General features: G+C 41.2%; 4 protein-coding genes across 5 annotated transcripts in view; all 4 read right to left on the bottom strand.

Annotated features, from left to right (window-relative positions):
• Positions 1-4,274: 4,274 nt before the first annotated feature.
• On the bottom strand, positions 4,275-23,537 carry ltc4s (leukotriene C4 synthase). The gene is made up of 5 exons (XM_079892701.1): positions 23,130-23,537; positions 20,868-20,967; positions 20,713-20,783; positions 5,595-5,676; positions 4,275-5,508 (listed from the first exon to the last, which is right to left on the bottom strand). Exons 1-5 carry the CDS (start codon positions 23,185-23,187, stop codon positions 5,358-5,360), a joined length of 462 nt encoding a protein of 153 aa, XP_079748827.1. The 5' UTR covers positions 23,188-23,537; the 3' UTR covers positions 4,275-5,357.
• An 884-nt stretch (positions 23,538-24,421) lies between these two features.
• Positions 24,422-62,079, bottom strand: maml1 (mastermind-like transcriptional coactivator 1). The gene is made up of 5 exons (XM_079892668.1): positions 60,780-62,079; positions 45,484-46,764; positions 34,519-34,707; positions 31,873-32,026; positions 24,422-26,593 (listed from the first exon to the last, which is right to left on the bottom strand). The coding sequence occupies exons 1-5, from the start codon at positions 61,089-61,091 to the stop codon at positions 25,671-25,673; spliced, it is 2,859 nt and encodes a 952-aa protein (XP_079748794.1). The 5' UTR covers positions 61,092-62,079; the 3' UTR covers positions 24,422-25,670.
• Positions 62,080-68,527: 6,448 nt separating this feature from the next.
• canx (calnexin) lies at positions 68,528-99,518 on the bottom strand. 2 transcript variants are annotated; one of them, XM_079892676.1, is made up of 15 exons: positions 99,427-99,518; positions 91,324-91,518; positions 90,077-90,150; positions 89,521-89,579; positions 88,506-88,647; positions 88,160-88,241; positions 85,197-85,389; positions 84,734-84,923; positions 80,537-80,650; positions 79,521-79,677; positions 77,931-78,146; positions 74,847-74,966; positions 74,650-74,755; positions 73,893-73,981; positions 68,528-70,349 (listed from the first exon to the last, which is right to left on the bottom strand). In XM_079892676.1, exons 2-15 carry the CDS (start codon positions 91,513-91,515, stop codon positions 70,290-70,292), a joined length of 1,794 nt encoding a protein of 597 aa, XP_079748802.1. In that variant the 5' UTR covers positions 91,516-91,518; positions 99,427-99,518; the 3' UTR covers positions 68,528-70,289. The 2 variants fall into 2 exon arrangements, with proteins under 2 accessions (XP_079748802.1, XP_079748803.1); XM_079892677.1 differs by having other exon boundaries at positions 74,650-74,752.
• Positions 99,519-104,604: 5,086 nt separating this feature from the next.
• The window catches only part of mgat4b (alpha-1,3-mannosyl-glycoprotein 4-beta-N-acetylglucosaminyltransferase B), a 145,019-nt gene continuing 126,153 nt past the window's right edge, over positions 104,605-123,470 (bottom strand). The window contains exons 12-15 of the mRNA XM_079892680.1: positions 119,495-119,573; positions 113,271-113,358; positions 110,559-110,671; positions 104,605-105,600 (exon numbers count right to left, since the gene is read on the bottom strand). Of these exons, the coding sequence (XP_079748806.1) occupies positions 105,577-105,600; positions 110,559-110,671; positions 113,271-113,358; positions 119,495-119,573 (304 nt within the window). The 3' untranslated portion in view covers positions 104,605-105,576. The remainder of the gene's footprint in view (positions 105,601-110,558; positions 110,672-113,270; positions 113,359-119,494; positions 119,574-123,470) is intronic.

Here is a 123,470-nt window from a genome sequence, read left to right as displayed (position 1 = left end):
GCTAAGGTGGCAGTAAAACCCCCAAAGTGTTTGTTACTGCTCAACCCTGAAGATAGACACAATTATAATGCACTTGTCGGGGAACTGAGAAGGCGTTTTGGGCAATTTGAGAGGCCATGGCTCCTGTGTTCTGAACTGAGTAATAGACGTAGGCAGTCAGGAGAGCAACTGAGAGTCCTGGCAATTTGCAAATGATATTGAAAATTTGACTCGGCGAGCATTTGCCCACGTCACCGTCAGTTCAAGGGGAGCTTGCGAGAGACTAATTCATACAGGGCCTTACCCCTGTGAAGCACCGTAGACAGACACAACCAGCTCACCCTCAAACCCTGCAGGATGCCTTGGAGATGGCGTTGGAGAGGAAGATTGTTTGGGGATGCTTGCATGTCGGTGAGGTCTACTGGCGTGGGGGAGGGGCTAAGCGAAAGGCCAGCCTGGGTTCCCGAGATTACTGAATTCATTCGAGCTGTGGCACTGCAACCTGATCAACGCCCCTGCACACAGCCAAGGATTTGTTGGGGTTGTGGGCAGACTGGACATTTAGTTCATCAGTGTCCTAAGCTAGCCAGTAACCAGGGAAATGTGACGGGGTCCGCATGATCATCCCAATATGAGTCATCACCAGCAGGAGTCTCAAGAGATGGACAGAGGGAAGACGATCAAGGGCTGTTGGGGGAGGGTGAATGTGGGCCAAAGGAGTCGTGGGATGTTAGTGATTTTTGTCATGTGCCAGTTATGGTGGAGGGGGTTCCATGTTTAACATTGGTGGATACGGGATCAACTGTGACAGTTATAAGACTGGAGGTAGTTCCGGGCAATGTTCCGACTGCGCACAGTGACGGGTGAACTGGCGCCAATGAAGGGTAAAGGTGTGGTGGGGCTGACTATAGGGGGAAAGACGTTACGTCATTCAGTGTGGGTGGCTGCAGTCCAGGACCCTTGTATTCTTGGTCTGGACTTCCTTAGAAGTGCAGGTTGCCAGTTAGACCTGAGAGATGGCCTGCTCCGTTTTGAAGGGGGTCCTGCAGTTGTCATGTCTACTGAAAGTAACGTTGATGTCTTTTACAGGTCTGCTGGATGCAGCAGCTGCACCTGAGGACCGTAGTTTGGATGCTGCTGATAAGGCCTTGTTAGACATGCAACGAGCAGGGATTATTGAGCCGTCCGAGAGCATGTGGGCCGCACCGGTGGTCATGGTGCCTAAGAAGGGGGGACAGTGGAGGTTTTGCGTCAACTATAGACGCCTTAATGAGGTCACCAGGAAGGACTCATACCCCATCCCTCATGTGGATTAGTCACTGGACCTCATAACTGGGTCGTCATAGTTCACTTCACTGGACCTGCGCACTGGTTATTGGCAGGTACCACTTGCTCCCGATGCCAGACTGAAAACTGCTTTTTGTACGAGCAGGGGGCTATGGCAGTTCAGGGTGCTCTGCTTTAGCATCTGCAATGTACCAGCGAGTTTTGCCAGGTTAATGGACAGGGTGTTATCGGGTATTCCGCGGTCAGAGTGTCTGGTGTACCTGGATGACATCCTGGTCCATGGCAAATAATTTCAGACCTCGTTGGAGGCCCTAAGGCGTGTGCTGGTTCTCATAAGCGAGTCTGGCTTGAAGCTGCACCCAGAGAAATGTCATTTCTTTAGGAGGGAGGTGACGTTTTTGGGGCACAAGCTGGGGGGCCAGGGGATTGGCACGATAGAAGAGAAGGTGCAGGCAGTAAGCAACTGGCCCACTCCTACAACCTCACAGCAGCGCAAACGTTTTTTGGGGTTGGCCTCATATTACAGGAGGTTTGTGCATGTTTTTTCCAGCATCGCGGACCCACTATTCCGCCTGCTGAAGAAGGAGCAGTTCGCGCTGCTGTGAGTCCTTCTCTTGGACTGAGGAATGTCAAAACTGCCCTTCATTCTGGATACTGATGCCAGCAATGTGGGTATGGGGGGTGGTTCTCTCTCAGGTGAGGATTGGGGGTGAGCGAGTTGTGGCCAACTACAGCAAAGCGTTCAAAAAGGCTGAACGCAGATACTGTGTCACCAGACGGGAACTTGTTGCGGTGCTTTTTGCTGTCCGACACTTTAAGTATTACCTCTACGGGCTACCTTTCACTGTACGCTCTGATCATTCAGCTCTCCAATGGCTAATGTCATTCAAAGAGCCAGAGGGCCAGCTGGCACGCTGGATTGAGGAACTTCAGGCATACATAAGAGAAGTACAGGGTCGGCCATGCTTTGCCGATGGGTGTCGGTACTGTGACAAAAGAGAAGCCAGGGAAAGAGAGCTGGAGGACCTGGATGCCAGGGGGCTTCTGTGGTTTGTAAGCATGGTGATAAGCCGGGGTGTTTGACGGTGGGGACAGTGGGAGTAGAGGACTGGAGGCGGCTGCAAGAGGAAGATGCGGACCTGCAGCCAGTAATCCAATGGGTCCACAGGTGCCCTAAACTTGACCCCAAGTCGGTTGGGCCGTGCAGTGTTCTGGAGAGAATCTGAGAAGTTGTTGACCGAGTTCAGTTGCCTCGAGGGGTAGGAAGGTGGCCGTGCACCGGGACCGGTGGCCTCCTCTACAATTGTGCCTACCCCAGAGGCTGGACCAGGACCCCAGTCGAGCACTTCCAGTCCTCTGGCAGACCCACATGCAGCCACACCAGTTCTTGAGCTGCAAACCTCGCATTCATATACAGCCCAGCTTCAGTTACACAAGAAGGGCAACTGTGGCCTCAGCGAGTCAGGAGGCCGTCGAGACGGTTCAGGGACTTTGTTTATTCCCTCGAGGTCCTATCACTTTCTCTGGTCGCTACAATACTTACCTCATCAGTGCTACAGTATGATTCCTGAGAGTGACTGTTTACCTTGATACTGCTAATCACAACACCCATGAAGAGGAAACGACTGAAGCTTTAAGGGGGTTGATGGACTCAATCTACTTCATCTGTGTTTTGATCATCGATCTGAATCCGATCTAGACGTAGTCTTTGAGAAAATACGATTTTCTCAGCTTTTTGCTCAAAATGTTGATTTTTTTATGAAACTTACCCACATTAAAGTGTTGATAAAAAAAGAATACATAGAGCTAGAATAAAATGTTTAAAAGCAGAGGCTCTATATTTTATGTGCAGATGTTCATACAACAAAATATTCTGGGGGACATGAAAGTTTTGCAAAAATGATCAAAAGTGTGAGAGAGAGTTAAAAGTAGTTTAGAAGGCAGACATAATCAAAGATAGCCAGGCAATAGTCAGACATCCAGTAATGCGCTCATGGTGTCTGTGCATTTGTGTTGTTGTTAGGGGTGTAACAATATATCGTGTCACAATATATCGCAATACAAAAATGCAACAATATGTATCGTGAATAGATCACCCAAAATAAAAATTACTATGTGAGAAAAAATTAAAGTTTTCAGAGTTTTAGTGTCAGTACTACATTAAAATATTATATATAATGTTGAATATAATGCAATAGGGGAATATCTGTGTAAAAAAGTGGCCTACATTATTTTAAATGTATCTAGTCAGTGACAGAGAAACATATTCGTCTGAAATAATTCTGTATTTTCAGCTTCAGAATCATGAATATTTTTATTCTGGTGTCTCTGTTGTCCTGTGCTTTGGGTTTCAGCACCAAGTCCAAGAATTTTCATTTATACACACAATGTAATATCAGATTTATCAGTTTAATAAACAGTACATTTTTTGTTAACCTTTTATCATATGTCTTGGAGTATCGCATTAATATCGTATCGTGAGTTCAGTATTGTGATATGTATCGAATCGTGACATGAGGGTATCGTTACACCCCTAGTTGTTGTTGTTGTTTTTGTTTTTTTACATGTTTATTGTATCACGAAATCAAGACAATAGCTAAGAAATGTGTTTTCCAAGATAAGTCATTTCATGCAGGTCTGGTCCAAACGCGCAGCTGGTTAGCATGTGTCACAGAGCGTATACTTCAGCTTAATTGTAAAGGAAAATGAGAGAACATTTAAAATAATAAATAAAATTAATATTACTATTTATGAAATTATTTATTAATTCATGCATTTTTTTAAAGGGAGAAAATCAGATTTTGAAATTACAAAGCTTATTTAAATCTGGTCCTATAATCTTTACCAGCAGGAATGGTAGTTTGAGTGATTCTGTGGAGCTGCTGGACAGAAGCAAAGCCTCATTCTAGGGTTTCTATAAGTTGGCAGATCAGCTCAATACAGCACAGCCTCCAGTGGCTCTGCTTTATGGTATTTCATCAAACACAAGAGCAGGGAATAAAGAATTCACACTGATCTGGTCTTTACTGACAGGGACTGATCTATGAAGCTGTTGCGCCTCCTAGCGGTCAAACATACAAAACACTGTCCACAGATGCAGAGCAATTCAGTCAAACACTTGAGGATTAGAGATTTGTGTGTGAAGTGAAGTCTGTCAAACAACATTCTAGTCTTTACCGTTTACAAATGCTTATAGATTAGAAATACATGCCTTTAAACATAAACACAGAGAAAAAAATATGTATCAAAATATACTGAAATTAAATGATTATGGAAAAAAGTTGAGTCTTGACATATTTTTGTAATAACAGATTTAAACTTTTTATATCATGTATTTAACATCCATCTGTCTATCTATCCATCAATCTATTATTTCTAATCCATCTATCTATATCTGTCTACCTATCCATCTCTCTGTCTATCTCTCTCTCTGTATATATATTATTTCTAATCTTTCTATCCATCTATCTATCTATCTATCTATCTATCTATCTATTATTTCTAATCTATCTATCTCTCAGTCTATCTATCTATCTATCTATCTATCTATCTATCTATCTATTATTTCTAATCTATCTATCTATCTATCTATCTATCTATCTATTATTTCTAATCTATCTATCTATCTATCTATCTATCCATCCATCCATCCATCCATCCATCCATCCATCCATCCATCCATCCATCCATCCATCCATCCATCCATCCATCCATCCATCCATCCATCCATCCATCGCCCCATTAAATTAATTTCTTAAGTCAATACTCGTTTACCTTAGACAATATTGTCAGTGAAAAGCTTGAGAGTAAATATAAGTGATGTATAAAGAAAACATACTAAATATTACCAAATATCACTTGGAAGCAGAATATTTTTATTGTGCGTCATTTCTGGTCAAGTTGTAATTTGTGTAAAATTATACAAAAGAAATGTTTAATTGTATTTAGGATACAAAAACAAGACATAAATCTCCTGTGAGATGTTTACTTCCACTATTGGACATTCTCAGTAGAAAAAAACACTAATTAACATCCTATATTTGATATATAAATGTAATGCTATGTAAATGTTTTATATTGCTGCTTGTTGTTCATGTGTGTTCAGTCAGGCCCAGTAGATGAGTGACGGAGTGCATCAGGTCCAGTCCCAGATAGGCGTGTGTGAGGGAGCAGACGACACCCAGCCCGGACTGAGCGATCAGAGCCCACTGCATCTTAGCACTGAAGTACAGCGGCTCCAGTCTGCCGGAGGACAGCCACAGGTCAGCCGACACCAGCACACACACACACACCAACATTAACATTACTGACCACACACAGCGCTTTACCTGCCCTGAGCCGACTCCGCATAGCCGTGGAAGTACAGATACCGGCCATAGAGGTACAGGATCCCGAAGAACGCTGCCAATGCTAGAGAGAGAGAGAGAGAGAGAGAGAGAGAGAGAGAGAGAGAGAGAGAGAGAGAGAGAGAGAGAGTTTTTGAGTTTTCAACACACTTTATTTATATCATTACAACATCAGCAAAACATCACATTATCCAGGAAACAAAAACAGAGGTACAAAAAACAAGACTTATTGTAACATGTTAGTGAAGATCAACATTTCTTCATCAACTGCACAAATAGCTCCATTAAAACACCATTTGGGCAGAAAACTTTCTAAGTCATTCATCAGTTTATAGAACTTGAAATCGAACATAACCCTTGCTTTTACCATATTTTTAAATACAGTAACCACATGTTGTCCTTCTCTCCCTTCTATTTTGTTTTTCCTAGTTATATAAACAGCAAGTTTGGCTTGCCCAATTAAAAAATTCAACAATTGACTTTTTACTCCTTGCGCCACACTATATTTGGGTCCAAGAATCCAAATTTTAGAAGAAAAAATCTCCCCAAAATTCATGAAAAGAACATCCAGAAAACAAACCATATCATGCAGTCTTGAACATTCTAAAAAACAATGAAAAATTGTCTCCCTCATTTTACAAAAAGGACAATCACTTGATACACTGGGATTAATTAAGCTCACAAATGCATTTACAGCAACTGCGCCGTGTAAAACTCTCCATTGAATATCACCTCTAAGTTTTTCAATTGGTGGTTTATATAAAACTCTCCAGACAGGTTTATTATCCTAATTTCTCTCTCCACACTGTATCACTGCGCTCTTTTAATTTTGCTTTATTTAAAACTTTTACAAGACATTTATACAAAACTTTATTCTGAACATCCTGCAAACTTAAACCTTCTAGATCCCTTAGGTTCAGAAAAGGTCCAGACAGTCCTTTGAGATTGGGACTAAGAGAAATACTTGGAAAGGGATCTGGGATTTTATCTTACCACTAGGAGTACTCCTAAATCACACTAAAAGATTTTAGCTAGGAGTTTTCTCTTAAAAGTTATTCACAACGCCTATCAGATCTACTCTTAGTAAAGAAAAATGACAACTCCTAAACTAAGAGTGAGTCTTCGTTGCTATGGATGACGTCATTACTCATGCACGAGCTTGACTGAAGTGACCACCTTGATTGGCTGATGATTGTAACGCGGGAATGATTCCAAACCCCTCCCCTACGATGATGAGTGACAGGTGACAGGTCTGAGAATGCGTGCGCTACACAAGTAGTGCGAAGGACGGAAGATGATGAATAACTGAATAAATAGCCTAAATGAATAAAGAGTAATGCAAAACAAATAGCCTATAGCCTAATGAAACATATGGATTGATGCAATATCTTTGCAACATTATTGAATTAATCTGTCACTATATGCCTCTGCCTACGTTTGCAAAGAGAAGAACATTTTAATTTGATCCACAATGAAACGTTACAATTAGTTTACATGCAATGAGTAGCCTAGTTTTGGTTGTTGTTGGTGGCGTTATTGCATCCCTAGTTATGCCTAAAATGCAAAATTGTTCCCTCGCGATTGGAAGCTCCTGTAGCGCCGCATATACGCATTTCAAAACACTGCAACGTGAAATGCCACAAAAAGCGGTTTGTGAAGGTCTTAGTGAGTTAGGAGTCCTCTCGACTTCTTTTAAGCTGTCCCAGGCTTAGGTGCTACTTTTAGGGCTAAAATGCTTCGTGAATTACTCTTAGTCAAAAAAATGAGGAGTCCTAAAGTTAGGAGTGACACGCCCATTATTTTTAGGAGTTGCTCCTCCAGTTAGGAGCTACTTTTAGCCTTAAAATTCTTTGTGAATACGGCCCCTGTACTATTAGGAACCAGTTTCTCATTATAATAATCAATTAACAGATTTTTTTCTACCTCTGTGAATTTCTGTTTAAAAATGTCCAGACTCTTTCCTACATACCGTACCAAATGCATACCTAGATGTGAGGCCATGGACTGAGCATTATTCAAGCCAGAACCAGCAACATCCAACAATTGATGCAGTTTTAAAGTCTTGGTGGTAATTAAACAATGAATCAGTCCAGGTGTAACTTCACAAGTAACATCAAACCGGGCACCATGTACAAGAGGTTCCTCCAGAAGCCAGTACAACGAGGAAGTCGGCTCCAACCTCTTCTTTTCAAATAAGTCCCAAACTTTAAAAAGTCCCTTATAAAAAGGAGTCAGTCCATTGCACTGCAGCTTACTCGAGTCCATTAAAAACAAAACAGAGTTCAATCCCAGTCTGCCAGCTTGATTAAAGATAACATCAGCCACTTTTCTCCAGACTAGATCCTTAGATCCTGTGAGGTACCTTTGAATAAACAGAAGTCGAAAAGCTGCCCCCCTGCTGGGCAAATGAATAAGTCCTTGTCCTCCTTCATCTCTGGGTAGATGAAGTATGCTCTGTGGAATCCAGTGAAAAGTACTCCAAAAAAAGTCCACCATACTTGCTTGAATTTTACTCAAGAGTCCATTTGGAGGGTCAATGCAGGCCAAGCGATGCCACAAAACTGAAGCCACCAGGTTATTAATTATTATAACCCACCCTCTAAAAGACATTTTTGGCAAAAGCCAATTCCATTTTTCCAATCGCCCCTTTAGTTTTTCTAAAACTCCTTCCCAATTTTTGCTTATCATTGAATCGTTGCCAACATATACTCCTAAATATTTTAACCCATCTCTTTTCCAGGACAAACCACCAGGTAATTTAGGAAGACCACGAGACCATTTACCACTCACTATGGCTTCACTTTTGGACCAATTCACTTTGGCAGAGGAAAATTGACCAAACTTGTTTAAAATGTCTTTAAGAAGATCAACATAATTTTGCCCTTTAACCAAAAAAATAATGTTGTCTGCATATGCAGATACCTTAAAATTGGCTCCAGAGCAAGGTATGGTCCAACCTTCAATGCTCTCTCTGATCTTAACCAATAAAGGTTCAATGGCAAGAGCATACAACATTCCTGAAAGTGCACAACCTTGTCTAATACCCCTGTTAATTTGAAAAGGAGCACTAAGACCACCATTAATTTTCAGTACACTCTCAACATCCCGGTACAAGACCCTAATCATGGCGATAAAACCAGAGCTGAACCCGAACTCCTCTAGCGTGCGCCAGAGATAGCTGTGCTCAACCCGGTCAAATGCCTTTTCCTGGTCTAGAGAAATGAGACCAGTGTCTATGTCCGATAGCCTAGAGACATCCAAAATATCCCGAATTACATAAACATTATCATGAATAGACCTGTTAGGCACACAGTAAGTTTGATCACAATGAATAACATGCCCAACTACCTCCCTCAACCTAATGGCCAAAGCTTTAGAAAAGAGCTTTAAATCAGAGCACAAAAGTGAAACAGGGCGCCAGTTCTTCATTTCTTTTAAGTCACCTTTTTTGGGTAGCAGGGTAATGACCGCCCTCTGCAGCTCAAAGGTAGCAACCCTCCGGCCAGACTATCATTGAGCACAGACAGTAAATCACCCCCCAGCACTGACCAAAACGTTTTATAAAACTCAATTGGTAGACCATCAATTCCCGGGGACTTACCGCAATCCATGCTCCGCAGAGCAACATGCAGTTCAGATGCTGAAAGCGGCCTCTCAAGCCAAGAACTGGTCTCCTCTGGAACTTTAGGCAAACCCATATAAAAAGAGCTGTCCAGCTCACCTTCCTCTGTATGTTCACTTTTATAAAGCTCAGAATTAAATAAAACAGCTCTTTTTCTAATCTCCTTAGGCTCCACAATTTCTCCACCCTCCAAAGAGTATAAAGAATGTATAAGTCTGCTTTGACCACTCTTTTTTTCCAGACCGAAAAAGAACTTAGTTGGTCCATCCATCTCTACTGCACTTTGAAAACGCGAGCGGATCAAAGCTCCCTGTGCTGATGCCTAACAGGTTATCCAGAGTTATTTTTTAACTTTGAGGAGCTCAATATGTCCTCGATTTCCTGTGGACTCTACCAAATTCTGAAGTTCCACTATTTCAATCTCTAAGGCTTTCATTGATTGGGAAATGTCCTTGGATACGTTGAGAGTGTACTGACGACACAGTTGCTGTATCTCTTTTTTCCCATGATCCCACCATTGTTGTAGGGAAGAAAACTCTGTTTTCCTGGAACTGAACTGTTTCCAAAAATAACTAAAAACATCCTTAAAAAAATGTTCTTGTAACAAAGAAGTGTTAAAGTGCCAATAGGCACTCTTAGACCTTATATTATTAATGAAAACACTACAGATTACTAGGCTGTGATCAGAAAACCCACTAGGCAAAATCTCACATTTCTTAATAACATTAAAATGGTGTTTAAAACAGTAGAACCTATCCAATCTAGCCATAGAAATATAATTTTCTCTTGTTTGCGCCCATGTGTACTGCCTTTGTTCTTTATATAAAGTTCTCCATATATCACATGCTCTTCTATAACTTTTCTTATAGCATGTTGAGAAGCTAGATGTGGCTCTTTATGGTTCCTATCCATTCCATCATTTGCCGTACAATTAAAGTCTCCTCCAACAAATATGAACTCTTCCTCTTTACAGCTTGACAAAATATTACTTAATTTATCCAAAAAAAAAAACAACCCTTTCAGGACCAACAACAGGAGCATACACATTTATAAAAACTAAAAACATTTTTTCAAATGTTGCTGTTATTTTCATTAGATGTCCCTCAACAACATGTTCTGTCTCATATGAAATTGGTTTAAAGTTTTTCTTAAAAAATACAGCTAAGCCACCACTAGTGATTTTTGTGACTTAAAATAATTGACCCATCCCATTCCATTAACCATTCATTCTCATTAAAAAGATCACTATGAGTTTCCTGAACCAGCATTACATCAATTTTCTTTTGTTTAATCAGTTCATAAAGCATTGCTCTTTTCTTGCTGTCCCGTGCACCATTTAAGTTAAGTGTGCCCAATCGTATCCTACTCATAAAAAGGTAATATGAGCACACCAGTAACAAACATCTCAAAAAAAAAGAAGGGAAGCTAGACTGGTTCGAATTCATCGTTTAATAAATTTAGTTTTAACTTCTGGACAATTTTCTTTAGCCTAAAGACTTCTTGTTCAGTGAAAGCTCCACCCTCCTTCATTAAAGCCCTGGTAGAGTCTATAAACAGCTCACGATCTGGGAAATAATCCTCTACATTTACACCTTTCATGCCTTTCGTGGTCTGAAGAAACTTTTTAATTTTGTCCAATACGTAAGCACTGCGGCCAGTTCACTTCTGTGAAGCTGAGCTCACAGAGTCCGATGATTCACAATCACTATCCATAGCAGACTCCTCAACATTACTCGACTCTGAGTCCACCTCGCTTGCATCAACAACAGCTGCTCCAGTGGCTTTTTTACCAGCCCTGTTTTCTTTGGTCTTAGTCTTCCTTTTTAAAGTCGGTGTTTTAAAAATACTCAGAGAGTACTAGAGTACCACAGCGTACTCTAATATGGCCTGTTCACTGACCTCAGAAACACCACCTTCAAGCACAATGTCGTTTGAGGCCACACTCTCATCTTTGTTGCTTTCACGATCGTCACTTCCACTTTTGTCAACACTTGTACTGTATCACTTGTTTGTGCATGATCTGTATTTTGCGTTTCGCCTGTATTGTGATTCTGGTCTGCACTCTTCTCAGGGCACACGCGTATCACGTGACCCTCTTGTCCACAACCAAAACACTTCATCGAATCTGAGGTAGCAAAAATAACATAATGAAAATCCTCCATCTTAAACTTCATGGCTAAATTAAGCTCTTCATTCTGGTTATTTAAGATCATGTGCACCTGCCTCCGAAATGATACAACATGCTTCAACTGTGGCGATTTACAACCGAGTGGGATTTTCTTCATTTTTGACACAAACTTTCCGTGTCTAGACAATTCCCTTTCAATCACTTCATTTTTAATAAACGGCGGGACATTTGATAAAATTACTCTTTTCGATGGTTGTACTAAAGGCATGACTGGAGTGAGGGAATCATTCACAACAATCCCGGTTTCTACAACTTCGTTCACTTTATCAACATTGTTCAAAAACATCACTATTACGCTATTCATTCTTGATGCAGAAAGAATGCAATCATGACCAGCAACAGCAAGGATGCAGTCCTCAACTGAACAACGCTCAGCGGGTACTACCTTAACGCGTGTCGGCGTCTCGGCGCGTTAAACTTTCCAAACTCGCGTGCTGAGACGCCGCCATAGCGATTAGTGCACACTGACCGACGACGCTCCTCACAAACACCTACAAACTTTCCTCTATTTACCTCGCAACAAAACCACAAGAGATAGATAAAAAGATAGAAAACTCACTCGCACCGTAGAGCTCACTCCAACACACACTCACGCTTCATCCACAAACTCCCAGCATGCACGAGAGAGAGAGAGAGAGAGAGAGAGAGAGAGAGAGAGAGAGAGAAAGAAATATATCACATCGTAGAACCATCATTTATAAAACTGTGCGTAGGATTCTTACTAAAAGTGTACATGCGCCTGGAAGCCAAAAATGGCGTACGCCAAAAAATTCTGACTTATAAACCCATGCGTTTGCCTGTGCAAAAATCCCATTATAAATCCCAGTAAGCGGAAGATTGTGCGCATTCGCGTCTCCACCCGAAATAACCATATATGAGCTTACAACGCCTCGTTTTACTATGCATATCATCATCTGCATATCATTTGCATAAGCATATTCATCCACGTGATGCCATGTTTAAAGGTACAAGACATTATGAAAACATGAGGCCCAAGGTAGGGACCGACGGCAGCTAGTCCTGGAGGAGGTGCGGGCAGTTGCAGAAGAGGAGAGGACCTGCAGGATGGTGGGCATGCGGCAGCAGAGGTGGAAGGGTGCGCTGGAGAAGAAGATCTCTTGGACCCAGATCTGGCAGGCAGATCCACAGCGGATCAAGTTCTTGGTCTAAGCAGTCTATGATGTCCTTCCTACAGAACGAGCTAATGCACATTAGCATGCGAGATCTGCATCTCGTGCCCCGCCCCGCAGCGCGGGTATAAACACAGAAACGGATGCACACACCTTTTGTCTTTCACTTCGGAGCCGAGTGGTTTCACTGGTCTTCACGAGTGCTGCAAGAGACTCTGCAATTGAAGAAAACATCTCTGTATCCAGTGTTGGAGTGATAGCACGATTAGCGGTAGCTGTGGTTTCGGTGGGCGTTCCTTTGAGAGTGTACAGCAGGCTGCACTACATCCCTGCTGTTACACCGCGGCTATCCCTGGGTGCCTCAGCACTAAAAAGAGTTTTTTATTTTCTACTAAAAGAGCATCACAGGCGTGACACTGCGTCCTTTTCAGGATGTCATTCTGCCTGTGTGTTTCTGGGTGCTGTCGTTCCCTGGCCTCTCGTGTTTGGGCATTCAGCACGCTGAGGCTGCTTTTGTGAATAGCTCATCTGGAGATGAGGACTCGGCTGTGTTGCCCCCTTCGGGGAGTGTAGCGGTGCCCGAGTCAGATCCAGAATGGCCGGCTATGCTTTCCTGGGCCACCGAGAAGGTCGGGCTTGTGTGGAACCCTCCATCTCGTTCCACCACCGTGCCATTCTTCCCGGAGGTGCTCACTAGGATGTGGACGGCCCCATATAGGGCCAGAAGCCGTCCTAGTGGCTCCTCCCTCCTCACCACCACTCTCGATGGCGGAGCAGCTAAGGGGTATGTGGATATCCCGCCAGTGGAGCATGCCGTCGCGATGCAACTGTGTACGGTGTCCGCTTCCTCTTGGCGGGGTAATCCACACCTCCCATCCAGAGCCTGTAAGTTTATGTCCGGTCTAACGGAGAAGGCTTACAGAGCCAGTGGACAGGCTGCTTCCGCCCCCCATGCCATGGCGCTCCTGCAGGTCCACCAGGCCCAGGCGCTCATGGACATGCACGAGGGTGGTTCTGATCCAGAGCTCCTCCGGGAGCTCCGTGCGGCAACCGACCTCGCCCTCCAGGTGACAAAGGAAACTGCACATTCCGTTGGTCAGGCGATGTCCACCTTGGTGATCCAGGAGTGCCACCTCTGGCTCAACCTAGCAGACATGAAGGAGACTGATAAATATCGGTTCATGGACTAATAACTGGGTTATTCAGCAACACAGTCGAGAACTTTGCCCAACAGTTCTCGGCTGCCCAGAAGCAGGCGGAGGCCATCCGCCACATCCTTCCCCGGAGGACTGCTGCTGCTCCCACATGTCCGCCGGCCGCAGACCCTCTGTCCGCTCCTTCCCCCGGAAGAGGGCCGGGTGGAGAATCTTTTGTTTCCTTTTCTTTTTGTTTCACCACTGGCCAGTGGTACCCACAATTTCAATAAAAGAGCAGTTTCTGAAACCTTTGGGTCCCAAGAGGGTGCGCATGGCAGTGTACGACGCTATGCCTTATCACCCTCAGGCCCCTCTTCTATCGCCAGCGAGCAGCAGTGGCTGTGTTCCGGACGCATCCAAGAGGCCTCCACACACTCACTCTGCCCCTCGAAGGAAAGCAGGTACGTGTTGCACTACACTCTGAGACCCCACTTCGGGCCGCTATGCCGTCCGAGTCGAGTCACTGAATTCCGCCGCACTGCCCCACCGTGGGTACGTCTATTGGTCCCGCTTGCACGGCGTCTGGGAGCCTGGCTAGCGCTTCCCAGCCCGTGTCACTGACTCATCCGTACCATCAGACTTGGCTATGCGATTCAGTTCGCCCGGCACCCCCCAGCCTTTAGGGGCATTCAGTTCACCCATGTTCTGGTGGACAATGCCCCTGTGCTCAGGGCAGAGATCGCAGTCCTACTGGTGAAATCTGAATAAAGGTAACAGGCTGTACTGACATTGCAGTCTTTAGCAGTAGGCAAGGCAAGGCAAGGCAAGTTTATTTATATAGCACATTTCATACACATAGGCAATTCAAAGTGCTTTACATAGAAGAAATTAAAATAATAAAAAATTTAAAACAGTTAAAAAATAAAAAAAATAAAATACAGTACAGTACAAACAGTCGGACGAACAGCGGCACAGTGCTCATTCAGTAAATGCACAGCTAAACAGAAGTGTTTTGAGTCTGGATTTGAATGTGACTACAGTAGGAGCACATCTGATCTCCTCTGGAAGCTGGTTCCAGCATAATAGCTAAAAGCAGACTCGCCATGCTTAGAGTGAATCCTTGGTATTTCTAGCTGATAGGATCCTAATGATCTGAGTGATCTGTTGGGTTTATATTCAGTGAGCATATCTGCAATGTATTGAGGTCCTAGGCCATTGAATGATTTATATACCAGTAATAATACTTTAAAATCAATCCTAAATCTAACTGGGAGCCAGTGTAAAGACCTGAGGACTGGTGTGATGTGTTAATATGTTCTGGTTCTGCTCAGCGTTCTGTATGAGCTGTAACTGTCTTATGGTCTTTTTGGGAAGGCCAGTGAGGAGTCCATTACAATAATCCACCCTGCTGGTGATGAAAGCATGCACAAGTTTCTCTAAGTCTTGTCTGGAAACAAAGCATCTAATTCTTGCAATATTTTTCAGATGATAGTATGCTGATTTTTTTTATTTTTTTATTTTTTTATAAATATTGTTTTTTGGTGATTTTCCTTTTATTGTGACAGGACAGTAGAGAGATGACAGGAAACAAGGTGGGAGAGAGACGGGGGGATGGGATCGGGAAAGGTCCACGAGCCAGGATTCGAACTCGGGCCGCCCGAGCGCAAAGGCGCTACATGTCGGCGCACTGACCACGAGGCCATTGGCGCCGACATAGTATGCTGATTTAGTTATTGCTTTGACATGACTACTGAAACTAAGGTCTGACTCTAGTATCACACCAAGATTCCTGACGTGATTTTTAGTTGTTTGACCCCTAGAGTGAAGGTATGCGTTCACCTTGAGAACTTCATCTTTGTTTCCAAACGCAATGACTTCAGTTTTGTCTTTGTTTAACTGAAGAAAGTTTTGACACATCCAACTGTTGACTTCATCAATGCATTGGCACAGGGAGTCAATGGGGCTGTAATCGTTAGGCGATAGGGCTAAGTAGATCTGTGTGTCGTCTGCATAGCTGTGGTAAGAGATCTGGTTCTTTCTCATTATTTGGCTCACTGGGAGCATATACAGGTTGAACAGGAGTGGCGCAAGAATTGAGCCTTGAGGGACTCCGCATGTCATGGATGTCCACTCAGACTTATGGTCTCCTATACTCACATAATAACCTCTCCCATCTAAGTATGACCTGACCCATTTTAGGACTATCCCAGAAAGCCCCACCCAGTTTTCCAGCCTGTCCAGAAGTATGTTATGATCGACAGTGTCAAATGCAGCACTGAGGTCGAGTAGTACCAGCACTGATAATTTACCTGAATCAGTATTTAAGCGAATATCGTTTATTATCTTTATGAGCGCTGTCTCTGTGCTGTGGTGCGGTCGGAAACCAGATTGAAAATTGTCAAAGTATTCATTCGAGCATAAGAATTTGTTCAGCTGATTGAAGACAACTTTTTCAATGATCTTGCCTATGAAAGGAAGATTTGAGATCGGTCTATAGTTGCTTAATATGGTCTTATCCAGATTGTTCTTTTTCAGGAGGGGCTTGACAACTGCAGTTTTCAGGGAGTATGGAAAACTCCCAGAGAGAAGTGAGGCATTTACCACTTCTAGGAGATCTGCTTCTAAACTGTTTAACACACTTTTGAAAAAAGATGTGGGAAGTGTGTCAAGAGCACAGGTTGATGTTTTAAGGTAGCAATTCTACATCCCTTTTCATTATTTTAGTGGTTCTCCAATTTTTTAGAGTGCCGTACCCCCTGAGGCATTTAACGTCCTTCTGCGTACCCCCTCTCTTCCACTTAGACTGCAGTCACACCTTTTCCATTAAGGGACAATATTTGCCCCCTTTAATCAATTTGTCCACTTCATTTTTTACCTTACCTTACCTTTTTACCTACCTAAATACCTTTATAAAATATATAATGCTTTAAAAAAAACAATGTTCAATAAATATGCAATGATGTAAAAACGAAGTGATACTTTTAAATATTAAATTAAAATCACCAGTAGGTGGCGGTAAGTCACTGTCTTTATGAGTGAGTCATCGAGTCATTCATTCATTCAGTAACGAAGCAAGTGGCTGTATGTATGAATGCGTCATTGAATCACTGACTCTCACGATTTGTTCAAAGCCACAGATTTGTTCACGAATCAGCGCTGTGTGCTGCAGTTCTGCTGTGGCTTTCATTGCAAAATAGAGCAATGAGCCTACTGACAATACTGTTTTAAATGTAGTACATCACTTAATGTTACCCTTTTGTTTGTTGAACTGAATGACACATTTAAGTAGAAAATCTCAAATGAAGCTCGCTGAACTCCAGTTTACTTGTCTGTGTTTTCAGATAATCTGCGCTTCTTCAGCAGTGTAGAGAACGCGGAGCGCATGGTTGCCAGATACTATTGAAAAGACCGGGTAGAATACGTGTTCTTTTAAAAGAAAAGTTCTAACTGGGGGTTTAAATGATTGAAATCTGGTAAAAAGCTTGTAAAAAGAGTCACTTCGTAATGTGTTGTCTCCTTTTGGTCAAGTTTTTATTTTTGTAAACACATTTCAGTCTCGTCTTTTTTCGTCAACGATATTGCATGTGTTGATACAGTCACAGTTATCGTTTAATAACATGGGTGTCGTCTCTCATCGTCTTAAACTCGTCATCGCCTCGATTAGAGCAGTGCTTTCCTTCCTGCAAGAAGGGCTGGAGTGATTCATTTCCGGTCGACGAATCGTACCTGGAATTCGGCCCGGCTAACTCTCACTTGAGCCTGAGACCCCGGCCCGGATACGTGCCCAAGGTTCCTACCACTCCCTTTCGGGACCAGGTGGTGAACCTGCAAGCGCTCGGACAGCGCTTCTTCCTGGGCGCTGGCACGCGCGCCTCGCTGATCTGTAGAGCTGCGTGCTGGGCGACACCTAACACGTTCGCTAGATTTTATAGCCTATGTGTTGAGCTGGTTTCTTCCCGTGTGATCGCTTCAACCGGTAACACCGAAGTTCCCGCTCTAGTGACGGCTTGCTGTGCCACTCCCCTCCACATGGAGCGGATATGTGCGCTTTTTGCTCCAGTCGAGTTCCCCACTTAACGTGGCGGAGCGTCTGACGCCAGTCCTAGTACTTGTATGCTTGTGTAACCTGTGCTAGGCTGGATCCCATGTGTTGTGATCCCGGCGATTTAAAGTGGTTTTCCTTCATCTGCCGTCAGTCCCTCAGCTCACCCTTCAGGGCCTGTTTTGTGGACGCAGCGGTTATGATTGAGACCCTAGTTCTTAAAAGAACCATTATTTTCTTTCTTAGTGTGAAGAACATTTAAAGTCCCCCTGTAGTCAATAATTGAATCCCTTAAAACTCATCTTTGATCACCAAAATGACATTTACACGTTTTTGTTTTTCTTGAAAAAATGTCTTCATGCCTTAAAATATATTGAATGTAACTCAACACCCTTGCCTCATTTGGTATCCGCGGTTCTATGAATATGCAAATGAGCCCCGCCTCCACTCACTCACTCAGCTCAGAGATCCACTGGTTGTCGATCACACGTTGATCTGATTGGTTACAAGGTAGTTTGTGACGTCAGAAACACCAGCGATTTCAAAGTGTGTTTTTGAGACTGTCTTTGGTTCACTGCAGTTTTAAGGAGGAAATACTCAGCAATGCTGTCGACTTATGAATTTACACATGCTTTGTCCTAAAGCATATTAAAAACACCACATAGACACATAAACTACATTAAAAGCTGGATTTTCACCACAGGGGGACTTTAAATGTTCTTCATGGAAACATAGATGCCAATCAAGAATCTTTATTTTTAAGAGTAACTGTGATGCTTGATTTAACCTAACATTGATCACCAGCTTATTTTAGGTCTGTTTCATTTGTTTAGATCTGAACGGATGTGTTTTTTAAAGAGCACAACAAAACAACAGGACTGCACTGTTTTGCATAAAACATTTTCAAAGTTTGTTTTGTTTGCATGCAAAACTGAGGTATGTGATGTCAGATTATGGTGGAAGTCAATGTCAGATGTGAGAGCTGTTTAATCTAGATAGACTTAATATAGTTAACCACAGTAACAAGGCAGGTATTATTTGTACACTTCTCACAAGGGGAAGTTCCTCTTTCTAGGTCTGCCTAAGGTGATTTGCTAGACTTACCATCCGTCAAGTTCCCAAAAAAACCCTCTAAACCCGTCAAAACTGACCAGTCTGACCAAACATATAGGCATTTTCACTCTTTCAAATGAAACATTAGATGCTCTCTGTTACTGTAAATAAATCAAGACATTTTCAGGGCGGTGTGTTTCTGTCGAATGCAATAATAATCCACGAAAACATGCCAGCATAACTAGCTTAGGTTGCTTTTTCAAAAGCTCTTTCACATGAAACATTTGTTGTGTTGAGCCATTTCAATTACTTTTGTTTGATTTGTTCATTGCAAACAGTCTGTAAATGTGCCATTAAATTTGATTTGCAATGGGGGTTGAATAATTTCAATTACTGTATTTGCAAGCTGCTTGAGTAAGTCTTATTAATACCACAAAATATTACAGCTGCATTATATCACGGTTAATTATGGAAGCTTGTTTCCACCATGGTATAAAACAATTTCAAATATAATTGCGACTTTTTTTCCTCACAATTCTGACCTTTTATCCCTCAGAATTGCGAGATATAAACTTGTAATTTTGACTTGTTTTTAGCAAATGTGAGTTTATCCCTCTACAGCACAGGGCAACGGAAAGTTTTCTTAAGCCTATGTTCAGTACATGTTTTTTTTAAATGATTGCAACCAATTAGAATGGTTGAAAAAGTGTCAAAGAACAGTCCAATAAGGTTTGAGAGTCACTATCATGCACCATTTGAAGGTGCGATGTCCTGTTCTGACTCATGGTCACAGGAGCACATTGTGTGAGAAGAAGACAAGATTATTTGCTTTAGTAATCTTATTTAAAATGACATGAACTTTACATAAAAAATGTGTGTGTGTGTGTGTGTGTGTGTGTGTGTGTGTGTGTATGAAGGTGTAGATAAGGTTTTATGGTTTTATGAAGTTTTTTGTTTTGCATGTTCAGAAACTGGGTGCACAGGAACACCCGAAGTGATGTGCAAAAAGTGTAACGTACACCTCTATTTCACAGAAGAGAGGAACTGCTTTATTTCTGCACAAGGAGTGAAATCTCATTACATGAAGTGCATGATATGACATGACACACTACAAGATACAAACCTATGCCTGAATATTATCAAATATATTAATGTGTTTCAAGTGTTTTTCCCATTTTACTTAATGATTTCTCGACATTTTTTAAAAAGATTTGTGATTTTTGTATTGCTCTCTGAGCATCGTGTGATGCTAATTTCGGGGGGTCGGGTCTGGGGAATTATCCATACATCAATAAAATGTTCCCAAATGAGCCAAGAAATTGTGTGGAATAATTTTTATCATGTGCCATCCAAAAAGTAGAGGGTTAAATGATTATTTTTCTTAGAATTGTGAGATATAAAGTCTTTATATCTCACAATTACGAGTTTAAAGAAGTCATTCTGACTTGCAATTCTGACTTTATAACTTGGAATAACTATATTACGCAATTCTGACTTAATAACAATTTCTGAGTTTATATCTCGCAATTCTGACTTTAAAACACACTATTGAGAGTTTATATTTCACATTTCTGACTTTATAACAATTTCAGAGTTTATATCTCGCAATTGTGACTTTATATCACACTATTGTGAGTTTATATCTCGCAATTCTGACTTTAAAACAATTTCTGAGTTTATATCACGCAATTATGACTTTATAACTCAGAATTGCGACTTTATATCTCGCAATTTTTAGAAAAAAGTCAGAATTGCGAGTTTATATCACACAAGAAAAAAGTCAGAATTGTGAGATGAAAAGTCGCAATTACGTTTTTTATTCAGTGGCGGAAACATAATTAATATGTTCTTCTTTGAGAACAAAGTTGGCAGTAGTCTACCTGATGATGATGATGGTGATGCTTGGTCTTTCAGTTGAGAGAGACTCACCTTGACTGAAGAAAACTCCAGCCAGCCAAAGTGAGAAGATGAAAATGGGGAAATACTCTGAACAGTTCGCTCTGGAAAAGCAAGATGATGACAGACATATGAGACAAAGCCTCAGCATTCATATCATGTGTGTAAGTGCGGTTCCTCTGACTCACTGTGCTCGGAAGACCCGCTCAAACTCGGGCGGGCCGGTGGTGGCGGGCGGAGAGACCGAGTGCTTGCGGCGCGCGTAGATCACCTTCAGGGAGAAGTACGCTGAGGGAATAAACACGTTATTACCTACAGTCTATGGTTATTACACGGCTCTGTGGAATACTTGATTCTGATTGGTCAATAGCGCCATCCAGTGGTATGTTATGGTGCATTCAAGTCCTCCTGGGAAGTTCGTATTTACGAGGTGGGAAGTCGTGTTTACGACGGTATGTGCGTTCAAGTCACTTTCGTTGGCGTAAGATGGTGGTGTAGTTTCTCTTAATCAATTACACAAAAATACAGCAAGGTTCTTAAACTCTTATTCTAGAAAATGAAGAACAAAGAAATGTGCATCAGGTGTGCTGCGCTTTTTTATGTTTTTAATTAATTTATGAAGCCACTGCAAACTTAATCGTTACATATTACATTGTTATATTATAATGCCATCATCTTCTGTTCAGGCAATTAGCTTACTGCGCTGTAAATAGAAAAGGTGTTCCACCATGTTTCTCACTGACACGCCCCCAACTCATAAAGATCAGGGCTTACAGAAAATCTCGAGCTTCCCACTTGTATTTATGACATTGTGGTGGTGTGTTCAACTGGAATACTGGAATATTGGAATACTTGATTCTTATTGGTTCTTTATAACAATTATAAAAGCTCCATCCAGCGGTGTGATATTCCAACAGCCGCTGAACACAGAAACACGGGCTCATCCGGGTCACTGAAGTCAGCAGCGCTATAATACGCTCGCTAGGAACGGGTTTTCTTTGTGGAAGTTTTCCATTCGATGAGCTAATAAAGCTAATAAACAAATATTTTGTGTACGTTATTTAATTATGTCATCCAGTATGGTGGACTTGCTCTTGTTTCATACAAACGCAGCGGCGGCCATTTTGTGACTATTGTACACGGATTATAAGATACAAACAGGTACGATTTTAAAACAGTTTAATCTGAAATCAATAGGCCATCTCTTATCTCCATAATTATTAACGTGTTGAAATTAATAAGTGTTGTGACTGTATCTCTTAAATGTCCGTCTAGTTTGATCTTGCCGCTGCTCTCTCCGCGGAAGCTTTGCGTTTAAAAACACCTGATAATATATTTCAACTCAGATCAATATTTCGTGTTTAATGATTTAGCCTACTTATGTGGCAAGTAGCCGTGTAAATAAGCGGGATAATAATAATAATAATAATAATAATAATAGTATAATTAATAATAAATTACCCCCATACACCGGCTTCAACGCAGATTTCAACACAGATTTAACCTAAGGCAAACAAATTTCTAACACACATTGCGAAATATCCCGTTCTTAATCCGGATGGTGTTTAACTTAAACAGGCATGTCGTCATACATTCACCTGACAAGCAAAATTATATTAACACTTGTTTTAGTGAATGTATCTGACAAATAATCTTTCCTGACAAATCTTAAAGGGATCATTCATAATTCTGTCATCGGAACATAATAGGAAGATATTTTGGAAACACTTTACAATAAGGTTTATTAGTTAACTTAGTTAGAATGAACTAATAATGAACTGCACTTATACAGCATTAATCTTTGTTAATGTTAATTTCAACATTTACTAATATTTTTTTATTTAAATCTTGCTATTAGTTAATGCACTGTGAACTAACATTAAAAAAAGAACAGCTGTATTATTAACTAACGTAAACAAATATAGTAACAAATGTATTGCTAATTATTAGTTGATGTTAGTTAATACATTAACTAATGAACCTTATTGTAAAGCGTACCTGATATTTTGATAAACATGTCTCAGTATTTTTGTCAACGGTCACTAAAACGATCTTCAAAATACTATCTTTTGTGTCATAAACGACATTAGGGTGAGTAAACTATCAATTTAAGTACACAATAACACGTGATACAATACGTTTGTCCAGCTAACTTCCAAGTCTTATTTTGAAACGTGTAACCTTTATTGTTTTATTATATTCGGTAGTATTCCACTTTATCGTTTCAAGGCTAATCCTCTCATATAAATATCCTACGAGCCAACATGATTATTGGAGTTACTTTGGTCACGTACTAAAGTCCAACCATCTCACGCAGCAATATGATCATTTGTCCATTATTAGACGTGTCCTACTTGAAGCAGTTAAAGTTGCTCAAACACTTTCATCACACTGTATAAAACTGTTTCTCTGAGCAGACTGACGAACATTGATTTGACCAGACCAGTTACCTTGCTCCATCATTCCCAGCACCGTGACGGCTGCCAACAACACGACCTGATCCAGCATCTTCCCTGTGGACTCTCTCTGCGTGCGTGCGTGTGTGTGTGTGTGTGTGTCCAAACCACACGGCTCTTCCTTGATCACTATATCACCATGACTAGATTGGGCGGGTCACAGACATCACCCCCATTACATCACTAATAGTATTCTGACAGCAGGTACAACAGGTTTCAATTCAAATTACCAAAAAAAAAAAAAACCAACAACACTGTGAGTGTGAAACAAGCATAGTTAAAACAGGACTTCAAAGCATTTTAAAATTTAGCAAAACGTATCATTTATCTTTGGAAATATTTTTTACACAATGCGTCACATAAAAAAAAAGTGATTCCTACAGTTAAGAACACAAGATGCCTGTGCTTTCCTTCCCAGACAGCATTATAGTTTCGTCCAGATCCAGCCCACATCCGGTACACACATGGATTCCACACGGCCCAGATGTGTTGCTGTCTGGGTTCAGTGCAAATCAGTCCTCCTATCCCATGGATGGCTTTTAAGCAGGACGCACATTTATCAGATTCTTTCCTGAACCTCGAGTCAAAACTAGGTTAAGTGCTCTTCGGTCATTTCTGAACGGAAAAGTTTACACTTTTGTTACTTGATCAGACAATCCTGATTGGTACTAAACTTGGTAAAGGTTTTGGCACTTGCTGTGTGAACAGAAAATGTGTTACTGCTCCCAAACACACTCTCACTGAAAGCTCATTCACTGAGGTATCAACCTTACATTTGGAACAGACTTGTTTAGATTTATGGCTTTGATTTTCTTGCAGTTTTAGAGTAAAACGTGATTTTGAAAATCTATATTTCATAAAAAAAATTTAAATAGTTTTTTTGTGCATTTTTAATACCAATGAATGTAAAATTCTTAAGTTTAAAAAAAAAAAAAAATTCGTACACTTTTCACTTCATCAATAATCTGCCGAGTGTCGTCTCTGAAAAGAGATCAAACTGAAGTCTGTGCTCTGAAGCATTCAAGATTTACCAGTTTAAGTTGGAAATTAAATTCAGGTCTATGCTCAAAAAGTGAATAAATGGATTTTAAATACAGTGAAAATATAATTTACTACCATAAAATCCCCTAAAAATACAAAATATTAAATAAATAAAAACATTATCGAACTAAAATATAGTACATTAATTTCATTGAAATATAAATTCTTTTTTTTTATTTTTAACCAGAGTGTTAAAATGCACAAATGATTCAAGACACCCATAAAACACACCAGACAAGCTCATTTCTAGAGAACTATATTTACATAATACTCTTGTTTTACAGAGAACCATAATAAAAAGTATAAAATACTTACAAAAATTTGCAACAATGTACATATAAAAATAAGATCTATCTTCTCCTGAACAATAGAAACTGCATACATACAAAAAATATATATATATAAATATACATGAAATCCTGTCACAGAATCCGGGATGAAGTGAGAGTTCAGGCAACGCAGTCGGGAGAAAACAAACAGGAACATCACCCCTCTTCCCAACAGAAGTCTACAACTACGGGTCTTTCAAACTCATCTTCAGGAAAAAATAATAATATTAAAGTGTAGTGTAACATGAGAAAGTGTAATGATGAGATAGACCTCCACTTTCACGGGAGAACTGTAGAGTTTATCAGTTCACAAGTTCTTCACTATTAGTCTCATCTACACTCCTTCAAGCCATCACGACTTGATCAAACATCTACTTTCTAAATTTAGTCGATCCATGAGGAACATAAACCGTGTACTCAACGCAACTAAAGAAGAGTTCTGACATTGTTGATTCCCTAATGTCTCTCCGAACTCCTCGTACGCCTCCTGTTCTCCAGTGGAACTATGATCACACACACACAGTGATCCTGCTCTGAAGGGCCACACGTCTTTATGAATGGATGCCAATGGAGGCTTCAGCACTCAAAGGATGCGATCTCAAAAGTGTGCATTCTCAGGCCCTCAAAAACTGTTGTGGTGTAAATAACCAGCCGGAAATGCACAAATACGCTTCCATTTTAATTGAAAGAACGGTGTGCAAACGGCCTCTAACTGATAAGCTACTCCTCACAAAAGCAGTTAAAACTAATGAATCAACATTAAACGCTCACTTTGGACTGACCCATTTGTACAGGTGGCCCTCCAGGAGCAGGACCGGACCGTCCGCTCACAGCCTCACGACTTTCGGACCGACACTGAGTGCGAGTACATGACATTATCAGGTGAACTATTGCTTAGACTCTCACTGTAAATCACATATTGTGCATCTTCAAGAGTGCAAATGTAAGGCCTGTGGGAGCATGGGAAGACACGCCTACAGTCAACACACCGTACCGACGGCTGGACGCAAGCGGACACTCATGGGAAGATAGTTCAGTGGTTTTACTGAGCCACAGGTTCAGTAGTAGAGCGCTCTCCTCTCTCCAGTCAGTGACGGCGTGATTCATTTACAAACTCAATCCAGAACACAAACACAGCAGATATGATCTGTTTCACGTCTTCTCCTCACTGGTGACTGGCCAACAGCTCGTCGATATCGTCCATCCACTCTTGGGTCGACTGGTTCTTCAGCAGCGAGTCCACCAGATCGGTCTCCGCAGGGAACCCGGATAAGCCGGCTCCTGATTGGCTGCTGTAGCTGAACTGGAGCTGCTGATTGGCTGATCTGTTGAGCTGGTAGGCCTGATTGCACTGGAGTGCAGTGGTGCGGTTGGGTCCGGCCTGCGTCTGGCTGAAGGGCCCCAGGTCCGGCAGAACCTGCTGGGGTTGGGTCGGCACCTGGGCCTGCTGGGGCGTCTGCTGCTGGGGCAGATTTGTCCGCTGTTGGTTCATACTGGGCATCATTTGGGCAGGGTTCATGCGACCCGCCCCACTACTTCCCATGCCACCCTGAGGGAACGGGGCGTTGTTGGGAAGCTTGGATAGCCTGGCCTGCATGTGGAAGCCGGGCTGGAGAACTGGGTGCTGCTGGGAAGCCTGTGTTTGCCAGGACTGGGCTTGAGTGGGCAAGGCACCCTGGAGACCGGTGGGCATAGCATTAGCCATGGCGTTGGGAATGCTATTGGGAAGACGTGCTAGTTGCTGCTGCTTCATCATGGCAGCATTGGGCTGGCTCTTCATGTGCGCTTGCTGTTGCTGCGCCGCTAGCACGCTCTGCCGGTACGCGTTGGACATGTTGGACACCTGCGCCCTCTGCTGGCTGGGGTGGTTGGGGTGCATGGGCATGTTCCCGTAGAGCACTTGCTGCACGTCGAGACCGCCCGCGCAGGACTGAAGACTCATGTCTGCTTGACTGGCGGCCGGAGACGGGCCGGTGCTCGGGACTGCGCTCCCCATTCCCATCATGCTTTGCGTCTGAGAGAACATCCGCTGCGTCCCGGGGGCGGCGCCGCTCAGAGAGTTGACATTTCCTATCGGTTGAGATGCACCTGGAAACAGAGGAGAGCGCAATCATGATCAGAAGAGAAAGACAGATTTAATCGCTTTCATTTATCAAAGAGATTACAGTTGCAACTGAAGTAGCCATGGATGCTTTCTTCCGGATTGTGAATCAAGTGTGACAGAAACTCTGTTGGGCAGGACTGGATGCTGAGATTAGAGGCTGAACGATTGATCGGTTTGGCGGATTAATTGGCACTGATAACCAGTTGCTGGAAGAATCGGTTATCGGCACAAATCCATACTGATCATTTTTTTGGGTTGCGTGCGATGCTGGGGCGGCTGAGAAGGGCTCGCTGTCATTATACTGTACGAGAGCGAAATAAAAACTCACTAATGCCTTGTGGAGTTTGTTTTGACACTTCAGATGTGGATTTAAAACACAGCATGAACCGGTACAGTACACTACCGTACGCACTACCTTTTAAATCCACATCTGGAGTGTCAAAACAAACTCCACTAGGCGTTAGCAGGGTTTCTGCAGGTTTCTTCAAATTAAATTTAATGCTTTTTAATGCCTTTTTTTAATGCGAGTTTTTACATTTTTAATGCCATACACGACCCAAGTGCTGTCAATCGATTAAAAAAAATTAATCACACATTTTTTCTGTGATTAATCGCAATTAAAAACACTTACATTTGTATAGGTTTATATTAGTTTGATACTAATACAGCTATTGATGTCTGGATAATTTTTTTTTTTAAACATTAATTATAGCCATCCAACATTATAGTGTAATTGAAAGCTATACATTTATTAACATTAGGCTTAAAAAAAATAACTTAATTTAAGTGAACTTAATCATACAATCATGCAAAAAACAAACCTATAATAAATGTCATATTTACCTGTCTGACAGGTAGGACGTATACAGTAATTGAATAAAAGTTATCAAACAGTCTGCACGGCATATTTTATGAATTAAATATCTAGACTAATCCTTATTAAAGCTACAGAAGTTCTTTAGTCAATTGCAGTGAGTAATTTTCTCTGTTCCCTTTGTTTTGTGATTAACTTTACTGACAGAAAGCTTTATCGGCTGCTGTCCCTTTAAGAGCAGCCGCTGCTGTACGACACATCTCACACACACCTCATTCTCTCTCTTTACACTCATTTAACACTTTATTTCACTCATTTAAGACTGCTCTTATGTTATGAGGATACTCCACAAAACAGACATTTTGGCAAAATTGTGTTATTGTTCATACAAGTGCGAAGGAGATCCGTTTTCTGGCGCGCGTCTTTCACTCTGTGTGTGTCACATAGACAGGACATTCACAGGCAGCGCGTTTAAAAACATCTGCATGAATAAGAGCGGGATCATATAATGTAACGCTACCCAAAGGATGACAAATTTTTGCTTTTTGAATGTTGCGTTTTGCGTTAAATATTTTATTATATTTTTACGGCGTTGATTCCCATTGTAGTTACCCAACTTAAATACTTTTTACAAACGCTGCAAAATCCTTCTTTATTTTGACCACCAACGGGATGCAACCATGTCCTAAATTGTTTGTCTTCCAGCCACTTCTGCTGGAATTTTCACTTTCTCATTTGGTCTAGTTTTATTCCTGTTATTCCTGCTGTTCAAAATGCCTGCGTCACCTCCGCATCACGGCAGTTCTGCTCCGGCCGGAAGCAATTACCAAACCGGTTTAGCATGTTTATCACACTAACGTTTTTAAATCACGTACGGTAGTGTACTGTACCGTTTCACTGTGTTTTAAATCCACATCTGAAGTGTCAAAACAAACCATGAAATGGTACAGTACACTACCGTACGTGATTAGATATTATAAGTAGTTCATTTGTTGACTAGATGCTGCATTAGCAGAGAACAGTCTGAGAGGATGCTAACATTAGTACCTCACGCGGGCAAAACAATGTGACAAAAAACACACGCACGTCTGACCTTAATGTTTACTGTAACGATTGTCACCATCTATCTGCATTCGTTTATATCCGGCTGGACGTTTAATGCAGTGGTTATGCAGCGAAGTGGCATATTTAAAGCTAGTGACGTGAGAAGGCAAACTGTGTCGTCATGCAGCCGACAGAAACATACAAACCACATAAAGCTTTAGGTTTCAGTTCTTTATCATCACTGTAACATATTTTGATTAGATCATCAGGTGTTCGAAAATGAAAGCAAATAAAGAGTAGCCGCGTCACTTTCGCAAAAACTCCCATATATCGCAGAAAAGTTTTTACGCTCGCATGAGGCGGTTCGAAAAAATAATCTACTTGGCAACGCTGCAATGGAAACAGTTTATGCACATTTACAGGTCACCTGACGTAGATGGCGCGTATGTTTGGACAGAAGACGAGACAGAGTTATTCATTAAACTCATAAAAGACAAATGTATCTCAGTAATACTGGATTCTAGACAACAGAGAAATGCCACAGTTTATCAAGAGCTCGAAGCAGAGATGAAGGAGAAACTCCTCATATGAGCCGCTCTCAGTAGAAGTGGACTTCCTTGTTATTAAAGCTTGGATGCACGCCTACGTCTACTTCCATTAACAATAGGCCTTTATCTCATTTCCTGGTTTTCGGAACGTTCAAAATCGCCAAGCAGTGAACTCGCACTTCCGGTGGCTACTCAGTCACACCTTTAGATGAAAAGTAGGTCAGTAAACATAAATAAAGTCGCGATATAGAGCAGTGTCTGTCAATATTAAACCGCATAAAGACCATTTAAATAGGAATCGTGCATGTTCTGCGTGTCTCTGTGAATGAATGGCACAGACGCGCGGTTTCATTTACCACACACACACACACACACTGAGGCACGCACGACGCTCGCGATGTTTTCAGCCTAACGTATATGAGGACATTAATGCACTTCATCAACACAGCCGCTCCGAGAGTCACCTCAGCAGCATTTTAGCTTCATTCGAGAAAAACTATCATCATACCATAAAACACAGAGAGACTCAAAGGTCTACACGGCAACCCGTCAAAATAAAAGTTTGGTTTAACCTTTGAAGAAAGTTTTGCTTAAATCATTACATTTTAAATAAATGGTTATAACAATTTAATTAAACCATTAAAATGGAATCAAGAAAACTAAAAAAAAAGAAACTTTTGGGAGATGCGAGAGCGAAGTAGTCCAGTGATCATTAACAGCCATGGTGAAGACGCAGCACATACAGGCCTATAATGGCTAGTGCGTGGCTGAGATATACGCAAACCTGCTAACATCCGTCGCCATGATTTCTGGAATGACTTATCCGGAGAAAGAAAAAAAAGAAGACGTTTTAGTCGCATAGCATCGTTTAATAGAAATGCTGTCATTTTGCAATAGTTTTTTTTTTTAAATCTACATTTAGAAAATATCACAAAAGTTGCGCAAATCTGTAATGGAAATGCGGCTAGTGAGAGTATACATATAATATGCATTTGGATCTAATTTCAGTGCTATTGTCCATCTTTAAAGACTGTTTGGATTTATAGGAAATAACACTTTACAAATGGAGTCCATCTGTAACATTACCTACGGTTAATAAAAGTATTGTTCGTTTGTTGGTTTCATTATTTACTAATACGTTTGTACATTTTAAAGTTGTAACATTAGTTAATGCACTACGAGCTAACGTGAATGTTTGATGTATAATTAATATATAATAATAAAAAAAAAAAAAGAGCATTTATGTGTTGTGTTTGTTTTCATTCAGTAACTGTTTTAAAAGCTCTCGGTTGATTAACCGGTTATCGGCCAGTGTGGGCCAACCTCGTTATCGTACCCGCTAAAGTCCACCATCGGTCGAGCTCTAGTTGAGATGTGGACTCGAGGTTTAAGAGGAATAAATGCCTGGAGAAAACCTCCATTCGTCACCAGAGAGAAGCCGGGCGCTTCACTGGAACATCCAGTTATGACACTCTGATTAAATATTAATTATGAGGTCAAAAAGATAACTGGCGTTCACAATAAGATCCATGACATCGATTTGGAAAATAGAGGAAATTGGAAATTTGAAAATTTTCATTTCATTCTGAACAATATTTCTTACTCCATAATTTCATAACCTTCTACACTAAACCCAGAACACATCATTTCTGACGAGGCAAGTCCCTTACTGTGGGCTTGTCTGCTTTCCAAACCTATTCACCACTTTAATATGTTTTACAAGCTTCTCTACAGCCTGACTCCAAACTCAGACCCGCAGATGAAGAACCCTGTGTGTAACGGCCACCTCGCCACACACTAACCATACTGTGCTTCTGCCATTCAAATGAGTCTATCAATACACACACTTGCAAATCAGGTGGGCTTGTTTGTTGACTAGAGACAAAAGGCTGCTTGTGTTGACCTCAGAGACGGGGAGCTCACGTCACACTGAACTTCTCTGGCGAGTGGAAAAACAGTAGTTTCCTCCTAGCCTCAGACGGGGTCCCCTCCATCACTCAGAGCTGCGTCCACATCCCATCTCTAGTAGCGCTGGGCGGTGTACCAGTCCATACCGAATACCGGTGTTTGTTTGTTTGTTTGTTTGTTATGATATTAATTTTTAATAATCTGCAATACTGGTGTGTGTGGCTTAAACACCGCTGGGAACGCGCCACTGTTTGAGAGGGTCTTTTCACTGTTCACGGGTGATACACAGGTGTGTGTGTGTGTGTGTGTGTGTGTTACTGAGCCTGACGGTGAAGATGGAGAGGTTAAACTATAACTGAGAGCTGTTAAATTATATTACAGTGTTTCCCATACATCGGTTCACAATATCAACACTGCCTTTTGGAAAATCTACTTGACACCGGTGCATAAACATGAGCACGGCAGGTTTCAGTGTAAACGCGGCGCGGGGGTTTTATATGATTGTGTCTGAAGGGAACTGACGGTCTTTAGAAACATTTGGATGTTATTGTCATTTAATCTGTCTTCATCTCTCCTGATAAAGCAGTGTTCATGAGCCTCTTTGTAAACCGCATCAGTGTGTGTGGCCTTGCAGACCTGTGTTAATACCAGTGTGATTTCTTCTACAATATTCACTCATGACAGTAAAATAGGGCGTTTAAGCCAATCTACTGCAGTATCTCCTCTCTCAGTCAGTAGAGAATGTGTCTAACACCCAGTCATGCTTGAAGAAAAAACAACAAAAACAAAAAACACCTTCGCCTGTGAAAACGATATAATTTTGAAAAATACCAAAATTTTTGGTCATCACTAATTTCTAGTGTGTCCAACTGAACGGCACTTGATCTGTCGTGTAACAGGCGGTGTAACGGGGCGAGTGGATGATCAGGAGGATGGTGTGTGTGTGTACCGGAGAGTGTGTGTTCGGGGAAGGCCGAGGGGTGTTGCTGGGCCAGGCAGGGCACAGTGCTGAACTGCTGCTGGAACGGGTTCTGCTGGCTCTGCTGGTCCTGGTACTGGGGCGGTGGACGGGTCAGATGCCTCTGGAGCTGCTGCTGCTTCTCCTGACACACACACACACACACACACACTTCTGTTAGCACTCCAACAGTGTTAGATTATCAGTACTCTTGTGAGGCTGCTGCCCTCTAGAGGCAGATCTGTGAACCACACACTGTAGAATTATTACTGTTATTACTGATAAATGTACACTACCAGAGTTTTGGATCGGTACGATTTTTAATGTGTTTAAAAGAAGTCTCTTCTGCTCACCAGGGCTACATTTATTTTAAACAAAAAAAAAGATACATATATTTTAAAAAAGTAACATTGTGAAATATTATTGTAATGTAAATCAGCTGTTTTCTATGTGAACATCTAGTAAAGTGTAATTTATTCCTGTGATCAAAGCTGAATGTTCAGCATCATTACTCCAGTCTTCAGTGTCACATGATCCTGCAGAAATCACTCTAATATGAGGATTTGATGACCAAGAAACATCTATGATTATTATCAATGTTTAAAAGAAGCGGTGTGTGTTAGCACAGGTGTTGTGCTAGCGAGCGGCAGTGTAGTGTTAGCGCAGGTGTTGTGTTAGCGCAGGTGTTGTGTTAGCGCAGGTGTTGTGCTAGCGCAGGTGTTGTGCTAGCGCAGGTGTTGTGCTAGCGAGCGGCAGTGTAGTGTTAGCGCAGGTGTTGTGTTAGCGCAGGTGTTGTGTTAGCGCAGGTGTAGTGTCAGCGCAGGTGTTGTGCTAGCGCAGGTGTTGTGTTAGCGCAGGTGTAGTGTCAGCGCAGGTGTTGTGCTAGCGCAGGTGTTGTGTTAGCGCAGGTGTTGTGCTAGCGAGCGGCAGTGTAGTGTTAGCGCAGGTGTTGTGTTAGCGCAGGTGTTGTGTTAGCGCAGGTGTTGTGCTAGCGCAGGTGTTGTGCTAGCGCAGGTGTTGTGCTAGCGAGCGGCAGTGTAGTGTTAGCGCAGGTGTTGTGTTAGCGCAGGTGTTGTGTTAGCGCAGGTGTAGTGTCAGCGCAGGTGTTGTGCTAGCGCAGGTGTTGTGTTAGCGCAGGTGTAGTGTCAGCGCAGGTGTTGTGCTAGCGCAGGTGTTGTGTTAGCGCAGGTGTTGTGCTAGCGAGCGGCAGTGTAGTGTTAGCGCAGGTGTTGTGTTAGCGCAGGTGTTGTGTTAGCGCAGGTGTAGTGTCAGCGCAGGTGTTGTGCTAGCGCAGGTGTTGTGTTAGCGCAGGTGTTGTGTTAGCGCAGGTGTTGTGTTAGCGCAGGTGTTGTGTTAGCGCAGGTGTAGTGTTAGCGCAGGTGTAGTGTTAGCGCAGGTGTTGTGTCAGCGCAGGTGTAGTGTCAGCGCAGGTGTTGTGCTAGCGCAGGTGTAGTGTTAGCGCAGGTGTAGTGTTAGCGCAGGTGTTGTGTTAGCGCAGGTGTAGTGTTAGCGCAGGTGTAGTGCTAGCGCAGGTGTTGTGCTAGCGCAGGTGTTGTGTTAGCGCAGGTGTTGTGCTAGCGCAGGTGTTGTGCTAGCGCAGGTGTTGTGTTAGCGCAGGTGTTGTGTTAGCTCAGGTGTAGTGTTAGCGCAGGTGTAGTGTTAGCGCAGGTGTTGTGTTAGCGCAGGTGTAGTGTTAGCGCAGGTGTTGTGCTAGCGCAGGTGTTGTGCTAGCGCAGGTGTAGTGTTAGCGCAGGTGTTGTGTTAGCGCAGGTGTTGTGCTAGCGCAGGTGTTGTGCTAGCGCAGGTGTTGTGCTAGCGCAGGTGTTGTGTTAGCGCAGGTGTTGTGTTAGCGCAGGTGTAGTGTTAGCGCAGGTGTAGTGTTAGCGCAGGTGTAGTGTTAGCGCAGGTGTAGTGTTAGCGCAGGTGTAGTGTTAGCTCAGGTGTAGTGTTAGCGCAGGTGTTGTGTTAGCGCAGGTGTAGTGTTAGCGCAGGTGTAGTGTTAGCGCAGGTGTAGTGTTAGCGCAGGTGTTGTGTTAGTGCAGGTGTTGTGTTAGCGCAGGTGTAGTGTTAGCGCAGGTGTTGTGCTAGCGCAGGTGTTGTGCTAGCGCAGGTGTTGTGTTAGCGCAGGTGTAGTGTTAGCGCAGGTGTTGTGCTAGCGCAGGTGTTGTGCTAGCGCAGGTGTAGTGTTAGCGCAGGTGTTGTGTTAGCGCAGGTGTTGTGCTAGCGCAGGTGTTGTGCTAGCGCAGGTGTTGTGCTAGCGCAGGTGTTGTGTTAGCGCAGGTGTTGTGTTAGCGCAGGTGTAGTGTTAGCGCAGGTGTAGTGTTAGCGCAGGTGTAGTGTTAGCGCAGGTGTAGTGTTAGCTCAGGTGTAGTGTTAGCGCAGGTGTTGTGTTAGCGCAGGTGTAGTGTTAGCGCAGGTGTAGTGTTAGCGCAGGTGTAGTGTTAGCGCAGGTGTTGTGTTAGCGCAGGTGTTGTGTTAGCGCAGGTGTAGTGTTAGCGCAGGTGTTGTGTTAGCTCAGGTGTAGTGTTAGTGCAGGTGTTGTGTTAGCGCAGGTGTTGTGTTAGCGCAGGTGTTGTGTTAGCGCAGGTGTTGTGTTAGCGCAGGTGTAGTGTTAGCGCAGGTGTTGTGCCTGATCACCTGTGCCTCGGCCATGATCTGCCTCTGCAGGAGCTGCTTCTGCTGCTGGCTCATCATCTGCATCTGCTTCATGTAGGCCGCGCTACTGTGGCCCCCCGGCACACTGGTGATGCTGGTGCTGCTGGGCTGAGGGGTCATGCTGTTCCCCGGGCCCGGCACATGAGCGCTCGAGGGGTACGACCCCGAGTCCTGCAGACACACAGAGAGGTCACGTCAGCTGTAGGGTTCGAGAGCCGCTGCTGTATGGTGGATAAGTCCCGGCTGAAGGGCGTTGTTAGGCTTAGACACCATACAGCACTAGCCTCGAGTACCTTATTGCTTTTATAAAACGGCTACCACACAGTACAAATGTTAAAGCCGACAAATATGCATCTATGCAACTTTTATGAAGTAAAATAACTAGAAGCCTTCGTTCCGGTGGAAAAAATGAATAGCAACATAAGTTACACACATTATTTCTCCATTAGATGGAGACAAACACTGTCTTTATGAATGAGTCAGTCAGTAGAAAAGACTTTTACATTGAAAGGACTCAAACTTGAGAACACGGAGAAGTGAAGCAACTAGAGGAACGGGAAAACCCTTTGAACCCTTTTTATGAATATAGGACTATAGATGCTATATCTACTGTAAGTGCAGGTACACTCGCTAACTCGATCTCTCACCATACTCTACTCTATAAGCTTCAGTGAACAATATCGATGAGATCAAACATGTGTTTGCGTTGCTAAGAGTGGTTGCTAGGGGTGTTGTGTAGTGATACACAGAACCATTTGGGTGAAGCGGCCATAGCCGTGTTCTATCGTCAATAACACACAGATATTGACCAATCAGAATCAAGGATTGGAACCGACCGTTTTATAATCAGCAATACAAACTACAGAAGCTTCAATCGCTGGAGAAACTGAGAATTTATTTATTTCTGTATCCAACTGTACACCACTGTCATGTGTATGGATCAGGGCTCCAGATGAACTGTGTTCAGAAGCGCTGGAGCCCCGGACTGAACACTTTTAAGAGCACAGGATGAACATTTAGGGGCACACCTTACATCAACCGGCAATGCATTTTCCTCCATTTTGACTGTATAACTGACAAATGCCTTGGTAATAAATAGACTTAAAATAAAACTGCACATTACAATTTCTGTACGTTAAGTCCACGGGCTCCAGATTAGCATCTGAGGGCCGCAGCACCGGACACACTGAGTTCTGCAGAGAGGATCTGGTAGCACTGTGACAATAAAGCACTGAGCTTACTAACTTTATCATCATTTATAATGTATTAATATTAATTCAAAAGCAAAACAAGTGAAAAATAGATATTAGGGAGTGAAAATAGCTAATAAGCGGTCCTCTGCAGCCACCTACTGGTTATAATCATTTACTCTTTTTTATTTTTAAATAAGCGAGTTTTCCTACTTCTTGAAACTTTTAGTTTTATAAATGGGGACAAATCTTTGAAGGATGAACAGAAAATGTTTTGGTCATCACATTAAAAATAACATTTAAATATGACATTATAGTTTTGAAGTGCTGGAAAAGATGTGTAGTACTTGAAGCGTTTGACTATTTCTGCCACAATACCACAGTAAAGTTAGTGTTACCACATTAAATCCACGGTGAGTGTCGCTGATCTGTGGACTTAAAGACTAGTTCATTCATGGCACAGTGTTTCTCCTGGTTCCCACGCCAGCGATGTTTGATCTGATATCCATGGTTTATAACAGAAAACTGCTGCGAGATCCAGTGAGAAACATTCAGAGCTCAGGGCATTTGGGCACCCACCGACGCCGATGGACGGGTCCCATTTCTAGAGTAAACTAGGTTTTCATGTACCTTTCCCTCTCTCACATTTCGCTTCCTCTCTGTTCTCTATACTAACCCATCTCAAAGCCAAAAATCCCTCAAAAAGTTTCTCTCTCAAATATTACAAGAACACACAATTTTTTTTATTACACACATACAAACCACACTCTGACATCCATAGAACGAACACACACAAAAATTCATCAAAATTCAGAAGTAAAAATTCATTTTAAAGCCCTTCCAACAGAATGAAAGCCAATAGATTGCATCATTTTATAGTTAAACGGCCCTGGGATTAAAAATTATACGTTTTAATGGGGACATTTTTGCCCTGAAGGTCCTGAGAGGAACTATTTTGTGTTACTAGTGCAAAATATATTTATTAAAGGAAATGAGGGTGAAATACTAAAATTCCAATAAAAATAAAAACCTGTGCCACAATGTATTCATTTGGCATTAACACAGGCAAAATGATCAAAAAGACAAAACTGAAAAAGACAAAAATGTCCATAAAGTCGCACAAGGGTTAATGTGGGTCAGTGGGAGACCACTCTTATCTAACTAAAGACAGAAACCTTCTGATTTTACAGGAAAAGCTTCTTTCCTTTTACACTGTAGAGAATAAAAGGATAATGGCCACTAGAGGGCACAATTTCTATGTGATGTAAAAAAAAAAAAAAAAACTTTTCTTCTTTTTTTCTCACACACACACACACACACACACACACACACACACACACACACACACACACACACACACACACACACACACACACACACACACACACACACACACACACACACACACACACACACACACACACACACACACACACACACACACACACACACACACACACACACACACACACACACACACACACAAGAAAATTATCCCACTGGTAATAGTTGATGGGCATGAACTACTAAACGAATGATAATTTGGGTGGGAAATATTAACAGTCCTAGACACCTAAAACCAGGCTGTAGGTGCAATGTCTTATTTCCTCCTACTGAAGTATAACTAGGACACATTCCTGGCAGGTTTTGTGAGATTCCTCCTCCTACAGTATAATTAATCCAGTCCACACCAGCTCAATGTTTCAAACCTCACTGCTTTGAAATTAACTTTTAAATTCAAGCACCTTCTCTCCGATCCAGAGAGCTTCCTCAGCGCGGGACTACAGACAGGGCAGAAGATGGTTTAAAAATAAATGAGAGATGCCAGCGCTAGCAGACGCCCTTTCACAACACACACACACTCTCAGAGCAGAGGTATTTCGAGGTCAGTGTCGACATCAAACGGTGTTATCTGAAGAGCGAGACGCAGACAGAGGTTTCACAGAAGAGAGTCACTGAACCGTGCGAGTAAGAGTTGATGTGTGTGGAGAGAGTAAGAGTTGATGTGTGTAGAGATGATGTGTGTAGAGTTGATGTGTGTAGAGATGGTGTGTGCAGAGTTGGTGTGTGTAGAGAGAGTAAGAGTTGGTGTGTGTGGAGAAAGTAAGAGTTGATGTGTGTAGAGTTGGTGTGTGTAGAGTTGATGTGTGTGGAGAGAGTAAGAGTTGATGTGTGTGGAGAAAGTAAGAGTTGATGTGTGTAGAGTTGATGTGTGTAGAGATGATGTGTGTAGAGTTGGTGTGTGTAGAGAGAGTACGAGTTGATTTGTGTAGGGAAAGTAAGAGTTGATGTGTGTAGAGATGATGTGTGTAGAGATGGTGTGTAGAGAGTAAGAGTTGATTTGTGTAGAGAAAGAGTTGATGTGTGTAGAGTCGATGTGTGTAGAGTCGATGTGTGAAGAGATGATGTGTGTAGAGAGTAAGAGTTGATTTGTGTAGAGAAAGTTGTAGTTGATGTGTAGAATAAAAGTTGTGTGTAGAGATGATATGTGTGTAGAGTAGATGTGTAGAGAAAGTAAGAGTTGATGTGTGTGTAGAGAGTAAGAGTTGTGTGTAGAGAGAGAGTAAGAGTTGATGTGCGTGGAGAGTAAAAGTGTGTAGAGATGATGCGTGTAGAGATGATGTGTGTAGAGTTGATGTGTGTAGAGAGAGTAAGAGTTGATTTGTGTAGAGAGAGTAAGAGTTGATTTGTGTAGAGAGTAAGAGTTGTGTCTAGAGTTGAGTGTAGAGAGTAAGAGTTGATGTGTGTAGAGAGAGTAAGAGTTGATGTGTGTAGAGAGTAAGAGTTGATGTGTATAGAGTGTAAGAGTTGTGTGTAGAGTTGATGTGTGTGTAGAGTTGATGTGTGTAGAGTTGATGTGTTGATGTGTGTAGAGTTGATGTGTGTAGAGTTGGTGTGTGTAGAGCGAGTAAGAGTTAATGTATGTAGAGTTGATGTGTGTAGAGAGAGTAAGAGTTGATGTGTATAGAGTGTAAGAGTTGTGTGTAGAGTTGATGTGTGTGTAGAGTTGATGTGTTGATGTGTGTAGAGTTGATGTGTGTAGAGTTGGTGTGTGTAGAGAGAGTAAGAGTTAATGTATGTAGAGTTGATGTGTGTAGAGAGAGTAAGAGTTGATGTGTGTAGAGTTGATGTGTGTAGAGTTGGTGTGTGTAGAGAGAGTAAGAGTTGATGTGTGTAGAGTTGATGTGTGTAGAGTTGGTGTGTGTAGAGAGAGTAAGAGTTGATGTGTGTAGAGTTGGTGTGTGTAGAGAGAGTAAGAGTTGATGTGTGTAGAGTTGATGTGTGTAGAGTTGGTGTGTAGAGAGAGTAAGAGTTGATGCGTGTAGAGTTGATGTGTGTAGAGAGAGTAAGAGTTGATGTGTGTAGAGAGTAAGAGTTGATGTGTGTAGAGTTGATGTGTGTAGAGTTGGTGTGTGTAGAGAGAGTAAGAGTTGATGTGTGTAGAGTTGGTGTGTGTAGAGAGAGTAAGAGTTGATGTGTGTAGAGTTGATGTGTGTAGAGTTGGTGTGTAGAGAGAGTAAGAGTTGATGCGTGTAGAGTTGATGTGTGTAGAGAGAGTAAGAGTTGATGTGTGTAGAGAGTAAGAGTTGATGCGTGTAGAGTTGATGTGCGTAGAGAGAGTAAGAGTTGATGTGTGTAGAGTTGGTGTGTGTAGAGAGAGTAAGAGTTGATGTGTGTAGAGTTGGTGTGTGTAGAGTTGGTGTGTGTAGAGAGTAAGAGTTGATGCGTGTAGAGTTGATGTGCGTAGAGAGAGTAAGAGTTGATGTGTGTAGAGTTGGTGTGTGTAGAGTTGATGTGTGTAGAGAGTAAGAGTTGATGCGTGTAGAGTTGATGTGCGTAGAGAGTAAGAGTTGATGCGTGTAGAGTTGATGTGTGTAGAGAGTGTAAGAGTTGGTGTGTGTAGAGTTGGTTTGTGTAGAGAGTAAGAGTTGATGCGTGTAGAGTTGATGTGTGTAGAGAGAGTAAGAGTTGATGTGTGTAGAGTTGGTGTGTGTAGAGTTGATGTGTGTAGAGAGTAAGAGTTGATGCGTGTAGAGTTGATGTGCGTAGAGAGAGTAAGAGTTGATGTGTGTAGAGTTGGTGTGTGTAGAGAGAGTAAGAGTTGATGTGTGTAGAGTTGGTGTGTGTAGAGAGAGTAAGAGTTGATGTGTGTAGAGTTGATGTGTGTAGAGTTGGTGTGTAGAGAGAGTAAGAGTTGATGCGTGTAGAGTTGATGTGTGTAGAGAGAGTAAGAGTTGATGTGTGTAGAGAGTAAGAGTTGATGCGTGTAGAGTTGATGTGTGTAGAGAGTAAGAGTTGATGCGTGTAGAGTTGATGTGTGTAGAGAGTAAGAGTTGATGTGTGTAGAGTTGGTGTGTGTAGAGAGAGTAAGAGTTGATGTGTGTAGAGAGTAAGAGTTGATGCGTGTAGAGTTGATGTGCGTAGAGAGTAAGAGTTGATGCGTGTAGAGTTGATGTGTGTAGAGAGTGTAAGAGTTGGTGTGTGTAGAGTTGATGTGTGTAGAGAGTAAGAGTTGATGCGTGTAGAGTTGATGTGCGTAGAGAGAGTAAGAGTTGATGTGTGTAGAGTTGGTGTGTGTAGAGAGAGTAAGAGTTGATGTGTGTAGAGTTGATGTGTGTAGAGTTGGTGTGTAGAGAGAGTAAGAGTTGATGCGTGTAGAGTTGATGTGTGTAGAGAGAGTAAGAGTTGATGTGTGTAGAGAGTAAGAGTTGATGCGTGTAGAGTTGATGTGTGTAGAGAGTAAGAGTTGATGCGTGTAGAGTTGATGTGTGTAGAGAGTAAGAGTTGATGTGTGTAGAGTTGGTGTGTGTAGAGAGAGTAAGAGTTGATGTGTGTAGAGAGAGTAAGAGTTGATGTGTGTAGAGTTGATGTGTGTAGAGTTGGTGTGTAGAGAGAGTAAGAGTTGATGCGTGTAGAGTTGATGTGTGTAGAGAGAGTAAGAGTTGATGTGTGTAGAGAGAGTAAGAGTTGATGTGTGTAGAGTTGATGTGTGTAGAGAGAGTAAGAGTTGATGTGTGTAGAGTTGATGTGTGTAGAGTTGGTGTGTGTAGAGTTGGTGTGTGTAGAGAGAATAAGAGTTGATGTGTGTAGAGTTGATGTGTGTAGAGAGAGTAAGAGTTGATGCGTGTAGAGAGTAATAGTTGTGTGTAGAGTTGATGTGTGTTGAGAGAGTAAGAGTTGATGTGTGTAGAGTTGGTGTGTGTAGAGAGAGTAAGAGTTGATGTGTGTAGAGTTGATGTGTGTAGAGTTGGTGTGTGTAGAGAGAGTAAGAGTTGATGCGTGTAGAGAGAGTAATAGTTGATGTGTGTAGAGTTGATGTGTGTAGAGTTGGTGTGTGTAGAGAGTAAGAGTTGATCTGTGTAGAGTTGGTGTGTGTAGAGAGAGTAAGAGTTGATGCGTGTAGAGGTTTGAAGTGTGTAGAGAGAGTAAGAGTTGATCTGTGTAGAGTTGGTGTGTGTAGAGAGAGTAAGAGTTGATGCGTGTAGAGGTTTGAAGTGTGTAGAGAGAGTAAGAGTTGATCTGTGTAGAGTTGGTGTGTGTAGAGAGAGTAAGAGTTGATGCGTGTACAGTTGAAGTGTGTAGAGAGTAAGAGTTGATGTGTGTAGAGTTGGTGTGTGTAGAGAGAGTAAGACTTGATGCGTGTACAGTTGAAGTGTGTAGAGAGAGTAAGAGTTGATGTGTGTAGAGTTGGTGTGTGTAGAGAGAGTAAGAGTTGAGTGTAGAGAGTAAGAGTTGATCTGTGTAGAGTTGATGTGTGTAGAGAGAGTAAGAGTTGATGTGTGTAGAGAGAGTAAGAGTTGGTGTGTGTAGAGAGAGTAAGAGTTGATGTGTGTAGAGAGAGTAAGAGTTGGTGTGTGTAGAGAGAGTAAGAGTTGGTGTGTGTAGAGAGAGTAAGAGTTGATGTGTGTAGAGAGAGTAAGAGTTGGTGTGTGTAGAGAGAGTAAGAGTTGATGTGTGTAGAGAGAGTTGATGTGTGTAGAGAGAGTAAGAGTTGATGTGTGTGTAGAGTTGATGTGTGTAGAGAGAGTAAGAGTTGATGTGTGTGTAGAGAGAGTAAGAGTTGGTGTGTGTAGAGAGAGTAAAGGCAAACGGGGTTAATGGTCTATATTTAAACCGGAGCGCTGAAGGAGGGGCTGATGTGAAACGCATGAAAGACGGCTTTGTGTCGTCCTCTCTCTCTCTGTCTGTCCTTTTCTATGTTGACTAGTCTCAGCCCCCACTTCAGTGTGTGTGTGTGTGTGTGTGTGTGTGTGTGTGTGTGTGTGTGTGTGTGTGTGTGTGTGTGTGTGTGTGTGTGTGTGTGTGTGTGTGTGTGTGTGTGTGTGTGTGTAAGAGAATGGCTGTCTGCTCTCTGCTCCTTAGCAACCAGCTGCCTGACCCAGACACACTGATCAGGCCCGGGGCGCATGAGAACCAGACACACACACACACACACACACACACATGACAATACACTCTATATATAATTATATTATGCATTGTTTTGTAGTGGTGTAACAATATATCGTGTCACAATATAATCACAATACAAAAATGCATCAATATGTATCGTGTGTGGTTCACCTAAAATAAAAATTACTTTGAAAAAAAATATCAAGTTTTCAGAGTTTTAGTCTCGTGATATGTATCGGTACACCCCTAATGTTTTGCTAAGGACAGTGAAAATTGCTAAGATTTAGTTTCTTTAGGACTCATGAAAGTTAAAGTCACATCATTAGTGTTAATAATCTCGACTCAGAATAAGTTCCTCTTGCAGCATCTCTTCTCTTCTCTGATGACGAGGGCGGAGCTATAACCTGTCACTCACATGAGATCAGCCAATAGCAGACCACAACCATCCAATCAATTCCCCACAGACACAATCAAGCCCCGCCCACATCTGTTCTTGTTCCAGAAGCATTTCACTCAGATATACGACACTATAGAGGAGAAAAGACCAGCACAACTTCCCCTTCATGACGAGTTTAAGACAGATAGTGTGTTCAGTTTCATCTGCGTTATCATTCAGGTTACATAAAGCATATCCAGATTTGTATTTGCATCTTTACCTCATTTCAACGTCCACGTTCACTTTCTTTTTCCTCTCTGTACAGCAACTACATTTCTACTTTCATTTATATGGACGTGTCCTCCTAAAAGTCTGATTGTAGTTATAATCAGCTAGGTCTGCGCTGAGGGAAGTTATATTTATCCCTCAGACACTCAGACACTCCCTTCTGCCAGAGTTATCTTCAAGGTTAGCGGATGAGGAGTTCCCACCAGTTCTTCGCTTCATGAAAGGGCTCTTACAGTGTTTTTTCGAGGTCTTTGACTGCACTTGAAGTGGATGCTAAATTTATTCCCTCGTTGTAAAGCAATACTGCGCTTGGAAATGTCATTAATTAAGAGAAATAAAGATGTTTTTCTCCCCGCACAAGATGGGCTGCGTGTGAGAGACGGGATTGTCAAGGACATCTCTGAACAACTATCTCCTTTCTTTTCACTTTTACATTCTCACACACAGCAAATGAAAACAGTTTCTTCCCAGAATCAATTTCGTCTGATAACATCATTGATAATTTCTTCCGCTTGGTCTAATCTGAGCGCCTCGATCTTATCACTGTTTGAGTACGACACTTGCTTTGATATTGTGTTATTGTATTGCACTGGCATTCAGACACATAACTGAATATTCTCAATCATCTACAACCTTTCGCATGCATCTATAACACTGGGGCCGAACAGCAGCATTTGACCTACTCTGCGTGAACACGTGAGCTTCAGTGATTAGTAAGCACTCATTATTACGAATCATTATGGGGCATTTCTACCACCGTGACATGAGTCTCAGCAACAGCAGATGAAAGGCAGAAACAAGCTCTGGCATGATTGCACATGTGACCGAGATCTTGCTAACAAAAGGGCCCTTTCTGTGAACGGCTGCAGATCAGACACGAAGCTCACGCCACACGTGCTGTACGCACACGCGTAAAGACTTCCCAGCGATCCGTGTTTTCAGTGTTATACTGTAGGGGGCGCTATTGCACACCTCCTGAAAGAGGACTGAGTCTCCTGATCAAAACAGGAGAAGAAGCAGAAACAAGCGATAGAAGCACTGCTGACGCTCAGGTAAAATACTGTGATTATCAAACATAAAACTGGCTAATGTTCTGAATGAAATGTTGAACCCATGAAGAGGAAACGACTGAAGCTTTGAGGTGTTGATGGACTCGATCGACTCCGTCTGTGCTTATGATCATCGATCTGAATCCCATCTGGATGAAGACTTTGACAAATCATGATTTTCTCAGCTTTGTGTTAAAAATAATGCTTTTTTAATGAAACTCACCCACATGCATGCAGGCAGAATAAAATGTTTAAAAGCAGAGGCTCTATTCTTTCTTTTTATTGCATGTTCAGATACTCGTACAATAAAATATTCTGGGTGGCCATGAAAGTTGTGTGGAAATGATCAAAAATGCTGCCGGTGGCTGGGAACTTTTAAAACATGCTGGTGGGGAAAGAGTTAATTACTAATCACTTACTGTCTCAAGAATCTTAAGTCAGCATGTAGTTAAAAATACATATTGAAAGTATTTTTAAATAAACAAACCAGTGAATTAAATATTATACTTTTGTTTGTTTAGTATTTCTAAAGTTAGGGTCATTATTGGATTGCATTTATGCCTCCTCTACATAGATTGTGAAAAGTTGTTAAAGTGTGTGTAAACATTTTTAAAAAGATTATTTTAAATGTTACCTGAAGCGACAGAAATCTCTCAGGCTTCATTATAAACATCTTAAAAGATTTATTCACTTCAGATTTAAAATTTCCTCGCCTCCTCTATGCCATCCAAGATGTTCATGTCTTTCTTTCTTCAGTGGAAAAGAAATGAAGGTTTTTGAGGAAAACACTCCAGGATTGTTCTCCATATAGTGTCTTCAATGGGGTCCAACGGGTCGAAGGTCCAGATGTGAGTTTCAGTGCAGCTTCAAAGTCTCGACACGATCCAGCCGAGGAATAAGAGTCTCATCTAGACAAACCAGCGGACATTTATAACAGAAATAAACATTTATATACTTTTATCCACAAATGCTGGTCTTACACTAGCTGTGATGCGACACACATTACGTCATCAGGTTGAAAGGTCAAGCGGGACGTAGGTGTAAGAACAGACCCAGTGTTTACAAAGCCAACGTGCAAAGACTAAGACAAACGCCATTTACAAAAAATAATAAAATAAAATAAAAAGTAAAACAACGATGTCGGAAGCTGGAGGAGAAAATGAGATTGAGTTTTTCACACTACACTACATTTATAAACGAGAACACGCTTGACCTTTCAACCTGATTATGCAGTGTGTGTCGCATCACAGCGAGTGCAAGACCAGCATTTGTGGATAAAAGTATATAAATGTTTATTTCTGTTATAAATGTCCGCTGGTTTGTCTAGATGAGACTCTTATTCCTCGGCTGGATCATGTCGAGACTTTGAAGCTGCACTGAAACTCACATCTGGACCTTCGACCCGTTGGACCCCATTGAAGACACTATATGGAGAACAATCCTGGAATGTTTTCCTCAGAAACCTTTTCTTTTCCGCTGAAGAAAGAAAGACATGAACATCTTGGATGATGTGGGGGAGAGAAAATTATCAGGAGATTTTAATTCTGAAGTGAACTAATGCTTTAATGTGCGTTTGGGTTTGGAACGACACGAGGGTAGAATTTGATGTTTGTGTGAACTAAGCTAGGTTCAGGTGTGAAGCGGGTCTCACCGGAGCGTGCTGTAGGTGTGCTGGCCTGAAGCTCATGCCGGCCGGCCTCGGCTTCTGCATCTGCTGGTGCCGCATCATGTTCAGGATGGCCTGGCTCGGCTTGTTCTGGCTCTGTGTGGTCGCAGGACCCCGGGGAGCCCCGGACGCCACCGCCTCGTAATGGGACAGGGGTTTAGTGTTGCTGTAGTCCAACATGGCCGCCTGGGCCGCGGGGTTGGGCGCGTGGCTTAGCATGGGCTGCATGTACCCGGCCGGAGCGCCCGCTTTAGGAGAGCCCTTGTTCGGCATGAGCATGGCCTTGGGGTTCGGGAAGTCTTGCGGGTACAGAGAAGGACTTGTCGGCTTCTCAAGCCCAAACGTCCCGCTCATTTGACTTTGGCTGGGGGTATTTTGGGGCCATGATGTGGAGTGGTTTGGTTGCGGGTGGAATTTTGCCGTTTGCGACTGTGGTTTTTGTTGCGTTGGAGGCGGAGGCTTCTGAACCACGTGTTGCTGGCTTTGTAATATGGCTCTCTGCTGCTCGCGTGCCGCTAACTGTTGGAGCTGCTGCGCGGGGGACAGGTCTTTAGGCGGGCCGGGGAGCATGTGGTTTGGGATCTGTCTGGTGGTCTGTTGCACAGGCGATGTGGCCGGAGCCGACACAGGTGAGCTGGTGTGAAGTGGAGGTCCAGATGAGGTGGGTCTCACCTGAGGGGACCCGTTGCAGGACTCCTGGTCGAACGCAGGGGAGAACTCAGTCTTTACATTGGCTAGATCCGGTGGGATTAAGCTCTGAGTTGCACCGGACGTGAGCTCCGGGTCTTTGCGGTCACCGAAACTGACGCTGAAGAGCTCTTGTATGTCCTCGTAGGGTACCGAGCGATTAAACTCCTCCATGATCTCACTCCAGTCCTGGTCGTCCAGGTTGAGGTCGGGGAAAAGGCTGTTGTTCCCGGTCGAACCCCCGGTGGGGAGAATGCAGGGTAATATATCGTCCACCGGCTCCTGCTTCATCTCTTTCAGCAAGCGGAAATCTGAGTCCGAGCCGCGAGACGCACCACTATCGGTGATCCCGGCGTCGCTGTGCTCCGCTCTGTGGTTCCCATTGGCCATCACATTATGTTTAGTGTCCATTGGTGAGAGAGGCGGCACTGCGCCGTTCGAGACCCCGTTACGAGCTCCTAGTGTGTCCTCAACACAGGTCTTCTTATTGGGCGGGTAGCCATCGCTGAAGCCGTTGACCTGTTCACGGGCAAGAGGCGACCCAGCGCTCTCCAACTTCCTCTTCACCGTCTCCTGTAACTGCACAGAGAGGACAAAACAGATCATGCTTTAGACTTCATGCAATATCAATATTGATTTTCACAGCATTAATGTTTAATTATGGGCCTGTTTTGTTATAATTATATTATATATGATTTAAAGTAAAAAATATGTAATGTGTTAGGCGTGCACTGTAAGTGACAAACAAAAAGAGTTAAATCGTAATTCACAATTAAGGGTTCGTACAGACACTGTAAAATGAAAATCCAGGACTTTCAAGGACTTTAAGCACTACTTTTTGGTTTTCAAGGACTATTTGAGATTGCACTCAAACAATATCATTATCATATTTCAAAAAAAAAAAAAAAGGTAAAAGAGATAAACAAAAATAAACTAATAAAACAAAATGGTACAACTAAAGTGCAACACAAGCAATGACTGTGATTGCTTTAACCATTGAAAGGATACTATGACAAAGATATCATTATTCTTATTCAAAAACTAATTTTTTTCTCCCATGAATATATGATTGACCTGAAGAATGAAAGATCTATCATATACTTGGATATTTTGCATGGCTATGAGCGTGATATTTCTCATATAAATATCCATATCAGATGGGTTACAGCACTGATTTTATGTGAAAAGATTGTTTTATCAATAAAATTAAACTCTAATTTCATATATTGTCTTTCAATAATTCAAGCACTTTTTAAGTACCTTCTCATAAATATGGCCGTTTTTCAGGACTTAAATTTCAAAACGTCAAATTCAAGTACTTTTAAGCACCTCGTACGAACATGACAATTAATTGTCTGCACAAAATGTATGACCGTGGCTAGGCCTGTCGCAATAATCAATATATCGACTTAACGCACAATATATGTACATGACTTCAATAATTTTTAGTGACGCAATATATCGCCCATTATGTTTACATGATAATGAATGTCACCAACATTTTGCCTATCGTGCCGTCATCTTGTCTGTTCTCCGTGTCAGAGGCGTCTTTGGGCCGTTATAGTGTTTTCCTGGCAACTACAGACAGTTTGAAAGAAGTAGTTCAAATGCACTTGATTTCAAAGCTGCAATCCACTGTTCTGGTGCAAATATGAACGTCACGGCGTAAATAGTTTTAGCAGCAGATAAGGCCTGTTGAGGCATCTGTGCCTGTGTTCATACGGGCATCTGACGGCTGAGCAGGGTTTGTGTTTTCAGCAATTTAAAGCACCTTTACTTTACAGAGAAGAGAAAGCCAGAGAAAAATCTGTAAAAAGAGCCTTTTGTGCTTTTGCAAGTGCATTTTTTAGCAACTTTTTTTTAGAAAATGTTTATTTACTATTTATTCAAGGATATTTAGGATATTAAATTTTTTGACACTTTATTTCCATGATCTAAAGAATGATTGCTGTCATTTGAAAGTGTGTAGGCCTACTTGCATTATTATGCTGTTATATTATGATTTATATTCAGTGGCATAAAATGGTCTTAAAATGGCAATAATATTGTTTATCGCAATTATTTCTGGGACAATATATAGCACAACAAGAAGTAGTTATCGTGACAGGCCTAACCGTGACAGGTCTACTTGGTAAATACCATGTCAATGGACAATAAGTTTGAACAATGACGAATGCATGTCATGAACAAGCCAGCACAAAGCATACGTGACTGCACTAGGAGCATCAGTTCGAGAGACTCTGAGGATCAGAAATTAGGCAAAACAACATCTCGTTTTTAAAAGATGACGTGCAATTTTCTTACTAAAAGGTCAAATGTCACGTGGACCAAGAATGCTGCCGTTCTACGTATATTAATGATAATTAAAAACTTGTTTCACAACAATTCACTCAAACAAGCAGACCGTCAGGGATGAATCACGCTCTTAACACTGAAGGGCCACTGAAGCACACCGAGTGCTGGACTGGGTGTGTTTAGAGTGTGGCGAGTCTCTCCTCTTCCTGCGACATCAAGGGAACGACGTCCACCTGCTCATCCCACTGTAGAGGTCTAGGCTGGCTAGTGTTGAGGGAGAGGTCTCTCTCCGGGTCTCTTTGAGCTTGACTTGGGCTCTGGTTTGTTCTTAAGTTAAACTTGCTTTCATTATTTGGTTTAGTATTTTGTTTTCAGTGGTTCATACACTGACGGACATTACAGATGACCATGTTTTCTTGTTTTATATATTTTTCTATTCATGTTAATAAATGTTTATTAAACCAATTCACTACGTCCTCCATTTCATTTGCCACGGCTTTGAGCCGGTCGTGACAAGAGTAAAATCTTGAACAAGAACTTTTTACTAAACTTTAACTTAAATAACCTTATCCTCCAGATTTTTTTTTTTATCTTTGTAAATCAATATTATATAACTTGCATTATATGTCAAAGTGTATTTTTCAATCCTTAAGAATGGATTGTGCCAAGTAGGGGTGGGAATATTTTGATACCTCACGATTCAATTTAAAATCAATTATCGATTTTTAATAAAATTTCAATTCGATATATGCATAGATTTGATTGTAGTTTACTGTTTTGTGCTACTTTTCTTATTTGACTGCGGTAGACCATTTAATAGCAATTTTTTTTTAAAATAAATCCTAGTTTATTTACTTTTTCTTCCCATTTTAGTCAACCCAATATTATATAACTAATGCCCTTTAAGCTGACTGCAATCATAATGTACAATCAATACAAAAATAGGAACAAAGAAGCAAATTACAAACAATAGGACAAATACAATAGAAAAAAAAAATACAAATTAAATAAACTAGTTGAATAGGAGCAGAATGAGGTCTGAACACATCTACCCTGTGCAAACAGACGCGAGCGGTGCTGATCGGCTCTCTGGCCGTCTGATGTCACCAGTTTCTGAACCTGTAAAACTGGTCTCGGCTACAGTCGCTTCGGAGACGACCTCGCTGGGCGGCACACCCACGAAACGGCCTTTCAAACATGCTAAAACTCTTCCCAAAGCAATTTTCTGCCAACATGCGTTTCTTAATCTCTTGTGCGCTTACTTTCCCTCGGTCTTCGAGCCTCCCCCACAAGCCTGAGTCTAATTACCATGTGTATGAGTGCGGATCCCACAACAAAAGAGCCAGCGCTCGGGTGCGGGAGTGTGCCGAATTCCTGCCCGTGCGCGGCTCAGACGCGGCTGGCCTTTGATGCTCTGCCTCGTACGACGAGCATCCCCCGAGCGCTCGGCTCTGGCCCCAGGGTGTTGAGCACGGAGATCAATATTACAGCACCGACTCGGGTCACTACACCCATTGCTCTGCGGTTACAGCTACTTCACAAACAAGGGGCAGAGTCCAACAAGAGTTTAACATCCTTTCCAAAAGGTAGTAATTAGTGCTTTAATGGTCTGAGAGCAGCCAAAAATCTGCAAGTGCAATTCAGACCAGCTGTTCATTTATTAGTGCACTTCGCCAAGACAAAGCAGTTTCTTAGCTTTATACCAGTTTAATGACAGAAATCGGACAGCTAGAGGTCATAGAATTTTCTAAACAATGTAGAAAATGATGAAATATCTGATAACATATATATATATATATATATATATATATATAAAAAAAGTAAAAAAAAAAAAAAAAGTCGAAACCCACATTTTGTTTCTTTCGGTGACATGTGACCTGGTTAAAGGAGAACTCCGGTCAATTTTAACATTGAGCTCATTTTTTTGTACATTTGGAGTGCTGTCAATACAGAGAACAACGACAAAAATTGGTGTTGCCTACACCGAGTTATTCTATTTTTAAAATTTGCACCCTGTTGACTTCAATGGGGCAAGTACTAAACCTGCTTTTAGCCTCTTAACATCCTTGATGTGTCATTACAAGTGCACAGAAAATGTGAGTGATTCCTTCTGAGTGAACACGAGTGAGTCTGACTGCAGTAGATGTGAAAGATATGTATAAAAATGATGTTATTTAAGCCAGCGCAAATACCTTTGTTTACATCCTGTTTTTCGATTGAAGTCCAAAGTAGTCGATTGCCGAGTTCACACGCATAGGTTTAATACCTATGATCACGCGCGTGAACTCGGCAATCGACTACTTTGGACTTCAATCGAAAAACAGGATGTAAACAAAGGTATTTGCGCTGGCTTAAATAACATCATTTTTATACACATCTTTCACATCTACTGCAGTCAGATCCACTCGTGTTCACTCAGAAGGAATCACTCACATTTTCTGTGCACTTGTAATGACACATCAAGGATGTTAAGAGGCTAAAAGCAGGTTTAGTACTTGCCCCATTGAAGTCAACAGGGTGCAAATTTTAAAAATAGAATAACTCGGTGTAGGCAACACCGATTTTTGTCGTTGTTCTCTGTATTGACAGCACTCCAAATGTACAAAAAAATGAGCTCAATGTTAAAATTGACCGGAGTTCTCCTTTAACCCTGAAGCTGAGAAAGGCCAGTGCTGAACAGGGGGAACTGAGTTATGTTGAGTTATCCTGTGGGGAAAACATCTAGATGCACTACAGTTCGCCACAAAGCCTTATGACTGAGAGCCACCTTATTAACACTTGCTTACTAAAAACACCAGCCCATCTGTGAGAAGCTACATCAACATCAAGACATCTGCGGTTGGGGGAGAAAATGAAGACTGTCGACACTTAGCCCTCACACGGTTACAAATTATGTGATTTTCTTTCTTCCATGGCAATTTACCTGTTACCCGTTGTATGGAAAGTGTGTCTTGTGTTCAACTGAAGGAAAAAGTCTAGGGATGCACAATATATCGGCCACCATATCGGTATCGGCCGATATACGTTCATTTTTAATGTTATTGTTATCAGCCCTATAAGAAAATTTGGCCGATATATTAAAGCCGATAAATAATGTATTATTTTCCTTCAGCTGAGACACTTCAGATACACTCTGTTCAACATGATGGGTTTGAATAGCTTGAAATATGATTGGAATCACTTCAAAAAAGGACAATACGGTTCAGTGCAAGTCTGTCATATCGGCTACATAACATTATAATGAGAATATTATATATAATGTGTGTTTGGGACATGGATTTTAATGGTGAGACTGTTGTTTTTGTAATCAGGCTCTCAAAAATGTTATTTAAATTTGTAATCAGATTTATCGGCTATCAGCTTTCATATATAAAGAATTATCGGTTATCGGCCAAAATTTTCATATGGGTGCATCTCTAAAAAAATAAAATAAAGTCATATATAGTCAAATGTTTCTAACAACATGAGGTTGAGTAAGTTATAGGAATATTTCACAAACTCTACGACTTAAGTGGCCCGAATAAACGCCACGTGACCAGGCTGTAGGAGTACGGTTGGTGAGTGCTCCAGGGCTTCACTAAAACACACCCGTAACACACCTCTCTGGAACAACGTCACACACACCCATCATTCACCAACAAATGGAAGTTTTATCAGAAAACTATCAGAAAGAATTCACTGGAAACAGCGAGATCGCAAAACAAACATGATAAAACCGACCGTTTGCTGGCATTTGTGTTGTTTACTTAAAGCTTTAAAACCCAAGCATTGATGTTTTACCACGGGTTTACAGTAATACATTGATCATAATGAATTAATTTGCGTCAAAACTGCACATTAATCACACAGAAATAAAATCGTTTACCGTTATTTCACAATACATAGGACACCAAAAACAAAGTACAAACACATGGTCAAACAAAAAAAAGTATACAATAAAATAAATATACAAATGATATCCCCAGTGCTTTAATTTCAGGAATGTCTACTGACTGTTCAGGAGTAATATGGGCTAAAAAGACATCTAATAAAGTCAGATGTAAAATAACACTGCATAGTTTATCATAGATCTAAAGTGTAACCGCTTGAATGTTTAGTTCTGTGCGTTGTGATGTGCGCCGTGGCTCCACGTGAAAGATCGCTCTCTCGCTCACACACTCTCTCTCTCTCTCTTTAGCAAAAATGCATCACAGACAAAGGGTTCAATATTATTATATATATAGAAGTAGCTGGCGAGATTAAATTTGCAAGATAATAATTTCTTAATAGCAATAATAATAGCACGTGTACTTTCTTAATTTCTCCAGTACCGACAGCAGAACCGATAACGTCCGAGCTTATCGATCCAGCGGTCTTTCATAATTCAGCACCGGGGCCCGTTTAATACCGGGTTTCGGTACCCATCCCTAATCAGACAGTCCGGTATAAAGAGAAAAGATGTATTGGCAGATGAAATAAAAACATGATTGTGATAGCCTTTATGATTTGTCTGATTTCTCCAAGCGGTCATATTTGGACCAAGGTATTGGGCGTTGGCCCAGAGGACGCCCCGGCGAGGCCCGATCAAGCCCCGGGAGTGACAGTGGAAACACGCCCTGGCACACACGCGCAGCTCGCTTTAGGCCCGACAGTGGAAACACGGCTAGTGAAAGCACACACACAGCTGTCCAGTGGCCTTGGGGAACAATAGTGAGTCAGTGGTGTGTGTGAGCAGGGGGAAGGGTGTGTGTGAGCAGATCTGAGTCATCCTAAACACCGATCACATTAGCACAGCCATCCCAAAACTACTGCCATGCTAACCTCCACAGCCTTCATGCCAAACAAGCCCAACGCTAGTCTGACTGCTCCAGACGCGAGCACAACCTGGCTGGACGAGAGAATGAAACACTTCTGCCAGCCCTGAGCTGACCTCAGCATAACACACACCGTACAGTCACACACTGCTGCAGTTATAGTCAGATCTCGTGAAGAAAACACTGAGTTCTGGGTCCCACTCTCGAGTCACTATAGGACTCCGGTTAGGGATGTGAATAATTCAATCAATGTCCGATTAATCGGATTTAATAATGTAGTAGAGATGCACGATTTATCGGCCACCATATCGGTATCGGCCGATGTATGTTCATTTCTACTATGTTATCGGAAAATTTGGCCGATATATTAACCCTTAATCACTCTTTGGGGTCAATATGACCCCAATGGACTTTTCCTTCATTTTTTAAAAATGTTACCTTCATCTCAGGGGCATGAAACTCTGTGACTTTTCCTAAATAATCTATCTAAACATGCACAAAAAAACTGGGCTTGATTTGGTTGTTCTAAAGGTGTGTAAAAAAAATTTTACCTTTTAAGGTCTTTGGGGTCAAAATGACCCCACATTGAAAATGAATGGGAAAATGAAAAAAATGACTTTTTTTTATTTTGTTTGTCAAAAAAATAAAATTAAATCCATTATAAATCTGAAAATTTCTACATATAAACCAAGGTCTGGTCCTAGAGCATAAATAAAAAGTAGAACGAACTTTCTATCTCATACACACACACACACACACACACACAAACACATAAACAAACACACAAATGTATGTGTTTGCAACAGAGAGCATTTTTACAGAAATTGGCAAATAAAATAAACAAAACTGGCATAAATTTAAAAAAAATGTACATTTAAATCAAGGTCTGGTCCTAGAGCATAAACCCAAAGTGGAACGAACTTTCTATCTCATACACACACACACACAAACACACACAAACACACACAAACACACACATGTATGTCACTGCAACAGAGAGCATTTTTATAGAAATTGGCAAATAAAATAAATAAAACTGGCATAAATCTAAAAAAAATTTACATTTAAATCAAGGTCTGGTCCTAGAGCATAAACCCAAAGTGGAACAAACTTTCTATCTCATACACACACACACACAAACACACACAAACACACACGTGTATGTCCCTGCAACAGAGAGCATTTTTATAGAAATTGGCAAATAAAATAAACAAAACTGGCATAAATCTAAAAAAATTTACATTTAAATCAAGGTCTGGTCCTAGAGAATAAACCCAAAGTGGAACAAACTTTCTATCTCATACACACACTCACACAAACACACACATGTATGTCAATGCAACAGAGAGCATTTTTATAGAAATTGGCAAATAAAATCAACTAAACTGCCATAAATCTGAAAAATGTCACATATGCAACATGGAACAAGCTTGTACACACACACACACACACACACACCCACACACACACACACACACACACCCACACACACACACACACACCACAGTCATGTCATAGTGGTGACTTGTAATGGTTCTGCAAATGTATGTATAATAATTTGCAAAAGCAGATAATTCAAAATATATCAGAAAACAACAAATTCTAACTCTGACAAAAATACAGATTTTTTATGTATTTCAAAATGTTTAAATAAATATTCACAAAATATATATCATAAAGTTGTGAGGAGAAGTTGAAGCATCAAGAACAATGAAGTGAAAATGAATGAGTCTCTATGGCCCTCTATTGGATATATGTGGTCATTGCACTTTCTTTCTTTAATTATAATTTCTAAAGTTTTTCCACAAACCAGCAGATGTCAGTATTCTATCCCTTACACATAGAGCAATGTCCAAAAACTATTTAGATTTAATTAAGATCATCATTTAAGTGATTTTTTCTTTAAAAAATCATTTTTCATGAGACAATTTATGGCCTAGTTATGTAATTGTGCAGTAAATAGGTAAAAAAATTCAAAATTTCCACAAAAACACAGCATAAATGTATAGTTGAGAAGTAAATAAAAAAAATGATATATAGTTTCCATATAAAAAATGTATATTTCCTTATGCAATCGCTCTTTAAAAGTTTGGGGTCAAAATGACCCCAAAGACCTTAAGTGTTGTCCTTTTTTAGGAGTGATTAAGGGTTAAAGCAATAAATAATGTATTATTTCCTTCAGCTGAGACACTTCAGATACACACACTGTTCAACATGATGTTTATGAATTGCTTGAAATATGATTGGAATCACTTCAAAAAAGGACAATACGGTTCAGTGCAAGTCTGTCATATCGGCTACATAACATTATAATGAGAACATTATATATAATTGTGTGCTTGGGACATGGCTTTTAATGGTGAGACTGTTTTTGTAATCAGGCTCTCTCTCAAAAAAAAAAAAAAGGATTAAGATTTATCGGTCAATATATCGTTATCGGCTTTCAAATTTAAAGAATTATTGGTTATCGGTATCAACTACGGTTGCAACAGCGCGAACATGATTTTAGAGCACATTTTACAATAACGGTACAGTCTCAGTTAACAGTAGCTGCGTTTCTATTACAGATTTTGCGCGCGAAAAAAAAAAAAAAACGATTGCGAAATGCCGTTTCCATTAACCGATGTTATGCGACTAAAACATCATTTCTTTCCTTTCACGATAAATCATTCCAACAATTATAGCGACTGATGTTAGTAGTTTACATTATATCCCAGCCACAGAACTAGCCATTATTGTTAAATGGAAGGAGACGTAGGCGTGCATCCAAGCTTTAATGGCAAGGAAAGCCTCTTGCACTGGGAGCTCTTGCACTGGGAGCTCTTGCGCCGGGAGCTCTTGCGCCGGGAGCCCTTGCACTGGGAGCTCTTGCACTGGGAGCTCTTGCGCCGGGAGCTCTTGCACTGGGAGCTCTTGCACTGGGAGCTCTTGCACTGGGAGCTCTTGCGCCGGGAGCTCTTGCGCCGGGAGCTCTTGCGCCGGGAGCTCTTGCGCTGGGAGCTCTTGCACTGGGAGCTCTTGCACTGGGAGCTCTTGCGCTGGGAGCTCTTGCGCCGGGAGCTCTTGCGCTGGGAGCTCTTGCGCTGGGAGCTCTTGCGCCGGGAGCTCTTGCACTGGGAGCTCTTGCGCCGGGAGCTCTTGCGCCGGGAGCTCTTGCGCTGGGAGCTCTTGCGCTGGGAGCTCTTGCGCCGGGAGCTCTTGCGCCGGGAGCTCTTGCACTGGGAGCCCTTGGAGCTCTTGCGCTGGGAGCCCTTGCGCTGGGAGATCTTGCGCTGGGAGCCCTTGGAGCTCTTGCGCCGGGAGCTCTTGCGCTGGGAGCTCTTGCGCTGGGAGCTCTTGCGCTGGGAGCTCTTGCGCTGGGAGCTCTTGCGCTGGGAGCTCTTGCGCTGGGAGCTCTTGCGCTGGGAGCTCTTGCGCTGGGAGCTCTTGCGCTGGGAGCTCTTGCGCTGGGAGCTCTTGCGCTGGGAGCTCTTGCGCTGGGAGCTCTTGCACTGGGAGCTCTTACACTGGGAGCTCTTGCACTGGGAGCTCTTGCACTGGGAGCTCTTGCACTGGGAGCTCTTGCGCTGGGAGCTCTTGCACTGGGAGCTCTTGCACTGGGAGCCCTTGCACCGGGAGCCCTTGCACTGGGAGCTCTTGCGCCGGGAGCTCTTGCACTGGGAGCTCTTGCACTGGGAGCCCTTGCACTGGGAGCTCTTGCACTGGGAGCCCTTGCACTGGAGCTCTTGCACTGGGAGCCCTTGCACTGGGAGCCCTTGCACCGGGAGCCCTTGCACTGGGAGCTCTTGCACTGGGAGCCCTTGCACTGGGAGCGGCACACATGAGGAGTTTCTGGGTGACAGAAGAATCAACAGCTTTCACAAACAATGTTTACAATAAATGTCTCGCATCAGAAAAACATTTAGAATTATGTTTTTATGTTGTGGTTTCTTTGACCACACACTCCATGACCCACTCAAAACGGTCTTGCGACCCACTGGTTCTGGATGTAATGTACTATGTCGCACTGCTGGCACTAGCCTAGCGGGTCACGTCAACGGCCTTAATTATAGTTTCACACAAAAAAGAAAATACTGCCATCATTTAACTCACCCTTGTGTCATTCCATAAGACTTTTGTTCATCTTTAAAACACAAATAAAGATTGTTTTTAATGAAACCAGTCCATTCATCCAAAACTTTGATGCTTCAATGCAAGTAATCCATGCGAGTTGAGCAGTTTAATGTAGTCTGGAATGACAAGGGGGAGTAAATACACATTTTCACTTGTGGATAAACCACTTGTACTGTCCTATGACACAAAAGAAAACCTAGAGTTGAAAGGCTGATCTATAAGAATCAAGCTTTCCATTTCCATATTTATTTCTCTAGTCTAGAAAATGTAGTTAAAAGAAACACAAGCCAGTTCCACTCTTGAGATCCTCAGAGCGGCTCGCGAGCGAGAACACACACAGGAGGTTTGGCAGGACGGCCACAGCCTCAGCATGACTACATCCCAGCATGTCGAAACATTCCCGCAGTGAAACCTGCGGAGTGAATGATGGACGGATCAGATCTAGACGGAGTGCTGAAGTGCGGTAGGACTAGTCAATCCCTGCTTGATATTAAATGAGCTCAGGTGTTTAGATGCGTCATGTACAAGTGTTCGGTTTATGGGTTCAGGCTTAGTTTATTACTGACCCGAATCAAATGAACGGTTCATGAAACGAATCCTCGTAGCTCAGTGTGTTTCAGCCACCGCTCCGTCAACTTCACCAGAACACGAACACTTCTAGCCATAAACTATGAAACATCATGCTATTGTGTTAGATGTGCGCGCACGCGGTCTGCGTTCTCAACACAATGAGTGCTATAAAGTCAGCGTGAAGTGGAAATGCCATTCGCCTCTTCTTTCCTACTGTGATGATGATCTGTGAGAGGGGAAGAGAGGCTCGGATTTTGTCTGTCGAGGATTGATTGGATTGTAGAAAGTGTTGTATTGCTGGACTGACACTCGTACGGCCATTCTGCAGCTGTATTGTCCATCAGAGATGAAGTATAGCGAGCGGAAGGGACACGCTAATGTCTAAAGGTTACGAGGTTGAACGGCACAATAGTGGATAAATGAAAAATAACAATTTAGATTTTTCTTTTGATCTCTTTGAGTGAATGATTCAATGACTCACTCATGAAGTGTTCTCTTGCTTCATTACTGGATGAATCAGTGTTTTCCAATGAATCTCTCGAATGAATGATGATGATTCAATGACAAATACATTCATCGCTTGTCGCCACCTACTGGTGTAACGATGTAATTGATGCAATTATTGTAAGACAGAAATAATGATGCGGTGAGGTTGAAAAGACGGTTTATGAAGTGGTTTCATATCTATACATGACAATCTCTGGATCAGAGCACAGATCTGAACGTCCCTGTGATCAGAGGTTTAATAGACATAAGAGCCGAATCGCTGTCATTTAGGAATAACATCGAGTGTGTGTTTGAATCAGGATTGTGATCTTTTAACGATTAATCGTGCAGCTCTATTATGAGGGCACACATTTAGAATATAATAATAATAAAAGTGATGCACCGACCGAATGGCCATCGATCGAAACGCAACAGTTTTTGCTCCAAACACACGATTTGCATCCTTTTTTTCATTATTTTGGCCGATCCCTGTTCTGGACTTGAACACAATCAGCAACGCAATCATTTCCAAACTGTAATTTTGTGTTTGTGCGGGTGTTTTCTGACAACCGGTAATGTCGAGCCCTGTAAAAACTGCAACATTATATAATTCTTTAAAATAATTTAGAAGTGTCAATTTTGAGATCATGGTGATATTGAAGAAAACGGCTGACCACAGATCAAGAGTAGTGATGCAGCAGCGCTCTGAAGAGACTGGGCAAGATAGCTAAACTGCTAGCGAGATCAGCTAGCTCGTTTCCGACACAGAATTAAAAATAATCATCGTTTTCATCTCACAATTCTGACTGTTTTTCTCAGAATTGCGTTATATAAAGTCGCAATTCTGAGGGGAAAAAGTCAGTCTTTTTTTCCTCAGAATTGGACTTTATAACTCGCAATTGCGAGTTTATATCTCACAATTCTGAGAAAAGATGTCAGAATTGCAAGATATAAACTCACAATTGTGAGAAAAAGTCAGAATTGTGAGTTTATTTCTCACAATTCTGACTTTATAACCTGCAATTCTGAGAAATAAAGTCAAAATTGAGAGATGTAAACAATTGTGAGATAAAAAAAAACGCACCAGTACGCAACAGCACTGCAAGCCTGAACTGAAGACGGGTCCTCACGCTAGCAGATGTTATAGATGTTATAGATGGACTCACTCATCAACACCATGCTCTGATCAGCTGTGTTTGCTGGTTTCTAGCTGTACAGTCTCAGTTTAATGTTATAAATCTCCCGTTTAATTGTAACAATTTAAAAAAAATAGCTAAATATTTCTTAGTTATATACTTTATCTAACGCAATGACATTCACACTTGACTATTTCTGGAGTAAAAGTGAATCTGCCCAACAGAAGAACACAGAAACAGGGATGCTTTGAGAGAGTTCGGAAAGTGAACAAACAAACAGACCCAGCCATGAGGTGATCATTCACTGACCTCTCACAACATCTGTGTCACACACACTCTGTGCACAGAGCTGATCATGTGACATGTGCAGGGCTCGTGCTGGTGTCAGGGTCACATGACCTCAGCGCCTGTTGCTGCCAGTGCCAACACACACACACACACACACACACACACACCTGCAGATGCTCTGCACCTGATGCCAGATGCTGAAACTGCTAAGACTAGTCTTACGAGTTAATCACATTTTTTAGTTAGTTGAGTTCACAACTGTTTTAAGTCAGTGACATAGAAACTGAGATTGGTCTAATTTAATGCTAAGAAGTAAGCCTGATGCCACTTGGTCATAGTCTGATCAGCACTTCACATGTCCTCCTAGATGTAGTAAAGCTCAAGAAGTTAGTGTCTAAATCAAGCCATACGTGGCCCTGGGTCACCAGTCTCCAGTCTCGAGTCGCACGGGGATATCTGTGGCAATAGCCAACAATACATTGTATGGGTCAAAATTATACAATAAAAAAAATTATGCCAAAAATCATTAGGATATTAAGTAAAGATCATGTTCCATGAAGATATTTTGTAAATTTCCTACCGTAAATATATAAAACATGTATTTTTGTGAGTGAATGCAGCAGAATCACCAACATAAATGAACAACTTTAAAGGAGATTTTCTCAATGTTTTGATTTTTTTGCACCCTCAGATTTTCAATAGTTGTATCTCAGCCAAATATTGTCCTATCCTAACAAATCATACATCAATGGAAAGATTATTTATTCAGCTTTCAGATTATATATAAATATCAATTTTAAAAAATTGTCCTATGTGAATGGTTTTGTGATTCAGGGTCACATGTGAGATTTGAACCTAGTCATGTGACCCACAGGAACCTCACAAGCCCTTCCACACACACACACACACTCACCGCGATCAGCGTGTTGTTCCTGCTCTGCTCCCCGGGCTCCTCCGCGCCTCCCCCGGCGCTGGTGCCTCTGTGCCCCGCGGGCTCCGCGCTCGCTGCCGCGGGCTGCCGGTGCTTGCTCGACCGCTTGGCCTTGGTCTGCAGGCACCGCTGGTGCAACGCGTAGGTCTGCTGCCGCTCCATCTCCTGCCGCTCCACCGCGTGGCTCTGGTAGCGGCTCTCGCAGCCCGTGTGATGCCGGCGGAAGAGCTCGATGCGCCGCCGCAGCCGCTCCATCACCGCGTTGTGCCGCGGCACCACATAATCCGCCATCATCCGCGTCACAACGCGTCTGGATACTGGCAGCAACTCTCACACTGATCGTGCCGTTCGTGTTCGCGAGCGTCTCTTTACAAAACACACTCCACTGACTCCATTATCTGCACTATCTCCTCCTTACACAACAAAAGACTGGGCGCATAGTTCAGACGAGAGCGCTGATATTCAGAAATAACGCGTGTAAAGTTTGCGTTTAACTACCTTTACACTGATTACTGAAGTATGTTCAAGTCTAGGGTCCTGACACAAGACAGAGTGAAGTTAAAACCGCGGTTTTATGAATGAAAGAGTTCACAAACACTGATAAATTATTCATTTTAGAAGTTGCATTTGTTTAGACGTGAATGCAATTTAGAGGAAAGTTTGAAAGGACTCATAAGTTTTACTTTGAGGAGTTTCTATTTAAACCCTTTACAGTAATATTTACCTCACGTTTAGGCTTATTTGTTCACAACACGTCGTTAAATCGAGCAAGAACAAAACAACAACAAAAATCAACAACTTAAAAATAAACGTTTTTTTCGCCTCACAGTTTTAGTTTGACAAAAGACGCACTTGATATAAAACCCCATCGACGAAAGGTTAGAAAGTGCTGTTTTAAACCGCGTACATTACATCCATTCCGCCCTAGAACACAGACTTGGAGAGTTACAAGCGAGTTTTAGCAGTAAAAGTAACTTTTAAAGTAGCAGCGCGGCTAACAGCTGATCCTCACAGTTACATTACAGCTACGGATGTAGCTTAGCCGGAATGCTAACTAGCCCTCGAACAAAGCATTATAAACTCACTTTCTTTCAAAAGCGCGTTAAAAGTCTTTAAGTTCACACAACCGACTTCTGTGCCCCGGTTGAGCTCGACACGAACCCGAGAAAGCGACCGGTGAGGGAATAAACTCTGCCCTGCTGCGCTGTCTCTATTGTTTTCCAGTCTTCGGGCAGTTGCTGGTCGCCATCTTGTAACTATGTTTTTTCTTTTTTCCTCAGTTTTTTTTTATGCGCGCGCTGTGAGTGACAGGTCACCCGAGCAATCGCTGGACACACACACTCACACTCACACATTCCTCAGCACATGCGATATGCCTTATTGTTCTCACACCTTACTACAACACTTCGAGTTTTAAATGGTGGGAAATAATGCAGACTAGATCGAAAGGATGAAATTGTGGTAGCTAATGTTTTTTTTGCCACCATTAGGATTTTACAGTAGCAACAACTATTAACTAATGCATTTTGGCAGAAAATGTGGTTATTTAAACAAATATCTGCTTATTTATAAATTCATAGGATATTGATATTCCATACCAGGCTCCTGTCTGTCCACTATAGTTTGTGAAGGGTTTATTATTCGATTAAAGTTCCCAGAGCTCCGGTCTCTAGATGTCCTTCCCAGTGGAGGTCCAGACAATACACTGTCTAAAAAAAAGAAGAAGAAAAAAAAAAGATATATATATATATATTTTCATGATTTGTTATCACAATTTTGTATCTTTTGTCACATCAACTTAATGTAATTAATGTGGTTCAGATAACACAATATTCTGAGTTTCTATTGATTAAACCAATCTCATTTGTTGTATTTACTCAAAATGTGAAGGCAACCAGGATAACTTACTTTAAGTCAAACCAACAATACTTTTTTCACAGTGTAATTTTTTTGGAATTGGAACAATTATTAATTTCCATCGAGGCAGTCGTTGTAAAAGAAAAAATCCTAAACACATTTAAACAATAAAAATTTAAACACATAAAACAATAAATGAAAAAATCCTAAACATATTTAAACAAAATAGTCATCAAAGAATTTTTACCAATATTTACCACAAAAAACTGGATATGAATATGAAAAGGTTAGACCAGGGGCCTGTACCATGATGGTGGCAGAACAAACTCCGGGTTACAGGATTAGTTTCGAGTTGTCAAAACCAAACCAATCCAACCGGTTTGCAGAGCCCGTGATGCTGATCATCCACTCTCTCCGGCTTTGATCCTGAGTTTAGGAGTTCAGGAGTGACATCAGCAGCGGACAGCCAATCACAGGCTGAGAAAGAGTGAAACTGAGATTCACTAACTCTCTTCTGCAGAATATCACCACACTGAAGAATATTAAGAATTTAATCAGATTTACACAGCAAGCAGAAAACAGCGGTCTATGAAAGAGGACGACTAAAGAAAAGGTCTTGCTGTGTCAGTGCAAGTTAAAGTTGTGAAGTTAGTTTACACAGTTGATAAAGGTAGAGAGAGAATTGAACATTTAAGCTCATGTAGTCATTTTACAGCTTCATCTATTGATTCTAAAGTGTATTTATATTACCTTTTATATTTATTCATTTAAACTGCGTAATAATAATTGATAAACTAAAATTGTACATGCGTGATCGATTAAGGGTATAATAATTACATAAATATCTATATCATACAAAATTATTATTCTAAATAATTTTGTGTATAAAAATCATTTGCTAGTGATCTTTAATGTGTAGTAGAAACAGGTGGCGTGACTCATCAGACATGTGACGCTTTGCTCACAGCTGATTGGTCCAGGTTCGGTTTGAGAACCCTCTCACCTGGAACATCACCTGACCCGGACCAGGTTAGCCGTGGAGTGTGAGTTACTATGGCGATGAACACGCTAAAAGCCAAACCACGCTCATAGCCTAAAACTCAGGGTTGGAGCAAACTAACCTGAAACACACCTGGATATCCTCCTGAACCGGCTTCATCACAGGCCCTGGGGTTTCATCAGGCTATTTTTTATTATACTACATTTAGACACCTACACAATATTTACACAACACAATATTTTCATGACTTGTTATCACAACTTTTTATCTTTTGTCAAATTAACTTAGGCTGATTAATGTGCTTCAGATAGGCCTAACACAATATTTTGAGTTTCTTTTTATTAAACCAATCTCCTTTGTTGTATCAACTCAAATTTTTTATTTTAATGAACTCAAAATTTTAAGGCAACCAGGTCACTTACTTTTTAAAGTTAAACCAACAATAGACCTACATTACAGGACCTACAGACCTACCTAGTACAGTGTACTATATGGCACATATTTATTGAAGCTGGTTTACACCACAGAATAAAACATTTTAGAAGGTAATTGCGACTTTTTATCTCACAATTGTGAGTTTACATCTCGCAATTTTGACTTTATATCACGCAATTCTGAGATAAAAAGAAGTAAAGATGTAAACTCACAATTGTGAGAGAAAAAGTCGCAATTAGCTTTTTTTTATTTATTCTGTGTCGTAAACAAGCTTCCATACACACATTGGCCTTGGACTGAGAAAACACAGGGGTTTACCTCTTAAGAACAGTACGGACCCTTTTTATATGTTCACAGAAATCAAGCTCAAAGTAATAAACTACTAAAAACAAACAACGTACATAATCTATAATCAAAACTCTCATCAAAACAAATTAGTAAAAGTATTTTGTCTTCCCTTGCCATCTATAAAATAATTTAAAAAAGTATAATATTGTAATATGCTCTTAATATGCTGATTAATAATGGGATATAAATTGGAAAAAACTAACCGTGTAATTAAGGTGCCATGCGTCACAAACCTGGTGTAGTCAAACACTCAGAGGACAATTATTTACTGCATTCTCGGGTAACACTTTAGAATACTGTTCCTTCATTAATGAATAATTACACAGGAACAAACGAGTAATGAATTATTAACACTCTAGTAACTACTGTTAACTAACAAGAAACTCTGATTAACGAATTAGTAATAGCGCTCAGATGAATGTAGTAGTTCACTATTAGCTAATCAATAACTACTATTTTTTTCATACCTCCCAGAGAACTACTATCTACAAGTTCATAATTAACATGAATAATGCATAATTTATAATAAAAGGTGATGGTAACCCACTAGTAATGACTCAAGTATTACTACATCCTTCTAAAGGAACTACTAATTATTTGGATCAGTGTCTAAAGTGAAAAACATGATAACTACCTAATATTGACTGAAGTCATTGTAAGCTTTTGAGATTTTTGTAAGATTTTGAATAGCAATTCCTTCCAATGGATTTGGTGACACTTTAGTCATTACTAGTGTGTTCCCATGATCTTCACTTTAGAATACTGATCCAAATTATTAGTAGTTCCTTTAGAAAGATGTAGTAACACTTGATTCATTACTATCCAAAACCTTACAAAAGCCTTAAAAGCTTACAGTGACTTCAGTCAATATTAGGTTGTTATCATGTTGTTCACTTTCGATACTGATCCAAATTATTAGTAGTTCCTTTAGAATGATGTAGTAACACTTGATTCATTACTAATGGGCTACCATTACCTTATATTAAACATTGTGCATTATAAATATTTATTAACCTGTATATAGTAGTTCTTATAGTCTTCAGTGAGGTATGAAAAATAGTAGTTATTGATTAGCTAATAGTGAACTACCACATCCGACTGAGCGCTATTACTTACTAATTCGTTAATCAGAGTTTCTTGTTAGTTAATAGCAGTTACTAGAGTGTTACTAATGCATTACTCATTTGTTCCTGTGTAGTTATTCATTAATGAAGGAACAGTATTCTAAAGTGTTACCCATTCTCTTTTTGTATATATATATATATATATATATATATATATATATATATATATATATATATATATATATTAAAAATACAGAAATATTGTGAAATATTATTCTCATGTTAAACATCTGTTTTCTATGTGTAGCCTATATCTAGTAAAGTGTAATTTATTCCTGTGATCAAACAAAGCTGAATGTTCAGCATCATTACTCCAGTCTTCAGTGTCACATGATCCTTCAGAAATCACTCTAATATGAGGATTTGATGCTCAAGAAACATTTATGATTATTATCAGTGTTGAAAACAGTTATTAACATTTTTGTTTCAGGATTATTTGCTGAATAGGAAGATCAAAAGAACAGCGTGTATCTGAAATAAAAGCTTTTGTAACTCTATTTTCCAGCTGCTCTCTTCATTCGGCGGGACTGGGATGTTCCCCAGTTTCTGTGAGATGAAAACACTGATGATCTGAAAGAACCGGAAGTGTTTGCAGAACTTCTTCAGTCTCCGTGTAATGACCCAGCGCTGCTCTGATTGTGTGAAACTCAGTTATGAAACTCACTTCCAGAAATAGCTCTTCCTTTAACCCAATAACTGCTGAGATCAGCGATTCGCATCTCGGAGAGCTATTTTTAAAACAATCCAGTATTTATGGATCCAGTCCTCCGTGCCAGGCGGTTTCCACAGATAGCGCTCGCAGATACGAGTCTAGATTTAGGAGGTTTCCACTGTCCTCAGATAAACCAGGGAGTGAGTGAGTGGCCGAGACTGAACTCGCTATATTTCATGTATTTTTAATCATATCCACTTTGGAGAGCGTTTTCAAACAAGCTTCGTTTTCATTAATAAAAACGCCGTCTCAGTGTGGACGGAAGGCCAAAACGGAGAGAAAAATATACGTTTTCAAACGAAACCGTATTAGTGTGGACATGGCCTAAACCTCATTGTTTAAAATTTACAAAATATCTATCAAACAAATGTTTTTTTTTCTTCTTCTCACAATTTGATTTCTGAATAGTGGATGCCGTCAGTTCCCCTCAGGTTCACACAAGTGTTCGTTTTGAACAGTTTTATTATTTGCAGGGCCTGAAGTGTCGGAACATCACTGGCCTGCTCATCTTCTAGGTCCAGTTTGACAGGATAATAATAAGCATACACACATTCACACACACGTCTGAGGTCACATGCTCATACCTATTCATTATATATTTATTTATTTATCTATCTATTTGCTATCAATTCATAAGCACATCTGATGGGGAAGCCCCTCTGTATTAGAGTGGTCAGCAGGAGACAGTGGTTATTATCAGAACACTTTAACATCACATTTCTATGACATCTCCATCTATGTGTCACAGCACATCATTAATCTCTATATCAGACACAATGTCAGATCATTTCTCACATCCACAGATGAACTTCTCATCTGACATTCAGACTGTGAATCACTGACAAGTGTGCGAGTGAGTGTGAGAGAGAGAGTGTGTGTGTGTGAGAGTGAATATCACAACTCACTCTCACATTCAGAATGTAAGAGTGTGTGTGTGAGTGAGACTTTGTGTGAGTGAGAGTGTGTGTGTAATCATTCATAAAAGGATGAACTTCCCTTTAATAAAATATTATATCAGGGATGGAGAATTAAACTTTAGAAACACTATTTTACAGTGTCCTACATGTTACTAACTATAAATTATATAGACCAAATCCTATAGTAAGGACATCACTTTTGCTCAGTACTTATTTGTGTAATTACACTAATAATATCCTGTTACACCCTATTTGGTAACACTTTATTTTACGGTGCCCTTGATACAGAGTAATTACTTAATTAATTACTTAATAATAGGCTTTGTAATAACATGTAACAAAATGTACTTAACATGTAACTAAGTTATGGAACAGCCTGTACTTACAGATTGTAATTACGCACATGTAGTAGGCAGCTACTGTTACACATGTGCAACAAGCCGAGTCTGTTACATACGTGTTACGGACTTGGTACAATGTAATTATGTAAGAAAGTACTTAGTATAACACAATGTAACAACAAGTACTTAAATATGTTAGGCTACTAAGGTCTGCAGTTACACATGGTAAATGTGTATGTTCTGTAGCATAACTTGTATGTAACATAAAATAAAGTGTATCAAGATTATACTTAAGTGCACTTCCTGTGTATCTACATATGTTATCCATCTGAATTAACCCACTAGTTCATAGCTTAAATGCATGCAGTAGCTTCTTAATTACATTGCAATTACAAAATATTACACAGGTATAAGCTACGTAAAATAAAGTGTATCAAGAATGTACTTAAGTGTACTTTGTGTATACATACCTTATCCATCTCTGCCTTACTTTGATTTAACCCACTAATTCACAGCTTAAATGCATGCATTAGCTTCCTAATTACATTGCAATTACAAAATATTACACAGGTATAAGCTACGTAAAATAAAGTGTATCAAGAATGTACTTAAGTGTTCTTCATGTGTATCTATAAACCTTACCCAACTCGGCTTGTTACACATCTGTAAGTATAGGCTGTTCCATAACTTAGTTACATGTTAAGTACATTTTGTTACATGTTATTACAACGTCTATTACTAAGTACCTAATTAAGTAATTACTCAGTATCAAGGGCACCGTAAAATAGGGTTAGAGTAGGATTAGTTACATGTAATTATGCATAATTTACTGTTATTACTACGGTAAGTACATGTAACGTGTAACAAGGACTTCAGATCTAAAGCTAGTTCAGCACATCCCCCTTCAAACATTCAACGTGTGTTATAATTCACATTGACATCAGTGATGTCATCCACTAATGCACAAGTAAAGCACGACACAGAGAGCCACACACCTGTCGTTCATCAAATCAGTTTATTTTAGTTTGTGAGTAACATGATGGATTTTTCCCAGACTGTCCAGACTCATCATCATCCAGACTCATGATCTTCAAAGATGCCAGTAAATCACACAATCCATTGGTTTTCCATCCTTCTATCCATCAATCACCTACATGTGAAACAATGGTAATCCAAAAGACAAAGAAAACAGAAAAGAAGAAAGAAAAGCAGCCCAGATCACAGGTGTACAGACAGACAGACAGACAGACAGACGGGACGTGTATCAGATATTAGCGTAGCAGCGCAGCAGCGATTAGCCTGTGTGTGGTGTGTGTGTTGTCCCTCAGTTACCTCAGAAAGTGCCAACTCTTCATTAGTCTCGGGGTAGAGCTCGCGTACGGCAGCTTCCACGCAATATTCGCCATACTGAGAGTATAAACAAGTAACTTTAAGAACGCTAGCGATATACGACGCGCGCTAGCTCACTTCAGATCAGGGTACGAGCCCCTCATAGTGCCTTTCTCGTGTCTTTGGGGATTTAGGGGCGGAGTCGAAGTGAGACGGGTGGAGGAAATGATCAACGGCTTGCTTTACGCCCAGGACAGCGTGTCATGCTCTCTCTGAGTGACACTGACTAGAAAACAGAGCGAATCAAGGGTGAATCTCACTCCGTCTACACGCTGCATCGGAACAGCAATTTAATCCATTTAACCGCACGATTTAAAAGGTAAAGCATGTGTGCAATGTGCTCGTCATGTCAAATGCAAATCATAACCGTCCTGAAACTCAGCCTTCGGGCTGAAGCGCGACTTCATGAGATTCACCCTCACACATCTGAATGGGAAATATCTTCGATTGAACGGGCGCTTAGTCCTCGTTCTCATGTTGTGTGAGCGTGATTGGTTCAGTGAGACGGGAAGCTGCTGCTGCTGCTGCTGCTGGACAGGATATGACATCACAGTTCACCAGTTATGATCAGCTGACCTGCTGTTTTTGGGCTGGACAGGTTAGAGTCAGTTCAAGAGGAAACACATCTGTACAGCGGTCCATGATTTAGTAAAAAGTCCATTTGAATAGCAAAAACAATTGAAAAAAACAAACGTATTAGACAAAAAAACTCACAGTACATTCACAGAAAAAAATATTAGCAAATCTCGTGTCCTACAAGTAAGGCAGCACACTACGAATCTAGCTGGCGTTCTCCCAGCATGCCTCACTGAGCTTCAGACAAAAGCACGAACCTCACGGGACAGAAAACATCTCGTTTATATGGTAAATCTAGGGGTGTGTGTGTGTGTGTGTATAGTTTATAACGCATGAATCCGATCGTCTTGTCCTTCTATGGCTTCTGGAGTAACTCTAGAACTGAGGAATAAAGATGTTGGCCTGCAAACCTCACAATACCAAGTGTGCCTTAGTGTTGGGGTTCAGGAACACTGTCCGGAAGAGTGTGTGTGTGTGTGTGTGTGTGTGTGTGTGTGTGTGTGTGTGTGTGTGTGTGTGTGAGACAGCCGAGAGGGGGAATGGGATCTACACGCGAGCGTCAGATGATCAGTTCAGGAATGGTAACAAAGATTGCGTTTCCTTTTTAGTTATGGAGAAAGTTTCTATGCTATTCAATGGTCATGTGACCATCAGCATCCTCAAGAGCGCTTGAGGAGGCGTGTGATTGGCTGAGAGCGCCGGCTTCTCTCAGAGCGAGGGAACGAGGGATGAGGAGGAGGAGGAGAGGAGAGAGGGATGGTGGCATACGCTTCAGGAGAGGAACTGTAGTCCATCAGTCCTTTCGTGCTTTCCTGTTTCTGGGAGACCTTCTCAGAACGTCGTCCTCAGATTTCTGCACAACACACAAGCATGAGGGTCAGAACGGGCTCTGGCTGGAGAACACATGACTATGGTCACAGGAATCAGATGTTAGTGGTATTTGAGGATGAACATGCACTGGAACAAAGCTCCTCAGATGGACTGGATTATCCAGACAGAACATGATCATGCGAGTCTCACACTGATCATCAGAGTGTCATCACTGGCTGCACGCTCCCTCATAATGCGCTTATGATGAGGCTTTGGCAGTAATTGTAACGCATGTAAATGCACCACATAAATCAAATGTGTGCGGTTAAGCTCATAATCGCAGTAAATATGTGGTGTATGAGGTTTAATCCAGTAAACCGGCTTGTCACCGTGTCCTAACTACACGCGACGCATATTTCAGAAACGTTTTTTTTTCTGTGTCGTCGCGCTGGAACAACAAACACAAAGTGTGGCGATGATAATCTCAGGTGCTGTTTATGTGCTTTATTTAATGTTAAAAGTGTGTCATGTGACTCTGAATATCATTTAGTGCTCCAGCTTTGAGGCTGTAAAAGCAACAGTGGATAATTCACCTCAGATCCTGAAATTAAACAAATGGAAACAAGAACGTTCAAACTGTGAGCAAACAAGTGTATTATTTGACAAAGATTGTTTTAACTCAGTCTATGTATTTGAATAATGTTTAAATGGTGTAATATTTGTGAATTTGATTATGTAGCACTTATCTATTTTCTTGCGAGTGCGTCAAGATTACTCTCTGGTGCCGCGCACTCGCCACGAGACTCCGCCCACACGCTGCTCTGATTGGCTGACTCCGCCCACACACTGTTCTGATTGACTGACTCCGCCCACACGCTGCTCTGATTGACTGACTCCGCCCACACGCTGCTCTGATTGACTGACTCCGCCCACACACTGTTCTGATTGACTGACTCCGCCCACACGCTGCTCTGATTGACTGACTCCGCCCACACGCTGCTCTGATTGACTGACTCCGCCCACACACTGTTCTGATTGACTGACTCCGCCCACACACTGTTCTTATTGACTGACTCCGCCCACACACTGTTCTGATTCTGATTGACTGACTCCGCCCACACACTGTTCTGATTGACTGACTCCACCCACACACTGTTCTGATTCTGACTGACTGACTCCGCCCACACACTGTTCTTATTGACTGACTCCGCCCACACACTGTTCTGATTCTGATTGACTGACTCCGCCCACACACTGTTCTGATTGACTGACTCCACCCACACACTGTTCTGATTCTGACTGACTGACTCCGCCCCCACACACTGTTCTGATTGACTGACTCCGCCCACACACTGTTCTGATTCTGATTGACTGACTCCGCCCACACACTGTTCTGATTGACTGACTCCGCCCACACTGTTCTGATTCTGATTGACTGACTCCACCCACACACTGTTCTGATTCTGATTGACTGACTCCGCCCACACACTGTTCTGATTGACTGACTCCATCCACACACTGTTCTGATTGACTGACTCCGCCCACACACTGTTCTGATTCTGATTGACTGACTTCGCCCACACACTGTTCTGATTCTGATTCTGATTGACTGACTCCGTCCACACACTGTTCTGATTGACTGACTCCGCCCACACACTGTTCTGATTCTGATTGACTGACTCCGCCCACACACTGTTCTGATTGGCTGACTCCGCCCACACACTGTTCTGATTGACTGACTCCGCCCACACACTGTTCTGATTCTGATTGACTGACTCCGCCCACACACTGTTCTGATTGACTGACTCCACCCACACACTGTTCTGATTCTGACTGACTGACTCCGCCCACACACTGTTCTTATTGACTGACTCCGCCCACACACTGTTCTGATTCTGATTGACTGACTCCGCCCACACACTGTTCTGATTGACTGACTCCACCCACACACTGTTCTGATTCTGACTGACTGACTCCGCCCCCACACACTGTTCTGATTGACTGACTCCGCCCACACACTGTTCTGATTCTGATTGACTGACTCCGCCCACACACTGTTCTGATTGACTGACTCCGCCCACACTGTTCTGATTCTGATTGACTGACTCCACCCACACACTGTTCTGATTCTGATTGACTGACTCCGCCCACACACTGTTCTGATTGACTGACTCCATCCACACACTGTTCTGATTGACTGACTCCGCCCACACACTGTTCTGATTCTGATTGACTGACTTCGCCCACACACTGTTCTGATTCTGATTCTGATTGACTGACTCCGTCCACACACTGTTCTGATTGACTGACTCCGCCCACACACTGTTCTGATTCTGATTGACTGACTCCGCCCACACACTGTTCTGATTGGCTGACTCCGCCCACACACTGTTCTGATTGACTGACTCCGCCCACACACTGTTCTGATTCTGAATGACTGACTCCGTCCACACACTGTTCTGATTCTGAATGACTGACTCCGTCCACACACTGTTCTGATTGGCTGACTCCGCCCACACTGTTCTGATTCTGATTGACTGACTCCGCCCACACACTGTTCTGATTGGCTGACTCCGCCCACACACTGTTCTGATTGACTGACTCCGCCCACACACTGCTCTGATTGACTGACTCCGCCCACACTGTTCTGATTGGCTGACTCCGCCCACACACTGTTCTGATTGGCTGTGGGTTGAGAGTGATTTTGACGCATCTCGCAGTCGCGTCACGTCTAGTGTGGACATGGTGTCAGGGAGTGTGCGATTGACAAAAACAGGATCTCTATTTTCTGGGAGTTCCTCAGTAATGATAATTAGAGTGCGTCTGTACTTTGGCAGGTTCAAAACTCCTGAAGTTTGATATTCTGTGTGTTGGTCAGTTCACAGCAGTGACAGAAACAAATGAACGAAGCATGTGACTGTCGTAACGAGTGAGTCATGAATCATTCATTCAGCCGATTCGTTCTCTCAGTAATGAAACACCGCTGTGTGTCGCTCAGAGACGCGGATCAGTCCTGTGGCTCGTTACAGACTATCTTCATTTGAGAAATAGAGCAAAGGTGATAGTGTCTAAAATGTAAGTCACTTATATATATATATATATATATTATATAAAACTATATTAAATGATATAAATATAAAGATAGAGGTATTTTTGCCCCTTATCTTGAATACTGAGGTCATCATAAAAGGATTTTACTAGAGTAAATCACGCAGTGAAAGTGTGCGCTCTAAACCCACAAGTGCACTAGTCTAACCTACTAGACTACATGTAGTGTACGAGTGCAACTCTAGATGTGTTTCAGTGAAGTGAGGGACATTCTGGATAATGTCAGATTGCAGATCGTTAAAACAACAATAAAGATATTATCGCAGACGATATCACACAACCCCATGTGCGGCACGAATATAATGCAGTACTGATAATCAAAACCACTGATTTTGTCTTAAGGTTTAATAAACTTCCATTTCAACCATTTCTTTAAGTATTATTTCGCGTGTCAGGCTTTACAGGGTTAAAAGAGCCATTCAGATGTTAGAGTGTATTAAAGCCCAGTTGCTTCAGACTCGGAGTGTCCAGGCTTTACCTCATGAGATGTGCTGTCGTCTTTGTGCTCGCTCTCGCCATCCTCCGCTTCTCCTGTCGAGTCCTCCTCTTCTTCACTCTTCTTCACTTCTGAGGAACACACACACACAGAGTTCAGATAACACAGCTCATCCTCCGTGAGTCCGAGAGACGAGGAAGAGTCTGATGCAGTTACAGTGACGCTCACATTTGAGCAGATGAAGAGATTAAAGGTGCAGTGTGTAATATTTAGGAGGATATTATATGTTTTCAGTGGTGTGTAAAGGCCTTACATAATGAACCGTTGTGTGTTTATTAGCTTAGAATGAGCATTTCTCTCTACACACACCGCGGGTCCCCTTACAGCGACATGTTTCTACAGTGGCCCTGAATGGACAAACGCTGTTGTTCTTCGTGTAAAGAAGCTTCAGCTAAAGTCAGCGAATAAAACACTGACACAATGATGAACAGGTGACAATAATACTCACAATAACATCGTTTTACTGAATAATCAAGTAAACCTAATTTCTTAATTTGTCTTTTTAAAGAAACCTCATTGCTGAACTGGCTACTCTCTGCGGTCTCAGACGACGACATCACTTCCTGTCGGCCACCGTAGGTGCAATTCACAACCTCACCACTAGGGCTGCTAAACATCACACACTGCACCTTTAACAGTGAAGTGAGATGTGTGTGTGTGTGATGTGTGTATGTGAGATGTGTGTGTTGTGTGTGTGTGTTGTGTGTGTGCTGTGTGATGTGTGCTGTGTGTGTCAGACCTGGCTCTTCCTCCTTGGGCTCCTCGTCCTCCTCAGCTCCATCCTTCACGTCTGGCTGAGGCTCGTCGGTCTTCTTGTATTCAGCAGCTGTGGACGCCGAGCTCTTCTGTGAGACACAGGAACACAGTTACCCTACAGGTCAACACTCAGGTCACACACACACACACACACACACACACACACTCTCTCACACACACCTTCCCAGTGCAGCAGAAGACGATGATGAGCACCACAGGCAGAGCCACGGTGAGGACGTACACGACCCAGAGCCACGGTCTCTCTTCAGCAGCCGTTATCATCTGAGTCATCAGACCCGGCTGTGAACACACACACACACACACACTTTACTTACACGCATGGACAAGAGCCTCATGTGTTTTCATCATCATTAATAAGAGTAGAGTCAGCGAACACATAAAACACCCAATCGAGACAACGGAGGGAAAATTGTTATTATTATTAAACAAATTAAATCAACCATTTTTATGCAATATTCACAAAACTAGAAATAAAAGAACTGAAACTGAATCGATCTGAAAAATGCTGAACTTCAAAGAAATCTGTAAAAAAAATTATACAGCAAATCTGTATAAAGTCTGTAATCCAACTATAGTATTTTTCACGAATAAAAAAAAGCTCATGTAAAACACAAACACTGTAAGCAACAGTTTCTCAAATAAAGACCAGCTAATGATGATTACACAAGAACACAATGAATATGACAGCAGTCATCTGGATAAAGCGCATCATAGTCTGAAATCAAGGACATAAAGTTGACTTTCGTTCATCTTTAAGACGCAAATGAAGATATTTTATGTCAGAAAGATTTGTTTATGTGATGAACGTACTTAATGTAGGCCTTTTCTCAAATAAACACTGATACACACACATGCAGAGCACATCAAACACGGGGAATGCAGAAGCTCACGTGTGAACACACACTCGTTTGAGCATCGCTTTACCATGTGACATGCTTTATGTGCATTGATCGATTTTTATAAGTGAATGAAAGCCTAAATAAAACATTCCTATGTGATTTGAAGATATAAACTAAAGTCTTACTGGTTTAAAACAACATGAGGATTATTAAAGAGAGAATTTAGATTTTTGGGTGAACTGTCTCTAAGTCATTAACCCCTGACTGCACTGTTAACCCTCCAGTCGAGTCTTTCGGCCATGTGACGAGCGGTTCAGGCCTCAGCGACTCTCAAACGGGCCACAAACACAGCATGGAGCCGCAGGCTTCTCTCAGGTCCTGTAGCCGGGGACAGAGCCGGCCCTCGAGGTTAACCCGCAAGGCATGCCTGGAATCCAGCTTTGGGGGAAAAGGCATTTGCACAGGAGGAATTCTCATGAAATCCGGCTAATCCCAGAGTACACTGCGCTCACGGAGCCGGAGACATGCCCATGTGACCCACACAGCAGTGTGCTGACTGGCCCTCGCTCATGTGTGGATCAGTCATGTGACTGTAACCGCGACCCCCGCCGCTCTACACGACACCCCATGAAGAGCTTCATGATTCCCACAATGAGGAAAACGAGGACAGAATGTATGGCATTCCTGTTAAACTAACGTATGGCTGTACTGTTAAACAAATCATCAAATGGACTAGCATGTCAATATTAAAGCGCCTTATATCATACACAAACTCTTCATAATAATATTGTACAGTATTCAAAGTATTAATAATAATATAATAATTTTTTAAAAGGAATTATCACTTTTTCTTCCATGTTATTTTAACGCTAAATCTCTGTTGTGCAGCAATTTCTTTACCAAAAAAATAACAGAAACTGTTAAAATATTAACTAATTAAGTTGTTAATGTTTTATGCCTTAATTTTTGATAAAGTCATAAACAGATTTGCTGAAAAGAAAAAACATGTCACTGTCAAAAACTTTTTTCCATCGTCCAGGGTTAAATTAGTCCTCGTGTCAGTGTCACAGGACCTGATGTTTGATTGCACGACTCAATCATTCATTATTCATGAGACCGTGTCGTTCTCCAATGAGAAGAGGCCTCGACAGCACGCGCTGATTCCCTCCGACAGGCGCTTTAACGGGTCAGAAACTAGTGTTGGTTTAGTTAGGGTTTCTGGATGAACACGGTTCATCCACACTGAGTAACTCAAACGGCTTATAAAATAAGCCTAAAAAGTTAAAGATGTTCATTAATATTTTCCCGTGTGTACATGTGAACGGCTGTGCATTAACTTGCATCTACAGTGAGCTTACAGAACCACGTGTCAGAAATGTTGGTTTCTGCATGTAATGGAGCGCAGCATGAATTAATGCTCAACGAGATACATAAAACTCAATCAGAGCCGCTGACATGTGTTTTCTTATCAGGAATATCAGGCTTTACTTCATTATGTTATCATGACAGTTTTTGATGTTTTGGCTCCAAAAGTATCAGTAACACTTTACAATAAGGTTTATAAGTTAAAAAACATAGTTAAACTAATAATGAACTGCATGTATACAGCATTTATTAATCTTTGTTAATGTTAACATTTACTAATACTTTAAATTGTTAACATTAGTTAATGCACAGTGAACTAACATGAACAGCTGTATTTCTATTAACTAACGTTAACAAAGATTAACAAACACAGAAAACATGGATTGCTCGTGGTAAGTTCATGTTAGTTAATACATTAGCTAATGTTAACCAATGAACCTCTTTAAAAAGTGTTACCAAAATATCTTAATGAATTTTAATTTAGAAATGGTCTTCTCATAGAAGAGGTGAAGTAAGTAACTATATTTGAACTGCACGTATTTTTGAATAATTTAATAGATGTATCTTGGCAAATCTAGTGACTAATCCTTCCTCATAAGTGCTTATTGTAGCAGCCTAGAAACTAATAATTACAAAAACGGTCCAAAATTGAATACGTACTTGTGCACTATTCTATGCTATTTTGAGGTATAGACAGTGCAAGTAGTGCATTCACACTGAAAATTCTAAAATGAGAAAGTGCACTTTAAGTACCCGGATGATGCACTTATTTAACCGAAAAAACGAAGCGAGGACCGTTGGCCACTTCATGCACTCGACTGCCGCAGCTTTCATTACATAGAGGAGGGGCTATCAGACTCCGATGGTGAAAGACAAAATAAATGCATAAAAAAGTTCATACACTAGATGGTTGAGTGCATAGTGTATAGTGCATCATTTGGGACACAGCTGTAGTATTCATGAAAGGAAAAGTGTCCATATGAGCTACTCCACACACACACACACACACACACGAGAGAGAAGAGGTGGAGTTAGTTACCTCGGCGGCCCCCTCGGCAGCTTTCTTCAGGCCCCAGCCGTCGTTCGCCCAGCGCTCCGCCACACTGCGGTCAGAGCTGATGAAGAAGTTGTCGAAGAAGATGTCTGAGGACATGGACCAGAGCTCCAGCCCCACGGCACTGAACGCAGTCATGCGGAACGGGTGCAGGTCCTCGAAGAAGTCTGGGTTCGGGATCTTCCTGGGCTTCCACACGCCCTGACACACACACACACACACACACAGTGTTACAGTCTTCATTTAATACTCAGAGCTATCAATATGGCTGAACCCAAGGTGCTTTTATTTGAATTAATCATGCAACGCTCTCTATAAATTAGGGATGCACCGATATAATTTTTTTTTTGGCCGATACCAATAATTCTTTATATTTAAAAGCCGATAATCGTTATATATATTAGGGCTGTCAAAATTGCTCAAAAATGACGTTCGAATAATCCCTCTAAAAAACACACGAATATTCGAACATCTGGTTGCGCATTTTGTCAATGACGCGCATTACGTCAATAACAGGACAAATTAATACAAAGAGACATAACTACTTGTAGAGGTAGTAAATTTAAGTTTAAACATATTTGACAATGTATTACCAACACAAAACCAAGTAAATAAACTAATGGCCAAGACCGCAGACCTCGCTCTCGCTCGCTCGCTCTCTCTCGCTCTCTCTCGCTCTCGCTCTCTCTCTCTCTCGCTCTCTCTCTCTCTCTCTCTCTCTCTCTCTCTCTCTCGCTCTCTCGCTCTCTCGCTCTCTCTCTCTCGCTCTCTCTCTCTCTCTCACTCTCTCTCTCTCGCTCTCTCTCTCTCGCTCTCTCTCTCTCTCTCGCTCTCTCTCGCTCGCTCTCTCGCTCGCTCTCTCGCTCGCTCTCTCGCTCGCTCTCTCGCTCGCTCTCTCTCTCTCTCAAATTAACAACAACAATAAGCACATGTTGAGTGCTGATCAAGAGTTTTGTGCAAGCAATTTAAGGTCGCGACTCTTGTCCCAAATATAGCAGGCTTCATTCAGTGATTGAAACAAATGTATTAACATTAATTGAAGTTTTACAGTATAGAACCGACACTGAACGCTCCGAGCGAGCTGTGCTGTGGTAAACATGGAACTTTTCTGTTTAACGTTAAATAAAATGAGGCTCACAATTCCGAGAAATGTGACAACAAAGAAATTTTACCCTGAGGTTCATAAAAAATAAAGTGCTATTAAAAAAGAAAAAGGCTACTTACATTCTTGGTGCTTGTATTAAAAAAAGGAAAAACTGACTGCAATTTATTCCATTGTCTTTTTAGTGCACGGTCAACTTTCAGCAGTGACGCTGTGCTAGACAGTGCGACTCGTGTGACCTGTCCCTCAGACAGCCGCGCCTCTGCTTCCGCGGGCGTGTTTTTCCTTATTCGAAATTCACATTCGAATATTAATTTTCACGCTCGAATTCCTGTTTTTTAAAACTATTCGAATATATATTCGAATTTAGAATATTCGTTGGCAGTCCTAATATATATAAGCCAATAAATATAAATCCAATCCAATTTTTGATCTCCGAGCGTCAACAGAGGCGTAGAAGATGCTGTGGTCACCTGATAATTAGGGTTGTCGATCATGGGCGGCTTCCACTTGCCCTTGTAGTTTGGGTTGTCGATCATCGGTCTCTCCCACGGGCCGCATCCGGGCGCCGTCTCGCACACGGGATTGGGGATCTGAGGAGCTTCCCACTCGCCATCCATATCCTCATCCCTGAGAGAACACAAGATGAGCTCAGGTTCATATCTCTGCTCTCTTGCTTAAGGCTATAATTATAACAATTAAATCTAGATCACCGCCCCAGGAGTGCTAATCTCTGCATTAACGTCAGTCACTCGATGCTACATCTTCATTACAGCGCAGCACATTACAGTCTGACACCAAACCTCAACGCTCTACCCAAATCTAGCGCTGTTTATAGTTTAAAGCATGATGTTAATGTTCATAATGTCTTCACGCCACATTTAGCGGATTACAGCTGTACGATACTATAGTTACATGCTGTGACGATACAAACACACAGGTGAGGCTTGCTATATAGTATATCTTAGGGTTGTGGGAAAAAACGATTCATATATGAATCACGATTCTCAAATTTCAAAAATCTGTTTTTTAAAGTGGAAGACTTCTTTAACTTCGCAGTACTTAAAGTCATTGAAGTTAATCACAATGCGCAATCTGTATGTGTGTGGATAAAGCTGCTTTATATAAAGAGCTGGCCCATAATATTTACATTTTGCAAAAAACATAGTATTGCTTTACGCGAGTGTACTGGTAAAGTAGAATGTACTACATATCCAACTTTTTAATAACATTTATATATTCACAACACTAAAAAGTGGCCTTTTTAATAATAATAAAAACAGTAATATTTGATTTTTTATTTCCCCCACCCTCATGGCTTATGAGTATGTAAACTTGAGTTTTTCCAGAGCTGGAAAAAGTAATATTTTGATAAGAAACAAGTATTAGTTTTGTTAGATTTTTAGTAATTGTGCATAAGACCAACAATATTTATTAATATTAAAAACAAAGTTTTTTTTGTCTTGTGCTGTAATGGAGAATGTGTTACCAGTCCTCAGGCTTGAGGGCTTCGGGGTCGCTGATGTACTCCGGCTCCTCATCCAACCAGCCGTCGGGCTTCACTGCGTCTTCATCAGAAATCTTAGCAGGAGCCTCTTCATCCCTGAGACACACACACACACACACACACACCATGAGGAAGTGGACAACAACTGATGATTCTGATCCACAGTACAACACACTCACACTAGTGGTGCAACGGATCACAAAATTCACCGTTCGGATTATTTACGTTATTTGAGCCAAGGATTGGATAAATTCTCGGATAAAAAAATACATATATATATGGGGGGGGGGGGGGGGGGGGGGGGTGTAACTTTGCTTTTCATTTATTACTTAAAGCTCACTTAAAGTTTTTTGATACCTCATCAAAAACTACTAGCCTAACTGATAAAGTCCACACATTCTTAACCCTCTGAGGTCGGCAAACGTGCGGGCGTGTTTTGCTGGATTTTCTCCACATTGTAGCACTATAAACTTAAATTACTCCGTCATTTATGGTCATACAGAAAAAAGAAATATAAAAAAAAGAATCTGTGATATTTCTCCTTTTGTATGTGTCCACTTACAATCAAATCAAAACATTGTGCTTTTGTAAAATAAAGAAAATAAACAGGGTGTGCGTTCTGCCTCTCCGTCGCTGTGAACTTTTTTTTCTTGAGCACGTCTATAAACTGAAACAAAACTCAGCGAATACTTGTCACACATTTATGAGCCATATACCTTTATAAACATTTAAGTGTGTACTTTTAAATGATCGGATTCAAACTGAAAACAACTATTCTCTGTTTAAGTAATTTGTATAAAACCAACAAGATGTCCAGCTTCTCAAACGCTTCCTAATTATTTTTTAATTTACCACGCCCACACGCGCAAAAGATATTCACATGCAAATCTCCACATGGAACGCGAACATTACCTCAAAAACAAAACACCAAAACACTTCACACGTCTCTGCTTTTAGACGCGCCTGAGCTTACATTGGATTTACATCAGAAGAAGAAGAACGCGATTTGAAGACAAGAAAGATGTAAGGTAAGAAATTCTTACATATTAGTTTGCTATTGTTGCATAAATTTCACATTGCAGTTCAACTGTTGCTAGATATATGGGGAATATTATAATATTTAGACACGTGTTTACTGTTACTGTGTTTGTGGATATCTGCTCAAACGTAGATATGTATATGGTAACCATAATGTTAATATTTGAGCGCGATCGCGTTTGAATGCATCATATTTTGCAGCGCGATCGCGTTTGAATGCATCATATTTTGCAGCGTGATCGCGTTTGAATGTATCATATTTTGGATCGTGATCGCGTTTGAATGTATCATATTTTGGATCGTGATCGCGTTTGAATGTATCATATTTTGCAGCGCGATCGCGTTTGAATGTATCATATTTTGCAGCGCGATCGCGTTTGAAAAGCAAACGGCTTCATGTTTTTACTATTATCTCATTTCATATCATCATAACGAATGGAAACATTTGAAGTAACATGATAATCAATATATTTTTCTCTAGCTTAGTTGTTACTGAAATCTTTTGAAAGATTTATACTGGTTATTGTTATTATTATTATATCCAGCACTGCGCATAGCTTATGCCTACAAGGCACAACAAACCTGGTGTTCATTATATTATATTATATATTGTTGGAAACATTTGTGTGTGTATTCTGTGAATTTTAAAAAGCAATTTTAACCAGAAAAATCTAAAATTTATTCCCAAAATCGTGCAGGCCTTTCTCTTGATATCAGTATGTTCACTTTTTTTTTTTCAGGGCCCAGATGCCACTGAGGACTTCAACATTCACATGAGTCTCTGTACATGAACATGGTAAAGTGAAAATCAAACACCTTGGAAATGAAAGGTATGTACAATGTTTTTAGGAATGGCAGAAAGGTCTCTGTCTTTGGATCATTGTTTTCAATAAGTGCTTTTTTGGCATTTGTTGTGTATCTTTGGACTATGTTGTGTTGTAAATAAATCCAAACAATCTAAAAGCCATTCTTTTTTAAATCTCCTCATTTACAGTATTGTGCAAGGTTGCTCAGAATGACAGGGCCTGATAGCTCCTAATAGGGCCGTTAGGGGAGGTTCTTTGTCTTTCTCAGGTGTGAAAAGCTTACATATTAATGACCTCCGCATAAAGCTTTCTCACACAAAACACGTCGTAACATTTTTAAATCAATATATTGTCTTCTCTGAATGAGCAGTCAGGGTGATTTTCACATAGTTTTAGAGCAAATATTCTAGGCTACGTGATACAATTTTCAAAAGTCTTGTGAAGAAATAATCAGTATGGGTTTCATGGCCTTATTTCAGTGAGAATTTTTTTTGGTATTTTCACAAACCACGCATAAATGTTATTATTTCAAAACTACAAACTTTTACATACATGCTGCTGATATATTGTTGTAGCAGAGTTTGTGCTGAATACAGTGTAATTAGACTTTAGCCATGAAAATGTCACAAGTAACAGAAATAACCAGAAATGTCAGAGCATGTCAGAACACCTCCAGGGCCCAGAAAACAGCTCAGACCTCAGAGGGTTAAAAACAAGTGAACTACAGATTCATGTGAACAGTCAGTAATAAAATAAGAACAAATACACAAATCACAAGCAGAGATGAAGACTAAATAACAAAGTTACAAAGTTTAACAGTATTCAGGTAAAGAAATGAATAATTAAGCCTAAATGTAAAATAACACTATTTGTTCACTGTATAAAATAAATATAGTTACATGCTTGTTAAAGCTGTATTTTGTCATTTTATTAACATTAATGACAGACAACAGCAGGAATATTAGGCTGCCGTCACTTTTAGACCGAATAAACTGACAGAAGTTCTCTCAGCTGTTCACTAATACCCTGGTAATCCAGAGTTCTCGCAAGAGCACAAGCTGAATCTGCTCAGCGAGTTACTCTGGCGTCGAGTAACGATGCTCATTAAATATGCCCTTGATCCGAGCTGCACCAATCACAGCAGGTTATCTGATATAGGCGGGGCAGAGGCGAGATGACGGCAGCGCTGTGACGGCGAAGTCATTAGTAAACATTGCTATGGCTCTGGATGAACACCAGTTGTCTGAAACGGCTTTGGCCGCTATAATGAACGTTAGACTTGGCCTTTTCTCTAAAACAGGAACAGAAGAGTCCGCTCGAATCCTTCCTTTGCAAGAAGGGCGTTTTTGCTGTTTTGCCGACCGGATACGGTAAGAGTCTAATTTAATGCGCGAGTCGCATGTGTATGGTCCATTCGTATTACAGATCAACTGCGATCTGTTGCACACCTAACTCTCACACACACACTAGGGCTGAACGATATGGACAAAATTTCATATCTCGATTTTCATGCCAGATATCTCGATATCGATACAATACGATATGACTACGTAAGTACTAAAAAAACAATACATTTAGAGTTTGTAAAATACACGATGATGTCTATGGAAGAGGTAATAATAATCCTTTCCATTATAATTCGACACGTTTTATTCATATCAGATACACATTGTGTAAGTAACTTCAATGTTTACTCTATTCTATTCCCAGCTCACCAGCCACTTACTTTTAAGTATTTCGGGAGAAGTGGATGAATTCACGTGTTGTAAATCCAACAGATCCGATTCTCTGAACTGCGTCTGCGGCACAAACTAACACGGCGGCGCCCGCCATCGCGCATACAGCTCAACTAACGCGATCGTTATAAAGGTGTTTAAACAACAATATACTTCCACTTGCATGTATTTGACAATCGGAATATCAGATATTTCATGCCATAGCTAACACATTTGTGAATATTCTGAATAAAAAAGGAAAAATGACAAAGGAAGATCATCATTCATTCAGCGCTGTTGCTGCTGCGGTGTGTCACGTGACAAGCAATGACGCGTCACCATGGAAACGCCGCCCCCCCTCTCACAATATAGTTCCCACGTCCCTGGTAGTGTGCGCGCGCTGGCTTTAGCGGTGCATTCAAGCGCACTCGTAAAACTGATGTTTGTTGTGACTGCCAGAGTTGTATGCAGGGCGAGCGCGGAGAGGGAAAATCTATATCGTCTATATCGTTGCTTTTTTCGATAGTAATATCTTGAAAGTTCATATCTCGATATAGATACGATAACGATATATCGTTCAGCCCTAACACACACACACACACACACTCTCTCTCTCTCACCAGTCCTCAGGCTTGGCAGCGTCGGGGTCCTGGATCTTGGGTCTCTCGTCCCAGTCCTCTGGCTTCTGGTCGTCGGGGTCCTCGATCTCGGCGGGGGGGTTCACGGCGGGAGTGACATCACTCAGCAGATTCCCGCTGTTCACCACCGTCTGGTCGATCAGGATCTCAAAACTGTTATCCGGGTTCAACACTGCAGGAGAACACACACACATGAAGCGGTAAACACCCACTCGAAACAGGTGAACACATTTCAGACAGAGCATTTGCTTTGGTGTGAGCAGGCCAGGTGTGTGTGTGTGTGTGTGTGTGTGTGTGTGTGTGTGTGTGTGTGTGTGTGTGTGTGTGTGTGTGTGTGTGTGTGTGCTGTACCCAGTGTGTAGAGGTGGGTCTTCTTGTCGGTGTAGTACGAGCGCAGGTCAGGGGTGTGTGTGTGTGTGTGTGTGTGTGTGTGTGTGTGCTGTACCCAGTGTGTAGAGGTGGGTCTTCTTGTCGGTGTAGTACGAGCGCAGGTCGGCGTCGGGCTTCTTGGCGTGCTTCTCCTCAAACTCGCCGGTTTTGGGGTTCTTGTGTCTGAAGATGAAGTGCAGCTTGTAATCCTCTCCACACTTATCAGGCCCGAACATGATGGTGTACGGAGTCTTATCCACGAACTCCGCCTGCCACACACACACACACATCCTATGATCAGCATCAGGTCCAGCTCGTATGATCCGTCACCGGTGGTCACGTCTAAATCTCAAGACCCGATCACTGACAGCAGAGAAGAGCTGGTCGGAGAAGCATGTGACCACCACTTGTATTATCAGTGGGGTCATTTACCAGATACATCACAGGATCCATCAGCGCCTGCACTAACCCATCCGGCTGACCTCTCTAAATAAGCTCTAACTTTAATAATGCTCAGCCAAGGGGAAAAGGCTTCTGGGGGGGTTTGGCTCGAGGTCATGGTGCAAAGGACCCTAGGGTGAAATACTCCGAACCATCCCTTTAAAAATGCAGTTTTTAATCCCAGGGCCGTTTAACTATAAAATGATGCAATCTGTGTTAATAGGCTTTCGTTCTGTTGGCAAGACTTCAAAATTGACATTTTTACAATTGTTTCCCAGATGTGCCAGTTTCTCAGGTTTGGCCTATAAAGCAAACACTGGCTTTATTCCTGTTTTCTGCTTCTGCATATTATAGAGCCAATCGGATAAATTATGCAGTTCTAATTGTGTGGTTTGTATGTGTGTAATAAAGAAATTGTGTGTGTGCGCGTGTAATATTTGAGAGAATCACAGATCCAGCCACTGTTTGTCCCAGTGAGTTTTCCTGCATCTAATGGGATAAATGTGTTACTGCTCCCGAACACACTCTCACTGAAAGCTCATTCGCTGAGATATCAGCCTCACATCTGGAGCACCACTTTAGATTTATGGCTTCTTTGATTTTCTCACAGTTTCAGTTCAACACGTTTCATACAATATACATTGAATAAATAATGTTCATAAATAATTTTCAAAAACTTAAACCTCTAACTGTTTTTTGGTTTCACTTGTTTCACTTCAACAGTAATCTGCCACGGGTCTTCTTTAAAATGAGACCAAACTAAAGTCTGAGCCTCACACTTCTGTGAGTTTCCGACAGACGTGTGTGTCCTCTGTGGACCCATGAGTCCCTGTATCTGACTGAGGCCCACGGGTTCAGCCGCATCACCACTCCTGCCCTTCTGTCCTCCAATGAGGATGAAGACTCGTACATCTAAGAGTGTGTATGCCTAGACTGAGCTAAGGCCCACGAGGACTTGAGTCTAGGTTAGCTTCTACAGCAGTGGAGAAGATCAGGGAGCTACTGTGATTTACATCCTCCTCATCCTCAACCTCATCCTCATCATCCTCCTCATCCTCCTCATTATCCTCATTATCCTCATTATCCTCATTATCCTCATCCTCCTCCTCCTCCTCATCATTATCCTCATCCTCCTCCTCCTTCTCCTTCTCCTCATCCTCCTCATCATTATCCTCAACCTCCTCCTCCTCATCATTATCCTCAACCTCCTCCTCATTATCCTCAACCTCCTCCTCATCCTCATCATCATCATCCTCATTATCCTCAACCTCCTCCTCATCCTCATTATCCTCAACCTCCTCCTCCTCATCCTCCTCATTCTCCTCCTCCTCATCATCATCCTCCTCATCCTCCTCATCATCATCCTCATCACCCTCCTCCTCCTCCTCCTCATCCTCATCATTATCCTCATCCTCCTCCTCCTTCTCCTCATCCTCCTCATCATTATCCTCAACCTCCTCCTCCTCATCATTATCCTCAACCTCCTCCTCCTCCTCATTATCCTCAACCTCCTCCTCATCCTCATTATCCTCAACCTCCTCCTCATCCTCATTATCCTCAACCTCCTCCTCCTCATCCTCATTATCCTCAACCTCCTCCTCCTCATTCTCCTCCTCCTCATCCTCCTCATCATCATCCTCCTCATCATCATCATCCTCATCACCCTCCTCCTCCTCATCCTCCTCCTCCTCCTCCTCCTCCTCATCATCCTCCTCCTCCTCCTCATCACCCTCATCCTCCTCATCACCCTCATCCTCATTATCCTCATCCTCATTATCCTCATCCTCATTATCCTCATCCTCATTATCCTCATCCTCATTATCCTCATCCTCATTATCCTCATCCTCATTATCCTCATCCTCCTCCTCCTCATCATCATCCTCCTCCTCCTCATCATTATCCTCAACCTCCTCCTCATTATCCTCAACCTCCTCCTCATCCTCATCATCATCCTCATTATCCTCAACCTCCTCCTCATCCTCATTATCCTCAACCTCCTCCTCCTCCTCATTCTCCTCCTCCTCATCCTCCTCATTCTCCTCCTCCTCATCATCCTCCTCATCACCCTCCTCCTCCTCCTCCTCCTCATCATTATCCTCATCCTCCTCCTCCTTCTCCTCCTCCTCCTCATCATTATCCTCAACCTCCTCCTCATCCTCATTATCCTCAACCTCCTCCTCATTCTCCTCCTCATTCTCCTCCTCATTCTCCTCCTCATTCTCCTCCTCATTCTCCTCCTCATTCTCCTCCTCATTCTCCTCCTCATTCTCCTCCTCCTCATCATCATCCTCCTCATCATCATCCTCCTCATCATCATCCTCCTCACCCTCCTCCTCCTCCTCCTCCTCATCCTCCTCCTCATCCTCATCATCCTCCTCCTCATCCTCCTCCTCATCCTCCTCCTCATCCTCATCATCATCCTCCTCACCCTCCTCCTCCTCCTCCTCCTCATCCTCCTCCTCATCATCATCCTCCTCCTCCTCATCCTCATTATCCTCATCCTCATTATCCTCCTCCTCATTATCATCCTCCTCATTATCATCCTCCTCCTCATCCTCATCCTCCTCCTCCTCCTCCTCATCACACAGGTAACCTCACCAGGTCCAGGTCCGGCGTCTGAGACAGCAGCTTCACGTACGCCCCGCCGCAGTCGATGCCCGTCTGGAAGTTCACCTCGTACCTGCGCACACAGCACACAGCTTTACTAGCATCACTTCACACTCCCACATCGTTCGAGGACATGGTGTCATGTCAGTCTCGAGTGTTGATGAGACCTCATAAGCAACATGTGACTCTCAGGAGATGTCAGTGCACTGTAATACTGAACACATGAACACAAACGCATGACTTTGATTGGTCAATTTCCACATCACAATATTTGAACTAAACGTTCTCTATGCTTGATCTGGACAGGCCCAGGTGAACTCCTGCGATGGATACTCACTGGAGGATGAGTGGCTTGGTGTCAAAGGTGAAAGGTCGCAGGAGGAGGCCAGAGATGGCATGATGCTTGGCTTTGGACTTCAACACCAGACCTTTATCTCCGGGGAGTTTAGTGTTCTGCATCTCCTCGACCTCCCACTTCCCTACACACACAACCACACACCATCAGCTCACACACATAAGACCACACACACCTTCAGCTCACACACACACCATCAGCTCACAAACACACACACACACACACACCTTCAGCTCACACACATAAGACCACACACACACACCATCAGCTCACACACACGCACCATCAGCTCACAAACACACACACACACACACACCTTCAGCTCACACACATAAGACCACACACACACACCTTCAGCTCACACACACACACCATCAGCTCACACACACCATCAGCTCACACACATAAGACCACACACACACACCATCAGCTCACAAACACACACACCTTCAGCTCACACACATAAGACCACACACACACACCTTCAGCTCACACACACACACCATCAGCTCACACACACAACCACACACACCATCAGCTCACACACATAAGACCACACACACACACCATCAGCTCACACACACGCACCATCACACACCATCAGCTCGCTCACACACACATTCAGCTCACACACACACACATTCAGCTCACACATTCAGCTCACACACACACGTTCAGCTCAAAAACACGTTTGCACAGCTCTCTCACACACACACACACACACACACACACACACACACAGCTCCTGCAAAGCTCTCTACAGCAGATGTCCTGTAGTTCTGTATTTTCAGGGCCGCTCATACGAAGCTCAGACTATCTAAACACACAAAGCCATCAGTCTGAAGCTGTCCTGTGATGTTCTTTAACTCTCAGGCTTTAGTGGATCGTATGCTGAACTACTCATTTTAGATATACACACTTTTTTGTATAAATGTTTATGTTTAATCATTAAGACTTTAGACGCACAGATGGGAATGAAACAGCAGAGTGAACTCACCGTCATACTTCGCGATCTCCTCATCAATGCCGTCCTTCTTGGCCTGAGACAGAACCCACCTAGAGGAGCACACGCTTTAAACACCCAGGCTCTTTCAGGGCATACTCAACACACATATCTTCATGAGATACACTACCGGTCAAAAATTCTATTCTCAAAGAAATCAATACTTTTATTCAGAAAAGACACTTTAAACTGATCAAGTGACAGTAAAGACATTTATAATGTTACAAAAGATTATATTTAAAATAAATTATTTTGACATTTCTATTCATCAAAGAATCCTGAATAAAATATATCATGGCTCCTTCAAATATATGTTTTCAACATCATCAAATCCTCATATTAGAGTGATTTCTGAAGGATCATGTGACACTGAAGACTGGAGTAATGATGCTGAACATTCAGCTTTGATCACAGGAATAAATTACACTTTACTGTATATTCACATAGAGAACAGCTGATTTACATTAGAACAATATTTCCCGATATAACCATTTGAACAGCTGTAATATATATTTATAACATTATGTTGTGAGGATGATGGACATCTTACCCCTGAAGTGTTCCTTTATCAAATGACTCGGCAAAGTAGTGCTCTCCCATCGGCTCCGGGGCTTTATACGTCACCTTCAGGAAAGACATGAGGGAAGATGTTAACCTAGTTGCTTTATATTTAACAACATCTGAGAAAGAGCCGTGTTCCAGGAAGGAGATACGGTCACATGGGTTTGCAACGACATCAGGGAGAGTAAATCTGGACTGAAGTACTTTAAGTGACTTGATCAATGATTGGCAAATCAAACACCTCAACCAATCACAGACAGTCTCTGCTTACATATCTGACCATTTGAAGCATTAGTTCACTTCAGAATTAAAATCTCCTGATGATTTTCTCTCCTCCACGTCATCCAGGATGTTCATGTATTTCTTTCTTCAGTGGAAAAGAAATAAAGGTTTTTGAGGAAAACGTTCCAGGATTGTTCTCCATATAGTGTCTTCAATGGGGTCCAACGGGTCGAAGGTCCAGATGTGAGTTTCAGTGCAGCTTCAAAGTCTCGACACGATCCAGCCGAGGAATAAGAGTCTCATCTAGACAAACCAGCGGACATTTATAACAGAAATAAACATTTATATACTTTTATCCACAAATGCTGGTCTTGCACTCGCTGTGATGTGACACACATTACATAATCAGGTTGAAAGGTCAAGCGGGACGTAGGTGTAAGAACAGACCTAAACTCAATCTCATTTTCTCCTCCTGCTTCAAAATCGTCCGACATCGTTGTTTTACCTTTTATTTGTTTATTTATTTTGTAAATGGCGTTTGACTTAGTCTTTGCACGTTGGCTTTGTAAACACTGGGTCTGTTCTTACACCTACGTCCCGCTTGACCTTTCAACCTGATTATGTAATGTGTGTCGCATCACAGCGAGTGTAAGACCAGCATTTGTGGATAAAAGTATATAAATGTTTATTTCTGTTATAAATGTCCGCTGGTTTGTCTAGATGAGACTCTTATTCCTCGGCTGGATCGTGTCGAGACTTTGAAGCTGCACTGAAACTCACATCTGGACCTTCGACCCGTTGGACCCCATAGAAGACACTACATGGAGAACAATCCTGGAGTGTTTTCCTCAAAAACCTTCATTTCTTTTCCACTGAAGAAAGACAGACATGAACATCTTGGATGACAGTAAATGATCAGGAAATGTTACTTCTGAAGTGAACTGCTGCTTTAAGCATGAAGGAGGCTTTGGTGGTTCAGGTCTTGTAAACGAGAGCATGAACTAAAGCTCTTACCGTGGGAACTGGTGGTGTAGTCGGGGTCGCTGGCTCCTCTTCCTCGAGCTCTTCCTCATGCATGTCGTCGATGGCATCTTCCACGTCCATGTCCATGTCGTCGGCCTCCTCCTGAGCGCTCACGTGCCCCGCGAGGAGCGCACACACACTCAGAGACACCAGCGCCACACACAACCGCATCTTCAGCTCCATAGTCTGCGCACACAAGACCAACCCATCAGACACTCTTATAACCAGAGCTTTCCTAGTTAGCTTCGTAAATCAGACAGGGCTTACCTGAAGTCACCAAAACTGACAAGTCAGCTTTATTTCTACAGCGCTTCATACAATACAGATTGACAATACAATCATACAAAGCAGCTTTACATGGATAAACAGGAAGATTCCTTCAGTTATGCTGCAAAGCCACTCTTAAAACACAGTTAGTTCAGTGTTGATTCAGTTCAGTTCAATAACTGTGTAAAGTTCGCCAGCTTCGGTGGTGTGCAGATCGAGGCTTCGAAACACCCCGACACGTCTTCACGGTGACCCCTAGTGGCCAGATGCAGCAAACACCCGGGCCAAACATGCATAAAAACACCTTTTACAAATCTATTGCTAATTTTTTATTGAAATTATAATCTTTCAAATGCAATTATCTAATCATCTAATAAGATTATCAAAGGTCTATGTTATTTGATCAATTGTCAGAGTTTGTTTGGTTTGTTCTATGATTGGCTCAGTTAAACAGGCCAATAAGAGACTATTAACTAGGCTACCATTATTCATTTTAATTATTCTAATGTCTAATTAAAACAGCTACAAATGTATAAAACTGCTCAGAGATCAGGTAAACCCACACACACTTGTTCAGTGGTTCTCAGTGACTCCTCATGATCGATCATGGGTCGACGGAGACCATCGCCCCCAGTGGTGAACCACTGAAACTTCGAAGAGTTTTGAAACGGTTGTGACGTAATGAAGCCTCGGTTACTGAAGTCACGTGACTCTGGCAGTTCGATACACGCTCCCAACCACTGATTCAGAACAAAAGATTCGTAAAGGTTTCGAATCTTAATGAAGCAGTGTTTTGAAATTGGCAGCTTAAGTATTTAGCAGCTCTACAGAACACAGTTCAATCAGTGCAGGCATAAGTCAAGCCCATAATAATACTAATGCTGAATCACATTAAACTCATGTTCCTGGTAATCTCGACTCAGAATAAGTTCCTCTTGCAGCATCTCTTCTCTGATGACGAGGGCGGAGCTGTAACCTGTCACTCACATGAGATCAGCCAATAGCAAACCACAACCATCCAATCAACTCCCCACAGACACAATCAAGCCCCGCCCACATCTGCTCGTTCGTTTCACTCAGATATACGACACAATAGAGGAGAAAAGACTCCGCCGCCAATTCAACACGCTCAATCGGCACAGTGAACAAAACTTCACTAACATTATTCGCAGGGAGTCTTCTATCCAATGACCACAAACTTAGTTTCATATTAAAAGTAACAAGAGTAACAAAGCCTACCTGATGCCTTTTCAAATGAATCAATATGGAATCAAGAGTCAGTGAATCAAATGGAATCAAGAGTCAGTGAATCAAATCGTCTCTAATCATCAACACATCAGGACTTCATCATTAGCAGGACATATGAAGTGAACTAACCCAATCACAGCACGGCTTACAGTTTTTAAGATATTGCTCAGACACTAAAAGTGTTCATCGAGGCTCACTCAGTGAAACACTCACTCACGTGCCGGACCTGCAAAACTACAAGCTCATTACGTGCTTCACACTCAGTTCGCTAGTGTAAAAAACTTTCACATCCGTGTGGAGTTTGGCGTGTGTGTGGCTAATCATTTGATGTTTGTGTGTAGAGTTACTAGACAATTAATATAGCTTTGAATGAAGTGTTTGCTCATGAAAGAGATGTGTGATGTTTTGCGTCTTGTGTGTGTTGTGTGTGTGTAGAGTTTTGAGAAAGGGAGCCATAGTTTCAAACTAACGTCAGTAGAAGTCCTCATTTCTATGGTCTTATTAGAGACACACACACGACAGCTACACTGGCTGATGCAAACGCCGGCCTGCAGTTGCCATCCCATAGTGCCCATGACTCCAGTCGCCACGGCGACGGCAGAGAGGCGGAGCCCTGCAGCATCAGCCCTTTTCTTTAATAAGATTTACCACAATCAGATTACACAAACAACCGGCGCGCACACACACACATTAACATGCAAACACACACTCCTCTGTAACTAACCAGCACTTTACCAGAAAATGTGGATAAAGCGATCGTTTCCCCGCTGCACTCGCCACCAGTCGCTGAAGAATCATCTGAAGCCGATCTAAATACTCTGATGACCAATATATGAGCTCAGTTTCAGTCCCGTCTCCAGTGTGTGTGTGTGTGTGTGTCCTCAGGGGCGTCCGTGAGCCTTCATCAGTTAAACACCACACACACCGCAGTGGTTATGAGCTCAACACACTCAGGATTACTGACACACTGAACCTGCAACATCACCATGGCACTCAAAACACAACACAACCACGGAAACACACACACACACACTCCTCCAGCCTTACAAACAAAACACACACACACACACACTCCTCCAGCCTTACAAACAAAACACTGCACGTGTTGATGAGGAATGACTGAAGATAGAATAAAATGTGTTTATTATTTAAAAGCAGAGGCTCTGTTAGCGCTGCACGATTCTGGAGAAATTGAGAATCACACATTCTTTGTTTAAAATAATTAGTTAATTTAGATTTTTTTTTAATTCAGTTTGAGTGAATGACTCGATCATGAAGTGTTCACTTGTCTCATTACTGGATGAATCAGTGTTTAAAGCTACACTGTGTAACTTTTTTAGTTGATTCTTAGCAAAAAACACTTAGTTCTTTCAAAAATATATGTGCTCATTAATGTATATTTACTTCTTTCAAGTAATAAAGTATTCTCGTAAGTTTATAATCTGCCATTGAAAGTACATACGGGTGAGGGGTTCGAATGCCGGTCGCCATGTTGCCCCTCCATCTTGAAACTACATTAGCCAAAGAGGGGCATACCAGTAAATTCAAGCTTCGCCTTTTGCGTTTTTCACTCAGTGACACCGTGACGAATGCGAGGGGGAGATTACTCGCGAGTGCCGGCAGATTTGAAAGATAGTGGTGTGTGTGTGTGTGTGTGTGTGTGTGCGCATGCTCACATTTGAAAGAGAGAATTAAAACGTCAACGCGACAGACAAATCAGCAAGACCAAAGTCAATATTGGAGTAACTTTTCCCAGATGGAAAGAGCTCATGAGGAGAAAAGATTTTAAAACGGACGCCGAGGTTGCCTGCTTTCTTCTCGACAGGTAATTCAGCCTGTTGTAATTCATTTGTGTAAATTCGAAGTTTTATAGTTGCTTGTCTAACCATAGCATGGTTGTGCATAACGCCAGAACGACCTCTAGTATAACTTCATCCTCGCGTCAATGGTGAAAAAGTATTGTTTACCTTGTAACATAAATCTGTGCTGCGACGAATCACAGGTGATGAATAGTTTTAAAGGCGCAATTTTTTAAGCTATATAAAAAAAGGACACAGTAAATTTTAGTTATTTTTAATTGCTTTTACTTTGTACACATTGTAACGTTAGCCTAATCTGATTATGCTGGGATAGCCGATTCCAAGGGTGACGTTTACCTCCTGACATCTGTCCTGTAGTTTTATTCATTTTAGACGTATTGTTTATTATTGTCATGGACGAAGTGGATAACTGGAAGCCATGTTAATCTTGGAATAATGCGGCCACCGTAGGAGTTAAAACGCCCTCGGAATTGAGAGGAACAGAAACTAATATTCACTGGGTAGTCATATACAATTTCACCGCTAGATGGGGGTAAAAATCACACAGTGTAGCTTTAACAAATCTCTAGAATGATTCAATGACAAATATATTTTGTAGCAGTCACTGGTCGCCACCTACTGGTGTGAGGCTGCAAGCGGAGGGGAAACGATCACGATCAAATTCTCCATATTAGCTGATAGATAAATGTCAGATTTCCTTTGAGTTTAAAGGCAGATTTTCGCTCCTATGTGAAAACAGATCGTTAACTGTGGTTTTAAACAACTCGTTATTGTCAGAAAATGACAAACACTTCATGTTTTTTTAATTCTTTACACTTCTCCAGTCATTTATAGCGCTGTTTCGTTACGCTTTTGGTGCATACACATTATTTCAAACTCTTGTTATCGATTTATCGAGGAACATTATATCACAATAATGATCATTTTATTGTTGTAATCGACATCAGTGTTTACATCTGAACTAATAACTTTTATCCCAGTGCTTCTGTGATAATCTGAACTATTGTAAGACAGAAATAATGATACGGTGAGGTTGAAAAGACTGTTTATGAAGCGGTTTCATATCTATACATGACAATCTCTGGATCAGAACACAGATCTGAACGTCCCTGTGATCAGAGGTTTAATAGACATAAGAGCCGAATCGCTGTGGAATAACATCGAGTGTGTGTTTGAAATGCCGATTGTGATCTTTTAATGATTAATCTCACAGCTCTAGGCTCTGTTCTTTCTTTTCTGAACGTTTTGTGAATGATCAAAAAGGCTAGCAACTTAAAACGCTGGCGGGGAAAGAGTTAAACCTCTCTGAACTGACCAGAGAATTTCACTTGAGGCTGATGTTTAAGAACAGGACACTTGAGTCGAGGATCCCTGGGGTTTCACAGTGTGTGTGTGTGTGTGTGTGTGTATTGTAGAGGGGTCACGGGGTCACAGGATCCAGTCCTGACCCATCTGTTGCTCATCTGTGGGGGAAGAGCGATTACACACACCAGCCCTCCACCATCAGCACTGTGAAGCTAATCTGGAGAGAACATTAGCATCTGAGCTGAACCAACGCGAGACGTCAGCAGAACTAGCGGTGAAGAGAGACTCCAGCATCTGCACACCTCCTCAATGAGGCCCGCTTGATTCTTAGAGATGAGCCGATTGCAATTCCCTTGGCCAATTATGATTGTGTAAGTGTGACCCGCCAATACTTTTTTATTATTGTAATTTGTAAGTGTAAATTTATTTCATTTCAGTGCATCCCTATTCATTTTACATCACTTTCTTTCTTTCAGTTATTTAAAAACATTTGGACTGAGAAGTCCTGAAATTAAACTGACACACTTTCTCACATTAACTCAGCGAGAAATAATGAGACTTTGACACGGCTCCAGCAGTGATTGACACGAGTGGCCACCAACCCTTCAGTTAATCGTCCACTCTCAGCCGATCAGTCACTCACTCCTCGAGCGGGTCTGGGCCGTCACTCACTCCTCGAGCGGGTCTGGGCCGTCACTCACTCCTCGAGCGGGTCTGGACTGGCCTGAGTCCATCACGCCCCATAACACACACATCTGGGCCTGGACGAGGCAGAGCTGACTGACAGTGAGCGTCTTCAGACCCAGATCTGCTCTGCTGATACACACATTAGAGCCGCCAGACATCGCCCTCAGCGGACAGGCTTCTGGCACTGACACCGTGTGCTAACTACACGCGCCGCGCGATTAAAGCTTCTTCTCCGTGTTCATCAGAGTGTGTGTCCTAACCCGCCGCGACGGCGACACGCGACGATTATATGTCAGAAACGGTTTCTATTTTTCTGTGTCGTCGCGCTGGAACAACAAACACAAAGTGTGGCGATGATAATCTCAGGTGCTGTTTATGTGCTTTATTTAATGTTAAAAGCGTGTCATGTGACTCTGAATATCATTTAGTGCTCCAGCTTTGAGGCTGTAAAAGCAATAGTGGATAATTCACCTCAGATCCTGAAATTAAACAAATGGAAACAAGAACGTTCAAACTGTGAACAAACAAGTGTATTCTTTGACAAAGATGGTTTTAGTAACTCAGCCTATGTATTTTAATAATGTTTAAATGGTGTAATATTTGTGAATTTGATTATGGAGCACTTATCCATTTTCTTGCGAGTGCGTCAAGATTACTCTCTGGTGCCGCGCACTCGCCGCGAGACTCCGCCCACACGCTGCTCTGATTGGCTGACTCCGCCCACACGCTGTTCTGATTGGCTGACTCCGCCCACACGCTGTTCTGATTGGCTGACTCCGCCCACACGCTGTTCTGATTGACTGACTCCACCCACACGCTGTTCTGATTGGCTGTGGGTTTTGATTGATTTTGACGCATCTTTACTTAAGACATTAATGACTGTGTTTATGTAAAGCATGAGTATTTAAGCTCAATAAGACGAGCTAAAGAGAACTTAATGCACTTTTAGTGTCGGCGCTCAGAGAAGCTCATGTCAGAACAGCATGAGAATAAACTGGCAAGTCTTTAAAGGGGACATATCATGTAAATCTGACCTTCTCCCGTGTGTAAGTGCTATAATCAGGTCCCCTGTGCTTCTACCAACACAGAAAACAAAGTGAAACCCAGTTTGTTTTGGTGAGCCTTTCTCTGCAAGCCTCTTTCTCTCCGATCAGATTTCTCTCTCCTTCTGACGCAAGAAGAGGATCTTATTATAATATTACGGCCCTTAATCTGCACGTTTACACACACCAGCCGACATTTGGTTCCTCAAGCGACAACAGACACCAGTTCTAACGCATCAGCTCATTTGCATTTAAAGGGACACACACAAAAACAACATGTTTTTGCTCACACCCAAAAAGGGGCAAATTTGACCAACTATAATAAATGATCTGGTATTTTGAGCTGAAGTTTCACAGACACATTCTGAGGACACCACAGATTTATATACATCTTGTGAAAGAGGCATAAAGACACCTTTAAAACGCATGCTTTCAGGCTAATACAAGACTTGATCTCCATATTGACAGTGTTTCTGAGACGATAACTGTTAGACCGTACATTATATCGGTGGTTTAAACACACAGTGCTTGTTTAACGGGGGTCCAAACAGGGGTGCGTTCAGCTGGGCACCCAACAGTGAACACACACACACACTTCCAGACACACGGTTAAGCCTCTTTACACTCGACTGCACTCACAGATCTGGGCTTGAGTCGATGGGGGAAGGTACCACAGACCTTCTACACACACACACACAACCTTCCCAGAGTGCACCAGTGAGGCGTGACGCGACGCCTCGGAGCAGGACACAGGCCATAAAAGTGGAGAGATAAATCTCTGTAGATAATTGGCGTGACCCGTTCACAGAGGAACAGTGTCGCACTTCTAGAAGAGCGTTCACACCGAGAGAATGTCATCTTTGGGTTAAATATGTAGCTATAGGTCAAAGTTGAGCTCTACATCTGATGTGCCAGAATCTGAACACACAGTTACATGTTAACAAGGGGTCACGACAACCATTTCCTTGCTGGCATGAGTTGCATGATTCCTCACACACACACACACGCACAAGGAAATAAGACGACTTCTGTTTTAATCAGACCAAACCTCATTAAGTGTCTCGCGTGCCCTTCTCCCCTAGGCCGGAAGTGACGGGTTAACTGACATGTGCTGCTCTAGTTCAGCCGGTCTGGCTTGTCCGTGTCCTATCCCTCCCACAGCCACGCTTTCCAGAAACATCCATGCACAAACTTAAACTGAAAGCAAAAGACTGTGTGGAGTGACATTTGATCACTGTATGCGAGGCTGATCGATGTGAACTGGCTCTCTAACACCTGCATCTAACTTTAGTTACACACACACGCTTGTATGCACACGCGAGGCTTCATGGGAAGATGAACTGAACCTCACAGGTACTGATTTAAAGCGCACTCATCGCATCAGTCAGCGCGAGCTCGACTAACTTCATCCACTGGAGAAGACCTCTGCCGGCAGCTCCAGCATTAGACACGAGCACACATCCATCTCGCGATCAAAACACACTCTCAACGACATGAAGCAGCTTTCAATGAGGAGTTCAGCTTTTCTGACATGACACCTGCATCTGTTAGCTTAGCTCAAGCGGCTAGCTGACCAACTAGCCTTCAGGTCAACGCACTTACTCTCCTTTTTACCCTCCATATATCCCCGCTTTCTTGCAATACCCCATCGCTAAACACTCTGCAGGTGCGCAGAAAGGCACACAGGTGTGGTAAAGCTGGTGTTTGCGGTGTAGTGTACTCACCCGTGCTCACTGATACAGCTCTCCGCCTGCGACTACAGCGCGTCACGTGTGGCTGTGGACGATGAATCCCCACACACAGGCCCCGCCTCCCGCACGATCCGATTGGCTGCGGAGTTCAGCGTGGGCACGCCTCTTAGACCCTGCGCGATGATGATTGGTCAGATTTGACGTCTGTCACAGACTGTGGTCTCCGCCTCCGACCTGCACCTCGTGGACGCCGCTGATTGGCCGAGGCGTACACGGAAATACACGCGCATTGGACACATCACAGCAGAAGCGAAAGATGACGGATTTAATATGAGGATCAGTTCATGACTAGCTTTCAAAAGTGTTAAATTCTTTATTTTTTCTCACTTATGACATGCCTTATCATAAGGAATATTATTTAATCAATCTGATACTTCTAATATTTAATTTAGTGCATACGTTGTAGGTATGAGCATTTTCATTAAGTATTTCATATTTTTAAAACTGTAAGTATTTGCTAACTTTTTAATGAACTTTAATATATATATATATATATTTTTGTTCGTTTGTTTTGTTTATTAACACACCTTTTTGGCTGTATTTGTAAATCTTTAAAACCAACGCATAAAAAAGAAAGAAAGAAAAATATGACTAATATTTATAAAACAATCAAACACCCACAGCTCACCTACATTACATTTTATAGCATTCAAAGATTTTGACAAAATTTGTTTGTCATAAAGGCTTCTGCCTAAATGTTTGAATTCAATAAAATTAGATTTGTAGACAAATGTAACGCTTTCTTTTCTCTTTCGAGGATGATTGTGTCTAATACACAGAGAGATACCTTCATTTAGTACAACATCACTATAAAATCTTTGGTATTTTGAGCAAATAACTGTGAATGTAGAGTCACTATGAACTGACAGTAATATAATCACACTGCACTGAGATTATGATCTTATCGCATCTGTGTAACATCACCAGCAATAGCTTTATAACCACTGACTCCCATTGTATATATATAAACAGTAATAAAAACCAGAGACATTTCTCAAAATATCTAATAAAAGGAAGTTACAGTAAATGGTATTAAATCTTCATCCCTTAAAGGGACAGTACACCTTCATCATTTAGTTGCCCCAAACCTGAATGTGTTTCTTCTGCTGAACACAAAAGAAGATATTGTGAAGAATGTTGGTAGCTAAACAGTTGATGAACCGCACTGACTTCAGTGGTATTTCCCCATGTGGAAGTCACATGTTCAGCAGAAGAAGCTCGTCCAGGTGTGGAACAGTGATGGTTTTCGGGTGAACTGTCCCTTCGTGGAAGCACTGGTGTGGGTTTCACAGGGTTCAGTGTGTAGATAACTGACATCAGATCAGTCTAAACTGTAAAGCTGCTTTAAATGATGTGTATTGTGAAAAGCGCTGTTCAAATAAATGTGAATTGATATCTGGTTTCTTGTTCTGCGAGTGAAACTGAGCTCAGTGTTCAGGACACACCTGCAGTGTTTCAGGTGAGCATCATCATCATCTTCATCATCATCATCATCAGTGGTGAGACCGGTAGAGCGAGACGAGTTCACTCGCTCCATAAACACGGTTAGTCTCACAGAAACTGTGCTGGAGGGGCAGATGCATTCACAGACACAAGTGATTCGATAGTAGGATATCATTCGTATCTCGATTTATTATCACTTGTTTTAAACACTTCCACACATGCATGACCAAACTTAGTGTATTATAGTTGCCATATCAACACTATATAGAGAAAAAAATTAACATTCAGAAATCTTTGGAAGATATCACTGAACATTTAGTTGACCATATAGCAAAGTAAATTTCTTATGTTAATTTTTCATCTCTGTTTTTTGTGTTTATTTAAAATTAGACAAATCTGGTGTTATTTTAATCTTATATCTGTTATTTAACAGGTGATGCTGATCTAACAGCAGAAGACACTAGCAGGGTTTGAACCGGGGCATGTTGTCACACTGCGTTACAATGAGCCTCTATTAGAACTATGATATTCTATTCTAGACTTTTATCAATTCTATTGAGAAACAATGAGAAAAATGTGAATAAAGACTGAGTGTCAATGTTCTGTAATTATTAGGCTATTAGTGTTGAACTGTGCTGTATAGCTGTGTTTTCCCACGAATTTGTTGTCAATTTTTTATTTTATTTTTAATTATTAAAAAGTGCCATTATTTTATACGAAAAAGTTAATAATTGTATTTTATTGAGAAAATATTTTAGTTTGTCTAGTATATTCTTTGATTAGATCAGATAATATTTTAATCTGTCATATGGTCGTGTTATAATAATGTACTCCACCTATGGGGCATGTTGTCACACTCACTTACATTCTTTCAGGGTAAATCAAGGAAAGAGTAAACACTGTATTAATGAAACATAACCACATAATTGTACTAGTGTGAAATGAATGAGGGAAAAATAATAATACTCTGAAGCCTAAGCAGATCTAGCCTCCACAAACTGAGAAAGGGTAAGGTTGTGCCCCACTCTCTCCTACTTTGCTGTTTAACAGCATATAAACACTGAAGTCAAGTTTGGACTTTGACTTTATTTAATTCAGCTGCGCATTACATGCTCATCTGAGTTTATGGATCAAACCGGCCAATCAGGAGAAAGCGATGAAGCGACAGTGAAGCCGTCGCGAGTCACGTGACTGATGCCGAGGGTCACGTGATGTTCTGCACAAATCTTCTGTTTCTTTCTTTCTTTCTTCTGCTCCAGATCTCCTGAAACGCGCTGGTCCTCCTCTAACACTCAGGGCTGAGCTGCTGTACAGAAGTGTTTCATAAACTAAACGGAGATCGTTCAGAGCCCGTGTGCAGCATCTGACTGCACATTAATCATTTCTGTTATCAGACAGTGTGCAAACACCCGTGCACTGACAGACACTGAGCTGAACGGGTCCGTTATGGAAATATTCTCTGAACATTCAAAACATTCTTGGTGATGACGTCATGACGTTATCATGGGAACGCTACTTTCGAACGTTCTGAAACATTTAAAAAACGTTCGATTAACGTCTAAAGAAACCGTTTCAGAAAAAACTCCCATGAAGGATGTATATGTGAAGACCATCGATGCAAACGCCTCTGAAAGCCACCTAATGTCACAAATGAGATGACAATATTGACTGAATGCTCTCGCTCATCAATACTCACTTCAGACTCACTAAACCCCCTCAGCCCGTTCATAATGCCGGTCCTTAGGTAGAAACATAGGAGCCTGATACAAATGTTAATATTAAACAAACACTTTAGACGGACTTGGAGGCCTTTGCATCTCTTCACATGTTCTTGTAGCCTACTTCTGTTTTGAGAACATGATTAAAGACTTTGAAAAGCTTCTCGTTAGGCTACTGGAGGAACGTTTGTTCATAACCGTGAGAACGGTCCTGTCTCTCACATGAGCTCTGCACTGCGGCACATTCAGCCAGGAGAACACACCGCGAGAACACACCTGTAACCTGTCCTCACTGAGAAGAAAAACACGAGGGAACGCTTTAATGTGAGGTGACGTAGTTACACGTCATTCCGTGTCAACTCAACCAGATCACATTTTTGATTTTGTTCATATTTTTTCTGAAGAAATACAAACATAAATAGTGATGAAAGCCCAAATATTAAATATCACAGATGTACAGGGTGGGCCATTTATATGGATACACCGTAATAACATGGGAATGGTTGGTGATATTAAAGTCCTGTTTGTGGACTTCTAAATGGCCACCATGGTCACCCATCTTGAGGAGTTTGCCCCCTCACATATACTAATGTGCCACAAACAGGACTTTAATATCACCAACCATTCCCATGTTATTACGGTGTATCCATATAAATGGCCCACCCTGTATATTTACTGAGTAATCCGCTATTTGGAGCCAGATTATAGGGATGGACAAATGACATTAGAAAGACAGCAGCATCATTGTTTTATTTTTAGATTTGTAGATCTATTAGTGAAATCTGTTGACTTTATCAATCTGTGTTGCATTATATGCCAACAGTGACCGCTCAAAAATGGCTAAAAACACTTGCCTCAAGTTTGCATGCATGTAACTCCTATCTTAATATACTTTTAGATTCTGGTTCTTAAACTTTTCTTTTGGTATCTTCATTTTAAAGGTCCTCGATGATTCAACCCCAGAGATATGGAGATCTTAATGCGGCTCAGTGAGTAAAATGGTCAATTGTACACATCTTCAGTGGTCAAAACCCAAACGTGGGCCACTTTGCATAGAGAAATGTATCTTGTGTTTTCTATCAGCTCAGTTGCATTGAACTTAACCTGTCTGAGTGTTTTTATAACGTTGTTATGCCTGTAACTCTAAAAGTATTAAAGATATCTTAATATCCTTCTAAATCCCCATTCTTAATGGACTTTTCTTTTGTAATCTTCATTTTTATCAGGCTCTATAGTTCAATCCCATAGATATTGGGATCTCAAAGCAGCTCCATGTTCAAATTGTTGAATTTGATTTTCAGTGGTCAAGAACCAAATGTAGGTAACATTTCAAACAGCCGGTAGTTATTGTGTTTAAAGAAGAATGCCTGAAGAACAAATAACACTGAAACTATGGATCTAGTTTCCCTCGATCAAGACAACTGAACACAACACACGTCTCTGAGTGCACAAAACAAACATTTCCCAAAGTTTACATGCCTGTAACTCAAGAAGTGATAAAGATATCTTAATGTCCTCTTAGAATCTTGTTCTTATGAAACTTTTCTTTTGAGATCTTCATTTTTAAGGCCCTCGATGGTTCAATCCCAGAGATATTGGGATGTCAATGTGGAAACTTGTAGTTATGATACTGAGTATCTGAGTAAGTGGCCCACGTTTGGGTTTTGGCCACTGAACATGTGCACAATTCACTATTTTACTCACTGAGCCACATTAAGATCTCCATATCTCTGGGGTTGAACCATCGAGGACCTTTAAAATGAAGATGCTAAAAGAAAAGTTTGTTGAGAACCAGAATCTAAAATGATATCAAGATATCTTTAATACGTCTTGAGTTACAGGCATGCAAACCTGAGGCAAAAACAAAACAAGAAGTGCTTTCCCCCATTTTTGAACCGTCACCGTTGGCGAATAATGAAACAAGGATTGATGAAGTCAACATATTTCACTAATAGACCAGCCAATCTCTGTGGAATAATGAAATAATGATGCCGCCATCTTTCTAAAGTCATTTCTACACCACTGTAATCTGGCACCAAATCTCTGGTGAAAACTGTCATTTTAACCTCTCTACAAAATAATGGATTACTCAGTAAATATACATCTGTGATATATTTAATATCTTGGCTTTCATCACTATTTATGTTTGTCTTTCTTCAGAAAAAATAATAACAAAATGTAAATTTGAGCTGGGAAGTTTCTGAAATCTGGTTGATTTGACACGGAACGACTGTAAATTATGCATAATTAACCAAACCGTAACTACAGTACATAGTTCATTAATATCACTCAGTACTTATATGAGTACAATGTACTTCACTTTGAAATAAAGTGCAACCAATAATAATAAAGTGTCTGTATAAATGAAATGATTGATTGATTTAATGAACAGAAGAGATCAGCAGCATACTCTAGTTACAATAGACGTTCCTCTTGCGTCTCTGTGGACGGACTTTGGAAACACACGCCTGTGCAGAACTAACACATCTCTAGCACGTGTGTGTACTCTGCATGTATCCTCATAAATACAATAAATACACACCTTTTGGAGTAGCCTAAACAGAAGCATGTGCCAACTAATGTACAACACAAACTGAACTTTGAAAATCAAATGTCGAGTAGGAAATTAAGAAGAGTCCTCCACTCCAAAAGCAGCATTAGTCGAAGTCCAAGTGTGTGTGAGACGGGCGAGAGCGTCCAGGAGCCCGTGACGACAGACCAGTGTAATTACAGGAGCTCAGCCGTGAGCTTATGTACATATAAATACAGTTTACAAAAGACAGTGTCGTCATCATCATCATCAGTCTGTGTGTGTGTGTGTGTGTGTGTGTGTGTGTGTGTGATCCTCTGCTGTGTCCAGCAGGCGGCGCTACAGGACCGGTGTGTGTGGAGCAGAGAGAGAGCTGGTCGTCCCGCACCAGAGAGAGCTCAACACACACACACAGGTGTTGATGAACATCAGTCACTCCGCTTTCTTGATGAACATCTGGACACAGAGAGAGAGAGAGAGAGAGAGAGAGAGAGAGAGAGAGAGAGAGAGAGAGAGAGAAGGAGAGAGAGAGAGAGAGAGAGAGAGAGAGAGAGAGAGAGAGAGAGAAGGAGAGAGAGAGAGAGATAGATAGATAGATAGATAGAGAGAGAGAGAGAGAGGGGGGGAGAGAGAGGGAACTGTGAGTGTGTGTTTGCACATGACGTGGGGACACTGGGCTATATGTACAACAGAAAAGGACAAAATGCATATAATCAAAATACAAATGATAAAATATATGGGTAACACTTTACAATAAGGTTCATTAGTTAACATTAGTTACTGTATTTACTAACATGAACTAACTATAAGCAATACATTTATTACTGTATTTATTCATCTTTGTTAATGTTAGTTAAGCTGTTCATTGTTCATGTTAGTTCACAGTGCATTTACTAATGTTAACAAATACAACCTTTGATTTAATAATGTATTAGTGAATGCTGAAATTAACATTAAGATTAATAAATGCTGAAGAAGTGTTGTTCATTCATAGTCAATGTTTCTAAGGTAGTTAACTAACATTAACAAATGAAACATTATTGTAAAGTGTTACCAATATATAATATACAAATAAAATTATGTATACATTGTAACAAATTAATATAAAATAAAATTGTATTTATTCAGGGATGCACTGAATTGATCAAAATGAGTGACGGTAAAGACATTTATGAAGTCACAAAAGATTATATTTCAAATCAATTCTGTTTTTCCCAACTTTCTACTCATCAAGGAATACTGTATCAAGTGTATCAGGGTTTCCATAGGAAAAACTTGTTTTCAACACTGATAATAATCATAAATGTTTCTTGATCATCAAATCCTCATATTAGAGTGATTTGTGAAGGATCATGTGACACTGAAGACTGGAGTAATGATGCTGAAAATACAGCTTTGATCACAGGAATAAATTACACTTTACTAGATATTCACATAGAAAACAGATGATTTATATTATAATAATAATTCACTGTTTTACTGTATATTGATCATATAAATGCAGCTTTGATGAGCAGAAGAGCCTCTTTCAGAAGTTAATGGCAGTTAATATTATACATTACAGTTAAATTATATTAAATTATAACAGAAATAAATATAAAGTAAAATCCAGTGCCTTATACTGTATATTATCTCACAGTTATATAATATTTTGTTGCTTTTTACTGATTTACTATGTGTAAAACTCTAAATACAGTAAATCTAATTCCTCTGTTTTTGATCATAGCTGATCTGTGTAATTTCTGCTCTTGTCTGTGTTTGTAATCTATTATGTTGTATATGCTCTAATTTTGATGAGCTTTTGATATATTGTACAGAATCTTGTAGCCATAAAAATAAAGCTGACATTGACATTTTTACCTGATATAATGATACAAAAATATATATAAAAATATATATAATATATAGTCAGAAGTGCCATTGATAAAAAAAAGTGTTCGATTTTACAACGGAGAACACTGTAATAGCATTATTTTCCTTCGTGACAAAAAATATTGAGGTCTTTTTTTTGCTAACTTTTCAGTTTCATGAATTTTTTGAGTTCATTTAACACTACAAACAGTTACTCAGAAGACCCTCTAGGAAAAACCACAAAGTTAAAACTATTCTTAAAGCAAATATATATATATATATATATATACAAATAAAAAATATATATACATATAAGCACGATGCATTAAAAGCAGGGGGTGAAAACATTTGAACAGGATGAAGATGTACAAATTTGTCTTATTTTGTTTAAATATCACTGTTTTTCATTTAGTACTGCCCTTCAGAACCAACAGAAGACACTTGCATGTTTCCCGCAATATTTGCACAGATTCTGCCAGGTGTATGTAAACCTCTGAGCACGTCTGCATATATATACATGTATAGGGTTGGTATCTTTGAATTTTAACGATTTAAATTTCGATTCTGCTTATCGATTCCGATTCTTATCGATTCCTGATTTTGATTTCAATATGGTAAAAAACCAAAAAACATTCACATTTAGTCTAATTGCATTTAACATTTAATTGTATCTGAATATCATGAACACTAATCTACAGGCTCAGGAACACTTACAAGAGGAGCGTTTGCCTGTGGTTTAGAAACACCACAGAAGAACAACTAGACTAACTGATAGGGCTGGAACGGTACATGTATTCGTATCGAACCGAATCGTGACTTCTGTGTACCGTTCCACCCCTACTAACTGATATACACTTCAAGCATTATTAAAGACAATTAACACTCAGTGATTAAAAAATAACGTAATAAATTAGCAATCGCAGCAAATAGACACAACTGAGCAAATATACGACTGAAATAAACATTGGTTTAAGATGTTCAGGTATTCAGGTTCAGAAACTGTAATCAAATGTAAAATAACACTGAACTTTATTAATAAAATATACATTAGAAATATAGTTGCAAAGGTTATTCAGTGAAGAACGAGTGAATCTTCTCTGTCTTTTGTCTGATCAGTGTTATTATAGGGCAGGAATATTAGTGCTGTCACTTTAAGAGCTGCACAGATACACACTGATCCAGTATACTGACACACACACAGATCCAGTATACTGACACACACACAGATCCAGTATACTGACACACACACAGATCCAGTATACTGACACACACACAGATCCAGTATACTGACACACACACAGATCCAGTATACTGATACACACACTGATCCAGTATACTGACACACACACAGATCCAGTATACTGACACACACACTGATCCAGTATACACACACACACTGATCCAGTACACTGACACACACACTGATCCAGTATACTGACACACACACAGATCCAGTATACTGACACACACACTGATCCAGTATACTGACACACACACTGATCCAGTACACTGATCCAGTATACTGACACACACACTGATCCAGTACACTGACACACACACTGATCCAGTATACTGACACACACACAGATCCAGTATACTGACACACACACTGATCCAGTATACTGATACACACACACTGATCCAGTATACTGACACACACACACTGATCCAGTATACTGACACACACACTGATCCAGTATACTGACACACACACTGATCCAGTATACTGACACACACACTGATCCAGTATACTGACACACACACACTGATCCAGTATACTGATACACACACACTGATCCAGTATACTGACACACACACACTGATCCAGTATACTGACACACACACAGATCCAGTATACTGACACACACACAGATCCAGTATACTGACACACACACACTGATCCAGTATACTGACACACACACTGATCCAGTATACACACACACACTGATCCAGTATACTGACACACACACACACTGATCCAGTATACTGACACACACACACACTGATCCAGTATACTGACACACACACACACAGATCCAGTATACTGAGACACACACTGATCCAGTATACTGACACACACACACTGATCCAGTATACTGACACACACACTGATCCAGTATACTGACACACACTGATCCAGTATACTGAGACACACACTGATCCAGTATACTGAGACACACACACACTGATCCAGTATACTGACACACACACTGATCCAGTATACTGACACACACACTGATCCAGTATACTGACACACACACACTGATCCAGTATACTGACACACACACTGATCCAGTATACTGATACACACACTGATCCAGTATACTGACACACACACTGATCCAGTATACTGACACACACACTGATCCAGTATACTGATACACACACTGATCCAGTATACTGACACACACACTGATCCAGTATACTGACACACACACACACTGACAGTATACTGACACACACACTGATCCAGTATACTGACACACACACAGATCCAGTATACTGACACACACACTGATCCAGTATACTGACACACACTCCTGGTGTGTATCAGTATACTGGATGGTTTCATGGTTTAAAGTCATATTGAAATGCTCACAAAGGAATCGATAAGAGGAATTGAAATTATTATTTTATATCAAGTATCTGATTCCAGAATTCGATTCCAGGTTATATACAGTGCTATGCATAAGTTTAGACACCCATGCTAAAGTTGACTAAAAAAAGGAATAAAAAATCATATTTTGGAAATTGAACTTAATGCCTTAATTAAAAAAATTAGGAAAAATCCAACCTTTAAGGACACCAATTTTCTCTGTGAATGAATAATGTATCGTAAATAAATAAATGTTCTTCCTTAAAATACAGGGTGCATAAGTCTGGACACCCCTATGTTAAATTCCCATAGAGGCAGGCAGATTTTTATTTTTAAAGGCCAGTTACTTCATGGATCCAGGATACTATGCATCCTGATAAAGTTCCCTTGGCCTTTGGAATTAAAATAGCCCCACATCATCACATAGCCTTCACCATACCTAGAGATTGGCATGGTTTTATTTCAGTTAGCCTAATAGCTAGTTTGATTTGCATTGAGAGATGATCTTATGGAAAGTACCCCATGCCAATCTCTAGGTATGGTGAAGGCTATGTGATGATGTGGGGCTATTTTAATTCCAGAGGCCAAGGGAACTTTATCAGGATGCATAGTATCCTGGATCCATGAAGTAACTGGCCTTTAAAAATAAAAATCTGCCTGCCTCTATGGGAATTTAACATAGGGGTGTCCAGACTTATGCACCCTGTATTTTAAGGAAGAACATTTATTTATTTACGATACATTATTCATTCACAAAGAAAATTGGTGTCCTTAAAGGTTGGATTTTTCCTAATTTTTTTAATTAAGGCATTAAGTTCAGTTTCCAAAAGATGATTTTTTATTCCTCTTTTTAGTCAACTTTAGCATGGGTGTCTAAACTTATGCATAGCACTGTATATAAATATTTCCTTTAGATGAAGAGAATGAGGTTGTGTGTGAGAGTGTGTGTGTGAGTGAGAGGCTGTACCTCGCTGAGAATGACCCACACCGGAGAGTCGGTCAGCACTGAGAGTCTCAGAGCCTCCAGCGGCCCGAAGGAAGAGTCCACCTCGCCCTCCGCCATCCCGTTCTCAAACCTCCCTGAGGACACACACACACACACACACACACACACTATGACACGATCCTCACACACATCAACACAATCAACTCTTCTGAGATCATGTGCGGAAGAGCAGGCTGAGGCAGATCGGGACAAACCTTCATACTTTAAAGCATTAGTTCACTTCAGAATTAAAATCTCCTGATGATTTTCTCTCCCCCACATCATCTAAGATGTTCATGTCTTTCTTTCTTCAGTGGAAAAGAAATGAAGGTTTCTGAGGAAAACACTCCAGGATTGTTCTCCATATAGTGTCTTCAATGGGGTCCAACGGGTCGAAGGTCCAGATGTGAGTTTCAGTGCAGCTTCAAAGTCTCGACACGATCCAGCCGAGGAATAAGAGTCTCATCTAGACAAACCAGCGGACATTTATAACAGAAATAAACATTTATATACTTTTATCCACAAATGCTGGTCTTGCACTCGCTGTGATGCGACACACATTACATCATCAGGTTGAAAGGTCAAGCGGGACGTAGGTGTAAGAACAGACCCAGTTTTTACAAAGCCAACGTGCAAAGACTAAGTCAAACGCCATTTACAAAATAAATAAACAAATAAAAGGTAAAATAACTATATCGGACGATTTTGAAGCTGGAGGAGAAAATGAGATTGAGTTTAGGTCTGTTCTTACACCTACGTCCCGCTTGACCTTTCACCCTGATGATGTAATGTGTGTCGCATCACAGCGAGTGTAAGACCAGCATTTGTGGATAAAAGTATATAAATGTTTATTTCTGTTATAAATGTCCGCTGGTTTGTCTAGATGAGACTCTTATTCCTCGGCTGGATCGTGTCGAGACTTTGAAGCTGCACTGAAACTCACATCTGGACCTTCGACCCGTTGGACCCCATTGAAGACACTATATGGAGAACAATCCTGGAGTGTTTTCCTCAAAAACCTTCATTTCTTTTCCACTGAAGAAAGAAAGACATGAACATCTTCTTGGATGAGTATATTATCAGGAAATGTTAATTCGGAAGTGAACTAATGCTTTAACTAATTAAGTTGAAAAACACACCATTGAGAGTGTACTGTACCATACATGATTTCCTGTGAAATATCTCACAAAACACACCAAATAAACCAACACACAGCAGAGCAGGATACAATGACATTTGACTTTGGATGATAAATATTTTGAATGATTCACATGTATTTTTGCTGGATCCTGCAGTGCTCCGAAGCGTCTGCTTGGATTATATTCAGCACATTAATGACTGAAGGGGAAACTGACGCTCTGACACGAGGGACGGGCCTCAATAAACCCTGAGGCGCAGTAATCAGACAGACATACATAATCATAATCATGAGAGGGAGACAGCCAAACAGATCAAAAACACTTCAGGCTTTTCAGAACCAAGATCTGCTAGGATTTTCTCCACGGATTTGGAGTGTGAGTTCAGCAAGAGAAAGACAGAGAGCATTCATGATTCACACTAGGGCTGGTTACTGACACAAATTCAATATGGATTCATTTATATATATATCTCAGGTAAACGTCAATCTTTTTCAATAGAGAAAAAAAAGTTTATCGGGAACCAGTTTAAACCATACATTAGGCTAAGGGTTCACATTAACAACTGATTCATATATATACATTTTTTATTATATTAAAGTCATAACTTTTGAATGACATTATGTTACTGCTCCAATTCGTTTTTTGAAATGTATACATTTGTTTTCATGACAGATTTATTCAAACATAGAGGAACAGTTTAAGTCAAAATATAATGAAAATGTAATATAGTGCATATATTTATCAAAACGCTCCTTATTTTTCCATCTGACTATCGAGTTTATGATCACTGAATGGCTTTTCTGAGGTAAATATGACGTTATATTGTTTTATTGACGTCTTTCTGCGGTTGAAACACTGATTGATGGATTACATGAGACATGACTGAGTTCAGTGAGTTGTTCTGTATCTTCTGATGTTCACTGATGTTTATTTGCTGCTGTAACTAGTAAAGAGGAAGAGATGATCGCTTCAAGAGACACAAACACACATTTACTGACTGAATTAAGTGATGAAACTGACAGAATTTAAAAGCTGAGACTTTGTTTCATATCAAAAATAACAAAGCACAAAGCTAATTGTGACTATTGACTGCGAGGAGCTACAAATAATGTTTACTGAAGTTTTGTTCAACTGAAAACAGCACTGACTAAAAGACTGATTCTTTTGATTTAAGAATCAATATCTAAATGAGAATAAATTGCAGTCGAGAAATCGGTACGTTCAACCCAATCCCAAATAAAACCAACATCTTTTCCATGTGTTGAACTGAAGTGTTGGAGAAGTGTAACACTGGCGCTCTCTCAGGAGAATGTCACTGTGGAGACGCTTTAATGGCGCCATATGATATTACATCAATTCTGCATAGTATAAATGAGTAAACAGGTTCAAGATGGTGAAAACAAGACAGGTGTTTGAATAAACCGTCAGAAAAGATAACTTATTTAAAGCCACAATTACGCCATCACGCGCTTCATCCGAGCATGAGTGTTGTGTATGGGCTGAATCATGAATACTGCTGCTGTAGTTAGTGTGTGCTTCACAGGTGTGCGCTCACCTATTCTGATGAAGCCGTCTTCTGTGCGCTGGTACTTCGGCGTCTTCTCTCTCCCCTCCTTCAGTGCTTCTTTCTCCGACTGAATATTCTGATCAAGAGGGACAGAAGTGTTGGAGTGTTTCAGCATGTAACACACACACACACACACACACACACACACACACACACACACACACACACACACACACACTCAAGTCATTTATCAACAGATTAGCCCATAATCTAGTTTTTACAGTAAAAACAGCAAACATATTGCAAATGATCTCAATTAATACATTTATATTTAATTATTTAGCAGATTAAACTAACAGCAGGGCAACAATATACAAGTGCCGTGACCAGTCCCAGTTAGTCCAGCACAGGACACGTAGCAAGGTGTTTTTTACATAGATATATAATAGTAAGTGTTAGTATTAATGGGTTGAAGGTGTGACAAAAGAGAATCAGCAGTTTCTTATAAGTGGCTAAAGACTCGGGTTGAGTTCTGCAGCGAACAGTCCAGGTAAAGCTCTGTGAAAGTGGTTCTGTGCCTCTTTGGGATGATGCACCACAAAGCTTCTGGAAGACACATCGGTCTGAAGTAATGAGTTTAGGAATAGGGATGCAGAGCCATTAATTAGATTTGTCATTTAATATAATTACTGATTTCTTTCCAATTCATCCTTTTTTTACACAACTCCTACTGTTTTGTTAAGCTCAACCCTTTTATATTATGTTTCTTGAATATGCGGGTTTATCAGTAACCAATATTTGGACTCAAACTAGCTAGTCCTAACTCTGTGATACATTCATTTATAAAGGACTAAATATGCATCTCGCAACTTTAAAACTATATTCAGAGAAGAAAAAACAAAACAAATATTGGTAACAGGGTTGCAAAAGTCAAAAGTATTTCAATCTATTACACATTTTTTAATCAAAAATATATTTTCAAACTGACATCTTCAAATTAATGTGGAAACAACATAAATATTTTTAATATTTCAGCTTTTGCTTTTATCAAACCACCTAGCAACCACTCAGAACATCCTAGCAACCACCCACAGCACTGGGGATGAGTTCTGCACAGACAAACACAACTCTTTTCTTCGTGAAATGTAAAAATCTCATTTAGCCCTTTATTCTGTTGCATGCAATAATCTCTATATGAATGAGCAGTTTATGAAAGCGAGTGCAACTGTATTTTTCCAGATTGGAGATGATATTCCTTTATTAAAAAAATATTCAGTTTTGGCAAAAGATTCTTCAGAAAGTGATATATTGAACCAATCTGTATTTCTGCTTTTCTGTCAAGAGCATATAATAAAAATGACAGCAAAAATAGTTAAAGTGTGAAGGATGCATTAAAGAGAAGTGACGCAGGAGCCCTGAGCTGACATTTAGAGGGAGGAACACTCTTAAATATAAAGGTTATTTATTGGCATTAATGGTTTCAACAAGAACCTCTGACATCCATGGAACCTTTCCATTGCACAAAAGGTTCTTTATAGTAGAAAAGGGTTCTTTCGATTTAAAAAAAAAAAAAAATGTTCTTAACGCTAAGAAAAAAATGGTTCTTTTAAGAACTGATCACTGAAAGGGTTCTTTGGGGAAGCAAAAGTGGTTCTTCTATGGCAAACTTTTGGAATCTATTTTTAAGAGTGCATGAATTTTAAAGGTTGTTTATGGAACCATCAATGCCAATAAAGGCCCTTTATTTTTAAAAGTGAAGCTCAGCGCACACATTCACAGCAGTTGTTCCTGTTGATGAAGGGCATCTCCAGAACTCCAGTGGTTCAAGTCTTCCCTCTCAGCAGGTCCTTCAGGGTGTCGTGGAGGGGTGAGGTGTCCCAACATCGAGCTACTGGAGTGCCTCAGGGCTCAGTGCTGGGACCGCTTCTCTTCTCCATCTACATGTCACCCAGAAACATGGCTTTTCCCATCAGTGTTATCATCTAGCTACTGGAGTGCCTCAGGGCTCAGTGCTGGGACCACTTCTCTTCTCCATCTACATGTCATCATTAGGATCTGTCATTCAGAAACATGTTTTTTCCCATCACTGTTATCATCTAGCTACTGGAGTGCCTCAGGGCTCAGTGCTGGGACCGCTTCTCTTCTCCATCTACATGTCATCACTAGGATCTGTCATTCAGAAACATGGATTTTCCCATCACTGTGCTGGGACCGCTTCTCTTCTCCATCTACATGTCATCATTAGGATCTGTCATTCAGAAACATGGATTTTCCTATCACTGTAATCATCTAGCTACTGGAGTGCCTCAGGGCTCAGTGCTGGGACCACTTCTCTTCTCCATCTACATGTCATCATTAGGATCTGTCATTCAGAAACATGGTTTATCCCATCACTGTTATCATCTAGCTACTGGAGTGCCTCAGGGCTCAGTGCTGGGACCACTTCTCTTCTCCATCTACATGTCATTCAGAAACATGGCTTTTCCCATCACTGTTATCATCTAGCTACTGGAGTGCCTCAGGGCTCAGTGCTGGGACCACTTCACTTCTCCATCTACATGTCATCCAGAAACATGGCTTTTCCCATCACTGTTATCATCTAGCTACTGGAGTGCCTCAGGGCTCAGTGCTGGGACCGCTTCTCTTCTCCATCTACATGTCATCACTAGGATCTGCCATTCAGAAACATGGCTTTTCCTACTACTATGCTGATGACACACAACTCTACCTCTCATTGCAGTAAGAGGATCCGACGGATCCTTGCGAAGACTTGTGATCCTGGCCAACCCAACACTTCATCATAACTTCTCCATTCAGCTGGGTTCATCATCCATAACTCCATCCAGGGCAGGAACTTTGGAGCTGTGATTGACGATCAATTGAACTTCACAGACCACATTGCTAGAAATGCCCGGTCCTGCAGATTTGCTTTATAAAACATTAGGAGGATCAGGCACTTCCTATCAGAGCTGCTCCTGGTCCAAGTGCTTGCTCTATCCAGACTGGACTATTGTAATGCTCTCTCCTTTCAGCATCACTGTCAAACCTCTGCAACTGATCCAGATGCTGCAGCGAGAGTGTCTTTATCGAGCCGAAGAGATACACGTCACTCCTCTCCTCATAAACTTGCACTGGTTTCCAACAGCCGTTCGCATCAAATTCAAGGCCCTGATATTTGCCTACAGAACAACCACTGGCTCTGCATCTTATATACCTAAACTCACTCACTTAATAATGTTGGGTTAAAAATAACCCAACGAGTAACCCAACTATGGGGTGGTATAGCACCTTCAGTGCTCCAGGTTAAAAGTAACACAAAAGTTAAATTAACTATTTATTTTTATTTATGACAGTATTTTAATAAATAAAATACACTTTGTTTTCAAATACAGATTGCTTATTTGTATAAAACAATAAATATGTCTCAACAAATATATTTTTAAATTACAAACTAAATATTAGGGAGTCTAGAATTTAATATAAATATACATAATTATGTACAGAAATTTAAAATACACAAGTATACATACAACATACGTATTTAACCCAACAGCTGGGTCATTACTAAAAGTTACCCAACGATTTTAAAAACATTTTTGGAAAAATAACCCAACATAGTGACCCAATTTGTGTAACCTAATGGTTGGGTTAAAAAAAATAAGCCAACGTTTTTTACGGTGCACTACTTCAGACCCATGTGTCCTCCAGAAGTTTGTGTTCTGCAAGTGAACGGCGTCTTATGGTGCCATCATCCCAAAGAGACACAGAATCACTTTCACAAACCTTCACTTGGACTGTCCTCTGCTGAACTCGCATCTTTTTCATCAACACAAGACACATTAATACATTAACACTTATTATACCATGGTCTGGGTGAATACTCGATTCTGATTGGCTGCAAGGTGTCCATTAAAAAGTGATAGAGTACACCTAGTAAATAAACCGTCAGGCGTAACCAGGGAAACCAAGTTATTGTTTGTAAAAACTTTAGATTTCGATTGTAAAACTAATTAAAATATAAACTTATGTTTTAAAAAAAATGTGTTATTTGGCAAGTGACCATGGTATAAGCGGGTTAATGCCCTTCGAGGTGTCCATTGTCAGGTATTAATGGACTCCGCTGCGTGTCGGACGGTTCACGCCTCGCCGTCGTCCATTAATACCTGACAATGGACACCTCGTCGGGCATTAACCCTATTCTATGTATTATCTATTCTCTCTCATGAAAACTTCAGATGCAAAAATATTGGGTTGACACATATTGTGTCTGTGTCCCTGGCAACTGTAACTTCTTGGACCGAAACGCTGTGATTTGATCCAAAAGAAGACAAATATGTTCAAAACCCCCAGAAGAGCGACGCTCTAATTTCCCAAACTGCATTAACAGCATAAAACAGACCACAAAGTCTCCTTTCTCCAGGGCATTCCCTGCTAATTTCCTATATCCGGCTGAATTCCATAAACATCCCTTAAGGGAGCTTTACAAAGAGGGAAATGAGGAGAAAAGAGAGATATAACAACCCGGCAGGGAGGAGAAGCAGAAACCAGCGAGAGCATGAGAGATATTAAACGGAGGCGAGCTCTCTCTCTCTCTCTTTCTTAGAAAATCCCGCGATTAATCTTGCGGTGAAGGTCCGTTTCCGGCTGTAATCTTAAATCACAGTGCCGCCCCTCGTCTGCGCTCCCTCGGGAGAAAATATCTCCTCTGCACCGACCGCACACATGCAGGTCACGTTTTATTACTGTGTGTCAGTACAGTTGCATTAGCTCATAAAACAGAAGTATATCTCTATCTCCACTGCTTTGCTTTCCTCCAGTTTGGCTGTGTAGAGCAGTGACGGAGAGATGCGGTGACATTCTCATGATTCTCCTCTTCTTTAAACGAGACTTTGGTCTCTTGTTACTTATGCTCATATCATTTTTGTCACATTTACAGGGATAGTTCACCCTAAAATTAAAATCAAGTCATCATTAACTCACCCTGGTGTTGTTCTAATGCCGTACGCCCTTCTTTGCTTTTTAGACCACAAAAGTAGAATTGTTTAAAAATGTCCCGCTCACGCTCATCCATATAATGGCAGTGAATAGCAACCAACATCAAGCTTTAAAAAAGATGCAAAAGTATCTCAGAATGAACCGATGCGACACATGTCGTAGGGTTTGGTGAAAAACGAATCTCTCAAACAGAGAGTTAATGTGTTATTTAATGAAAATCCTGCCGTTGATCTTCTGTGCTCGACTGCGTTCATGAGACTCTATTAACTCCGAAAAACACACGAGTTATGAGAAATTAAAGTCCCCCTGTGGTGAAAATCCAGCTTTTAATGTTGTTTATGTGTCTATGTGGTGTTTTTAATGTGCTTTAAGACAAATCATGTGTAAATTCATAAGTCGACAGCATTGCTGAGTATTTCCTCCTTAAAACTGCAGTGAACCAAAGACAGTCTCAAAAACACGCTTTGAAATCGCTGGTGTTTCTGACGTCACAAACTACCTTGTAACCAATCAGATCAACGTGTGATCGTCAACCAGTGGATCTCTGAGTGAGGGAGTGAGTGGAGGCGGGGCTCATTTGCATATTCATAGAACCGCGGATACCAAATGAGGCAAGGGTGTCGAGTTACATTCAAGATATTTTAAGGCATGAAGACATTTTGTTCAAGGACATTTTTTTTAAATATGTCATTTTGGTGATCAAAGATGAGTTTTAAGGGATAAAATGAGTGACTACTAAGAATATCCATTTACCGTCTTCTCTGGTGAATATATCCGTCGTGTTCGCATCTGTCAGCTGTCATTCTGACTGTCATCAGACAAACAGTGGAGAGAGTGAACGGACACTTTTCTGTGATTTCTATGTGTTGTATTACATGTCGTGTGTTTATGAGTCTTGATCTTTTGCTCTCGGGGGCTGCGAGGATGTCGTCCACTCGCAAGCATGATTCGAGGTATCACACGCGTCTGTAGTGCAAATAGTGAGTCATGGCACGCTTAACACTTCAGGATAGGGATTTAAACAAGACCTTAACTCTAAGGATGAGCAATGCTTTCACATTTATGCCAAACTATGATAGATTCAGCTCTTGACATCTGCTCAAACAGGAGGCCTGCCAGCGCTGAACACGGACTGAAGTATTGAGCTGGATGAGACAGTGTTTAAGCACAGATCTGGTGTGTTTACAGAGGAGCAGAGAAGCAGAGCAAACACACACACACAATCACACAACACACACACTGTTAGTGTTCGTCTGCTCACAATGACAGGGACTCACGTCGAAAGGAAGAACCTCCACTGTAGTGTTGAAGAGCTTGTCTCCGGGGTGCTCGATGTTTCCACTGCGGAAGAAATACCTGCACACACACACACACAAATATCATCCAAACCATCAATCATATCAATTCCATAAGGAGTACAATGCTAAAGAACGCTGTTGCAGAGGCTTCCTTATATATCATCTTATCAGGCATTTATTTATAGAGCCTGCAGTGCACAGCGTCCCCGAAAGTATTAAGACGGTCGGTGAGTAACAAAAAAACAGCAAAAAAAGTGAAATATTATTTCCATTTTAAATCATCTGTTCTCTATGTGAATATACAGTAAAGTGTAATTTATTCCTGTGATCAAAGCTGAATGTTCAGCATCATTACTCCAGTCTTCAGTGTCACATGATCCTTCAGAAATCACTCTAATATGAGGATTTGATGATCAAGAAACATTTATGATTATTATCAGTGTTTTTGTGCAAACCGTGATACATTTTTTCTTTGATGAATTGAAAGTTCAAAAGAACAGCATTTATTTGAAATGGAAAGACTGTAATGTAAATGTCAATTCTGATCAATATAATGCATCATGTCTCTTACTGACCCCAGACCAGAAAAAACTGCAGAAAAGTTAGTTTTGAGAAAAGCACTTGAGCACAGATGACACTTTATCACACACATAAGACACTTGATAACACACATAAGACACTTGATAACACACATAAGACACTTTATCACACATAAGACACTTGATAACACACATAAGACACTTTATAACACACATAAGACACTTGATAACACACATAAGACACTTTATAACACACATAAGACACTTGATAACACACATAAGACACTTGATAACACACATAAGACACTTGATAACACACATAAGACACTTGATAACACACATAAGACACTTTATAACACACATAAGACACTTTATAACACACATAAGACACTTTATAACACACATAAGACACTTTATAACACACATAAGACACTTGATAACACAGATGCTGTCTAATGCCATGACATTCAGACTTATTTAAGTGTCTAAAAACAGCATTTAATCCTCTCCTAGACTCTCTGTATGATCACACATGTAGAAACACACACCTGCACTGGTTAAACTGGTGTAGAAACACACACCTGCACTGGTTAAACTGGTGTAGAAACACACACCTGCACTGGTTAAACTGGGACTTCTGTATGATCACACATGTAGAAACACACACCTGCACTGGTTAAACTGGTGTAGAAACACACACCTGCACTGGTTAAACTGGTGTAGAAACACACACCTGCACTGGTTAAACTGGTGTAGAAACACACACCTGCACTGGTTAAACTGGTGTAGAAACACACACCTGCACTGGTTAAACTGGGACTGATGGCCAAACGCTCTCCTTCAGCCTGAACACTATTAGCTCTTGATTAAGCCTGAAATATGCATGGACTTCCCATTAGGGTTAAAGTGTATGGATGAGTGTGGCTCATGATGACTGATGGTCTGAGTCAGCGTGATGCGAAACACTGAACTCTTACAACACACACACACACACACACACGCTTTCTGCTTCATTCATGGGCAGAAACCTTCCAGGAAAGGAAATAAAACCTCAGAATCGACTGGTTTGAAACACTCACAGCACAACAGCACTCATGTGAAGCTTTGACTGACATTAGCATTTAACTGACAGCGCACACACACACACACACACACACCAGTCTTCAGGGAGCTGCTAGCTTAAGCCAGACTCGAGCGTCAGAAGATGATCTGTAGATTCACAAACGTTCTTGTCAGCCGAACCCCTTCACGTAAAATATTTACTTCAAGACTCCTTTGAGATTTCAAGTTAATATTTCAATAATTTAACACCACTTTTGCATGTTTATGAGTCTCTGATGTTGGTTAATGCTCACACGACAGCCAAGTGAATAAATAAAGCCTTTCATTGTTCTTTACCAAGCGTTTTATCTTGACTTTAGCTGGACTTTAAAACGGACTCAGTCCACATCACATTCACACTGGTGTTTCAGCAACACAAGCAAACTGAATTATAATAATAATAATAATAATAATAATAATAACAACTGTTGTAAATTAACAATACAACTGGTCAAATAAAAAATTATATTAATAATAATTCTATTTTACACTGCAAGTTACAATACTAAATCCTTCACTTTTTGCATTTCAAATCCTCTTTTTTGCTTTTATTTAGGAGGAACACTGGAGACACGCTGTACACTTCTGTTGGAGATGATGTGAGTACTGTCCGTTAGACATCGTCCTAGCCCGGATAGTGAAGGAAGTTTTAATAGCGCCATTGGGTCGAGTTTACTCACTTTAATTAAGTCTTGTCTTAGTCTAGGTTGTGTCCCAGCTGCATTTAAACATGCTGTGGTCAGGCCAGATCTTGACCCTTCAGTGTTATCTAATGTTAGACCAGTTTCTCATCTGCCTTTTCTGTCAAAGGTTTTGGAAAAAGTTGTTTTTATACCTTTATGCAGAAAAATTCTGTGCTTGAAAAATCTCAGTCTGGTTTTAGATCACGTCACAGCACTGAGTCTGCACTGCATAATGATGTTGCCTTGTCTGTGGATGCCGGGAGTCCTGCTGTTTTAGTGCTTGTGGACCTCACAGCGGCGTCTGATACGGTGGACCATGCAGGCCTCTCTCGCCTTGAGCATGGTGTAGGCATTCGAGGAGCTTCTCTGTTATGATTGGTGATTGCTCCTCGTCAGCTGCTCCTCTTTCTTGTGGGGTACCCCAGGGTTCGATTCTTGGCCCAGTCTTGTTTTCTTTATATATGTTGCCGTTAGACAGTATTATAGGAAAGCACGACCTGTCCTTTCACTGTTATGCTGATGATTTGCAGATTTATTTGCCTTTAAAACCGAATGACAGTGTCGCACTAGACTCCCTACTTAGTTGTATTAATGATATTAAGTTGTGGTTGTCACAAAATTTTCTTAATTTAAACAAAGCAAAACCTGAGTGTATCATCAACGGTTCAGCGGTGGGTTTGGGGGCTCTGGCTTCATACCTTAAGCCTGCTGTCAGAAATTTGGGGGTTACTTTTGATTGCAACATGAAATTTGACAAGCAAATCAGCAATATTGTCAAAATGAGTTTTTTCCAGCTTCGTCTTCTAGCTACAGTTAAGCCTTTTCTCAACAGGCATGATCTAGAAAAGGTGATTCATGCTTTTATTAATTCGAGGTTGGATTATTGTAATGCTCTTTATGTTGGTTTAAATCAAAGCTCCATTTCACGACTTCAACTTGTGCAAAACGCTGCTGCTCGGTTTTTATCAAACACATCTAGGCGTGCACTAATACTCTACATATATGTATATATATATATATGTGTGTGTGTACCGTGTACAATTATTTTGTATATATAAATACACACATGCATGTATATATTTAAGAAATATTTGTATGTATATACTGTAAATATATTTATATATAATTTATATTATATATAAATATTTTATGTATAAATAAACACATTTTTGTGTGTGTACAAGTATGTGTGTGTATTACAAAATAATTATACACGGTACACACACATATATTATGTAAACACAAACTTTTATTTTAGATGTGATTAGTCGTGATTAGTTCATTATTAGCTTCTCGTCGCCTCTCTAACGCCGTGCCGGTCCCTCATGAAGCGCTGCTGGTGCTGGTCCACCAGATGATGATGTTTAGACCAGTTGGAAACCAGTGACACGTTCACACTAATACTCTACACGTTACACACTAATACTCTACATGTTACACACTAATACTCTACATGTTACACACTAATACTCTACACGTTACACACTAATACTCTACATGTTACACACTAATACTCTACATGTTACACACTAATACTCTACACGTTGCACACTAATACTCTACACGTTACACACTAATACTCTACATGTTACACACTAATACTCTACACGTTACACACTAATACTCTACATG

This window comes from Squalius cephalus, assembly GCF_949319135.1.
Source record: "Squalius cephalus genome assembly, chromosome: 14".
In the NCBI taxonomy this organism is placed as follows: domain Eukaryota; kingdom Metazoa; phylum Chordata; class Actinopteri; order Cypriniformes; family Leuciscidae; genus Squalius; species Squalius cephalus.
The sequence above is the reverse complement of the archived record's forward strand: the minus strand, read 5'-3'. Positions and strand labels throughout refer to the sequence as shown.

Excerpts from the sequence above, each read along its gene's own strand:
- ltc4s (XM_079892701.1), bottom strand. The coding sequence starts at position 23,187 with ATGCTGGATCAGGTCGTGTTGTTGGCAGCCGTCACGGTGCTGGGAATG. Across the intron at positions 20,968-23,129 it reads GCTGGGAATGATGGAGCAAG|CGTACTTCTCCCTGAAGGTG; the intron begins GTAACTGGTCTG and ends TTATTCCCTCAG. Across the intron at positions 5,677-20,712 it reads TGGAGTTTTCTTCAGTCAAG|CATTGGCAGCGTTCTTCGGG; the intron begins GTGAGTCTCTCT and ends CTCTCTCTCTAG.
- maml1 (XM_079892668.1), bottom strand. The coding sequence starts at position 61,091 with ATGATGGCGGATTATGTGGTGCCGCGGCACAACGCGGTGATGGAGCGG. Across the intron at positions 32,027-34,518 it reads AGATCATGGCCGAGGCACAG|GAGAAGCAGCAGCAGCTCCA; the intron begins GTGATCAGGCAC and ends TGTGTGTGTCAG. Across the intron at positions 26,594-31,872 it reads CCCCGAACACACACTCTCCG|GTGCATCTCAACCGATAGGA; the intron begins GTACACACACAC and ends CTCTGTTTCCAG.
- canx (XM_079892676.1), bottom strand. The coding sequence starts at position 91,515 with ATGGAGCTGAAGATGCGGTTGTGTGTGGCGCTGGTGTCTCTGAGTGTG. Across the intron at positions 89,580-90,076 it reads GATAAAGGAACACTTCAGGG|GTGGGTTCTGTCTCAGGCCA; the intron begins GTAAGATGTCCA and ends GTGCTCCTCTAG. Across the intron at positions 84,924-85,196 it reads GACCCACCTCTACACACTGG|TGTTGAACCCGGATAACAGT; the intron begins GTACAGCACACA and ends GTTCTCCTGCAG.